Genomic DNA, 126,250 nt, shown 5'->3' on the forward strand with positions numbered 1-126,250 from the left:
ACAACAGGTGGCAACACATTTCCAATGCCATCGTAACACGATATCGGCATTGGTGAGGCGTTATCAGAACACAAATGACGTTGCCGACCACCCACGTTCAGGACGTCCCCGAGTAACGACGCCAAGACAGGACAGATGGATTCGAGTTACACATCTCCGACACAGGTTCCAAACGGCAGAAACGACGTCCCAGACAATTCCTGGACTGCGTCGTATCCATCCCAACACTGTCAGGAATCGTTTGCGTCAGTACGGGATTCGACCACGACGCCCTGCCATACGTCCCATCCTGACACACCGTCATCGAGTCAACCGTCTAAGATGGTGTCGAAATCATGTTCGCCAACCTCGAATATGGCGGAGAAATGTTGTCTTTACAGATGAATCGAGGTTCAACATTTCGCACAGTGACGGGTGCCAACGTGTCTACCGGCGTTTGGGAAACGTTATGCACGCAACTGTATTGTGGAGAGGAATCGTTTTGGAGGTGGCTCTGTGATGATTTGGGGTGGGATAACAGCACGGCACCGAACCTCTTTGGTGGTTGTTCAGGGCAATCTCATCGGTGTTGGCTACAGAAATCAGATTCTGAGGCCTTTGGTCATTCCTTTCCTGCAACGTCATGGCCCGGGATTGACATTTCAACAGGACATCGCTCGTCCTCACACGGCTAGGGTCGCAATGGATTTCCTTCAACATGACAATGTCATGTTACTGCCATGGCCTGCAGTTTCTCCGGATCTCTCCCCAATAGAGCCTGTGTGGGATGAAATGGAGCGCCGTCTGCGTCGTCTTCCACATCCTCCAGATAACGTCCGTGACTTGGCACAGGATTTGAGGAGGATATGGCAGGCCATGCACTGCTGTGATTCACGCACAGGGTGGTCATACCCGTTATTGACTTTGTGACTTTGTGACTTTGTCGTATGACCCCCTACTCCATTTTGATCTTCTGACGTCATCGTAACAGATGTTGTTCAGGTCCCGTTGACATTTTCTTATGGTCCGATCATTCAGCTGCTACAGCGTCTGCATCATTTTGTTCATGCTGTGTTGTATTTCAATCCAGAATATATTTTCTCCGTGCACAGTTTCTTTATGTGGCTAGTATACATAAAAAAACAAATTCGGTATACTTTCTTTTGCCCCTCAGTTTACAGCTTTTATTGTAACCGACGTGTCCTATATCAGATTCTTTCAGGGGTGGTTGGTTTGGCTGGTTGGTTTGTTGTTTTACGCCGCACTCACCAATCTTTCTGCTATATGACGGCGGTCTGTAAATACTCGAGTCTGGACCAGACAATCATGAGCATCGATCTACGCAATTGGGATCGATGACATTCTTCAGCCAAAACAGCGAGCCCGGCCACCCGAAGGGGTGGTTGGGTAACTCAGTGGTCAAAGCATTCGCTCGTGGCGCCGAAGGACCAGGTTGGATTTCACACATAGTTTCCTGTTTGTAACCAATTTCTGGTGTCCCCCGTCGTGATATTGCTGGGGTATTGCTAAAATAGGCGTAGAACCATACTCACTCACATACTTAAATTGCACGTCGCTATATAAGTGCAATAATCTTGGACGCGACTTAGTCATAGTATAATAAATATTATCTGAGTTCTAGTAAAGATTTAATGTTGGTTGGTTGGTTGGTTTGTTGTTTAACGCCGCACTCCGCAATATTCCAGCTATATGACGGCTGTCTGTAAATAATCGAGTCTGGACCAGACAATCCAGTGATTGCTATCATGAGCATCGATCCACGCAATTGGGATCGATGACATGCATCAACCAAGTCAACGAGCCTGACCACCCGATCCCGTTAGTCGCCTTTTACGACAAGCATAGTCACCTTTGACGGCAAGTATGGGTTGCTGAAGACCTATTCTACCCCGGAATCTTCACGGGTCTAAAGATTTAATGTCTTTATATAGGTACCCTATCTTGAACCACTTTCTAAAACATTAGTATTAGACAGTGGGGCAAAACATGACTGTGTCGAAACCATACCGGTATTCGAGTGAACATAGTTAGCGTTTTGAAAACACAATGCCGTTTAGAAAGTGGTTAATTGTAACATCCGGGCGGGACTCAACCCCTAAAAAGTACGAGAATCTGTACTTTACTGAGAAAGTGTTATCCAAAATATAACACTTGTTAATGTTAGAGTTTACAAGATGTCATTGAATATCCATGACTGATTCACACCCCGAAGGAAACACTAACGACATGCCATCCTTTCAAAATCAATACATCACTGATTTCCATTCTCATACATGCCTCAAATATTTCATATCTTGTAATTTCAAAGCTTTCAATATTTCCCAAGTGCTGTTGTTTCCGCTTCAGAACATGACGTTTCGATAACCGACAAATCTTGTCGTCTTTACCTCCCACTGGATGTTCAGAAGCAGCCTTCAAGGCATCATGGATAAGGTCGCACTCTAGACCTTTGATTATAAGCCCCGAAATACTAGCATTAATACAGAGAATCAGAAATTCTGTAATGACCTGTGTTCATTTGCTAGCTGAAGAAGGAGGACGTTTCTTTTCATCTACATTTGACATCGCACACTGCCATGACGTCACTGACATGGATGTTTTAGATAAGAGTTTTCTTTCTCAAATTTAGATTTGATTTACATGTTAATGTCTGTTATTTTATACATTAGACAGCCAAGACAATGTTTTAAACTCTTTATCTGTGATCAGTGTGTGAATGATGACGTCATTGGCAATGGCTAGCGTGTCAACGTACCGTCGGTTACACGAATCGCTGTTCTGTTTAGGTAATGATAAGCTATTGCCTGCGCACAGGTCTTCACGAAAGTGTCACATTGACGGATAAAGATAAGCAGGTATGTGTGGTGTGTGGCATTTATTTCCATTATGACATGTTTTTTTGAGTGTGATGTAGCGTTCGTGTATAGTGATGAGGTATTTATAGCATTATCGCAACATGGGATCGCGTATTTTCGGCTATATTTGGAAAGAATCGAGAAAACACGTAATGTTTTTTGCTTGTTTTAATACAGGGAATGATGGGTAAAAATTCTACTCGTCAACAGAAGAGCTACTGTCAGTCCGAGGTTTCTTTTTCCCCAGCCGGGAGTTGGCTGAACATACAGTCTGTATGACCAGACTTCAAGGTAACAGAACTGTCATAATATCGACATAAATAAAAGAGACAAGGTGGGGGTGAAATGGGGTTTAAGGTGACGTTCAAGATAATTGCACATATATAGCGACGTGTGTGTGTGTGTGTGTGTGTGTGTGTGTGTGTGTGTGTGTGTGTGTGTGTGTGTGTGATGAATACACATCCCGTGTATGTCACCGACACACATCCCGTGTATATCATCAATACACATCCCATGTACATCACCAATACACATCCAGTGTATATCACCAATACACATCCTATGTACATCACCAATACACATCCAGTGTATATCACCAATACACATCCCGTGTTCATCACCAATACACATCCCATGTACATCACCAATACACATCCAGTGTATATCACCAATACACATCCCGTGTATATCACCAATACACATCCCGTGTACATCACCAATACACATCCCATGTACATCACCTATTCACATCCCATGTACATCACCAAAACACATCCAGTGTATATCACCAATACACATCCCATGTACATCACCAATACACATCCAGTGTATATCACCAATACACATCCCGTGTATATCACCAATACACATCCCATGTACATCACCAATACACATCCCGTGTACATCACCTATACACATCCCGTGTACATCACCTATACACATCCCATGTACATCACCAATACACATCCCGTGTACATCACCTATACACATCCCGTGTACATCACCTATACACATCCCATGTACATCACCAATACACATCCCGTGTTCATCACCAATACACATCCCGTGTATATCACCAATACACATCCAGTGTATATCACCGACACACATCCCGTGTATATCACCAATACACATCCCGTGTACATCACCAATACACATCCCGTGTATATCACCAATACACATCCCGTGTACATCACCTATACACATCCCGTGTACATCACCTATACACATCCCATGTACATCACCAATACACATCCCGTGTACATCACCGACACACATCCCATGTACATCACCAATACACATCCCGTGTACATCACCAATACACATCCCGTGTACATCACCGACACACATCCCGTGTACATCACCAATACACATCCCGTGTATATCACCGATACACATCCCATGTACATCACCGATACACATCCCATGTACATCACCGATACACATCCCATGTACATCACCAATACACATCCCGTGTATATCAGCAATACACATCCCGTGTATATCACCAATACACATCCAGTGTATATCAGCAATACACATCCCGTGTATATCACCAATACACATCCCGTGTATATCACCAATACACATGCCGTGTACATCAACTATACACATCCCATGTACATCACCAATACACATCCCGTGTACATCACCAATACACATCCGATGTACATCACCAATACACATCCAGTGTATATCACCAATACACATCCCGTGTATATCACCGACACACATCCCGTGTATATCACCAATACACATCCCGTGTACATCACCGACACACATCCCATGTACATCACCAATACACATCCCGTGTACATCACCAATACACATCCCGTGTACATCACCGACACACATCCCGTGTACATCACCAATACACATCCCGTGTATATCACCGATACACATCCCATGTACATCACCGATACACATCCCATGTACATCACCGATACACATCCCATGTACATCACCAATACACATCCCGTGTATATCAGCAATACACATCCCGTGTATATCACCAATACACATCCAGTGTATATCAGCAATACACATCCCGTGTATATTACCAATACACATCCCGTGTATATCACCAATACACATGCCGTGTACATCAACTATACACATCCCATGTACATCACCAATACACATCCCGTGTACATCACCAATACACATCCGATGTACATCACCAATACACATCCAGTGTATATCACCAATACACATCCCGTGTATATCACCGACACACATCCCGTGTATATCACTAATATACATCCCGTATATATCACCAATACACATTCCGTGTACATCACCTATACACATCCCGTGTATATCAGCAATACACATCCCGTGTATATCACCAATACACATCCCGTGTATATCAGCAATACACATCCAGTGTATATCAGCAATACACATCCAGTGTATATCAGCAATACACATCCAGTGTATATCAGCAATACACATCCCGTGTACATCACCTATACACATCCCGTGTACATCACCTATACACATCCCATGTACATCACCAATACACATCCCGTGTACATCACCGACACACATCCCATGTACATCACCAATACACATCCCGTGTACATCACCAATACACATCCCGTGTACATCACCGACACACATCCCGTGTACATCACCAATACACATCCCGTGTATATCACCGATACACATCCCATGTACATCACCGATACACATCCCATGTACATCACCGATACACATCCCATGTACATCACCAATACACATCCCGTGTATATCAGCAATACACATCCCGTGTATATCACCAATACACATCCAGTGTATATCAGCAATACACATCCCGTGTATATCACCAATACACATCCCGTGTATATCACCAATACACATGCCGTGTACATCAACTATACACATCCCATGTACATCACCAATACACATCCCGTGTACATCACCAATACACATCCGATGTACATCACCAATACACATCCAGTGTATATCACCGACACACATCCCGTGTATATCACTAATATACATCCCGTATATATCACCAATACACATTCCGTGTACATCACCTATACACATCCCGTGTATATCAGCAATACACATCCCGTGTATATCACTAATATACATCCCGTATATATCACCAATACACATTCCGTGTACATCACCAATACACATTCCATGTATATCACTAATATACATCCCGTATATATCACCAATACACATTCCGTGTACATCACCAATACACATTCCATGTATATCACTAATATACATCCCGTATATATCACCAATACACATCCCGTGTATATCAGCAATACACATCCCGTGTATATCACTAATATACATCCCGTATATATCACCAATACACATTCCGTGTACATCACCAATACACATTCCATGTATATCACTAATATACATCCCGTATATATCACCAATACACATTCCGTGTACATCACCAATACACATTCCATGTATATCACTAATATACATCCCGTATATATCACCAATACACATCCCGTGTATATCACCGACACACATCCCGTATATATCACCAATACACATCCCGTGTACATCACCAATACACATCCCGTGTATATCACCAATACACATCCCGTGTATATCACCAATACACATCCCGTGTATATCACCAATACACATCCCGTGTATATCACCGACACACATCAAGGTACATCATTCGCTCTGTGTTTTCCTACTAACTTAAGGTGAATGTAGTCATCTAACAAATATACTACATGCGTAAATTACTAGCACATTTGTTTCCATGATATGAATAAAAAAATCTTTATTCCAAAGCGTGTCGTTTCGAGTGAAAACGCCAGCGTTATCAAGTTTCCAAATTATGGACTCATTGGTATAGAGAGATATCCATGGTATATATACAGATGTTCCCAAAGCGATCGGGGTGTCCGTACTAACGAGGTCCGCACTAACGTGAGTACACATGTGTATTCAATACACATTTTTAGATTTACAGATATATGTTAATTTGTGTATGCGAATGCGAAGTATGTTACTGAAAAATAAATATAATGTATTTTGCTTCACCCTGAGCTAATGAAAAAACAACTGCAATAATACATGACGAGTAGCACTTTGCCCTCCTACGCACGCAACACGCACAGACCCAAATAGATCTTTAAATAGTGCTGACGTTAACATACGAGTATGGTAGCAAGACAATTAGATCTGGAAATGCAGCCAAAGAATTAATTAAGTGTGTTGGTCCGTCACTTGTGGTCTTTCAACTACGTGATTATAACAGCTCTGTTTGAACCCTTCAGTCAACCCACTAGCAGCGTCTCGACGCAGCAGGAGCGGGATTATCGGGGGGTGGGGGAGGAGGGGATTAGGGCCATCTCTCAAAAGTGATTCCTCACTAACTCGCGTGAAGGTTTGTACAAATGAACAAACTGGATTCTAAATATAGCGGCTGACAAGGATCATCCACAAATTCTGTCTTTTATCTCACTTTATGGCCATGACGTTCCATAGCAACCAAGAAAATGGTGAGAGAATCCGAGAAAGAAGCCTTCAGATTCATGTAGAAAGTCAACATGTCTCCTTGCGGTTGAAAACGGAGAAGCAGACGAGATGTTTTGGGGAGCGAGAAGAACTCACCAGAGGTAATCGCCAAACAGAAACGATTCGGATGAGCTCTTTTATCAGATTTCTAGGCAATTCAATAAATTTTGCTAATGTTAGAAGCACTTTATGGAAGAACCTACCAAAATAGTGAAGAATCTGTACTAATCCCCGTCGCTCATTGATAGAAGCTAAAAATAGCCGCTCTCTGCCCGGCCATGCAAGTGACTCACTGTCAATGGGAAAGGCGAACTCTACCTCGTTTCGTACGGACACGTGCATATTTTATGGACTGGTCACATGACCCGGGATGTGGTAGTAGAGCAGACGACAAACTGCAAGAGACCAGAGGGTTTGTACAATGAGTGTTTCCCGCCTAGTAAAGTCCCCTTTTCAAGATGCCAGGCAGCCAGAATGAGCCACAGAGTGTAAGTACATTGTATTCTCTGCCTGTCGCTCACTGTACATTATTATATGTGCTGTTGAGGGATGATTTTGATCGCCATTACTGTCCATATGGGATGTTCGCCCTGGACATTAGCGGAGTCTTACATTACGATTGCCTAATACATCTATGTACGCAAGAATCTTGCACGTGCATTTAGGAATATTGTCAACCACATTGTGTAACAATGCTCGCTCAAATGTCCACCTATAACCCACTATTCTTCAGTGACAGTTCAATTATATTCGCTAATGACCCAATCGAACGCCTTCACCTAATTTATATAAGCATTGTAGATGTATCATTAAAATTCACATTTAAATTCAGGCTTGATCAAAACGATTTTCACTCGTTGAAGGGTAAGCTGAGGTCGAAAAGTGTTTTATTCAATTATCGGTATATTAAAACTATTTTAAGTGTTGAATCTCTACGGTTATTGACCTCACTTCGGTGTCGCGCCTTAGCTGTCGATGACGTATATAGATCGACGAATGGATCCAAGGGACTTTATAGCCGCCGAGTGCGAAATGCTTTCGGTGCAATTATGGGTCAGTTTTATTTCGTTACTGGGGACAGTGATCTATTTTTCTATTTCGGTTGTCATGAATATCAACAGAATTTATCATTATTGATTTTTTGTTATTATTCTAGTGTCAGTATATCGTGTTTAGTACTTGTGAGCCTGAAAACATTTTTTTCAATTCATTTTAGTTCACATTCATATAATGTCCAGTCATACAATTACTTTTTTTGGTGCACCGTTTTGAAATACGGTCGTCTGCATTTTGAAATTGTACAAAGGAATGATTGCTATACTTTTTTCCGTATTACATATAATAATGATAAAATATCAATAACCATCACGTCATTGCTACAATATTCCTTGGTAATGTCTTTTTGATATTCACTGGGTATAACTGAAATTCAATCATGTTTTTTTCGTGGCTTCATATTTGTGGTTATTGCATTGAGAGACAATACGAAGCCTGAAGCTCTTGCTTTATACAAAGATTAATGTTATTGCTTGTTACAGTGTCTAACGGAAATAACGGATATGTAGTGTTAATCATGCCGTGGCTCCATAAAGAGAATACGTTAATATCACGCAAACGATACTTCACATAAAAGAACTATTTGTGTAGGAAGTAATTTGTCAGCTAATTACGTACAATATCGAGCAAAGCGTGCTCCGTGCTGTTACTCAACAGGTGAATGGCCCGACAACACATTACCGAGTCTTGCTGTAGATGCATTGGTCACCGTGGCGAATATACGTTAACAGATTACTATACAATACGTCTCCCACGCGGGCTTTATTGAAATTTTATTGACAATCTGATTAGGTTTAGGGTGTCTAATGGATATCTATGTATACGTGTAAGAGGACTGATTATTGGGACAGTGTTAACATGTCATTAAGCAGTCTACCTTTCGATTCAATCCCCTGTGCTAATATGCAAGAGGATGGCTTTATTTGTGGAGAATGCCTACACTTAGTGCTTACCTCGAGGTGCATACACTCAAGGAAGATACTTTAACACACGAAGTTTGGATAATAATCGGTCTGCTTGAAGACAACACTGTCCTCGATCCGTGATATGGGGTTACATTGAGTGGGTGGGTGGGTGAATGAGTGAGTGAGTGAGTGAGTGAGTATGGTTTTACGTCGCCTTTAGCAATATTCCAGCAATATCACGGCGGGGGACACCAGAAATGGGTTTCACACATAGTACCCATGTCGGGAATCGAATCCGGGTCTTCGGCGTGACGAGCGAACGCTTTAACCACTAGGTTATCCGACCGCCCCGAATGAATGAGAGAAAGGCTGGGTGGTTGGGTGATGCACATGCATCTCTGTCTATAAAGGTTCGGGGCAATTTGTGAAAAATGTAGCACATGTTATTTAACATTTACTGAGAAAACAGGAAGTAAAATGCTTGACTTTCTCATAGAGGACATCTAATTTATGTGAAATCTGGGGATATGCCATTTAGGCAAGAAGTTCGAATCCCCATGGAAATCAGTTTTCGATCCGTTTCTTAATGCATATAGGTCGGACTTACTGCTCGGTTTGGCAAAATAGGAACGCTAAGCTTAACTTAAGCTTCAAGTATGATCTGATATCAAATAGCCAATGCCATTTCGCTGATTTGCCCACCTGAGCTAGAATTAAAAAGCGATCCATGAAAGCAATTCATCTATTTCAGATTTAGATGTATGCATAAAGATTCAGAATGAGAAATGAAACTACCCACAAGACTGTAGGACAAGACAGATGACTTCAGCTTTCCGATAGTCAAATTTCCCTTTTATGTCGAGCAATATTCCATCAGTTCCAACCTTTGGTGTCTGCATTTCCCGATTCTTGAGGTACAATCGAGCATGCTGTTTCTGCGAAGATTTAAAGAGCATCGTCATATGACACTTGCTTAAGAGTTGTTTGATCAGGGTTACAGCATTCAGTACCTTAGAGAAGCTTTCAAATATTTTATGGTAGACACGTAGAGGTTATTTCCAAATTTGTCGTATTATTGCCCAAATGATGTCAATGACGATATAACGATATAATATTATTCTGCCTTATGCGCGATAATATGCCTCACATAAAGACAAATAGCCGTGTTTGCATAACCGAAAAACATATTTTTAATGTCACCTCTATACTACTACAATGACTTTTTACGAAAATATACATTCTCCATTATCCTATGTATTGTATTTCCTTTCTCTTTGATATACCTGGTCTCAGTCGCTAACTTAGTTTCGTTTTAAGCCCGATTACGATATGAAAATAGCGTCCAGTCAAATTAATCTCACGAGCGAAAGAAATTCTCTGCTCATTAAGAAATGGAGCGATGGGTGTGGTGACGCCAGTTTAAAAAGAAGCAATGGTTGCGAATGGGGTCAGGGTATTCATAATATTAAACTGGAGATGTAATATACATGGACTGGATAATCGAGAATGGAAGATATGTATAAAATATGCAGTCACTTAAAATCACCTAATAATGGTTAGTCCTTTCGTCTAAGGCGCCACGATTCGCTGTGGTTCCATTGGAATTCGAGAAACGTATGATCACAGGTTCGGATCCTGGTCCGCCCTCATTATCTTTCTAGATTTGTGAGCCCCATACCTGCGCTGTCCAAGACTTGGGCCCACTTGCACAAAGCGATCTTAGCACTACGACTATTGCAAGCCTACGTTAAGGTATGGGAGTTACGATCATCTTAGCGCTAAGATCGCTTTGTGCAAGTGGGTCCTGCACTTCATCGGACTCTTCCCTCATCATGGCAACACGCCTTGACATAATTGAACTACTTTTAAAGGGGCGTTAAACTTCACTCACACTTGCAATGACGACAATCGACTGTTCGTGAGTGAGCTGGGCTAAAACTTAAACTGACCATGCGACATACCACTATACGCGTTGTTGCCACGCATCGTTTTGTGTGTATACTTACTTGTACTGTACCCTTCATAAATCGCCGATTTAACCAGTGAGAATCCGAAGTAGAATAGGTCTTCGGGAAGTCATGCATGCCGTAAAAAGCGACAATGCTTGTCGTAAGAGACGACTAACGGGATCGGGTGGTCAGGCTCGCCGACTTGGTTGATGTGTGTCAATGATCCCAATTGCGTGGATCGATGCTCATGATGTCAATCACTGGATTATCTGGTCCAGACTGGATTATTTACAGACCGCCGTCAGATAGCTGGAATATTGCTGAGTGCGGCGTTAAATAAAAAAAGAAAATAAAGAAGCGCCGTTCATGTACCCATGTTCCACAGCTGGTGTTTTTTAAAAAAAGGAATCTGTGGTTTGCACAACAACGTGAGCGTCTACTGCCAGACTGAACCATGCCATTTGAGGTTAGCCGTATTTTCTTCGTTGAAATCTCAGGTTAAATCGTACACACAAATCTGCGACGTCAGCTATGTCGACTTGCATCTAAGACTGAGAGACGCCTGCACTCTATATTTGCGTGTGTTTCAAACAGGGTGATCCGCTGCAATGTCTTCACATGATCCAGGGATAATGTAACATGTCGACCGGAATAAACATAGTTTCAGATTGGTATTAATCTGGTTTGAGATTTGACAAAGGATGTCTTTTCGGCCACCGCTTCAAATACCGTCCTTAACAATCCCCGATAATTACAACTTAATTGAAACATTTATTCGGTTGAAACAGTTTGCGAGAAAACAGCATTCATATGACTTTTTTATGGACAAAGGGTCTTCATATGTAAAACTAGTGTATAGGCTGCATTTTATTGATTGATCCACAAACCTCTACGAAAACAACCAGTTTTTTAGAGTTCTAGAGTCTACAGTTGGACAAATTTCAAAATAATAATATTGCCATCAGTTACTTGAGGATATTATATTACAAATCCTATGTTCATGTTCCCTAGAATATTCCCAGAACCGCGGTATTGAAAGAGTTGTAAGTTCAGCATATACCAGTATGCATTTTGTACAGATTTATATTCTTACATGTGATTATTTCAGAAGTACAATGGCATGTACAAACTAGGGGACGATATTTGTACACAGGGAGAGCAGGGTCAAAGACACTCTGATTCATGAAGACCGTAATGTTTTCCAATGTACAAGGCAGCCCAACGATCATGGTGCTGTTGGCGAGTTATCCTGCCCAAACCGAATACAATCACGTGACATAGTTCGGATTGTAGAGTTGTCAGTTTCTAATTTTATTCTGAATCAAGGTTCAGGCAGACAATTCTCTAACCCGGCTATACGTGCGAGTTGGACAGACAAGTATGGAATGCCAGTTTAAAAAACAGTGAATTAAATAGAGATCCGCCATCACCCTTTACATTAATTGTCCTATTCAAATACACGTAGTATCAGTTAAAACTTTGTTGTGTTCTTCACATGTACAATTAAAGTATACTGATAAAACGAACTTCAAGGCCTAATTAAAAACAGTTCGTTGTGTAGGACGTACATTTGATCGCCATAATCTAAGTAACCTTAGGTTGCGCTTCTGGTGATAACGACTGGATACGTTACGACCGGTTATAGTCTTAATTTGATTTCTTTCGTCCAGATATATATACTCTATGAAGTTGTGTTGAGTTGTTGTGAATGGAATTGAATTTAACGTGCCACAGCTTCATACAGTGACCATCTGTGAGGTATCCCATTTTGCGAATATCTGGTTTCATCTTCGTGTATTTACAGTGACTCCTAAGGGTAGAATCTGGAATCTGTCGATAAAACGAAGGGTGTCTGAACGGTTCTGAGCCGAACTATGATGCTTTGATGAAGTTGATTGTTAATTACTTATCAACATTATTCCCTCTGAGGTCAACACACAACTTCTGCCAAAGATGCTCGAGTCCCTAGATCCCACTGGTGTAGAAAGTTTCCTCTTTTCTTGTGTAAAGGCACCCACAGTAGAAATGACGTCATCATGATTTGCATAATTCTTGCCAGACAGTTATGTCTACAAGTTTGGAAAGAGGTGGAAGTCTGGCGGTGCCAAATCTGGGGAATGCGTAGGATGTACAATGAGTTCAAAGCCACAGTCGTGCATTGCAGCCATGGCGACATCAGACATCAGCACATTAGCATTGTCTTTGTGGAACCAGACATTTTTAGTGAGTTTTCCAGGAGGTTTAGCGTTGCTATTAACCTTATAGTAGCCATTATTGGTCTGACCTTTCTGGAGGTATAGTCCACCTTTCCAAGGCTTTGGCTGTTGTTTAGTCTCTGGCTGATAGGGGTCGGTCGGGTAGCCTAGTGGTTCGTCACACCGAAGACCCGGGTTCGATTCCCGACATGGGTAAAATGTGTGAAGCCCATTTCTGGTGTCCCCCGCCGTGATATTGCTGGAATATTGCTAAAAGCGGCGTTAAAACCATACTCACTCACTCACTCTGGCTGATACTGGCGAACCCAAAACTCATCCAAATCGCTCAAATCAAAACGAAACGTCTAACGATAGATAATGAAGCTTTTCTGATCAGGAGTCAGAAGCCTTAGAGCCCAACGTGCTGAAACCTTTGTCATACCCATTGCAGTCCCCAGAATGTTCTCAACTCTCACATGAAGGTTGTCTAATGTTTTGGCTATGTGGTGATGCGAGTCAAAATTTTCCTTAGTGGTGGCAGTTGAAGGTCTTCCTGAGTTTGAAGCTCCCTCTTCCCCTTTAAACTCTGTCCTTCTCTAACAGTGGCAAAGAAAGGCGCATCTCCCCCTAACGTTGACTCCATGTCCGCGTGGATGGTTGTTGGAGGTCAGATTGATAGACTTTATGACAGAGCGGTAGCCGGTTTTGTCCATTTTCATCAACAGAGCATACTAGTTACTTCGATGCCTGAAGAATATGCTGCCTGATTGTGTATTTGGATCAAATGCCGCGGATACATACAAACTGTTAAGAGTGTACTGTACAGACTTCGTTGTCAGGTTCATAACTTTTCAGCCATTCTTCGTATATTCGTTGGGTCAATATTCTCGTCACCAAATTCGTCCTTGTGTGTGATCCTCGGGTTTGTCAGCACCGTATTCGTTCTGGTGTGTGATCCTTTGGTTTGTCAGCACCGTATTCGCCCTGGTGTGTGATCCTTTGGTATATGAGCACCGTAACCGTCCTTGTGTGTGATCCTTGGGTTTGTCAGCACCGTAACCGTCCTGGTGTGTGATCCTTGGGTTTGTCAGCACCGTATTGGCCCTGGTGTGTGATCCTTGGGTTTGTCAGAACCGTATTCGCCCTGGCGTGTAATCCTTGGGTTTGTCAGCACTGTATTCGTCCTGGAATGTGATCCTTGGGTATATCAGCACCGTATTCGTCCTCGTGTGTGATCCTTGGGTATATCAGCACTGTATTCGCCCTGGTGTGTAATCCTTGGATTTGTCAGCACCGTATTCGTTCTGGTGTGTGATCCTTTGGGTTGTCAGCACCGTATTCGCCCTGGTGTGTGATCCTTTGGTATATGAGCACCGTAACCGTCCTTGTGTGTGATCCTCGGGTTTGTCAGCACCGTAACCGTCCTGGTGTGTGATCCTTTGGTTTGTCAGCACCGTATTCGCCCTGGTGTGTGATCCTTTGGTATATGAGCACCGTAACCGTCCTTGTGTGTGATCCTTGGGTTTGTCAGCACCGTAACCGTCCTGGTGTGTGATCCTTGGGTTTGTCAGCACCGTATTCGCCCTGGTGTGTGATCCTTGGGTTTGTCAGAACCGTATTCGCCCTGGCGTGTAATCCTTGGGTTTGTCAGCACTGTATTCGTCCTGGAATGTGATCCTTGGGTATATCAGCACCGTATTCGTCCTCGTGTGTGATCCTTGGGTATATCAGCACTGTATTCGCCCTGGTGTGTAATCCTTGGATTTGTCAGCACCGTATTCGCCCTGGCGTGTAATCCTTGGGTTTGTCAGCACTGTATTCGCCCTGGTGTGTGATCCTTGAGTTTGTCAGCACCGTATTCGTCCTGGTGTGTGATCCTTGGGTTTGTCAGCGCCGTATTCGTCCTGGTGTGTGATCCTTGGGTTTGTCAGCGCCGTATTCGTCCTGGTGTGTTTCAGTTACGTAGTAAACCTCTTCGACCTGGATCACTTTGGGCTTTCCACCAAACTGACACGCCGTGACTGAACTTAAAAGCGGCATTAACTCGCTTAATTATGTTGTGCTTATCATTAATACACAAAGGTCAATAATTCAGTTGACCAGTGGTGTTCTGACCCCAAGGCTGGTATTGCTACAAGACTGTTAAAAGCTGTTACATCAGTTCCACTTAACTCACCAGTCAAGGGACCTGCACTCTCGACTGGGGAGTAAACCCGTATGGGAGAGTGCAATAAAAGCGAAATTAACCTTCGTTAACATACTTCCCTATCGTCTACGCCGACAACTTTCGACCATTTATTCCACTATATTAAGTAGAAAGGTATTTTTAACTTTATAGCTCACTAAGCAAATTTGTTGGCAGTAGTGGTAATTACATTGTATGTAGATAGATAGGGAATCCCACCTAACGTACTCTTCCCCACACGACAAGTCTTGACACAATGAATCTTGACAGCTTCAGTTGGCCACTCTGCTATTAGTACTCGTTGTCTGAACTGTCGTGAGGTAAGAACGGTAGCAAATGGGGAACACTGGGGGAAATTACAAGGTAGGACTGGATACCCGCCAATTGTGCTTTCCTCCGCCACATAACGCCAAGATACAACACGTCCTGCCTAGACTTATACAAGGTTACTGAACCCGTGTTGTAGGATTATTACAGTGTTGTTCAAAGCAAACGTTCCCACAATGCGATTGGGTCTCAAACACTTCGCTTCATGGTCGCGATCGACGATGTTTGTGTTTGACTAGTAGTAAACAATACGTGCCTTAGTTGTTGAGGGGAATTCTATTTTGAACTGTAGTGTACCAACAAATGTCTCCCGACTGTTAAAGTGAGTTGTAATTACTGACAGATATATGCATTTTAAACAGCCCGTAAATATCTGTGTTGGACTGATGGCACGACACGCACTATACATCCAGGGGGAGAGATTAGAAATGGTCATAATTTAGGGAGCGTGAGAGTTGGTTGTAATAGCGTTTCGTGTTTTCACAACGACGTGTGTGAGCCAAGTTACAAGTCAAAGCTGACTTTAGGGAAAGTGATATTAACATATAGTGACTATAGATTGTGGTCAATTGGCACCAAATACCTCAGAACTCCTGCTCGCTTTATTTTCCTTTAACTCATATAAATTGAATGTAAGTTAATTTAAAACGGCAACGCCAGAGAATAACCAGTCTTGATTATCTGCCGAAACATTTTTCACTGAGCGTAAGAGGTAAAAGATAGTGAATGTGTGGATTTTTCTAAAATTGTTCATGCCATCAACCATCGGTTTTCCTTCTCCAGATGTGATTATCTGCAGATCGTCGTGGTATAGCTGGGATATTGCTGACTAATGTGTAAAACAGCATCACGAACGTATGGTAATGAGTAAATATACCTCAGATGTTAAACTGTTTACTCCATCTCCCATGATCAGGGGCGGAACTACCATTGTAGCCGAAAAGCAGTTGCTTACAAATAAGAAAAAAAACACATTTTCTTTCTAAAAATAAGTAAACCTCAATTTACCATCTATACAGTAAATTATTAATTGAAACTCTACGCGGTCGAACATGATATATAATGCCTAACTTGAAAATCGGAATATTTAAGCACTTAAGGATTATGGTGGTAGATGGTTTATCAAGTTGTGTGAGGCCACTGAGGATCTATATCTATATCCTGGTCACCATGCCTTTGTGTTCTGCCACTATAGAACGTTTGATCAGCGCAATGAGGCAGATCAAGACATACCTCAGGTCAACAATGACCAAAGAGAGGATGAGCCCTTAGGCACTCCACAAGGACACTGGCATTGACATTGACGTTGACAAAGTGACTGACGACTTTGGTGGAATTGCCCTAAGTTTTGAATTATAACTGATTTGTCACAAACATTTCAACGTTAATTCAAAGATCAAGATTCTGCAATTCTGTCCATGACTTGGTAACTTTATATTTAATGTGTATTTCATTGTTGTGATAAAAATCAAAATGTGTGTTCAGTGTTTATTTCAAAGTTGAATTAAAAAATATAAAAAAGACCTTTGTTGTATTTTAGGTTCATCTTGCATTGAGATATCAGTAATGAAGTTTCGAAAACTTATAGGAAATAATTTGAAGAAATACTAGTAAGTATAGTTATAAGGAGATTTCATATAACTATACTATATGCCCCCAACCCCACTTAGCCCACTCGGGTGCTTCGAGCCCTCGTACATTGGTCATGCTTACACTTAAAATTAGCCTAGTTGCGCCCCTGATGACACTTTAACTGTTGAATCTATTGTTTAGTCAATATTTTAAGAAAACGTCCAAAAGGATTTTTTTCGATAGATATACACATGATAACCGCTATAACAACTGTAGGTCTTTTAGTTTTGTTTGTTTGTTTGTTTGTTTGTTTGTTTGTTGTTAGACGACGCACTCAGCAATATTCCAGCTATATGACGGCGGTAAATAATCAAGTCTGGACCAGACAATCCAGTAATTGACATCATGAGCATCGATCCACACAATTGGGATACAATGATATGCATCAACCAAGTCAGCGAGCCTGACCACCCGATCCCCTTAGTTGCCTCTTACGACAAGCATAGTCGTATAAGGCGACTAACGGGATCGGGTGGTCAGTGGATTCCGGTATTTAAAATACACATGACTACAATATGCCAGATATCACACTTACACAACCACGAGTAAGTTCATTTTTCCAAAGGAAGGATCCAGTATCCTATTTCACACAACCACAACAGCCTGTCGCGGAATACTTTCACGACGTTTCTGTCCTCGCTATGTTAAACGATATCTACAAACGGTTCTGTATCACTCACCTTATTGACACGTAGAATACATTTCTAAATCTGACGCATCAGTGACCAAAATGTTCCCGTGTTTTTTTCAGGTTAACATTTGACTTGCCTTTGGGTGTGTTTGTGACGAGTTCCACCGGTGAGGATACGCTCACCTTTTCACGATCACCTGGTATGATCACTATTTGATAGTGATCCATAAACACATGCTCATGATATAGTCGGAATCGTACAATCGATTATGCTTTTAGCAGAGATTTGTTATGAATATGGGAAGGGTTTTGTCGCTTTTATTTATATACCACATATTTATATCAGCTTACAGACAGACAGAATGTGCTTGTCCGTTGCCGCTATAAAATTTCCTTTTCTCACACGCCTTTTTCAGCAATAACAAAGACAGGTGATCTAGGATAGGGTGATCAATGTGTAGCTTCACATAGCGTGTTGTTAAGTCTTAGCACTCTTTAAATGTACTTTTTTTAAACAAAAATTAAATTATTTGCCCCAGGCCATACAGCATCTGCATGCTACCAGAATTCTGTAACGTGAAACATTAAGCCACCACCTGTGGTTTTGTGAAAAAAATCTCCTGAGCAGCTATCGCTATACGTACCCTGTGTGTAATGAATACAAATTATCGGAAACATGTTCCCTCTCTTGAGAACACTGAGCGTGTATGACCTTTGTTAAGAAATAGCAGCAGGTTTCCAGTTTCTAATACATAGGGAGACATCATTCCGTTATCTGTTCTATTTTAAGCCAAACACGAGACATTGAAGGCATGATGGCACTGGCGCTGTTTGAGTCAACTCTTATGTTTTACCTTTTATGGTAGCGTTCTATAGGTCTATATTTAGCACGGTCTGCTTCGGCGACAGGTACCCAGCTAAGAAATGGTGCCAATTTGAATGGTATAATGGTAAACCTACCATAAACAGTTTTTGCAATTTTTTTCGGACAAAACAATGTCTTGTTTTAGGGAATTGTTATTCTGTTGGCTTAATATTATGCTGAAGTTGTATTTTGTTTCTTAATTCATCAGCTGCGGTTGGAATGACACAGGCTCTTCACAGCGCACAATGATTCACCAGAATAGCAGTGTTATATGATTTCACACTTCTTTCTTCTATTAAATCCCAACAAATCGATCGGTGTTGTTTAAAATATATAAAATGAAATATATGTGTTCAAAATTAATTGTATCGGATTTTAGATTGATGTAACGCGTACTGTTACCATGGTAATGGATGTTAACATCATATATTTTCGATTTGGATGAAAAAAATTATCTCTAAAAACCCTGCCAATGTTAAATTCCGTTGAATATAACTTCAGTACCTGTAGGTGATTACCATACGGTGTTTTCTTCCTGTTCCCACTGATATATTCTATGTTATGATCTTGCTAACCTCACACAATGTTATTGTTTCTGGGGATTCTGGGTAAGGGGTAGCATTTTCATCTGTTCCTTCTCCAGTTCTACTTTATGGGTTCGCCTCCCCATATAGATTTAATGTGTGAATTCATCCCCCGCCGGGTATTGCATGATGATCGCTATAGGCGACTAAAACCGATACTCACTCATTCACTCACTCGATTGCTGCATGTGACCAAAAACGTTTGCTGCTCTCGCCGAAGACCCGAGTTCGATGCCCAAAAGTGTTGCTGTTATTGTTATGTGTGAAATCATATCGTAGTGGGGCGGTCGGGTAGCCTAGTGGTTAAAGCGTTCGCTCGTCACGCCGAGCACCCGGGTTCGATTCCCGACAGGGTTACAATGTGTGAAGCACATTTCTGGTGTCCCTCGCCGTGATATTGCTGGAATATGGCTAAAAGCGGGGTAAAACCATACTCATACTCACACACGTGTCTCACCACGTGGTACATTTGCTACAACACTTTCTATAACACTATACCTCACTCACTCACCTTACCCCCTCAACTCATACAATCATCCATCCATCACCCCACTCACTCCCTCGATCGATCGCTCACTCTCTCTCTTTACAACGGGCGGTGGGGTAGCCTGGTGGTTGAAGCGTTGGCTCGTCACGCCGAAGACCCGGGTTTGATTCTCCACATGGGTACAATGTGTGCAGCCCATTTTCCGGTGTCCCCCGCCGTGATATTGCTGGAATACTGCTAAAAGCGGCGTAAAACCATACTCACTCACTCACTCTCTTTACAATTGGTAGGTAAAATCGCATTCACAAATTACACACAGCCTGCATTCAAATGGTAGGGACACTTTGTTTCAGCGCATTGTTTGGTTCTGATAGTAAACAGCCATTCACACACGTGTGGTTAGTGGTTAATGTTCATATGTAAAGCAATAACCCACAGTCCATAGTTTTATGATGAAGGAAACATCTGCCCGCTACATTTCGTCATCTTAAACACAAGTAAAGGTTTAGGTGTCCGGGTTAGGAGCTTCGCAGGCCGAGCACGAACCTGATACACGACTCCTTGCCGAGGCTGTCTGATTAATTAGGCTGACCAATGTCCATTTGGTCAGAGTTAGGCCATGTGTCCAGTTAAATTAATCTTGTCGAACCATTTGTAACATTGATGTAGAGACCACCAGTGCTGGTCTTTGACCCCTGGGGAACAACGGCCTCCTATTATTGGTGATCAGTGATTCTAGCTAGTATATTTCACTGCAATTGACATCGATCTACCTATAGCGGTGGCACGTGGCCATGTGCACAGCGCCCAGGTCACACACAAGTCAGTTGGCGCCGGAGAAGAGGTGGATGGGTCCTAACCCTTGTTCGAAATTCGCCTCTGTTCGCCAATCAGTGAATGTGGACCCAATATAATGAGATGATAATGTGAATGCAACACCTTAATTGTATTACAGGCGGCTTGTTTTGCATACTCCCCTGGGAGCTGAGAATGAAATGTATATGCACATCTATCCATTGACCAGAGAATTAAGTACCTCCATGAACATGTGTGGATACCGGGCAGTAACGACATTATTTTAAATCTTATTGTTATTGTTTTCATTACTATCATCATTTATGTGGTTTGTGTGTGTGTGTGTGTATGTGTGTGTGTGTGTATGTGTGTGTGTGTGTGTGTGTGTGTGTGTGTGTGTGTGTGTGTGTGTGTGTGTGTGTGTGTGTGAGTGTGTGTGTGAGTGTGTGTGTGTGTGTTGGTGATGAATACACATCCCCTGTGTGGTTATGTGAACATGTATGTATACATGAAAACAAATTGATTGCACGGGTGGCCTAGACATCTATAGCGCTGCAATTCGTTTTGCAGAGTTGCGTCCCTTAGAGATGCCAGGAACCTGTGAGTATATGTTTCCAGGTTTGTCAGTACCATACCCATGCTCGTCATACTCGTCTAAGACCTGCATCACTTTGGGCTTTCCTCCAACATCAAGCTGATGCGCTGTAATATAACTGGAATACTTTCAAAGCGGCGTTAAACCCAGCTCACTCACTCACAGAATGTTTTTGCAAATGTATAGCTGCTACAGCGCATATCATTCATTATTATATAATTGAATCATTGGACTTTCTCACACATTTCATATGTTTGCTACGGAACATGGTAGCCGACCGGTGAATGTGTTCGCTGGCCACGCATAAGGGTTCGGGTTCTATTCCAAACATGGATTACAGACACTCACAATTTGTTTTAATTTCGAAAAGGAGCATATCAAACAACGTTATCACTCTTAACAACTGAAATCCCTGCCATCCCTCAGACCAGACCACCGGCACGTAGACTACCGGCACGTCGTGCTGTACGTCACACGGTGCTTGTTGGAAGGAGTCTATTCACGAACTCTACTTTTGAATGAAACCGATACACAAGGGAGATGGCCATTTCTCTGAGTGCTATTGAGGTACTACATCATTCAACCCATATCATCTCAGCGCGACCTTGTTTCATCAAGAAGCCTAACCGTAAACGGAACTCGCCAATGGAACCGTTCTTGGAATCACAATCTGATATTACTCTGTTGACTGGCAGACCAAGAACTATTTGCCTGCGGGTCCCAGGAGAAATTTGTATTGTAGATTGATCACCTGACTGGATTTGACACAGTGACACAGTGCTAGGATCTAGAGGGAAATACATGTATGTTCCTTTAAATATCCCCAGAATGTTCTAGACACCCGTGCACTATCTGCACTTCAGGACAACCACTTTGAGTGGTAATTGCGAAACACTTCATCCTGTTTTTTTTTCATATACGCGTATTTTGCATTTTCATTTACAATATGACCATGGCTTCAGATTGAAAGTGGTAGTTAAAGGATTGTATTACGCATATGGTATTTTCAAGAATTTTTGCTATTTGCTGATTGGCTAGCTCGTTCGTTCACATTGTTCCTTTTTCATAGAAACATGACGTCACTGTTGTCGAAACTGTTCATGACTACGCAAACGATTTTATGGAAAGTTCAAACAATACAAAGTATACACAATTTATGAATAACAACTTCTATAATTACTGTCAAGGCAACGTTTCGGTATAGATCTTATACTATTTGACAACGGTATAATGATCTATACCGAAACGTCGCCTTTACAGTAAATAAAGAAGTTGATATCCAACTTAAATTGTGTCTACTTTGTCATCCGTCAAGTTCTAAGTAATGCCTATTAAACGATTCATTCCAACAACAGGCCAAATGAGATGTCCTCACTACAGACCAGGAAACCCATCTTTTTCTACATTTTCTCAGAAAAAGGACTCAGGGTAATATGAAGACTAACCTATTCCCAATTCATCTGTCATTCGTGGATTATCTGCTGAAAGTTCCTCGTCACTGGCTCCACTTAATCCGACATTCCTCGCAGGTCGTATGTTAATCTCTCTGGTAATTATTTGCAGCTGTATGTTCCATACTAATCTGCTGGACAAACGAAAGTATGCACCCATGTTTGATGGTGGCTAAAATTAAACAACCCAAAAATGTTTTTTCAATCATGATGTATTTGATAGTGGTCGTATCATACCTGTGTTTGTACCTTACATTTCGCAGTGTTTCGGCAACTGTTTTCAGCCTGGAAACATTTTGAGAAAGTAGCTATGAAATGTTCAAGAAAGGGCAACAAAGAACAGACTTGTCCTTCCTTCTTACGACTCGATCTAGATTCGATAAGAATCTCTCGGCTATGCTTGGTCAATGTGTGAAAGAAATAGGCAGTGATCTAAAACAGTTTAAACAGGCTCTTCATGTTTGTAAACGCATTCTCATTTTATATACTTTTAGGGAACACCGGAAATACTGAGAAATTCCAGCGACACGGTTTTCATATTTAAAAGAAAATCCGATAAAATAGGAATAAGTCTACACAACATTTACTTGTAATATAAAATTGAATGCAAAACAACCCATAACAAGAGTGAGACCCGTGAAGATCCGAGGAAGAATAGGTCTTCAGCAACCCATTCCTGCCGTAAAAGACGACTATGTTTGTCGTAAGAGGCGACTAACGGGATCAGGTGGTCAGACTCGCTGTCTTGGTTGATGCATGTCATCATATTCCAGCTGCGTGGATCGATGCTCATGATGTCACTCACTGGATTGTCTGGTTCAGACTCGATTATTTACGGACCGCCGTCATATAGCTGGAATATTGCTGAGTGCGTCAATAAACATTTAGCTGACACGCCGTGATATAACTCACTCACTCTGTCTTAGACGCGCTATTCGGGGACACGGGTGGCCCAGTCGTCTAAGGCGCCGCGATTCGCTGTGCAGAGTTGCGTCCCTTGGGCACCAGAAACCTATGATTGTTGGTTCGAATCCCGGTTCGCCCCGATTATGTTTCTAGGTTTGTCAGCACCATACCCGTGCTCGTGGGTTTCACCGAAGTGGTAAACGTCTAAGACCTGCATCACTTCGGGCTTTCCTCCCACATTAAGCTGACACGCCGCGATATAACTGGAATACTGTAAAAAGCGGCGTTAAACCCAACTCACTCACTCACTAGACGCGCTATACCTATGCACGAAACCAAGGATCATAACGAGGGCGAACTTTGGGTTCGAACTCATGATCATAGGATCTTCGCACGCATAAGGGACGCAACTCTGCACGGCGAATTTCATCGCCTCGGTCGACAAGCCACCGTGCCCTCAGTTTCACATTACTCGCAACATATGGCAACACCTTTGTCTCCGAGAAGTAATCCGCTGCTCACACGTAGACTCGTCGCCTGTAATTCAGTTAGGAGACTAAATACGTAGGTGGTTGGTATAGCGTGTACCGTACTGACGTACAAGGCAACTTTGCATCTCTCTACTTCAAAGACGCCGACTCTTCTAAATATCTAGCCTGCAATTTGTACCGATGTGACTTCCATCACTTAAGGTCTTCACTAAGGCTATGTATTTCTTTGGTCAGCTAACCGCACTTAAATGTACTTAGGCTTGCATTGTGCTAGATCAATAGTAATGGTATTAGAGCTGACTGGCGTGTAGATTTAGATATCTGCCTCCATTCACATGGAAACAGGTAGAGTGGCATTTGGAGACATTATAGTCATAGATTTTATACTGTAATACTGGTGGAAACAGAAAGGCTAAATGTGTCAACCATTGGCACTGTATGTCTGACAGCCTAATACTGATAAGAAAAATCTTGGGTAACAAAGTCATAGAGCAATCTAGATTAGTGTTAACTGCCCTGTCCAATAAAATTGCTATTGAAATGTCAGTGACTGTATTCACTCCATTAAAACAATCATAGGTTATTTTCTGAGTGCATTTGGACATTCATGCCACACAAGCGATTGAATTTATAGCCGTTTTCTTATTTCTTTCTTTGAGTATGGCCTAGTATGTTACAGTGAATATTTATTAGCCCAGACATTTCAGGATTATGTCAAGTGCCAAGCAACTTATTATTTTTGCAATATTTAAGCAAAGTGGTCAGAAGCTACTTTTGAATGGCATTAATTGAGGCAGATTTAAATAAATGATTAAATGCATCTATATACGATCAAGATATTGGGATTCATATTCTTCAGATCAGACCGCCTCCGTGGCCTAGTGGTAGAGCGTCCGCCCGGGGAGCGGAAGGTCCGGGGTTCGATCCCCGGACGCGTCATACCAAAGACGTTAAAAGAGGGTACTTGTTGTTACCCTGTCTGGCGCTCGGCATCAAGGGGCTAAAACAAGGACTGGTCGGCTCGGAGTCAGTATGCTGTGTCTGAGTGGGGTATTCATGTTAAGCTACGGCATGGTATCTCAGTGAGCTAGCACTATAAATCGGCATCATTCCGGACTAGTACAAGCAGCCACACACACACGTGCATGCACGTCGCTATATAAGTTAAATAATCTTGGACGCGACGTTAAACCCCATTGCACCTCACCTCTTCAAATCAGGTTTTGTGTAACTTACTAGAAGGTTAAAGAATTGTTGAGACAACTGGTCAATATTTGATTCTCGCCTCTGTAGTTCAGTTGTACGCAGTCCAGCGCTGGATTCCAACACATCGACTGCAACCTAGTATTTGGATCCTCGGAACAGCGAATTGTAATATATTTCCAAAATTTAATCATTTGTATGGTTATAACGCAGGATCACCATTAAATATGCCCGAGTGTCCAATGGACTGGTGTATTCCACAACCGAAGTGCTGTAAAATCCCTCGTACTGGGAATAGCGTTACAATGTGTGTCTTTATGACACTGTTATCAGTTTTGATAATCATAAACCAAAGAGTTTAATTATATGAGAAAATCAAATACTTTACAAGGGTTTATGAAATACATAGTGCACTAACGTCTGTAATGGTTTGGTCAAATCTAATGTTCAACTGTAGACTTTCTTTTACCAGACAATCCATTCTGGTGTAGAGCCATCTGTTTTAAGAGGAAAGGAAAAATCCAGTTATATGAAATATGTTATGTAAATGAAATATTCCCAACCTTTAAAACGTTTAAAGAGAATAACTCTTATATTTGGCAATGTCTTAAGTATTGGCTGGTTGTAACCTCATTAACACCGACCGTTCTGTTTTCATCAGAGTTGACAGTCGAGATACCGAATAACGAGATACTGCATCAAGGATTAAATTTACTTCAGATGAAATCGGTTTCCCATGATCCCAAACAGAACGTCATTGTCTTCATTCCGTCCTTCCTACTTTCCAAACTAAACGTATTTTCACACACTCCGGACCTGTGTCGTGTGGTCTGAACATCGGGAATAACGTCAACTCGGGTTTTGCCCCAAGTCAAGTTTAATTCGATAGTGTCAATTTGAAACTACAGTCTAAACTCTCAAAGTTCAGAATTATCCGCGGCAAATCGCCGCACGCCGGCATGTATACGTTGCAGCCGACAAAGAAATTGACTTTTACAATATACAACCTGATGACGCACATGGTCTGCGCGCCGATCTACATAGCCTCGTCGCTTCATTTGTCGGAGTGTGGCTGCGCGATGCCAAGGACGTGCGAGCACCGTGCTATATCTTGCTACTTCTACTGTCATTGATTCTCGTGGGTGGCGTGAGTTGACTGATACCGCTAGATGCCTTAAGCTTAACCTTGCTTCATTTCCGCTCAACATTATGGCTTGTTAATTCGGCTACCTTACTACAACCCGAGCTATGCTTAGTATGCAAACAAACGCAACACTGTGTGAGTCTAGCCCCTGTGGATGTGTGTTGAGGGTGATTGTCGTCACATCCCTTAGCCGAAGGCTCTTCAACTTTCAAAATGTCGCTGTAATAATGTAATATAAGTACGTTGACTGTCAATATTAACAAGTCATTTCCACGTCAAACACAATTGCTAGTTGTGCTTTGTACTAGTGTCAAAGAACTGTATAATTTGTTGCCCAGCGTCATGTGACGGGCGAATACTGGTGCTCAGCGTCATGTGACGCGCGAATACTAGCGCCCAGCGTCATGTGACGTGCGAATACTGGCGCCCGGCGTCATGTGACGGGCGAATACTGGTGCCAAACGTCATGTGACGGGCGAATACTGGCGCACAGCGTCATGTGACGGGCGACTACTGATGCACAGCGTCATGTGACGGGCGAATACTGACGCCCAGCGTCATGTGACGGGCGAATACTGGTGCACAGCGTCATGTGACGGACGAATACTGGTGCACAGCGTCATGTGACGGGCGAATACTGACGCCCAGCGTCATGTGACGGGCGAATACTGGCGCCAAGCGTCATGTGACGGGCGAATACTGGTGCACAGCGTCATGTGACGGGCAAACACTGGCGCCTAGCGTCATGTGACGGGCGAATACTGACGCCCAGAGTCATGCAACGGGCGAATACTGGCGCCCAGCGTCAAGTGACGGGCGAATACTGGCGCCCAGTGTCATTTAAATTGCAAATATTGATGTCATACTTCATGTGACAGTCGAATATTGCATGATGCCCTGTTGAATAAGATCAGTAATTTCTGAAGCCAGACATAAGCAAGGCAAGTATTAATAAGCAGACACAATCTTTTGTAGGGACAACTTGTTCTTAATATTTATATAACATAGGAATTATAATGTCAACTACGTAATAATCATTTTCTCACAGACTTTTGCAAATCTATATTATCGGCATTAGGAGTTCACTTCACTGTTTAGCTGTTTACCGTTACAGCACTCTCGACACCACTATGTCGTTGCGTATCTTTACGTAATGATCATGTATACTGAAACCCGACTTCCACTAATCATACAATGTGGGCAATTGTTTACATATGGGAAGTATTTTAGATAGTTGTATCGCAGCTTAATGCTTGCAGGTGCTCTGTCAGACATGGTGGAGTATCTCCACCGGAAACAACCTCGACTTCATAATTGATTTTCGCATCGTGTGTATCCCGCACATGTCAATACACTGCACAATTATGCATATATTTTTTTAAATTTTATCAAAGATTTAAGCTGACTGATAAGGGATATTGTACAGTAGATACTGGCCCTTAATATTTATGGCGTTCAGAGAAAACATTGCAACAGAATTGGGGATATGTTGTATGTATTTATTATTTCAAATTGAATTATCTATTAATTGCTCCCCTTTCCTCACGCACAGCTTGAAATGGGATGAGTGAGTGAGTTGGGTTTAACGCTGCTTTTAACAGTATAACAGTCATATCGCGGCGTGTCAGCTTAATGTGGGAGGAAAGCCCGAAGTGATGCAGGTCTCAGACGTTGTTTACCACTTCGGTGAAACCCACGAGCACGGGTATGGTGCTGACAAACCTAGAAACATAATCGGGGCGAACCGGGATTCGAACCAACAATCATAGGTTTCTGGCGTGCCCAAGGGACGCAACTCTGCACAGCGAATCGCGGCGCCTTAGACGACTGGGCCACCCGTGTCCCCAGCTTGAAATGGGAGGGTTGAACTATGTCAGAGCATGACAGACATTTCAAGGAATTGCTGCAGATCGTCGATAGAGACTTCTCTGATAACGGTGGGGGCACGGGTGGCCCAGTCGTCTAAGGCGCCGCGATACGCTGTGTCCTCTAGTTGTGGGTGCGAATCCCGGCTCGCCCCGATTCTGTTTCTAGGTTTGTCAGCACCATACCCGCGCTCGTTGGTTTCACCGAAGTGGTAAACAACGTCTGAGACCTGCATCTCTTCGGGCTTTCCTCCCACATTAAGCTGACACGCCGCGATATGACTGTTATACTGTTAAAAGCGACGTTAAACCCAACTCACTCACTCTTGTTATAGGTAATATTGCAGGTTCGGTGGATCTTTAAAAGGCCCATAAATCAATGATAATGTCGACATATAACGACACTGACCCCATTATTGCTTTCGAAAACTGACATGTTTGACAATTTCCTTAAAACATACAATAGACTGCGTTTTAAGTCTCTTTTTGTTAACTTTGAATCTTGTTGTAATTAATAAAATAGTCATTGTCATGGAAAGGGAGGTTTAATTGAATGGCAATTACACTCGAAAGTTATTCAGCTCTGGGTTTTTTCTTAAGCTGATTTAACTCTTTTTGTGCATTCTTGAGTATCATCCACAGAATGACTGAAGTATCTCTACCCATTTTAAAAACGTAAAACGACAGCCCTGAATTGAAAAATGTATTTTAATGAGCAAAGTTTGTTTCATTGTTTTTATTTCTCTGTGTAAAAGGGCACGTTTCCTTACTGCACTTATCGTACTGCATATGAACTACGTACCATGTGACCCACCTTCTGAATGTAGTTTAGTAGTGCATCAGGAACGTGGCCGTGAACGTCCAGGCTCACATCAACATCGTGGAGAGCTTGTGCGCAATAATTCGTGGGACGTCGTCCGACGGTTTGTGCATTTCCAATTCGTCTCCAGAACTGCCGGATGACGTGACCCGCGACTTGCCTTGCTGGAGAAACTTACTCCTCATTTATTATTTTGAATTAAATATTTGATAAAAAAAACGGTGTCATGGTAATGTGTGCTACTTTATTCAATGCATGAATTTGACATATAGTGTACATCGTAATGGACACAGATCAGGCGAAGTTAAGTCGCGTTGGTGGCGGAAAGTAGATGGATTGGTATCCGTGTTTTGCAGTCCGACCCCGGAGGGTTTCCAGGGCGTCTGTCCTGCCCGACACTAGAGCACAAGTGGTGTCTCCTGACGCAAGTAAAGAGGTTCGAAATATGTCTCAGTTCCCCCGTCAGTGAATGGGTGCCCGGTAGAATGAGATGGTAATGTGCCTGTTAACCTTTCTAGCGCCTCACAGGCAGCTTGGTTTGTATACTCCCCATGGAGTTGAGAATGAAATTGGGCATGCTTTAGGTTGTTGATCTGTCGCATTATAGATATGCACTTCATTATTATTATTATTATTATTATTATTATTTACAGATTAAAATAAAAAATGCAAAAAAGAGGGTTTGGGTGATCCTGGCACAGTCAGGCTGGTTAAGCTCATCATCAGCTCAGGGACCTTGCCCCCTCTACACGCAGCCCAGACAGCGAATGGGACTTCTTCCAGGACTCCCCAACACTGCAGCCTTCTGCATTACCCAGATTGTCAGACGGGCTGTATTCCTGGTAGCAAACACGGGTACTCTCCCCTAATGTCAGTCAACAGATTGGGAGGTACCAAACCTAAGGCACCGAGAACAATGGGGAGTCGTACAACTTGGTACTTGGGATGCGAGCATGACATTTCGAAAGCGAGGTCCCCGTATTTGCGATGTTTTTCCTCAATCTTTTCAATCGCATTAGTGTCAAAAGGGACAGACAATTCAATGATATAAATGATTTCATTGGATTTTTCAAAAAGGACAAGATCCGGTTTGTAGGCCTGGATACTTCTGAGGCTGTAAACGGGCCTATTCCAAAGGATTTTGTATTTATCATTTTCCATGACGCCCTCTACATATCCGGGTCGTACCATGGATGGACCTCTGTGTCAAAACCACAAGCATGGCGAAGGCGGTAATAAAATGATCTAGCTACAACATCATGTCGTTTAAGATACTGTGTTTATCCCAAAGCGGGGCATCACCTGACAATGTACCGGACAGTCTCATTAAATTCATTGTATAATCTACATTTCATATTTACATGTTGATGCCAAATCACACATTGACGGTTTCGAGTGGGAAGTGACTGGCCCTGAGCAGCAAACAGAAAGCCTCCTGTTTCACTTTTCAGGCCAACCGACTTCATCCAAGCGGAGGACTCTGCAGGGTTGCTGATCTCAACACACTGCACATAACTCGATGCAGTGGTCGTTCAGATAGCCTCTCCTTGAGTCTTGGCCGATTTGATATGGCACTTCACTTGGTTGACACTCATTTCTGTACCAGCAGTACAGAACCATAAACAAAATCAACACTGACATTGAGATTATGTCCCACATCCTTGGCTCGTTTAAGAAAACTGTGGAATGCCTTGTTTTCATCATGAGTCTTGACATGCTTCACAAGAGGATCATCAGACAAATAAATATTATTAAAAGTCTGTTTGCATACACATTGGGGAAGATATCTGCAATGCATATCACGATAGGGAAAACCGCTGTAATGGTTTTCAAAAATGACCACTTGGAGATTCGAACCAGGTCTTCAGCATAATGAGCGAACACTTTACCTTCAACCCTACCCGATATAGCAACGAGAACCCCATGTCTACACATTTGTTTGTTTAATACCACACTCAGCATTATTCCAGCGACATGACGACCCCTAAATAATCGAGTGTGGACCAGACCCAGGGTATGACCACGCCCATTTAACGAAGTCACTTAGCCAGACCACCCGGCCTACTTAGCCGCCTCTTACGACTAGCACAGGTTGTTGGGGACGTATTATAACCGGATGCCCACATTGATGTATGTATAAGACACAGCTTGAAGCTACACATGCGTCTTCATCATCAACTAACTCCCACTGTCTCTCCGACAGAACCATTTTCCCGGGACACGTGTATCATATCTCCTTGCTTTTTAAACCACCCAGCCAAAACATACCATATAAATCAATGCTGTGATTTGATGGAACTTCCTCAGATAAGACCGTGTCTGTACAAACCGCAGTACGCCAGACTTGGTGTAGAGATTGGCTGATAAAGCAAAACTTCAAACGGCGCTGAAGACGTTTGTGAATACTATGGCGTTCGGGCTGTATGGTTAAGCGAGAAACTTTCTGATAGTGGGGATGCAGACATCCTCGATTTTCCAGTGTATTATATCTCCATTCTATTATATTAAAAACCCTGGACCCAGTTGCTACCATGGCTTCGTTTTGAGCCCGAGTATAACAACGCTAAACATAGCAGTCCAATCAACTTACTTTCATGACTGCGCGAACTGCTGGGCAAAGTTTTCAACAGCATTCCAGTTTTATGTCAGATAGTTCCCTTGCTTCGGGAAGATGGCGGCGTGTCAGCTTGATGTCATTCAGGTCATAGACGTTTACCAGTTAGGTGAAACCCACGAGAACGGGAATGGTGCTGACAAACCTAGAAACATAATCGGGACCAACCGGGATTCGAACACACGGTCATATGTTTCTGGCGTGCCCAAAGGACGCAGTTCTGCACGATGAACTGTCTTAGACCCCTGGGCCCCTCATGCCCCGAAACTAAGCAACAGTGGTGATTGGGGCCAAGGTATTTACCATAATAACATTGAGATATAATAAACAGTATGTGCTCGCTCTCTTGCACTGACATGACTGCAACATTGTTTAAAGGGTTAACAAGCCCAACCGATTCATCTGGTCTTTTACAAATGTTCTACATACATAGCCACACAGTGATGACAAAGCGCTCAATGAAATATCAATGCTGTCAGCCCTTTTGACACGCCTCAGGACCCAGTGACACTTGCGTCGGCCTCCCCACCCGGAAGTCAGAGATAAAACGTGTATGTTATGAGGAGCTGCGAGACTCAGAATCCCGTCAGGCCTCCATGAATGGAAACATGCGGCTTATTGATAGCTCAGCGTGAATGAAATGCATTAATAATTCATTTTGAAGTTGGTACGACACGACGGGACGTATCCGCGAGTCGTGTTGAGGTGGTAAATAGACAATCGGTCGTAAATATTTTATGACCTTTCCCACCTAATGTAAAATCCGTTTCATTTCATAAGCTGGGGTTTGATGAAGTCTAAGGCTGGTGTCACCGCAAGGAAGTAAAGGGGATTAGGTTTTGTTGTACGTGTATGTCTGATACAGATAACGTTTTCAGTATATGATGAATGTACTGTTAGAACATGAAACCCCCCTGACGATAGACTGAACAGAATGAATAATCATATCTTATCAGCACACTCAACTCGGAAATAATCCCACCATTGGTTTGCTTTGGCCTATACTCGAATATATGCAGTTTGTACATAGATACACTACCATTATGCAACAGAGGATTGGATCTATTCAAACTGCATATTTACTTTTGTGTTCGACCCGTGAAGATCCGGGTTAGAATAGGTCTTCAGCAACCCATGCTTACCGTTAGAGGCGACTATGCTTGTCGTCAAAAGCGACTAACGGGATCAGGTGGTCAGGATCGCTGAATTGGTTGATGCATGTCATCGTATCCCAGTTGTGAGGATCGATGCTCATGATGTCAATCACTGGATTGTCTGGTCACACTCGATAATTTACAGATCGCCGCCATATAGCAGGAATCTTGCTGAGAGCAGCGTAAAACAACAAACAAACTTTTGTGTTATTTCTTCACAAATACTTCCAGATCGCATAACGTAGGCAAGATAATACTCTTTGGTGGCAAGGCAGCCATTATGCTTAGCAAGCGATGGTGTAACCTATTTAAATGGTTAGTGTAGTATTGTTGTATAACTAAAATCGGCGTAAAACCACATTCACCCACCCACTCACTCAAGGCACGTGGGATGTATCAACTTTTCAAATCATATTTGCTGACAAAAATATTCTCGTTCTCGGTAATAGTTTGAGATATGTTGTAGAACATCACCATTAATCCCGTACACGCTACTTTGACATTTAATCATTTCACTTAGAGAGACGTATTACATCGCGACCATACCGTTTTTGTTTCCTCAATAAAGGGATTAAATTACATTGGAAATGTTGCATCGTGGAACCCTGATGAGTTACACAGTCAGCACGACCAGTACAGCGTGAAAGTCGTGATCCTGTGTGTTGCAAGTCGTCAACGCGCGATTCTTTAGGTAACGAACATATGATGCTAATGTTCCAGAATTGCAATAGCGCTCGCGCATGCGTTGTCGCGAGACACGGGCAAGTAGAGTCAGATCCACCGATCGACTGTATCTGACCTCCGTGACAAGAGCCCTGCTTGCAGGTCACAGTACCATACAGTGACACATTTACTTGCAAAGTTATGTTGATGGAGGGTTGGAGATTGTTAGCAGTTCAAGTCTTCCTTAACTGCCTGAAATCTCACGACATATATCGTGGGGATGCAGTGTCTAAGCTTTACACTCTGGGGATGGGCACCAGACCGTAGACCACGTGCACATTCCCTTTTAAAGTAGTTTTGAAATGAACAGGGGTAAAATATACTGAACAACAAAAGTTCCTGTGACATTGAATAAGATTTAATGCAAAGTTATGTTTTTTACCAAATCTGTAACAATAAAAGACTCCTGTAAGTGTTCAAATGGTTTAATTTGCCATACTGACTTCAGAAAATGCGTGATTTAAAAAAAGACATGAACATGCCAAAATGTCCATTTACAAATCAATAGCGTGTGTGTCCACAACACAAGCAACACATCATCGACTCATGCAATGGACCAGGCGTCGCACATATCTGTTAATATGTGCTGGAGCATGTTTCGAAGTTCCTGGAGTGTCTGTGGAACACGTGGTTGACGTCGAAGGCGCCAATCCATCTCATTCCACATGTGCTCGATTGGTCAGAGATCAGGGGAGCGAGCCGGCCAGGGGATGACATTCGCGTTGTTTTGTTGAAGAGAGGCCTGAACAAGTCGAGCAATATGAGGCTTGGCGTTGTCACGTTCAAAGGTAATGCCTTGGCCGCAAAAACAGGGCCGATGATCTCGTCGCGGTAGCGCTGTCCATTGAGATTTCCCTCTACCACTATCAAACGGGTCCTCTGTCCTGCTGTAATCCCACCCCATACCATAACGCTGCCGCCCCCGAACCGAACTTCTTCCATGACACAATGATTGACGTAACGTTCACCTCGACGTCGGTACACTCAAATCCGTCCATCTATCGTGAATAGAACTTATCCCCACTGCATGGTCGCCCAGCGTAGACGCTGTCTGCACCACTGTAGATGTGCTTGACGGTGGTTTCCTGTCAAAATGGGATGTCTGGCGGATCTTCTGGCGACAATCCCTGCACATCTGAGGCGACGACGTACGGTTCGTGAAGATAATCGTCGAAGGCCAGGGATGCTTCTTGCAGTCATTGTTGCTGGCTGGAATCGATTCCGTAGGTGTGTTGTTCGAATCCAGTTGTCTTGTCGATTATTGGTTACGCGTGGCCTGCCACTCCGAGGATAGTCTCTGACTGAATTCGTCTGTTGCCAACGTTGCCATAAACACCAAAAGGTGTTTCTGTGGACGTTAAATTGTCTTGCAACATCACGTTGACCCGATCCTGCTTCAAGCATACCAATGGCTCGCAGACGCTCTTTTTCGGACAGGCGTGGCATTTTCGTAATGTTGAATAATTGCATAATTTTGTTGTTTTTCTGAGTGGTTATTGTCAGCACGATGCTAAACAATGCATATGGAATTCCGTTAACGCACATGTTTTTATACCCATACTTGGGTAGTGAAATGCATGGGGCTTGCACAAAAGTCAACTTTTGCATGGAATGCAATTTTTTCTGTAGCAGTTGCGTTTTTGTGACTCGATTCCATACATGTACTACAATATTGAAAACCAAACTTTACTTGTTTGAAAAATACACTAAAATATTGGTGTCACAGGAACTTTTGTTGTTGAGTATAAATTGACACGTGGTATTCCATAATCGCCATATTGCAGCAGATCAAATTTCACAATGATACACGCTGATTGTTTGGTTGTTGTTTAACGCCACAATCTAGCTACATGACTCATCACGATATGGCTGAAATAATGACGATGTGACGTAAAGCATTAACTCACTCACTCCAGCTACATGACGGCGGTCTGTAAATAATCGAGTCTGGACCAGATAATCCAGGTATTGACATCATGAGCATCGATTCTGCAAGTGGGAGACGATAACATGCATCAACCAAGTCAGCGAGCCTGACAACCCGATCCCGTTAGTCGCCTTTTAGGACAAGCATAGTCGCCTTTTACGGCAAGCATGGTTTGCTGAAGACCTATTCTACCCCGGATCTTCACGGGTCGGTACATGCTGAAATGACATACATGGGTAAACATGGAATATTCCCTATGGCGGTCATGTTTAATAACAGATGAGAATTCTAACAGTAACATGATAGCATCAAGTTGATCTCCGATTCAGAGGAGATGTTAAATATTCCATATGGCATCTAGGCTCTCAACACATGGTGATGTAAAATGTAATAGATTATGAATGACGAAAGATGGACGGACACAACGTACAGACATAACAGGTGTGCTACAAATGCCATCTTAAATGCACATTATTTCGCCCTAACGATACACGATGGCCCATTACAGCCCCTCATAACGCCACGGGGACCCGGACGTCTGAAACTGTTTATCGCCTGTCTAATCTCGCGGAAATCGTGATAGAATGCATCGAGAGCAAGCGTTTTTCGAGTTATTAATCATATGTGGTTTTCACGAAGCAGGAATGTTCCTTCAAGAAAAACAATCATTATCATATATTACCATTGTCGCTTAGTTAAACAGGAGCTCCACCAACTTGATATATGATTCAAATAAGATAAAGAATCCTTATTGGCTCTATGGTATAATAATATCGGAACGCTTGTCTCGAACTTACCGAGGACCTCGAGTAAAAGAAGTTTCACTATTTGTCACACACATAATAGGGGTCTCAGCAATAATCTGAATATGTATCACATTTGTAACGTTTGTTGAAGTATTATTGTTATGTATTCAAAGGGGAGTTGCAAAACACCTTACCAACTCCCCAATTCCTGGGGATCTAACAAGACATACCTCTAATTAAATTACTATCCTGAGCGAGAAAACGTTCCAATCCATAATTAAAAAAAATGGGTGTCTCATGCTCTGACGTGGCTGCACATGTGTTAAAAACGCCGAAAAGGCCAACTGATTCACCTGAGTTTATACATTTTAACGAGAAATGAACTAAAAACAAACGCTGTTGAAATTCCGTCATCAGGGTGCCAATCATATACGGAAATTGTAACAGCGAAATGAAACTGTTCACCTACAATGGAAATCAACTGGCCATGGGTCTCGAATCATTCGATAACAAATATTCAGATGCAAAGTGGATCATAATCTTACGATGGTATATTTACACGAGGAATACACTGCTGGGCGAAAGAAGGTATACACGTGAAAAATGGATTTGTCCTAAAAATTACAAACGTTATCAAACGTTATTAGGCTGTAAATAGTCCCGAAACTCTGCACAATTGGGGCCCAGAACTCAACTGTAATACCCGTACCCAACACATAACCACCGAATAACCATTTGGTTTCATTTTAGCCAACCTCAAACATTAGTTTCGGTGGAACCTAATCATGCTCAGTTAACGTTATCGTTTCCTCATTTGCATATCACTGCAACGTCGTTGTTTATATTATTGGGACCATATTTGTCCACCGAAAAATCATGATTTAAACAAAAAACTGCTATGAGAATTGTTTGATTGCAGATAAGTATCACTGTGGAACAAAATGCACACGCACGCATGCACGCACGCACGCACACACGCACACGCACACACACACACACGCGCGCGCTCGCGTAGAATAGGTCTTCAGCAACCCATGCTTGCCGTAAAAGGCGACTATGCTTGTCGTAAGAGGCGACTAACGGGATCGGGTGGTCAGGCTCGCTGACTTGGTTGATGCATGTCATCGATCCCAATTGCGTGGATCGATGCTCATGATGTCAATCACTGGATTGGTCCAGACTCGATTATTTACGGACCTCCGTCATGTAGCTGGAATATTGTTTAGTGCGGCTTAAAACAACAAACCAACCACCCAACCAACACACACACACACACACACACACACACACACACACACACACACACACACACACACACACACACACACACACACACACACACACACACACACACCTATATATAGTTAACTCACTTGTGAGGGGGTATTTAATAATAAAGCCTTCTAGAGAGATCGATTCTGTTCAAAAATGGGATTAATATTCTAATGACTATGTTCCAGAACGATAAAGGAAAAGAAGATATTATTAACGAATGTATTTTATTCAATGAAAGTAAGATTACGACATTAAGAGTGGAGACAAATACATTTCCGATTGAAATAGGTTTATGAATACTTATATCGTGAAACAGTTCCAAAATACATAGTACAATCTACTCAAGTCGATCCATGTGAGATATCTGTCGCCACATTGATTTACATCGCCATGTTTCATAGGGCTTCTAAGCTCTTAAGACATGGTTGAGACAACCGTACTGTCGGTAACATGTTCTGTACACATGTATGCTCGGAGGACACTATTTTTTGTAAAAAAGTATTTGTTACGTCCTTAAAAGATTTTATTGGGTGTTTGAAGGGATTGTTGAAAGCCATATGTGGCTTGATAGCACTGACGCCGCGGGGTTCATTAAAAGTCGTTCTCGCAACTGTTTGACATCAAAACCAGAATATTTGGCCTGAAAGGCGATTAAATGTATTTTATTATTTGAAAAGACAATCTGTATCTCTTCTTTCTAATCTGTGATTTTCAAAGTCAGCCAAATGTTGGTCACCTGGCAAAGATCTATCGGCAAAACACCGACTGTCACAACATATAATTCTAGAAGCGGGAACGGAGCGTCATGAGCTTCTAGACAACGGAACAGACATAATCAGTATTGAAGCTTTAGATCTGAAAATGAAATTGAATACAGATACAAGAAACGAATTGCTTCATTGGTTGTGACAGATAAATACCAAAGTTGATGAGGAAGATATAGATTTGCTTAGTTTTAATCTAAAATAACCCAGTGCTCGACTGCCCCAATTGCGCTATTCTGGTCAATGGCCGTATCTGAGGACTTGTGTCGCCGCAGTGCCAAGAGTGTCTATTTCTCTTACAGTGATTATTGTGTCAGCCACCATCTACATGTACCCACAGTGGAGCCCTGTGAGTATGGACTCCTTGACCGGAAGCATCGCCTTGTGGGTGATTATTGTTAAGAAAAGTTACGTATTATCAAGGAATTCAATCTCATTAAAATCAGATCTTAGTTCTCGATACCACTAAACAAAGACCTGAGGACATCCCCCACCTTCCGCGAACTATGACCGACAAATGGAATGACCAATCAGAAGGCAGCTTTCTCACTAATGGCACTAATTTCAAATTGGCGACTACGCTTCGAAACATATTTTGACAAATTCTCGATTACAAATTTGAAACCTGAACTTAAGAACATTCTGGAATGGCTAATAGATGGTCTAGATTGTATGGATACAGTCGTTAAACCCGTAACTATCGTTCGGAGAGCGTTTTCGAGGCTGCATTATCAGAAATCACATTCCGACTGTCACTTTCAGAATCTGGTAAGCGATGCTCTGATTGGTCGGATGAAAGGTCGTTCTGGCGTGACCCCTAATGGGATGTCCTCAGATCTTTGTTTAGCGGTAGCGAGAACTGAGGTCTGATTTTAATGAGATTGTCAAAGAATTGTACTTTGCTGGATGCGACGTTAAACAACAAATACTCACAAAGAACAACAATGACTCGCTTTTCCGGGAATCTGTATTCCGGACTATTTCACTAGAAATGGCACGTACAGGTCTGATTAAAGAGGTTTTACTGTATGTACAAGGTTAACACAACTTATTTATTTGCTCGCATATTGTATGTTTTATTTTTTTCTTATATATTTGATGTAAATGTGTAAATGCTGACGTCACATCTCAATCTAGCTTTTCAGTAATTTGATTAGATGACTATCTTAAGCGACGTTCTCATTCGAATCGGACATGTATAACATTCTGCAATTTCATTAAAATCGGATACTTTTCTCTGACATGGTACCTCTGTACGTGAAGCCATACCTCCATAGGGACTGGTCGTTTATTACAGGGGAGAGGGGGCGATGATATTGGCCGTATGATAATTTGCAGACCCCCCCCCCCCCCCTCATGACCTCCCTGAATCTCACCGCCTCTCCCCTCCCCTATGATAAATGGCCAGTCCAAAGAAGTCGCGGCTAGTGAAATTCTTAGTGGGGGTCAGCGTAACATTCGGACCAATATATCTGGTTCTGTATCTCGAAAATGAATATAATCGATGAGCTCCTGCTGCAAAAATGTAACGACGCGCTATTATATTATTGTGAATGTATTATACACCGTTGTTTCTGAGCGCCATGGAAAGTATACCCAAAAGGTTATAATTTTCTTCTGTGGTGGTTTTCATTTGCTAACATTGAAATTTCCGAATCGATGTTGACTTTAGAAAGCTGATATCTGATTGGTTGAAAAACCCACGCATCTTACATTTTGATTGGGTGGTCAAAGTTCGTTCAGGGTTCACCTGACGCGACATTCTGTGGATTTCGTCCTCATATCTTGATGCCGAGAGGTATGGTATCGGAAAAAAAAGTCTGACCTCAGTGAGACTAAATTCACGGGTTGACCGAGACCAGTGGTCACCTGACTTTATTGTTATACTCACAATAAGTAAGGGGCGTAATAAAGTAGTAGAAGTGCTTTTGGCGAATGACAATTTACAATTGATAAAGTCGGGCCATGTTACATCTTCCCGAGGCAAGGGAGTTAACTGGCTTCTAGTATATAAGTCCAGTTTCCACCCTTACCGAACTAGGCTGGAATTATGAAGTTATACATATAGGCTGGACTAACGAGTCTACCCATAGTCCAATCAAAATCGCGTAACGAAATCGACATCAGGATTCGTAAACTGCCGTGCAGATTTCGGTCGTTTGCAGCATTTGCAAAGCTTGTGTACCGCCAACACGGCGTCAACAGATATTTTCCAAATGTTTTCATGTTTTTAATCAAGGTGCACACGCGATTTGATGCACATTGCGAAGTTAGACCCGTTTTATTACAATATAGATCTTTATTATCGATCAGATCGTCTTGACTGGGCGCCGCCATTTTGTTTGAAGCAAATGCAAGTGATATGAAAGGTGGAGTCTGATTGGTCAATAGGGGGGACAAAGAAGGGACATAACTCTTTATAGCCACTGGTGGCGCTACGATCGAACCTGGAAATTCGAGTCAAGTTCAGTAAGGGTGGAAACTGGACTGTCTGTTAACTTCCTTGCCTCGGGAAGATGGTCATGTTATTTGCATGTTACAAACGAAAGTTATCGAGGACTAGCACACGAGGTGTTATATACATCGCTCTCTATAAAGTTTCATCAAAATTTCCGAATCGATGTTGACTTTAGAAAGCTGATATCTGATTGGTTGAAGAACCCAAGCATATACAGAGGCATAACTTAAGTGATTAAAAAATTACACTTATTACAAACTTTGGAGAAAAACTGCATGAGCAAAGACCTTGTCAAAAGATCGCAAATTGCAAAGTAAGCGTCATGGTTTTATTCTTCTTAGTTTGTGTGCTTGGCGAAAGGGATTTGTATATGAAGTCTTGTCACGTATAAGGATAACATCTGAGCACGCATTGGATTATTACTGGTTAGACTTGAACGGCATTAACAGTACAGTACTAGTATAGCGAAGTATAGCTGTAAATCTAGTGTCGCTGAACTGCTGCCCTTGTAAAGTTTAAGATACTTTATGAGCCCATTTATTCTACACAATCCATCTTATTCGCACTGCACTTAAAGTTTTAGCCCCAAATCAGCATTCCCAAAACTAAGCTTTCGTACTTGACGTAACGCTGTACAAACAGGTTTCGGGTTACAAACGTAAAAAAATTGGATCATCCCGAGTACATTTAATTTTTTGCAATTACAGTTTAACATTATTTCTAGGGCGTTGAATGTAGCTTTCTCGAAAGCACAAATTAATATACACACCTGGTATATTCGAAACTCACAAGAAACATGGATGTATATAGAATGGTAGGACTCTTATTTCAAATAACTACCTGAGAGAATAAGGAGAGACATCTATTTGAGGAGACGCACTATTTTCATATCGGCTGAGTTGCTTGACGTCACTCGCGTATGGCGCATGGATCGTATGGTGGGGATAAGGGTCGCCTTTACCATCGTCATGAACTGTTTCGTTGTTCGCCGTTGATACTAGAAATAGTGCAAACAGGCTTTACTCTACCTGAAATATGATTTTACCTACATTTGATTGAAATAGAAATACAGCTTATAGTTATCAATTCATTTATAGACAAGGTCATACATTATGAATGGAGCTAATTTTACATTTATCATCACATGACGGTGCACGCATGGTGTTCATTACTTTTTATGGATTTTTATTAATATAGGAGTATTTTTAATTGACTATTGCGATAAATTAAAGGTACATGGTTAAATTAGGACATGTCTGATTATGGTTTGAGAGTGGATCGGTTAGTCACGGTACCTCTTCATTGGTTTTATTTGTGCGTGTATTTTATTGTTATGTTATAGTACTGTTAAGATGTCGTGCTTGCACCTATTAATTTCCGTATTGTCTATGAAATGTACTCGTGAGAGTTTATGGTGCGTGTGCATGTGCGTGTGTGCGGGCGAGTGTGTGTATGTGTGCGTGCGTGTGTGTGCATGTGCGTGCGTGCGTGCGTGCGTGTGTGTGACTGCGTTGTTGAATGCCGCGATAAGAATATTTCAGTTGCATGACGGTAATGCACAGTAACGTGCAGCGCCTGAACACCGCTGGAAAAAGTCTAGCAAAAGACAAGTCATGACACCCAGCGCGTTCTGTTAGTCTAATGATCAATAAAATTAATATTGTATGATGTTATGTTATCTTGGCTGATATTAATCATTTCGGCATGTCACGGTATCGATGCATTTTAATACATGTGGCCACGATACGAAAAACCATATTGCCTTCCTAATATATATAATACTGTAATTATCTTCATGACATGTGTCCCACAGTGAGGTAATTGTATTGGCATGTATCCTAAAGTGACGAAATTAAACTGGCATGTATCCTAATTTGAGGTAGTTATCTTGATATATATATAGTATAGTGGTGTAGTTATCTTGATATATCTATATATACACTGTATAATTAGGTAATTATTTTGTTATGTATGGTTACATGAGGTAGTTATCTTGACATGTATGGTATAGTGAGGTAGTTATCTTGACATGTATGGTATAATGAGGTAGTTTTCTTGACAGATATGGTATATCGAGGTAGTTATCTTGACATGTATGATATAATGAGGTAGTTTTCTTGACATGTATGGTATAGTGAGGTAGTTATCTTGACATGTATGGTATAGTGAGGTAGTTATCTTGACATGTGTGTTATACTGAGAGAGTTATCTTGAAATGTATGGTATAGTGAGGTAGTTTTCTTGACATGTATGGCATAATGAGGTAGTTTTCTTGACATGTATGGTATCGTGAGGTAGTTTTCTTGACATGTATGGTATAGTGAGGTAGTTATCTTGACATGTATGGTATAGTGAGGTAGTTATCTTGACATGTATGGTATAATGAGGTAGTTATCTTGACATGTATGGTACAGTGAGGTAGTTATCTTGACATGTATGGTATAATGAGGTAGTTTTCTTGACATGTATGGTATAGTGAGGTAGTTATCTTGACATGTGTGTTATAGTGAGAGTGTTACATTGAAATGTATGGTATAGTGAGGTAGTTTTCATGACATATATGGTATAGTGAGGTAGTTATCTTGATATATAGTGAGTGAGTGGCGCCGCTTTATTCAGATTTACAGTTAGCATCTGTTAATTACCTGTCTTGGTTTACTAACGTATATGAAGATGAGATATGCGCGTTACTAATGTACATGTACCGTTCAATATATATATATATATATATATATATATATAAGCGCTGATGTGTAACGTGTATTGTCAGCTGTTGATTGGCAGGTCAGCTTTTGACAGGTGTAACGATTAAGCCTGAATAATGGAACATTCCAAAGTCACTTACCGCTTCTCAAAGTCCTTTTATATATAAATATATATCATAATAGGTATCTTTTCTTAGTAGTTCGAAACACTTATTTTCAAACTGGCATTTTTGTATAACCTTCGTGGGAATATTCAGTAGAATCTTAATCGAAGCGGCAGTAGATGGTTTGAATCGCCCAACCTGACACCCCCCGGCCAAATGGAATGTTCCACTAACAGTACATTACCGTCGCCGTGTGTATCGCTAAAGGAGTGCGAGTACGTGTGTATGGTGGTAGCAATCAGTGGTAGATGGTACATCATGTTAGTCAGTGAGGGCGATGGCATGTGTGACTGGGAACCAGAGCGGATAGCTTCAGTAGATTTCAACAACCCGAGAATATAACTTGTCACCTAGTTCGCTGCATGGCAAGTCCAGCATAGCTTGTGTGTTATGTTGTGTGAGCTATTCGATGACCCGACCACTGGTCGCGCGGTGTCGACCCAACTATTTTCAGACTGTTTGAATCACCAGCAAATGTCCCAGCCTTGTAAAGCCATTGGACGATCTGACGAATATACAGTCCTGCCGTGACTGTCCATCTTAACTTAATTTTCACCGATCGAGGACGCAACTATGAGGTAAGCGATTTAAACTTCGTGCAACGATTTCTTCTGATAAACACACCGCCAAAAGTTGGTCTGTTTCGTAAACTGAATGAGTTGACCTGCTCGTGTAGGCGTAGTAGACCGCTTATGTACACACTGAAGTCAATACCGTTGTATATTTCGCGGATACAACACAGGAAATAATGGGTGTGCGATATGAATGTTTATTTAACTTCATAGCACGCCTTTAACATCAACAATGTATTTAATTGTGTAAGACTAGCAAGCATTTAGCGGGGATATATTATTACCGTCTTGTGCACAGTGATTTGAACAGTGTACGACTGTCGTGATTTAAAACGTTGAAGAAGAAAGATACGTTTTTTTGATAATAAGTGGAACAGTATTTTAAGAAAAAACGTTAAAATGTGTTTGCATTTAACAGTGGAAATAAATATTATTACCAAATGTATGTTCTATATCTAGCAACCATGACAAAATGCATCACTATCTTCCTTCAATATCAAAGTATGTCAAACATCCCATACATTGTCCATTTTAGGCTTGACTTTGACAATACATGCAGATTACGACTGGAAATACTGGAAATTTAAATAATCATTTAAACGCATATGGCAAAGTCTCTTTACATTGATGATAATGTAAGTGTTATTCTATGAATCAGTTTGGTTAGCAATATTATGTCATGTCAACACCTTTAGTTACATGCTAAAAAAGGTTTTGGTTGTGTAAGCAATTTTTGTCAGGAATTTGAAGCGGATAATTCATTAATTTCTGTCCCATTATTTGTGATTAGAGAGGTGGGTCGGTTCAGCGCACCGTAAGCATGTGTGCGGAGTAACTCTGATTTGTTGCATACAATTAAATTAACGGTAAACCAAAGCAACATATCAACACACTGTGTCTCAGCTACTGACTGCTGTTTGTGGCAAGATTTATTAATGAAGCTGTCCGACCATTCCATGAAAGTGAACTGCCTATTAGATAGCATCATGGGATTGTTTTTTGTGCCACGTCAATTAGACCTAAATGAAAAATGTTTGGCTCCAATTACACAACTTTCAAGATGAGGATACTGGGTTAGCAACATGGTTTTTACTTGGCATTTATTTTTAATCAGCCCAAATATAGGATGTTTTTAGATTTAAAGGCCACTTGACTTGCAAGTAAAAATTGTGGCCAGAGAAGGTCACAATGTCTAAGCTGAGAAGTGAACAACCACATGATAGAGAAACCGTCACGGGGGACCAGTAAGGTGTGGACTTCCTGGGCCAATCCCTCATCCGCGTGGGTCAGTCATAATCATGACGACCACCTCCGTGGTTTATTGGTAGAGTGTCTGCCTGGAAAGTGAATGGTGCGTGGTTCGATCTCCGGACACGTCATACTATAATACGTTAAAATATGGTACTTTTTGTTACCCTGTCTGGCGGTCGGCATTAAGGGGCTAAAACAAGGACTGGTCAGAGTCTGTGTCTGAGTGGGGTATTCATTTTAAACTGCAGCATGATATCTGAGTGGGCTAATGCTACAAAATCGACATCAGTCCAGACTAGAACAAGCAGACACACACATGCATGCACATTGTCCTGTAAGTGCAATAATCTTGGACGTGGTATTAAACCCCATTTCACCTCACCTCTAAATCAAAAACGTATCATTTCTTGACTTTTGTCAATTGCAACATAAGATAGTATAGAACAGATGACTCGAGGCATGAGGCAACTCACAGCTACCCTGGTGACATGATTAAACCACCCATTTCACAATATGGATATGAATTGTTAATGAGTGGCTGGACTCAAACCAGTTGCCAGTCCTTGCGTGTTTGATACATGTCATTTTGCCTGCACTCAAACTGTTTGATGTATGACAATCAAACACCTAATGATTGTCCCACAGATACAACACCCCAGTTTCACACATAGCTTTAATCACATTGTCTGGACTTGGGCTGGAAATTGGCACTAGAGCATAGTTCTGGTTCACTCCCACTTGTCAGACGCACCAATTGTCAGAGGTGCCAATCATAGGACATGTCAGTAAAGCGTGACCAGTAGCACTGCCTAGTCTTACCTACTTAAATAACGAGCATCTCCCAGCGTTGAGCAAAGTAGGGTGCTCCAACACCCCACGTTTGTTTCTTTGTTTGTTTGTTGTTTAACACCGCACTCAACTATATGACGTCGGTCTGTTTGTAATCTAGTCTGGACCAGGCAATCCAGTGATTGACACCATGAGCATCAATCCATGCAATTGGGATCGATGACATGCATTAACCAAGTCAGTGAGCCTGACCACCTGATCCCGTTAGTCGCCTCTTACGACAAGCCTAGTCGCCTTTTACGGCAAGCATGGGTTGCTGAAGACCTATTCTACCCCAGATTATATACGGACCAACTCCTGAGGTGGTTCAGATGAACCAGATTATGATTGTGTTTAGAAGTTGTGGTTAAATCTGTGCCCCATTGCTTGTGTTTTTTCAGTGATACAGAACGTGGGACTCAGTGTATGTTAATAAAATCGTTTGACCTATCAAACAATATATATATGTCGCATTCTCATCTAGTGAATTAGATACTTCAAAGAATAAGACGGCATTAATAAGATTAACCTCTCCACAACATCAACAGAAGGGCATTCAAACAGAGCACTTGGGCCACAAACCCATTGTTTTACAATTTACAGATAAATGGCAGAGGGAGTCTTGTCTTCACTTGTGTTTTGCCAGTAATATTCAGTAATATATTTAACTCTCTAACTATAATTTTTAATTTGAACATATTAATAAGAAATGATACTCATCCTCGATAACATCAAATGTTAGATTCTTTACAAAAATCACAGTATCTAACATCTCAGTATCAGGTGCACTTTTAACACCCAAAATTTCACTCCCGTAATACATCGTGGAAGTTACATATGAATCATATAATTAACATCATGACTTTATATTTGAATACAAGACATGTACGTTTATGGCCTTTAGACCTTTACCCACTGACACATTTTGGCATACAGAAAAGTAACAAAATTCACGAAGATCCGGTGTAGAATAGGTCTTCAGCAACCCATGCTTGCCGTAAAAGGCAACTATGCTTGTCGTAAAAGGCGACTAACAGGATCGGGTGGTCAGGCTCGCTGACTTGGTTGATGCATGTCATCGATCCCAATTGCGTGGATCGATGCTCATGATGTAAATCACTGGATTGTCTGGTCCAGACTCGATTATTAACAGACCTCCGTCATATAGCTGGAATATTGCTGAGTGCGGCGTTAAACAACAAACCAACCAACCAACCAACAAAATTCAAGCACCTTGTCTTGACTAATGACTGGTAGTCAAGGAATATGTTGGTTTTATCTGCAGATTAAACGTTTGATCTGTCTGGTCCTGTAAAACAATACGAGAAAAAAACTCTGATTTAAAAATATGTCTGCCTTATAAAGATATACGGTCAAAGTAAATTCTGAAATAATATACACCAAGTGCATATTTGAGATTTATTTTATTTCCTACTGTCAAAGGCTTGCCAGTGGTTGCTGGTATAGAAGTCGTAGTATGAAACTGATGTAAATGTACTACAGTTAGTTTTCAGTCCAGTCCCTGACAGCTGTGTGTAGATTATCTATGTGATAGCCATGCTTCCTCTATCCCTCACTTGTGAGGATTTTGTTCAGTACATTGCCTTATCATCTTGATCTATGAAATGTAGGTATATGTATAGCAGAGACAGTAATTCCACGTTGACATGAGATCGTGTACTAGGGCCTTGTGCATGGTTAGCAACGGACTACATTTGATATGTTTGGAGTCGCTTTCAAATTTATGCACATACCGTATTCGAAGTAATAAGCGCCCAGGGCACTCACAAAATTAGAAATAGGGGGCTCTTATTATAATATTATTTTGGTAAAAAAAACAGAGTTGAAAGATAAATTTCGTGGTTGATGCTGACATCTGAAATGTTTATATACGACATATATTTTTCCATAATTTAAACGCCCTTATTTAAGGGTGCATATAACACACGAGTGCATATTATACACGAGTAAGTAATTCTTTTGTACATTGATCAATCAGAAGGGGTCCTAACTGGGATTGTTCACTAACCAATATATTAGCTAATATCGCCATGGGCGCTTATTACGTCGAATATGGTACTTCTTATTACAGGGAGTAAACCAATAAGTTAAATCCATCACTGTGATGTAACTTTTATACCGTTCACAACAGTGTTAAAACTTAATTACACATGTGTATTTCATCACTTGCTTGATAAAGGTGTTAGAACTACACCAAAACATCGCTCTTAATTGTAATAAAGAAGTTGTTCATCCATAAATTCTTATCCTTACTTAGTTTTCTGAATGTGTGCTGCATTGCAATATTCCAAGCCATGATATAACTATGACATTGGTTTGTCATTTTTCATGCGAGACGATACAAGTGGACTTGAGGGTGACAAAATTCATGAACATTAATTGTAAAATACTATTTTCTGCCTTTTAGTTCTGAGCTCTGAAGCCGCCATTTTTTACTCGAATCCATTAGATACTTTATTTGATTCATTCCAACAAAAGAAAACCCACACGGAACACAAATATTACATCATGAGTAACCTCTGTAGGTGTACACGCCATGGTCCTCAGAAATGACAGAGTGTTTAAAATATTCACAATATAATGGCGTGGAATGTATGGAGCAGGGAGCAGGCCAATTAAATTTGTTTTTGAGTACAGAAATTTGATATTCTTGTCTGAATGCTTAGCTCACTCGCTCCCAGAATTACAAGCCTTGATGCTGATTGGCTGATTCGAAAGTTCATTTGGTGCTTCTTCTTATTGAGATATCCTCACATCATTCCGCAGAGAGGTATTGTGTCAGATCTGATTTCAATGAGATTGGTCTCCTAATAAGACTGTATGGTGACCTGTGGTGCCTGACCCCACAGGGCCACGGGGCCGTTGTAAGTGTCCCCCCATTTGTCATACAGGTAAACTAAACATCATCTTCCTGAGGCAAGGGCGTTAACTAACTATAAAAGTCCAGTTTCCACCCTTGCTGAACTAGGATGTAATTTCCAGACTCAATCGTAGTGCCATCAGTGGCTATTACGAGTTATGTCCCTTCTGTGTTCCTCCTAAAAGACGAATCAGATTCCATCTCTCATATCACTTGCATTTGCTTCAAACAAAATGGCGGCACCCAGTCAAGACGATCTGCTTGATGATCAAGATCTATATTGTGATAAAACGGGTCTTGGCCCGCTAAGTGAATCGAATCACGTAACGACCTTGATTAATAGCATGAAAGAACTTGCAAAATATCTGTTTGAGCCTAGTTGGCGGTACACATGCTTCGCAAATCCTGCACTCAACCAAAATCTGCAATTTGAAATCCATGTTGTTTTCAAACCGGATGTCTAGTTCATTACACGCTTTTAATTGGACTATGCATAGACTCGTTTGTCCAGGCAAAACTCCATAATTGCAGTCTAGTTCGGTCAAGGGTAGAAACTGGACTTTTAACGGCAGTTTACTCCCTTGGCTCGGTAAGATGTCTAAACATATGCTAGCCCTGTGGTGATTCCTGGTCAGAATGGTCCCCAGCATCCAGTGCTGGTCATAAGAAGTGACCAAATGGATCGAGAACTCAGACTTGGTGACTTGGTTGATAGCATGACCTCATACCCCAAAGGCGTTGATTGTTGCTCACAATTTCAATCACTGGATTGTCTGGTCAACACTATTATTTACAGGAAGGTGTCAAATACCTGGAATATTGCTGAGTGAGTAATAGAGTCTAGACCAGACACTCGTGTGATTGACATCATGAGCATCGATCTACGCAATTGGGATACGATGAAATGCATCAACCAAGTCAGCGAGTCTGACCACACGATCCCGTTAGTCATCTCTTATGACAAGCATAGTTGCCTTTTACGGCAAGCATGGGTTGCTGAAGGGCTACAAGTAAATGTAACAATCAATAAACATAGTAATAAGCTTCTATTTAAAGCACAATCTAAGTTACAATCTAGACTATATCTAGCACAACTTCACATACTGTGGAATACATCAGGTACATATCGCACAGTTAATATTCAGGGGGATGGATCTGATTAGTCTGTCATGGAGACCCTGAAACAAATATATCCAATACAGCCCATACAAGTCTATAATATTTTGCAAGTCTAGATTACTGCAATATCAGGGGAGAGAGTATCTGGGCTCCTTTTTATTATTAACTAAAATTAAATGTTTTTATCTGTAGATATGTTCATTTCAGAGACTAGATGTCAGTCTATGATATAGTCATCAGCTTTCAGAAACGACATAGGATTCTGATGTTGCTTGTCGTGCCAGGTGGTATTCTTTCTCACAGTCGGCTCTCTTCCTCTTTGGGGTGCAGAATCGGTCTGATTTTAATTTTTCAGTGTGTTTGATCAGTTTCACAAATCTGAAGATGTTAGGATGATGAAGAAAGAGACCCCATTGGTTCTGTATATAACATCAATATAATTTACAGTAAAATCTTTAAATTACTTTTTTCTAATCTTCAAAGAGTATTATGCGGCAACTAGGGGATTCAGATTAAGGGTTTATAGAGGGCATTATCTGTCTTTCCAATCAGCGGACGAATCCATTCTGCATCTGAGGGTATACTGAGACTTGTTTTAACTAACCCCTACTTTGCTGTATGACAAGTGAGTTATGACAAGTGAGTCATGTCAAGTGAGTTATGACAAGTGAGTTATGACAAGTGAGTTATGACAAGTGAGTCATGTCAAGTGAGTTATGACAAGTGAGTTATGACAAGTGAGTTATGACAAGTGAGTTATGACAAGTGAGTTATGACAAGTGAGTCATGTCAAGTGAGTTATGACAAGTGAGTTATGACAAGTGAGTCATGTCAAGTGAGTTATGACAAGTGAGTTATGACAAGTGAGTTATGACAAGTGAGTCATGTCAAGTGAGTTATGACAAGTGAGTGGATGACAAGTGAGTCATGTCAAGTGAGTTATGACAAGTGAGTTATGACAAGTGAGTCATGTCAAGTGAGTTATGACAAGTGAGTCATGTCAAGTGAGTTATGACAAGTGAGTTATGACAAGTGAGTTATGACAAGTGAGTTATGACAAGTGAGTTATGACAAGTGAGTCATGTCAAGTGAGTTATGACAAGTGAGTTATGACAAGTGAGTCATGTCAAGTGAGTTATGACAAGTGAGTTATGACAAGTGAGTTATGACAAGTGAGTTATGACAAGTGAGTTATGACAAGTGAGTCATGTCAAGTGAGTTATGACAAGTGAGTCATGTCAAGTGAGTTATGACAAGTGAGTTATGACAAGTGAGTTATGACAAGTGAGTTATGACAAGTGAGTCATGTCAAGTGAGTTATGACAAGTGAGTCATGTCAAGTGAGTTATGACAAGTGAGTTATGACAAGTGAGTCATGACAAGTGAGTTATGACAAGTGAGTCATGTCAAGTGAGTTATGACAAGTGAGTTATGACAAGTGAGTTATGACAAGTGAGTTATAACAAGTGAGTCATGTCAAGTGAGTTATGACAAGTGAGTTATGACAAGTGAGTTATGACAAGTGAGTTATGACAAGTGAGTCATGTCAAGTGAGTTATGACAAGTGAGTTATGACAAGTGAGTTATGACAAGTGAGTTATGACAAGTGAGTCATGTCAAGTGAGTTATGACAAGTGAGTTATGACAAGTGAGTCATGTCAAGTGAGTTATGACAAGTGAGTTATGACAAGTGAGTCATGTCAAGTGAGTTATGACAAGTGAGTTATGACAAGTGAGTCATGTCAAGTGAGTTATGACAAGTGAGTTATGACAAGTGAGTCATGTCAAGTGAGTTATGACAAGTGAGTTATGACAAGTGAGTTATGACAAGTGAGTTATGACAAGTGAGTCATGTCAAGTGAGTTATGACAAGTGAGTCATGTCAAGTGAGTTATGACAAGTGAGTTATGACAAGTGAGTTATGACAAGTGAGTCATGTCAAGTGAGTTATGACAAGTGAGTCATGTCAAGTGAGTTATGACAAGTGAGTTATGACAAGTGAGTCATGTCAAGTGAGTTATGACAAGTGAGTTATGACAAGTGAGTTATGACAAGTGAGTCATGTCAAGTGAGTTATGACAAGTGAGTGGATGACAAGTGAGTCATGTCAAGTGAGTTATGACAAGTGAGTGGATGACAAGTGAGTCATGTCAAGTGAGTTATGACAAGTGAGTCATGTCAAGTGAGTTATGACAAGTGAGTTATGACAAGTGAGTTATGACAAGTGAGTTATGACAAGTGAGTCATGTCAAGTGAGTTATGACAAGTGAGTTATGACAAGTGAGTCATGTCAAGTGAGTTATGACAAGTGAGTTATGACAAGTGAGTTATGACAAGTGAGTTATGACAAGTGAGTCATGTCAAGTGAGTCATGTCAAGTGAGTTATGACAAGTGAGTTATGACAAGTGAGTTATGACAAGTGAGTCATGTCAAGTGAGTTATGACAAGTGAGTCATGTCAAGTGAGTTATGACAAGTGAGTTATGACAAGTGAGTGGATGACAATTCCACCTTATCATGAAATGAAGTGTAATGAAAACCACCTGATTTGTTTTGGACTTTAGGTGAATACTATAAAGGTAATGAATATGATAGATTTTTTTCACCAAACAGAAGGTGAATAAGGCTTGAAATATAGTAGAATCTGTTTAAAGCACTAACTGATATCAAGCCATTCAAGATGGCATTAATCCTGGAACCAGGTGCTCGTATGACAACAAATGTCATTTTGGTATATGTCCAAATATATGAAAATTATGCCATATGTTGAAAGGAAGCATTTCAATTTGAATCTTGCAGTATTTCCATGGACATGTTCTGAGAAAGGAGTTGCTGTATGTGTACATCAAGGATTGATCAAGGCTTGATCAAGGCTTGATCAAGGATTCCAAACAAGGACCTTGCCAAGCCAAATTGAAGAAAGCACTATTCTGCCCAAAATTTCTGGTTTCTTATATTTGGAGGTATTTTGACCTACTATATCTGTCAGGGTCTGGCCTTGTCTTGGGGCTGTCTCATGACAGACAGATACACAGAAGACATCTACTATATCTGTCAGGGGCTGGCCTTGTCTTGGGGCTGTCTAATGACAGACAGATACACAGAAGACAGCTACTATATCTGTCAGGGGCTGGCCTTGTCTTGGGGCTGTGTCATGACAGACAGGTACACAGAAGACATCTACTATATCTGTCAGGGGCTGGCCTTGTCTTGGGGCTGTGTCATGACAGACAGATACACAGAAGACAACTACTATATCTGTCAGGGGCTGGCCTTGTCTTGGGGCTGTCTAATGACAGACAGATACACAGAAGACATCAACTATATCTGTCAGGGGCTGGCCTTGTCTTGGGGCTGTGTCATGACAGACAGATACACAGAAGACAGCTACTATATCTGTCAGGGGCTGGCCTTGTCTTGGGGCTGTGTCATGACAGACAGATACACAGAAGACATCTACTATATCTGTCAGGGGCTGGCCTTGTCTTGGGGCTGTGTCATGACAGACAGATACACAGAAGACACCTATATCTGTCAGGGGCTGGCCTTGTCTTGGGGCTGTGTCATGACAGACAGATACACAGAAGACAGCTACTATATCTGTCAGGGTCTGGCCTTGTCTTGGGGCTGTCTAATGACAGACAGGTACACAGAAGACATCTACTATATGTCAGGGGCTGGCCTTGTCTTGGGGCTGTGTCATGACAGACAGGTACACAGAAGACATCTACTATATCTGTCAGGGGCTGGCCTTGTCTTGGGGCTGTCATGACAGACAGATACACAGAAGACATCAACTATATCTGTCAGGGGCTGGCCTTGTCTTGGGGCTGTGTCATGACAGACAGGTACACAGAAGACACCTACTATATCTGTTAGGGACTGGCCTTGTCTTGGGGCTGTGTCATGACAGACAGGTACACAGAAGACATCTACTATATCTGTCAGGGGCTGGCCTTGTCTTGGGGCTGTGTCATGACAGACAGGTACACAGAAGACATCTACTATATCTGTCAGGGGCTGGCCTTGTCTTGGGGCTGTCTAATGACTGACAGATACACAGAAGACATCTACTATATCTGTCAGGGGCTGGCCTTGTCTTGGGGCTGTCATGACAGACAGATACACAGAAGACATCAACTATATCTGTCAGGGGCTGGCCTTGTCTTGGGGCTGTGTCATGACAGACAGGTACACAGAAGACACCTACTATATCTGTCAGGGGCTGGCCTTGTCTTCGGGCTGTGTCATGACAGACAGGTACACAGAAGACAGCTACTATATCTGTCAGGGGCTGGCCTTGTCTTGGGGCTGTCTAATGACAGACAGGTACACAGAAGACATCTACTATATCTGTCAGGGGCTGGCCTTGTCTTGGGGCTGTGTCATGACAGACAGATACACAGAAGACATCTACTATATCTGTCAGGGACTGGCCTTGTCTCTGGGCTGTGTCATGACAGACAGATACACAGAAGACAACTACTATATCTGTCAGGGGCTGGCCTTGTCTCTGGGCTGTGTCATGACAGACAGATACACAGAAGACAGCTACTATATCTGTCAGGGGCTGGCCTTGTCTCTGGGCTGTGTCATGACAGACAGATACACAGAAGACAACTACTATATCTGTCAGGGGCTGGCCTTGTCTCTGGGCTGTGTCATGACAGACAGATACACAGAAGACAGCTACTATATCTGTCAGGGGCTGGCCTTGTCTTGGGGCTGTGTCATGACAGACAGATACACAGAAGACATCTACTATATCTGTTAGGGACTGGCCTTGTCTTGGGGCTGTGTCATGACAGACAGATACACAGAAGACATCTACTATATCTGTCAGGGGCTGGCCTTGTCTTGGGGCTGTCTAATGACAGACAGATACACAGAAGACATCTACTATATGTCAGTGGCTGGCCTTGTCTTGGGGCTGTGTCATGACAGACAGATACACAGAAGACAGCTACTATATATGTCAGGGTCTGGCCTTGTCTTGGGGCTGTGTCATGACAGACAGATACACAGAAGACATCTACTATATATGTCAGTGGCTGGCCTTGTTTTGGGGCTGTGTCATGACAGACAGATACACAGAAGACATCAACTATATCTGTCAGGGGCTGGCCTTGTCTTGGGGCTGTGTCATGACAGACAGATACACAGAAGACATCTACTATATGTTAGGGGCTGGTCTTGTCTTGGGGCTGTGTCATGACAGACAGATACACAGAAGACAGCTACTATATATGTCAGTGGCTGGCCTTGTCTTGGGGCTGTGTCATGACAGACAGATACACAGAAGACAGCTACTATATATGTCAGGGGCTGGCCTTGTCTTGGGGCTGTGTCATGACAGACAGATACACAGAAGACAGCTACTATATCTGTCAGGGGCTGGCCTTGTCTCTGGGCTGTGTCATAACAGACAGATACACAGAAGACATCTACTATATCTGTCAGGGGCTGGCCTTGTCTTGGGGCTGTGTCATGACAGACAGATACACAGAAGACAGCTACTATATATGTCAGTGGCTGGCCTTGTCTTGGGGCTGTGTCATGACAGACAGATACACAGAAGACAGCTACTATATCTGTCAGGGGCTGGCCTTGTCTCTGGGCTGTGTCATGACAGACAGATACACAGAAGACAGCTACTATATCTGTCAGGGGCTGGCCTTGTCTCTGGGCTGTGTCATGACAGACAGATACACAGAAGACAGCTACTATATATGTCAGTGGCTGGCCTTGTCTCTGGGCTGTGTCATGACAGACAGATACACAGAAGACAGCTACTATATCTGTCAGGGGCTGGCCTTGTCTTGGGGCTGTGTCATGACAGACAGATACACAGAAGACAGCTACTATATCTGTCAGTGGCTGGCCTTGTCTTGGGGCTGTGTCATGACTGACAGATACACAGAAGACACCTACTATATATGTCAGTGGCTGGCCTTGTCTTGGGGCTGTGTCATGACAGACAGATACACAGAAGACAGCTACTATATCTGTCAGTGGCTGGCCTTGTCTTGGGGCTGTGTCATGACAGACAGATACACAGAAGACAGCTACTATATCTGTCAGTGGCTGGCCTTGTCTTGGGGCTGTGTCATGACAGACAGATACACAGAAGACAGCTACTATATCTGTCAGTGGCTGGCCTTGTCTTGGAGCTGTGTCATGACAGACAGATACACAGAAGACAGCTACTATATATGTCAGTGGCTGGCCTTGTCTTGGGGCTGTGTCATGACAGACAGATACACAGAAGACAGCTACTATATCTGTCAGTGGCTGGCCTTGTCTTGGGGCTGTGTCATGACAGACAGATACACAGAAGACAGCTACTATATCTGTCAGTGGCTGGCCTTGTCTTGGGGCTGTGTCATGACAGACAGATACACAGAAGACAGCTACTATATCTGTCAGTGGCTGGCCTTGTCTTGGGGCTGTGTCATGACAGACAGATACACAGAAGACAGCTACTATATCTGTCAGGGGCTGGTCTTGTCTTGGGGCTGTCATGACAGACAGATACACAGAAGACAGCTACTATATGTCAGTGGCTGGCCTTGTCTTGGGGCTGTGTCATGACAGACAGATACACAGAAGACAGCTACTATATCTGTCAGGGGCTGGCCTTGTCTTGGGGCTGTCTCATGACAGACAGATACACAGAAGACAGCTACTATATCTGTCAGGGATAGCCTTGTCTTGGGGCTGTGTCATGACAGGCAGATACACAGAAGACAGCTACTATATATGTCAGTGGCTGGCCTTGTCTTGGAGCTGTGTCATGACAGACAGATACACAGAAGACAGCTACTATATCTGTCAGGGGCTGGCCTTGTCTTGGGGCTGTGTCATGACAGACAGATACACAGAAGACAGCTACTATATCTGTCAGTGGCTGGCCTTGTCTTGGGGCTGTGTCATGACAGACAGATACACAGAAGACAGCTACTATATCTGTCAGGGGCTGACCTTGTCTTGGGGCTGTGTCATGACAGACAGATACACAGAAGACAGCTACTATATCTGTCAGGGGCTGGCCTTGTCTTGGGGCTGTCTCATGACAGACAGATACACAGAAGACAGCTACTATATGTCAGTGGCTGGCCTTGTCTTGGGGCTGTCATGACAGACAGATACACAGAAGACAGCTACTATATCTGTCAGGGGCTGGCCTTGTCTTGGGGCTGTGTCATGACTGACAGATACACAGAAGACATCTACTATATCTGTCAGGGGCTGGCCTTGTCTCTGGGCTGTGTCATGACTGACAGATACACAGAAGACATCTACTATATCTGTCAGGGGCTGGCCTTGTCTCTGGGCTGTGTCATGACTGACAGATACACAGAAGACATCTACTATATCTGTCAGGGGCTGGCCTTGTCTCTGGGCTGTGTCATGACTGACAGATACACAGAAGACATCTACTATATCTGTCAGGGGCTGGCCTTGTCTTGGGGCTGTGTCATAACAGACAGATACACAGAAGACAGCTACTATATCTGTCAGGGGCTGGCCTTGTCTTGGGGCTGTGTCATGACAGACAGATACACAGAAGACAGCTACTATATCTGTCAGGGGCTGGCCTTGTCTTGGGGCTGTGTCATGACAGACAGATACACAGAAGACAGCTACTATATCTGTCAGGGACTGGTCTTGTCTTGGGGCTGTGTCATGACAGACAGATACACAGAAGACAGCTACTATATCTGTCAGGGGCTGGCCTTGTCTTGGGTCTGTGTCATGACAGACAGATACACAGAAGACAGCTACTATATCTGTCAGGGGCTGACCTTGTCTTGGGGCTGTGTCATGACAGACAGATACACAGAAGACATCTACTATATCTGTTAGGGGCTGGTCTTGTCTTGGGGCTGTGTCATGACAGACAGATACACAGAAGACAGCTACTATATCTGTTAGGGACTGGTCTTGTCTTGGGGCTGTGTCATGACAGACAGATACAAAGAAGACAGCTACTATATCTGTCAGGGTCTGGCCTTGTCTTGGGGCTGTGCCATGACAGGCAGATACACAGAAGACATCTACTATATATGTCAGGGGCTGGCCTTGTCTTGGAGCTGTCATGACAGACAGACACACAGAAGACAGCTACTATATGTTAGGGGCTGGTCTTGTCTTGGGGCTGTGTCATGACAGACAGATACAAAGAAGACAGCTACTATATGTCAGGGGCTGGCCTTGTCTTGGGGCTGTGTCATGACAGACAGATACACAGAAGACAGCTACTATATCTGTCAGGGGCTGGCCTTGTCTTGGGGCTGTGTCATGACAGACAGATACACAGAAGACAGCTACTATATCTGTTAGGGACTGGTCTTGTCTTGGGTCTGTGTCATGACAGACAGATACACAGAAGACATCTACTATATGTTAGGGGCTGGTCTTGTCTTGGGGCTGTGTCATGACAGACAGATACACAGAAGACATCTACTATATCTGTTAGGGGCTGGTCTTGTCTTGGGGCTGTGTCATGACAGACAGATACACAGAAGACAGCTACTATATCTGTTAGGGACTGGTCTTGTCTTGGGGCTGTGTCATGACAGACAGATACAAAGAAGACAGCTACTATATCTGTCAGGGTCTGGCCTTGTCTTGGGGCTGTGCCATGACAGGCAGATACACAGAAGACATCTACTATATATGTCAGGGGCTGGCCTTGTCTTGGAGCTGTCATGACAGACAGACACACAGAAGACAGCTACTATATGTTAGGGGCTGGTCTTGTCTTGGGGCTGTGTCATGACAGACAGATACAAAGAAGACAGCTACTATATGTCAGGGGCTGGCCTTGTCTTGGGTCTGTGTCATGACAGACAGATACACAGAAGACAGCTACTATATCTGTCAGGGGCTGGCCTTGTCTTGGGGCTGTGTCATGACAGACAGATACAAAGAAGACATCTACTATATCTGTCAGTGTCTGGCCTTGTCTTGGGGCTGTGTCATGACAGACAGATACAAAGAAGACATCTACTATATCTGTCAGTGTCTGGCCTTGTCTTGGGGCTGTGTCATGACAGACAGATACACAGAAGACAGCTACTATATGTCAGGGACTGGCCTTGTCTTGGGTCTGTGTCATGACAGACAGATACACAGAAGACAGCTACTATATCTGTCAGGGGCTGGCCTTGTCTTGGGTCTGTGTCATGACAGACAGATACACAGAAGACATCTACTATATGTTAGGGGCTGGTCTTGTCTTGGGGCTGTGTCATGACAGACAGATACACAGAAGACAGCTACTATATGTCAGGGGCTGGCCTTGTCTTGGGTCTGTGTCATGACAGACAGATACAAAGAAGACATCTACTATATCTGTCGGCTGGCCTTGTCTTGGAGCTGTCATGACAGACAGACACACAGAAGACAGCTACTATATGTTAGGGGCTGGTCTTGTCTTGGGGCTGTGTCATGACAGACAGATACACAGAAGACAGCTACTATATGTCAGGGGCTGGCCTTGTCTTGGGTCTGTGTCATGACAGACAGATACAAAGAAGACATCTACTATATCTGTCAGGGGCTGGCCTTGTCTTGGAGCTGTCATGACAGACAGATACACAGAAGACAGCTACTATATGTTAGGGGCTGGTCTTGTCTTGGGGCTGTGTCATGACAGACAGATACAAAGAAGACAGCTACTATATGTTAGGGGCTGGTCTTGTCTTGGGGCTGTGTCATGACAGACAGATACAAAGAAGACAGCTACTATATGTTAGGGGCTGGTCTTGTCTTGGGGCTGTCTCATGACAGACAGATACACAGAAGACACCTACTATATGTTAGGGGCTGGTCTTGTCTTGGGGCTGTCTCATGACAGACAGATACACAGAAGACAGCTACTATATGTTAGGGGCTGGTCTTGTCTTGGGTCTGTGTCATGACAGACAGATACACAGAAGACAGCTACTATATGTTAGGGGCTGGTCTTGTCTTGGGGCTGTGTCATGACAGACAGATACACAGAAGACAGCTACTATATCTGTTAGGGGCTGGTCTTGTCTTGGGGCTGTGTCATGACAGACAGATACACAGAAGACAGCTACTATATCTGTTAGGGACTGGTCTTGTCTTGGGGCTGTGTCATGACAGACAGATACACAGAAGACAGCTACTATATCTGTTAGGGACTGGCCCTGTCTTGGGGCTGTGTCATGACAGACAGATACACAGAAGACACCTACTATATCTGTCAGGGGCTGACCTTGTCTTGGGGCTGTCTCATGACAGACAGATACACAGAAGACAGCTACTATATCTGTCAGGGGCTGACCTTGTCTTGGGGCTGTGTCATGACAGACAGATACACAGAAGACATCTACTATATCTGTCAGGGGCTGGTCTTGTCTTGGGGCTGTGTCATGACAGACAGATACACAGAAGACACCTACTATATCTGTCAGGGGATGGCCTTGTCTTGGGGCTGTCTCATGACAGACAGATACACAGAAGACAGCTACTATATCTGTTAGGGGCTGGTCTTGTCTTGGGTCTGTGTCATGACAGACAGATACACAGAAGACAGCTACTATATCTGTCAGGGGCTGGTCTTGTCTTGGGTCTGTGTCATGACAGACAGATACACAGAAGACATCTACTATATCTATCAGGGGCTGACCTTGTCTTGGGTCTGTCTCATGACAGACAGATACACAGAAGACAGCTACTATATCTGTTAGGGGCTGGTCTTGTCTTGGGTCTGTGTCATGACAGACAGATACAGAGAAGACAGTGACTATATCTGTCAGGGGCTGGTCTTGTCTTGGGGCTGTCTCATGACAGACAGATACACAGAAGACAGCTACTATATCTGTCAGGGGCTGACCTTGTCTTGGGTCTGTCTCATGACAGACAGATACACAGAAGACAGCTACTATATCTCTTAGGGGCTGACCTTGTCTTGGGTCTGTCTCATGACAGACAGATACACAGAAGACATCTACTATATATATCAGGGGCTGACCTTGTCTTGGGTCTGTCTCATGACAGACAGATACACAGAAGACAGCTACTATATCTGTTAGGGGCTGGTCTTGTCTTGGGTCTGTGTCATGACAGACAGATACAGAGAAGACAGTGACTATATCTGTCAGGGGCTGGTCTTGTCTTGGGGCTGTCTCATGACAGACAGATACACAGAAGACAGCTACTATATCTGTCAGGGGCTGACCTTGTCTTGGGTCTGTGTCATGACAGACAGATACACAGAAGACAGCTACTATATCTGTCAGGGGCTGGTCTTGTCTTGGGGCTGTGTCATGACAGACAGATACAGAGAAGACAGCTACTATATCTGTCAGGGACTGGCCTTGTCTTGGGTCTGTGTCATGACAGACAGATACACAGAAGACAGCTACTATATCTGTCAGGGGCTGACCTTGTCTTGGGTCTGTCTCATGACAGACAGATACACAGAAGACAGCTACTATATCTGTTAGGGGCTGGTCTTGTCTTGGGTCTGTGTCATGACAGACAGATACAGAGAAGACAGTGACTATATCTGTCAGGGGCTGGTCTTGTCTTGGGGCTGTCTCATGACAGACAGATACACAGAAGACAGCTACTATATCTGTCAGGGGCTGACCTTGTCTTGGGTCTGTCTCATGACAGACAGATACACAGAAGACAGCTACTATATCTGTTAGGGGCTGACCTTGTCTTGGGTCTGTGTCATGACAGACAGATACACAGAAGACATCTACTATATATATCAGGGGCTGACCTTGTCTTGGGTCTGTCTCATGACAGACAGATACACAGAAGACAGCTACTATATCTGTTAGGGGCTGGTCTTGTCTTGGGTCTGTGTCATGACAGACAGATACAGAGAAGACAGTGACTATATCTGTCAGGGGCTGGTCTTGTCTTGGGGCTGTCTCATGACAGACAGATACACAGAAGACAGCTACTATATCTGTCAGGGGCTGACCTTGTCTTGGGTCTGTGTCATGACAGACAGATACACAGAAGACAGCTACTATATCTGTCAGGGGCTGGTCTTGTCTTGGGGCTGTGTCATGACAGACAGATACAGAGAAGACAGCTACTATATCTGTCAGGGGCTGGCCTTGTCTTGGGGCTGTGTCATGACAGACAGATACACAGAAGACAGCTACTATATCTGTCAGGGGCTGACCTTGTCTTGGGGCTGTGTCATGACAGACAGATACAAAGAAGACAGCTACTATATCTGTCAGGGACTGGCCTTGTCTTGGGTCTGTGTCATGACAGACAGATACACAGAAGACATCTACTATATCTGTCAGGGGCTGGTCTTGTCTTGGGGCTGTGTCATGACAGACAGATACACAGAAGACAGCTACTATATCTGTCAGGGGCTGGTCTTGTCTTGGGTCTGTGTCATGACAGACAGATACACAGAAGACATCTACTATATCTGTCAGGGGCTGGTCTTGTCTTGGGGCTGTGTCATGACAGACAGATACAGAGAAGACATCTACTATATGTCAGGGGCTGGCCTTGTCTTGGGGCTGTGTCATGACAGACAGATACACAGAAGACAGCTACTATATCTGTCAGGGGCTGGCCTTGTCTTGGGTCTGTGTCATGACAGACAGATACACAGAAGACAGCTACTATATCTGTCAGGGGCTGGCCTTGTCTTGGGGCTGTGTCATGACAGACAGATACAAAGAAGACATCTACTATATGTTAGGGGCTGGCCTTGTCTTGGAGCTGTGTCATGACAGACAGATACACAGAAGACACCTACTATATCTGTCAGGGGATGGCCTTGTCTTGGGGCTGTGTCAAGACAGACAGATACACAGAAGACAGCTACTATATCTGTCAGGGGCTGGCCTTGTCTTGGGGCTGTGTCATGACAGACAGATACACAGAAGACATCTACTATATCTGTCAGGGGCTGACCTTGTCTTGGGTCTGTGTCATGACAGACAGATACACAGAAGACAGCTACTATATCTGTTAGGGACTGGTCTTGTCTTGGGGCTGTGTCATGACAGACAGATACACAGAAGACAGCTACTATATCTGTCAGGGACTGGTCTTGTCTTGGGGCTGTGTCATGACAGACAGATACACAGAAGACAGCTACTATATCTGTCAGGGGCTGGTCTTGTCTTGGGTCTGTGTCATGACAGACAGATACACAGAAGACATCTACTATATCTGTCAGGGGCTGGTCTTGTCTTGGGGCTGTGTCATGACAGACAGATACAGAGAAGACATCTACTATATGTCAGGGGCTGGCCTTGTCTTGGGGCTGTGTCATGACAGACAGATACACAGAAGACAGCTACTATATCTGTCAGGGGCTGACCTTGTCTTGGGGCTGTGTCATGACAGACAGATACACAGAAGACATCTACTATATCTGTCAGGGGCTGACCTTGTCTTGGGGCTGTGTCATGACAGACAGATACACAGAAGACAGCTACTATATCTGTCAGGGGCTGGTCTTGTCTTGGGGCTGTGTCATGACAGACAGATACAGAGAAGACATCTACTATATGTCAGGGGCTGGCCTTGTCTTGGGGCTGTGTCATGACAGACAGATACACAGAAGACAGCTACTATATCTGTCAGGGGCTGACCTTGTCTTGGGGCTGTGTCATGACAGACAGATACACAGAAGACAGCTACTATATCTGTTAGGGACTGGTCTTGTCTTGGGGCTGTGTCATGACAGACAGATACACAGAAGACATCTACTATATCTGTTAGGGACTGGTCTTGTCTTGGGGCTGTGTCAAGACAGACAGATACACAGAAGACAGCTACTATATGTCAGGGGCTGGTCTTGTCTTGGGGCTGTGTCATGACAGACAGATACACAGAAGACATCTACTATATCTGTTAGGGACTGGTCTTGTCTTGGGGCTGTGTCAAGACAGACAGATACACAGAAGACAGCTACTATATGTCAGGGGCTGGTCTTGTCTTGGGGCTGTGTCATGACAGACAGATACACAGAAGACAGCGAATATATATATATATCAGGGTCTGGCCTTGTCTTGGGGCTGTGTCATGACAGACAGATACACAGAAGACATCTACTATATCTGTTAGGGACTGGTCTTGTCTTGGGGCTGTGTCAAGACAGACAGATACACAGAAGACAGCTACTATATCTGTCAGTGGCTGGCCTTGTCTTGGGGCTGTGTCATGACAGACAGATACACAGAAGACACCTATATCTGTCAGGGGCTGGCATTATGTGAAGAAGTAGTTTGGGCTGAATTTAGTGACCACAGTGGATGACAACATTTGATGAAGTGAAGAACTTGGGGAGTATTGTGAAGTTTTGGGTTTAGAATCCTTATGCCAAGTTACTAAAGAAATTGCTAATCTAGAAATATCTGAGTTTGTATGATTTCACCTGGATCACAATAATTCTGTCTACCATTTTAGTTTCTGTAGCCAGAATTGAATTAAAGAATGAATTTTGTTCCTATAGTTTCATTGTTTCTTGACACCAAACTTTCCATTCACTGAAAGACATATTTTACAAAGGACTTAATTAGTGCATATATTGACATTGCCCAAATGAATCACTGTAAACACCTTCTGAAAAAGCCACATGCTTTTATTTTGAAATCATATGGTAGTGTATGTTTAACATTGGGAACAATTTATCGTATAGGAGGACATCATGTGAGATGTTCAAGATTTTATTGGACTTCATGTATTAATGTCCTAAACATCCCTTCCTTTATGACTTCCCTGACAGACTGAGCTGACTTTTATGTCTATGTAGTTCCTGAATATTAGATTTCTACAAAATTGAGTTAAAAAACGAGATGGGAATTTTGCAATATTGCACAATCACTTTAGATTTATGGTCAGAATGATTCTAGAATCTACATTCCATGCATTGTAGTTTAGGGATAGAGTAACGGAACTTTGAGAGTGAAACTCTTGATACAGTGGCTACTACATACTGAGTCCCTCACTGGGAAACTGTCAGGGTTAACAAATAACAGGGTAGGATGAGGGTCCAGTTTGGCCCACATGAATTAAGAATGAAACACTTTTTTTAGAAATTGTTGTGAAACTTTATCAGACATGTTGAATAAGAACTAGAATGGGAACATGTTCATTTCAACAGCATCACTTTTGGGACGTATGACAACACTAAGTGCTGGGATAAAATGTGCCACAAGGGCTGATTTTAGAGGTTTTCTTGAAGTGTTTTTCTATTTTTTTATTTGTTTTGTTTGTTTGTTGTTTAATGCCGCACTCAGCTGTATGACAGCGGTCTGTAAATAATCAAGTCTGGACCAGGTAATCCAGTGATTGACATCATGAGCATCGGTCCACACAATTGGGATACAATGACATGCATCAACCAAGTCATTGAGTCTGACTACCCAATCCTATCGGTTGCCTCTTACGACAAGTATAGTCATCTTTTACAGCATGCATGGGTTGCTGAAGACCTATTCTGCTCTATGCTAATTTTTTACATGAGCAAGTCTTCGACTCAAGCTTAATGCCATAGATGTTCATTAAAACATTACAAACATATGGTAAAAAATCCTCATGGGTCATGGGCTTACTCATGCTTAGGTTTTCATTTGAAAAGAAAAAAGGCTAGTTGTCAGTCATTTGAACATGTCTGATATTTTTCATGCCAGGAGTTCAAAGTTTCCTGCAACATTAAAGTTTAACATTTCCAGTTGGCCAAGTATGGTCCTTATCCTACCTCCTCATTTCCATATAAATGAAGCAGCATATTTATCTTACCATGGCCCAGCAAGGTGGGTCCAGAGTATTGAGGTCTCGCTGAGTAGTATTGACCAATGTCAATTTAAATTAATATAATGTAGTTTGTCTCAAAGTATTTCATCCTGAAGGAGATGAAGGTACGAGATGGCCAGGATGGTTTGCAAGATGTAGATGTTACATTGCATTTTTTGAATCACAATAATATCTTGGCATCCAGCTACGTATGAGCTGGGAGATGTGCACATCACACAAATATCAGGCATCTCCCAGAGGCAAGGGATTTATCTGACTTTAAAAGTCAAGTTTCCACCCTTGCCGAACTAGGATGGAATTTCTGGGCTCGATTGTAGTGCCACCAGTTTCTATTACGAGTTATGTCCCTTCTATGTCTACCCTATTGACCAATCAGACTCCACCTCTCATATCTCTTGCACTGGCTTCAAACAAATGGTGGCACCCAGTCAACACAATTTCATTGATAATAAAGATCTTTACTGAAATAAACCAGGTTTTTCATCGCAAAGTGCACCTTGATTAAAATCATGAAAAGATTTGGAAAATATCTGTCGATGCCCAGTTAATGGTACACATGCTCTGCAAATCCTGCAATCTGACGAATTCAGCCTTGAGGATGCCATGTTGTTTATGAACCGGATGTCGATTTCGTCGATTGGACTATGCATAGACTCGTTAGTCCAGCCCAAAATGTAACTCCATAATTTCAGCCTAGTTTGGCAAGGGTGGAAACTGAACTTTTAACATCAGTTAACTTCCTTGCCTCAGAACGATGAACATACAGGTAAAAAGGGATATGTTTCTTTGGCCTCTGCACCTCACTTACCTATGCATGAACCATATTTATTTCTATTTTAATTGATATGATTGTTAGTTAACATTGTTTCTATCATCCATTGACAAAATGCCAGAGAATAACCAGTCCCAATTATCCGCTGAAACGTATTCCATATGGGTGTATGAGGCAAAATAGGGTGAAAGTCATATGAATGAATCACTGAAAATCAGCGACACCAGGTGTTCGTGAAAATGGTAAGCATGTCCTGCCCTACAGGTAGCACCTGCCATTCACACAATTTGCATAAAAAGTGAATGTTTTTTGCCTGTTGACGAACACTAGTACACCTGCCATGCGACGACAGCCTGTAAATAATCCAGATAACCAGTGATGAACCAGAAAATCCATTGACATGATGCATCTGCTGCTTGTTAGTAAGGAAAAGCATTTAAAAAATATGTTCGTTTGCAACAAACCGTCTGATTATAAGTAACAGCAGAGCATGTTTATGAGCAGACTTGACTCTTGACGCTGTGGACAAATAGTAGCATAGTCACTACTAAAGCTTAAAAAGGCAAAATAACCTGACTTGACTTGGTTTGTTCAATTTCAGATTAAAAAACAAATATGAAGTTGACCTCGCTCAAGTTTGTGCTCTGTAAAAACTGAAAACAACTCGCTGTCTCATTGGTTTTGAAAACACATGAGTGGACATGCAAAACTCAGTCATTCTAGTGACCACTTTTCTTTGTCCAGAGTTGCATCCCTTTGCCATGCCAGAATCCAATGATCATTGCTTCACATACCTTATTCATCCCATCTTGTTGGTTTCAACCAACAATAAGCTCATATGATGTACAATAATTGTTGTTTGTTTAGTCCAACACTCTGCAATATTCTAGCTGTATGATGGCGGTCTGTAAGTATTCGAGTCTGGACCCGACAGTCCAGTGATTTACACTCAAAGCTCAAACCAAAAGTACAAACATTTCAGGTCGAACTGGTATTCTCTAAACACTGTGTTGTTGATGTTGTCCTAATGCAAATGTATTTACTGGCCTGGCCTATTGTTTAAGAAAATATTGATTAACAGTAAATGCTCCAGGTAAAATATATTGCAAAAGACATTGTGACGTTTCTCCTGTACTGCATTGAGACTAAGCAGAGCAAAGATAATACATATATGTTGGGAAGTGTTCATGTCAAAACAAGAACAATCTCATTTCTTATTTCAAATACTTCCTGGACCAAGATTCTAGGTTACCAAATAAAATTACAATATATTGTATTTAGGTTATTAAGAAAATTATGGAATTAATTTTGAAAATACCGGACACCTGTTGATAATTCAAACATTTTTTTATTTTTATATTCCTCAAGCAGCTGTCAAAATAAAACAGAAATGAAATAAATTGGACTTCAACATGAAACAGGAAAGTAGGGTTTTATTAGCTCTTGACCCGTTTAAATGGACAAATCATTTTATATGTTTCCCTCAATTGTATATTTTGTATAAATGCACTTTGAGCTGGTTCGAAAATCAAGAAAAGAACAGATCACTCCTTGCACATTATTTGACCTTTGTATATTATCTCAAATGTTGCTTATGTTGTAAGGAAGGTAGACAGTGTTTTTCTCCAGGCCAATCAGGAAGCAGGCGCTACAGCTAACCAGTATAGAGCATGTATGTATGTATGCATGTATATATAGATCCATTCAGGTTTTGTCTTGATTATCGTCCACATGTTGCGCTGTAGGTCGACAGTGACTTACGCCCACTCTCTGTGCTAGGAAGTGGGGTTCACATGCGCAAATCATTCAAATATTTATTTCCTATTTAGGGAATATCATTGTGAAAGAAAGCATATATTTGTTGCAAAAAATGTGTTATACAAATGCTGTGTAAGTTGATACTCTGTAATACTCTGGTGCTATATTATAGCCCTGATACAACAGTCTTTTCATGCTTTAGTAAGTGGTACCTGGGATTTTACTCTCTATTGAAGCAATGTTGTTTTTTTGTAACCGACAACACCGACTATAAATTTGTTGTAGGAGTATCACTCAGAGTGCATGTGGTTTTATGCATCCCGCATTAGTTTTTTTGCCCCGATCCTGAGGGATGCAAATAACCACATGTACCCCAAGTGATACTCCTACAACAAATTTATCTTACTGACATGCTTTAATCTGCCATTGTGACAGGATTGAAACAACTGTTTGATTGAACTGATGTTAATTTTTGCTATGTTACATGACTTTTCATTGACTCGGAAAAAGTGTTTAGCTTTTTGCTTTGGAGAAGGGTATTAGGAATATATATTCCCACATGGAATCCATGTGCAGCCTGTCTTCTTCATGGCGGGGTATAATGGATTTATTCTCCTGCTCAGAAATCTATTTCCCTCCCAGGCGGGATACATGGTATTTTATGAAGATCTTGTGAACCAATCAGATCTAATCATTCTGACATGAAGGTGTGATAAATAGATAAATGGTTTTATGCATCCTACCAAGGCACACAAAACACATATACAGCGAATGATACTGCTACAACAAATTTTCTTGCCGAATATGTTTCAGTCTGCCATTGTCAAAGAATTAAAACTAATTGAAAATTTATGAAAAAGCAGACACTCAATTGAAACAAAGTTTACTTGTACTGTTTCACGTGAATTTTATTAAGTTGTAAGCAGCATGCAGCTTTTTGTTTCGTTACAAATCCACATACAGCCTGTTTGTTTCATGGCAAGGTATACAAGATATATTTTCCCAATCGGACATTTATTTCTCTCCTAGACAGGATATGTTGTATTTAATCAAGATCACATGAACCAATCAGGTCTCAACGTGATGATAATTTTCTTTATCAAGACATCCAACATGTCGAGTCAACAATTATTACATTTGGTAAAACTAGAGCACAATTTGTTTTGATTCCAGGAGTGGTTTTGTAATGGTTCCACTGTTATTGATGAGTTATTGTCATGTCTGTGTAATACAGCTGATGTGTCCCATATTTGAATTACTGAAAGGCTATCCTAGATAAGCAATTAATTAAATAAACCACTCTAGATTATTGGATTTTTGTACTCAGACGTGAGGAGTGGATGATCATAATATTATTAATGATGATGATGATGATGATAGTGATGATGATGATGATGCCACAGTCAACAGTATTGCTGCTATGTAGACAAACCAGGACATCGAGTGAGTGAGTGAATGAACATCAATTCTTGCTGTAGTGAGCAGTATTTCAGCTGATGGTGAATGATGATGATGATGATGATGATGATGATGATGATGATGATGAATTCAAGAATTCCTGCTGTAGTCAGCAGTATTGCAGCTATGTAAACAAACCAGGACATGGAGCGAGTGAGGTATTGCCTGTGTGCTGGCATATAATTGCAATATTGAACAAAACTATGGGAATCATCCACCCTTTCAAACTCACTCGGCCATGCATGGGAACATTTCAGCACCAAAGAAAAAACTAGCTTGTCTACCAAAAATTGGAAACAATTGTTTCAGACAATTATTTTTCACACTTCCTCGTCACAAAAGTCTTTTTTTCCTTTCATTCTGTTAAAGGTAAACATTATACACGGAAACAGATATTTCATGTTTTCCACTTGTCGGTCATGACAGCCACATTGGCCGTGAGTAATCTCCTGGTATCAAGTGGACCTGTGTATTTCATGAACCCAAGTGTGTGAAAGATCAAGAGAATGTTTGTTAGCTAGAAATTGTTAAACAGACACATTACAACCAATCCATCAAGTGACACTAACATAATTAATTTTCTTTCAATCATGTTCGTACTTCAGCATGCCTCTGAACCAATAGTACAAATGAATTGACATTGATACCTTTCACAAATCTTCTTACTCAAAATTTAGTCACACATTGGATGATGTCTTTAGCAAGCCAAGTCATACTTGCTGGGAAGTTATCGGACAATAAATCTGGGGCTAACAGAGCAGACACATAAAATAAGACTGTTAGTGGTTCTTGTGCCGAGATTTGTCAGGAGCATGGGGCTTGCGTTTCCCCATTGTTGAATCACGCTTGCCGAAGCATGGGCATCTCACTCTGGCTACCAACTTCCTAATTGAAGGAACAGACCAGTCTCCACCAGCTCCGTGTGCTGTGTAAAACTGTCTCAAAGCTTTTAACATAGTTCTAGTCTCAGGGTATTTATTTACATTTATTTATGGATATAAGTGTATTGTTGAGAAGATGGATGTTATTTCTTGCACTGTTTGGTCCTTGGAGTGATGGGTCTTGTTGAAGTATGTGATAAGCAGTATTCATCCTGGTCGGTGAAAAGATGGAGGTTTACCAGTTATTAACAGTAGGGCCTTGTTTCATAAAAGGGGGCCATTTTTTGTAGGAGTGCAATATAACAATAAATTTTGGAATAAATGACTGCTTAGACATGCGTTATCATTTCTATACATCTTAACTATTTCAACACTCTTTATTTTTCAGTATTATCAACCATGTTAGGTGAGAGGTGTACCCATCTTAGTCTAAACCATTTGTAATACAGTAATTGATAGGAGATATTCAAACTGCCTTTATCGTGTGTCAGGCACAACAATCAGCAGACTGCAAAGTTTCTAAGACTTCACACAGCTACATCGCTAACCCCCCACTCCATTAAAAGAGGTTAAGAAAGGTGTCCCACATCAAACCTGTGCCTAAAGGCCACACATTTTTTAATGTTTAGCTTCCCAGGTCCTCCACCCCTACTGGAAAGCAGCCAGGCTAAGAAATAACTTAACATTTAATTATTATTTTTATGTCTCCCGCAAGTAATATAGACAACTTATACAAAATAAAATGTTATTTTTATAACATTCCATGTCTACTGTCAGTGATTCAAGAGGCCACCTGCAGTTTTAATTCCATTGCAGAATGACTTTCATATAAATAATTATATAACTGACATTATTTTAATTTTAATTTTGACTTACCTTGTGTGGAAAAGCTGGAATTAATCTGTAAAACATAAAATTAAAAAGTGTGGGATTGTTCTGTAAAAGTGATACATTGTGATATGCAATGACTATTGTGAGTGAGTGAGTGAGTATGGTTTTACGCCGCTTTTAGCAATATTCCAGCAATATCACGACGGGGGACACCAGAAATGGGCTTCACACATTGTACCCATGTCGGGAATCGAACCCGGGTCTTCAGCGTGACAAGCGAACGCTTTAACCACTAGGCTACCCGACCACCCTGCAGTGACTATGTTATGGATAGGTATAGATGGTAAACATACATCGTCTGGATCCTTACTGTCAGTTCACTTTTTGTAGCTTGTTTGTCTTCTTCATCCTAAATCAAACATATTTATACACAACAGTTCTGCAAGGTTCCGCTTCTGAACTGTCCCCATAGGACTCTGGTCCTAAAATCTACCCAGTGCCTCCTGTTTGTCATAAGAGCCGAGTGAAAAATGGGTTGGCTGATCTTTTATCATCACATCCAAATAGCTTAAGATGTTGCTCATACTTTTGACCACTGGTGTTTCTGACCCAGATACATTCATATTGTTTGTTTGTTTGTCGTTTAACGCTGACTCAGCAATATTCCAGATATATGATAGGGGTCTGTATATAATTGAGTATGGACCAGACAAACCAGTGATTGACATCATGAGCATCGATCCAGGCAATTGGGATACAATGACATGCATCAACCAAGTCAGCGAGCCTGACCACCCGATCCTGTTAGTCGCCTCTTAGGACAAGCATAGATACCTTTTATAGCCTATACTACCAGGGATCTTCACGGGTGACATTCATATTGAAATATACAGGATCATCATGACTGATAAATAATGATAGTTGTTACAGACATATGTACCTAATACAGTGGATATCTGTGACAGTGTCCCATTTGAATGCTCTTCATTTTAAGTATATTTTGAATTTTTGAGTATCATTTCTTGGCTTCACATAATAATCCAAATCTAATTTATTTATTTTTTTGGTAAAAGAATGTTAGTAGTCAATAGGCCTTGTTAAAATTCCATCCCAAAGAAAATAGGCTATACAACTACAAAAAACTTCTGCACTTTCTTTAATAGGTCAACCAAAGTAGAAAACTTGTGTTTCATATGTTCTCAATGTCTGGCATGAGTGAAGAGGGGACTTGTATTATTTTGTTTCATGCTTGATTAAAAAATGTTGGCTGGCCATGCTGGATGTCCTGAAAAAAGTGTGTTGTGTTCGAAGAAATATTTTGCTTGATTTGAAAAGCTAACCAAAATCCTCGGCCCCTTGAGCTCCCCAGGATATTACATTGTCAGACACTTAGTCAGACGAGCACCTTAATATATAGACTGGCCCTGACGCATGTTACTGGCTTTGTCTTATGGACCAGCATATTTATTGAACCCTGAATAATTTTTCTGAAACAAGATCCATCATTTTCCAGTCTGAAACTGTAGTCTAATGGACCAGCTTATTTCTTGGACCTTGAATAATATTTCTAAAACAAGGTCCATCAATTTCCAGTCTGAAACTGTAGTCTAATGGACCAGCATATTTCTTGGACCCCAAATAATATTTGTGAAACAAGGTCCATCATTTTCCAGTCTGAATCTAGTCTAATGGACCAGCTTATTTTTTGGACCCTGAATTAATTTCTGAAACAAGGTCCATCATTTTCCAGTCTGAAACTAGTCGAATGGACCAGTATATTTCTTGGACCCTGAATAATATTTCTGAAACAAGGTTCGTCATTTTTCAGTCTGAAAGTGGATACCCTGATACAGCCTGTTGATCAAGACACAGTCTACTGATAATGTTGATGCACTGTGTGACCTGATGAAAGTAGGCGGTTATTGCCATTGCTTGAATGGATACAGGAAGCTTGATCATGTCTTTCCCATGTGATAAAAATTGACTCACCAAATATAAAATGTAATTTATACACTGCCGTATGACTCAGAGGATGATTGGTCGTTCATGATTATTGTCGTCATGATCCTACTTTGGTAGTCCTTACAGCCAAGAGACAAAATTGGTAGTGTTCGAGGTAATGGTTTTATCATATTTAGAGCATTATTTTGTTCCATTATGTATTGATGAGTGTCTCATAAAAGCATGAATAGGAACCAACCACTGAAAAGTGATTTAAAATGTCAACTTTTATGTTATATTGTTTCAAAATACACACATTTTGATTCTGAAATTGCTACACTGCATTTGGTCCCAGAAATATACATACCAGTGTATATCCACAAATTAAAAATAAAATTCAAATGGAGTCCAGAAGAAAAATTAATCTGTGGGAGCTGATCCAATCAAGACTTGCCGAATCATGCTAGACTGGAGTTGGATTTTTTTAATATATTCTCAAAGGTCTGGGAGATAGACTAAGGTGAATGACTACAGGTATGATGTACTTAGTAATATCCACTATACCACAACTGTCCACTCAGATCAGCCATTTTGCTCAGCCAATCCCCATGGGCGGAGCTTGTTACGAAAAGTGAGTAAATGTGTTGGCAAGATATTCTGCTGTGAAAGGCTGGGCCCCAGGAGGTAATCAGTGACATCTGGGATGCTGTTCATCCCTATATGGTGCCTTGGCAGAAAAAGTGCCATCCTGCCGCTTATTACATGCCTACGTAAACATGATAAACAAATGCTGGGAAGTAATGTACATTTAATTGGAGAATGATATAGGTTGGTTATTGGAGCACAGCGCTTAGCACAGCGGACATGATTCTGGGACTAATGAGCGAGCCTACTTAACGAAGTGTCCAAGGCTGGCGGTAGAGCAGTTAGTGGAGATGGAATTAGGAGTAGGATGCTGGCAGTCATTACCTCCCTTGATCAACCTCTTCCTGTACTGCACTCAGGAGGAAATAACTGGCATTCCATGTATATCACCATCTACTGTGGTATACTGGATATATCCCCTGCTGCAGAGGTTATCATCAGCAGCTGTATAACATCACCACATACACAATTTACCATCACATCTGTGTCAGATGCAGAATATCCCCTGATGCTGCAGATGTATAACATCACCACCTGCTGTGGCTGTATAACATCACCATCGGCAGCTGTATAACATCACCAGATGCTGCAGCTGTATAACATCACCATATACTGTAGATGTATTACATCACCACCTGCTGTGGCTGTATAACATCACCATTGGCAGCTGTATAACATCACCAGATGCTGCAGCTGTATAACATCACCATCTGCTTTAGATGTATAACACCACCACCTGCAGCTGTATAACATCACCAACTGCAGATGTATAACATCATCATATACTGCAGATGTATAACATCACCATCTGCTTCAGATGTATAACATCATCATATACTGCAACTGTATAACATCACCAACTGCAGATGTATAACATCATCATTTACTGCAGATGTATAACATTGCCATCTACTGCAGATGTATAACATCATCATATACTGCAGCTGTATAACATCCCCACCTGCTTTAGATGTGTAACATCGCCATATACTGCAGATGTATAACATCACCATATACTGCAGCTGTATAACATTGCCATCTACTGCAGATGTATAACATCACCATATACTGCAGCTGTATAACATCCCCACCTGCTTTAGATGTATAACATCGCCATATACTGCAGATGTATAACATCACCACCTGCTTTAGATGTATAACATTGCCATATACTGCAGATGTATAACATCACCACCTGCTTTAGATGTATAACATCGCCATATACTGCAGATGTATAACATCACCATATACTGCAGATGTATAACATCACCACCTGCTTTAGATGTATAACATCGCCATATACTGCAGATGTATAACATCACCACCTGCTTTAGATGTATAACATCACCATATACTGCAGCTGTATAACATCCCCACCTGCTTTAGATGTATAACATCGCCATATACTGCAGTTGTATAACATCACCACCTGCTTCAGATGTATAACATCGCCATATACTGCAGATGTATAACATCACCAACTGCAGATGTATAACATCATTTACTGCAGCTGTATAACATTGCCATCTACTGCAGATGTATAACATCACCATATACTGCAGCTGTATAACATCCCCACCTGCTTTAGATGTATAACATCGCCATATACTGCAGATGTAAAACATCACCACCTGCTTCAGATGTATAACATCGCCATATACTGCAGATGTATAACATCACCATCTGCTTCAGATGTAGAATATCCATACACAACGATGAATTTAATTTGTTATTCAGAGAGTGGGAGTGAACAAACCTAGTTCAAACATTGATGTCTCCCAGTTGCATGGATCGATACTCATGATGTCAATCACTGGATTGTCTGGTCCAGACTCGATTATTTACAGACCGCCATCATATAGCTGGAATATTGCGGCGTTAAACAAACAAACATAAGAGTTACCGGTAATTATTTTGCCCACCTGAGTTGCTTCTATCTGTAAACAAAAAAGCTAATACATACACAAGAAATATCAACTGTCATATATAGGGTTGGGTGGTGCTTATAAGGATTACTTACAGATTGGTCTAGGAGATGGTCAGAGAGTGCTTTTTGTAGCAGTGGGCTTATAATACAGTGAATATAGTAGCTTGTTTTTACATAGCACAAAGTGTTGAACAGGTTGAACTGTCAAGTTTCAGTTGAAGTTCATACCTTGTTTGAGTTCAGAGAGCAATAAGGTGTATGAGTGTAAATCATCCTGACTTCCTACTTGGTGATTCAGTGAATAGTTTATGACATAATACTTCCCCTTGTCTGAGTACTGTATAATTGGCTGGGATTGGCTGGCAGCACACTATATATACAAGTCAGGTTTATTGGACAAAGGGTATGAAACCTACTACAAGAAAGCAAGAAAGGATTGGCTCCGTGTCCGGGAATGTTTGTTGTGGCTTAGGGTAGGGGGCCATATCCTGTTGTGGTCATAATGATATGGGCGGGTCGGTTTGATATTCATGACCGATGTAATTTGTCATCAAACATTGAAAATTTCACCTTTTAAATTCTGACAAATTGATCTGTGGTTTTTCGGATAGTGATGATTAGTGTGTCAGACAGACTTGGCACAGACATAGTAATATATTGACCTTGATGGAAGTGCGTAGTGACCTTGAAAAGGTTTGTAGCTACTAGGGCTGGGACGGGTAACTCGGCTACCCAGGTCGGGTGGGTACTAAGCAGGACCCGGATTCCCACAGGACTACTTGGACTACCGTGGTTATTCACATGATTATTTTGTTTAATGACAAAAACTTATCTAGAAATCTATGGTTTCACTACAAGTCACTAATGTTCGCATTTCTTTCTGACTATGCACCAATTCCTTCTGACTTTAATATCTTTGAATAAAGATATAACTTGAGTCAAATTCAGTGTATGCATGACATGATTGTTTAATACATGTATCTAAATGCCTTTTGCCAGTGCTATGGTAAGAAAATGCCCAATCAACCATTTTGTACCTATCTCTTGAGACCTACAGAGGGTACCCAGGTAGGGTCGGGTAATAGGGGGTTGGGTACCCGGGTAGTAAATTCGGACTCGTCCCAGCCCTAGTACCTACTGTGACGGCATGATGTGATCTACATTCCAGCAGGGTAGTTTAGGTACGCATGATGTCCGTGGTCTCAATGAACATAATGAGAACTGTGATTAACTTTGGATATTTCGAGAATAACACACAAACAGTGACAAATTAGGGTTATCTGTCCTGATTGAATTAATTTTGTAAGTTCCAAGCCTTGGGAAGATCTTTCTGCAGTATATGTCACATAAAATGGATGACATCATCAGCAACTATTTATGACAATGAGTACATATGGGGTCTTGTGAAAGCTATTACATGAGATAGGTATTGTGTCTTGTCAAAGCTAGTTCACGATTCATTTCAGATTAGTCATAAATGTAACATAACTGTAATACGTGTATTGGGGAAAACCATTGGTCATCCCAGTATTGATGTATTTGAATACAGCACTAATCAAACCAGAAGGGAAGGAAAAGGTGGCTCAACATCCCTAGCACATCCTGCAGAAAATATTATTTCTTAATTAATTTCCATTTATTTTTCTATTTCACCTTGAAATCTATTTACACATTGTTTCCTTTCATTACATGACCTCCATATATGATACTCTATATCTTCATATCGTGGCACACAGTGTCTCGAGAAACGCCTGGATAATCATTATGCCCTTAACTTGGCTAGTGTTTGCAAGTGTGTACAAGTAGTCTCCATAATGACAGTGCTGGTTTAGTTCACCTTCATGCTGGAGGATTTCATCTGTTTATGCGTGTCTCCACTAGCTTTACATGATAGGGGAGTTGTCCTGCGTCAGTGTGAATGTGTGACAGGTATGTGACATCTGCAGGGGAACGCTTGCTGGACAGGGATTTCAATTTGGTATTGAAATGGCAGACAGATGTGACATTAATGTGATATGGCTGGTGATATGGGATCTTTTTCATAACACAAATTCATATTGTCATTCAAAATAGCAAGAATGGTGATTTCAAAAAAGTTACCATGGTAACCTAGGATAAACATTTAACCATTGTGTTAAGTAACCCTGATGCCGTTGCATGTCAAAGACCCGGGTTTCATTTGTGTGACAATTATGTGAGATGGGTGCTACCGTTGGGGTAAATGTAAAATGCTAAACATGCTTCCGTGTAATACCAATTTTATGAAACTCGTGAATAGTTGTGGTATCTGACGAGCAAAAGGGAGTCAGATACCACAACTATTCACGAGTTTCATAAAATTGGTTTTACACGGGAGCGTGTTTAGTATTTTATTTATTACTTGCCATTTATAACGTTTTTAGAATTATACTGTTGAGTATGAAAAGGCTGACACCTACACGATCCACGGCATAGTCCAATTGAATTTAACAGAATAATACTTCAAACACGTCAAAAGTGGAAACGTATGAATTTAATACCATACAACGGTCCACCTTTAGAATTCACAAAATTATCGTAGGGCTAATACTATCGCAACTCACATACTTTAACTTAGACTAACGACTGTCGTTGCGCTACAATACGATCGCCTTGTGGAGTGGGCCTTGCACCTCAAAGTTTACAATAACGTCACAATACCTGATGACATAATTTGTGCTGTATGTTTATTAAACGGGTGATCTCTTCACGGGTAAGTAATAAGACATGCGTGCCCTTTTTGCTAACACCAGGGCCCACTTGCACAAAACGATCTTAGCGCTACGACTATTGTAAGCCTATGTTAAAGTATGGGAGCTACGATCATCTTAGTGCTAAGATCGCTTTGTGCAAGTGGGCCCTGGTGTCATCACTAGTTTTCAGTGATCCATTCACAACATTTTCACCACTGTTCTGCCTTTTACGCCCAATGGAATCTGTTTTGTCAGATAATCGAGACTGGTTATTCTCTAGCATTGATGTTTTATATTTACATGGATACATTGTCCGAAGTCAAATATTGGTGTCCCCGACTGTGATATATTGTTTGAATATTGCAAAGAGTAGAGTAAAACCCAACTACACAAACTAAGATGTGACAAACAAAGGTACACTAAACCATGCACAGCTTTGAAATGAATAAGAAGCTTTTTGATGCTAACATTAAGTGGTCTCACATGAGAAACTAAATATAGTGTAGTTGGAAACCACATGGCACTGGTATGATGTCATGACATTCTACAAAGGTCAGTTTTCAGTTGATCTTCTGCCAAATTTGAAAGATTTTAGGAATAAAACTAGTCTTTTTGTAACCTTTGCTGGTTTCATAATGTGAAACTTCCTGCTGACCAGGATTGAGAAGTACATTACTTTCAAATATTAATTTCCACGATGATGTCATTCATATGTGTGTATCCATGGTTACTTATTTGTAATGACCTTTAAAATACAATGTTGAAAATGACCCATGATGATCCGGGGTAGAATAAGTCTTCAGCAACCCATGCTTGCTGTAAAAGGTGACTATGCTTGTCGTAAGATGCGACTTACGGGATCAGGTGGTCAGGTTCACAACTTGGTTGATGCATGTAATTGTATCTCTATTGTGTGGATCGATGCTCATGATGTCAATCACTGGATTGTCTGGTCCAGACTCGATTATTTAAGACAGCTGTCATACAGCTGGAATATTGCTGAGAGCAGCGTTAAACAAAAAACAATGTTGAAAATATTCTGCAAAAAATTCAGGTGAACCACAGATCCTTGACACTGTATTGATATTTTTGAACATGTACAAAATGGAAGACATTTGCATCCATAACTAAGAACATTAATTTTATATGTCATTTCTGATAAAACCTATGATTGTGGGTTCGAATCCAGGTTCGCCCTGATTATGTTTCAAGGTTTGTCATCACCATCCCCGTGCTCACGGGTTTCACCGAAGTGGTAAACGTCTGAGACTTGCATCACTTTGGGCTTTCCTCCCACATGAAGCTGCCATGCCGTGGAATAATGTTAAAAGTGGCGTTAAACCCAACTCACTCACTCTGATAAAGATAGAATTGTGTTGTTGAACCAGTTGTCATCATAATGCTAATTTAAAGTTTATGGTTTCAAGAATACATATAATTAAATCATACTTTACTCAAGAAAATGAGTAAGAAGACCGTCCTTGCACCTAATCATCGCCCTGTGACACACACTAGGCAGCGGAGGTTCCATGTGCTGATGTTGCCCTGTCACGACACAAGACTCCTATTTCCTCACACAACGGATGTTCTTATTATGTTCATTGACATATTTGTATACACACGTTACAAAGTGTATGGCAGGATTTTCAGGTCACAGATGGTCGCTAGGAAGTATTGTTTGTACAATGAATGGTTTATGTGGAAACAATATTAAAGCGATTTAATTTTTGAATTTGTGCTTTCACACATATAACTGAATGTTGTGCTCTAAAACTCATTAACACATTGTTATTGTATATTACACTTTTGCCTTTCACACAAACAGATATAACCTTGAAACATGGCTGTCAGATGTGTGGAAGATGATTGGTGGTTTTCATCGCATTAATATTTCATTAGCATCAGATATTTATACCAGGAAGTACATAATGACTATTGTCCAATTCCAGAATTTATCAAGTCAGACAAATTTCCAAGTCAGACAATTAAGCTGTAATGATCAGTTTATTGATGTACCTATGAGGGACTGGGTTAGAATTGACGTGTCTTCAGCAACCCATACTTGCCATAAAAGTATAAGGCGACTGCTTGTCATAGGAGGCGATTAACCAGATCGAGAGGTCAGGCGAGCTGTCTTGGTTGATGCTTGTAATCCTATCCCAGCTGAGTAGATCGATGCTCATGATGTCATTTACTGGATTTTCTGGCCCATACTCAATTATTTACAGACTGACGTCATATTGCTGGAATATTGTTGAGTGTGGCGTTAAACAACAAACCACTGATGACTGAAAATTAATAATCATGATGATATGGACTATGTGACTTAACAGAATGATCAGCCTTATATAGCGGGGAGGTCGGGTAGCCTAGTGGTTAAAGCGTTCGCTCGTCACGCCGAAGACCCGGGTTTGATTCCCAACATGAGTACAATGTGTGAAGCCCATTTATGGAAATAGCTAGGCAGAGCTTGAAGTGAGCCCACTTGTGCACCATTATACCATTATACCAGTTTTGTGTTACGTGAAAAAGATGAACAATGAAAATTTTGGCCTACCCTGCAAAATAACTAATGTGGGATATTGACTGTATTTCTTCTGTTGAAACCTGTAGTCATAGTCACCTTGAGTTATAGACTTGCTCATGTTTATGACTTGCCAAGGCTAAAATTACCAGTGCCGCCGTGCCCGCGGCGAATATAAAATTGAAAATGGCACGCTTGAATTTTATGTACAGTTCCTGGTGGTCAACGTCATTTTCATTTCAAGTACTTACGTTGATTTTTATTTCATGTCTTGACAAAACTAAACTGAAGTGTAAAGACGTTTTCCCCCATTAGTTGGATGTTCCTCTATTGCTAATCAAATGCCTGTTGTAAAATCAATTGGCATTATTGGGTGGTTTCCGTTGACAATTTCTTACAGATATTTGACAAGATGTTCAAAATAGCACGAAATACACTATTCGTCAAAATGGAACACTAAAAAGAAAAATCTCCACTATTTTTTATTTCTTCAAGCCCACTGCTGTTACTTCTACTAAAGTTACTGCAGACATCGAGCAAGGAAAATATCACCATGTGCTTGTGCTAACATTGAAATTGAAAACATCACTGTGAAGCAAAAATTGAATGTAGACACGATTGACATGTGTGATAGTGCAGATGAACAAAGCCCCAAATTATCTAAAACTATATCAGTGCAAGGTATTCCCAACTGGCCTCTTCCAAAGTACAAATTGTGGTTAATATGTGACACGGCTGAAAACGTTGCAGAATTTGTAACGAGTATGGTCAAGCAATAACTCTCTGTACGATACAACACAACAAAATTTATATCCTTAAAAACATTGGTCTGATGGATTATAATTATTGGGTAATATGGCCAAGGCACACCTAAACTGAAAATGGCAAACTTAAAAAACAGGTCCAGTACCCTTGGGCACGCCTGATTTTTTTCCAATTTCAAGCCTTGCTTGCTCCAACTACTTCCTGAAAACCGTAATAAAATGTGTTTTTTCGATTATCTGAAATTATCCATTGGGTGGAAAAGGTAAAATAGCGGCATAGATTATATGCATGGATCACTGAAAATCAGTGATGACACCAGGTGCTTGCAAAATAAAATCTGTTTTCTCGATTATCTGAAATAGATTCCATTGGGTGTAAAAGGTAACATCAGAGGTTAGAGGCTAACGAAACTCCTTGCAGAGCCTTGCTCAGCTCTTGGCAGTGCTAGTTAGCTAGAAGTAGGTACCACGCAGGTGAGGGCAATGTGCTGCTCACTGGGCTGTGCAAATACCAACATCAAAGGCACATTTAGTAGTCAACCAAGGGAACTTCCCAGGCTGCATGGGCAGGAGTGAGTAGAGTTTAATGCAGCTTACAACAATATTTGGGTTACATCATGGTGTGTCTGCTAAATTTGGGAGGAGGTATCAAAGTGGTGTACATGTATGTCCAAGATGGTTACTACTTTGGTGAAATCCAGGAACTTGATGTGGGTTTGGAACCAACAATTAACTCCTTCTTGGAAGACAAATGGACAGAACTGTTCACAATGAATTACTGTATCTTAGCCTCCTGGTCCCCATCACTCACTCCTATCCCCCATCCCCATCCCCATCCCCATCCTCATCCCCATCACCATCACCATCAACACCCCCATCCCCATCACCATCCCCACCACCATCACCATCCCCATCACATCCCCATCACTACCCCCATCCCCATCACCATCACCATCCCCATCACCATCACCATCCCCATCACCATCACCTTCACCACCCCCATCACCATCCCCATCACCATCACTACCCCCATCCCCATCACCATCACCATCAACACCCCCATCCCCATCACCATCCCCATCCCCATCCCCTTCACCACCCCCATCACCATCCCCATCACCATCACTACCCCCATCCCCATCACCATTCCCATCCCCATCACCATCACTACCCCCATCCCCATCACCATCACCATCCCCATCCCCATCAACACCCCCATCCCCATCACCATCACCATCACTATCCCCATCACCATCACCATCCCCACCACCATCACCATCCCCATCACCATCCCCACCACCATCACCATCACTATCCCCATCCCCATCACCATCACCACCATCATCACCATCCCCACCACCATCCCCATCTCCATCCCCATCACCATCCCCATCACCATCTCCATCCCCATCTCCATTCCCATCACCATCTCCATCCCCATCACCATCACCATCACCACCACCATCACCATCACTATCCGCATCCCCATCACCATCACCATCTCCATCTCCATCTCCATCCCCATCACCATCTCCATCCCCATCACCATCTCCATCCCCATCCCCAACCCCCCACCACCACCATCCCCCCATCCCCATCACTGTCACCACCACCATCCCCACCACCATCACCATCACCATCTCCATCCACATCACCATCCCCATCACCACCACCATCACCATCCCCACCACCATCACCATCCCCATCACCATCCCCACCACCATCACCATCACTATCCCCATCCCCATCACCATCACCACCATCATCACCATCCCCACCACCATCCCCATCTCCATCCCCATCACCATCCCCATCCCCATCACCATCTCCATCCCCATCTCCATCCCCATCTCCATCCCCATCACCATCTCCATCCCCATCACCATCACCATCACCACCACCATCACCATCACTATCCGCATCCCCATCACCATCTCCATCTCCATCTCCATCCCCATCACCATCTCCATCCCCATCACCATCTCCATCCCCATCCCCAACCCCCCACCACCACCATCCCCCCATCCCCATCACTGTCACCACCACCATCCCCACCACCATCACCATCACCATCTCCATCCACATCACCATCCCCATCACCACCCCCATCACCATCCCAGTTGGAAATTATAGGAAATATTTTCTTTCATCCAGCTGAATTGTTGATGGTAGGTATGAATCTTGTAAATTCCATTGAGGAAGACCTATTATAGTATGCTAGTAGTAATAGTAATACCTCAGGCTTGCTGACTTGGTTGATGCATGTCATCGTATCCAAATTGCATAGATCGATGCTCAGGATGTCAATCACTGGATTGTCTGGTCCAGATTTCATTATTTACAGACTGCTGTCATATAGCTGGAATATTGCTGAGTTTGGCGTTAAACAAAAAAACAAACCCAAAATAAGTACGATATTCAGTAATTTTGAATAAATCAAGCCAATAATTACTTGAAAGGTATGATCATATATTCACTTTAGAAGACAAGATAAGGACATATAGTTATGATAATCACAAACAAAATACCTTGTTTTGGCCTAATATGTTGCCTGTTTTTTGATGCCACAGGAGGCACTATTCCAGCTATACAACTGCGGATTGTAAAATAATGGAATCATGACCAGATAAAACTAGTCATTGATGTTTTGTGAACGATCCACACTGTTTGTATGTGATGATCCACACTGTTTGTATGTGATGATCTACACAGTTTGTATGTGATGATCCACACCGTTTGCATGTGATGATCCACACCGTTTGTATGTGATGATCCACACCGTTTGTATGTGATGATCCACACAGTGTGTATGTGATGATCAACACAGTTTGTATGTAATGATCCACAGTTTGTATGTAATGATCCACACCGTTTGTATGTGATGATCCACACCGTTTGTATGTGATGATCCACACCGTTTGTATGTGATGATCCACACCGTTTGTATGTAATGATCCACACCGTTTGTATGTGATGACTCGAATCAACCAAGTCACTCACCATGATTCATTTTGTCACCTCCTACATCCAGCATAGGTTGCTGCGGATCTATTCTAACCTGGGATCCTTACAGGTGTGTTTCCTGAAAGTGTTTCTTCTAAGTGTGTTTCTTAGAATAAGAAACAGTTTCATAATAACTGCACATATTGGACACCGAAGAAAATATTCTCCTTAACCAAAGGAGAAATGCATGTTCAAATGTTCATCAAGCTGGTACACCCGCACTCAGAATTTGTCACGAAGACTAAAAAGTAAAAGCTTGTAGCACCTAATTCTGCTTGAAAGAATTTCAAGTACTCCAAACTCTGACTGAAATTCAATTTCAAGAAAAATGTTGAACAAAATTTCTCAAAGCATTATATAATGAACGTTCCAAGTGGTTGCGGAGGTTTTAATTGAAACTGTCAAAGGAAAGAAAATTGAAAAATGTGAAATGTTGCCCACTTTGCAAAAGAATGTCTATTTTGCTTTTAAAGAAATTAGAAGCCTCTTGTACTTGGTCAATATTCTGCAGTGTTGGAGTAGTGGCCCTTGACAGGGGGGTGTCAATGGGACAGCCAGGGAAATACGAAGAAAGGTGATTCCATCAAGTGTCATGAGCCCAGAAGTATTTATAATCTTTAAAACTTGGTGATGGTATTCCAAAAATCAAAGTCTGATTCTGTGGTTTGACGTTCCATGTTCGAGTAGATATTCAGGAATCTCTTTGAGGTAGTTGACCGATTTAGTCCTGTAATTTGACGGTTGGTTTCTTGTGAAAACGTTGAATTATGCTAATAGCCCTTGTCCTGACAGATGGTATTGGGTTCAAAAATGGAAACTGAATAATGTTTGCAATATGTAGGTCATCGTGGATAATCATGAATTCCATTGTGTACATTAAAATATAGGCTTTATAGCAAGAGATACAAGCAAACTTGATTCTGTTTGTTCTCTTTGCAGGCCTAGATAAGTTTATGATAGTTGTGCAGTTATGTGACAAAATTGTGCAAATGTTCCACATACATGACTTTCTTCAAAGATGTATGTAATGTGGAGTTCATATCTGATTTGATTGTGTGACAAGAAGACATGTTGTCAGGGTTTATAAATGAGGTTGGTTTCCTTAAAGTTTTGAATTTGTTTTACAAAGATACTGACAAATGATAGATTATATGTATAATTATTTTTTGTGGAAGTGTGTGCTGTCCACCACCAAACTGGTCCAATCTTTTCATTTCAAAGTACGCTTTGACAATGGTAGGCAGTGACAAAGTTATAATTCTGTATAAAAGGATGCTGTGGTAAAAGTAGGCTTTAGAGCAGAGAGCTGTACCCATCTTAGTCTAAACAATTTGTAGGGGGCACGGGTGGCCCAGTCGTCTAAGGCGCCGCAATTCGCTGTACAGAGTTGCGTCCCTTGGGAACGACAGAAACCTATGATTGTGGGTTCGAATCCAGGTTCGCCCCAATTATGTTTCTAGGTTTGTCAGCACCATACCCATGCTCATGGGTTTCACCGAAATGGTAAACATCTGAGACCTGCATCACTTCGGGCTTTCCTCACACATTAAGCTGACACACCATGATATAACTGCAATACTGTTAAAAGCGGCGTTACACCCAACTGACTCACTCATTCACTAAACCATTTGTAACATGGTAATTGATAGTAGAGATATTCAAACTGCCATTTTCATGTGTCAGGCACAACAATCAGCACACTGTAAAGTTTCGGAAAAGAGAGCGTGGTACGTGTGGCCCAGTCGTGCAATGTGCCATAATTCACTGTGCAGAATTGCTTCTCTTGGGCATGCCAGAAACCTATGATTGTGGCTTTGACTCACGATTCGCCTCGATTATGTTTGTCAGCACCAAACCCGTGCTTGTGGGTTTCATCAAAGTGGTAATGTCTGAAACCTGCATGAATTTTGTCTTTCCTCCCACATTAAACTGACACTGTGATATAAGTTGAATACTGTTTAAAGCTGTGTTAAACCCAACTCACTCACTCACTCATCTATACCCAATAGTTCCAGTGTGAACTTCAGTGTGCACTTGTTTGTGATGGTGACTGTCATGTATTTTACCAAAGTGGTAGCCTTTTTAGCAGCTGTATTTAGACAACATTCCACATTTGAAAATTGTCTGCACAATAGAGACCGCCTCCGTGGTCCAGTGGTGGTAGAGCATTTGCCCGGAGAAAAGTCCAGGGTTTGAACCCTGGCCGCACCCCATACCAAAAGACATTATAAGATGAACAAGCAGAAACATATTCTCTCTCTCTCTCTGTGTCTCTCGCTCTCTGTCTCTCTTTCTCTGTCTGTCTCTCTCTCTCTCTCTCTTTCTCTTGATCGATCGATCGATCGATCGAGCACCAGACAGGATAACAACAAGTACCTTCTTTTAACGTCTTTTGGTATGGCACGAACTGGGATCAAAATCCTGACCCTCTGCCCTCCGGGAGGATGCTAGACCACGGAGGCTGTCCACTGTTGAATAACAAATCCATGTTGTATGTGACCATGCTCACCCCAGTGTCTTTTCCTTGCAGCTATGCCCGTATTCTGGCTCACTACCCCTATGTCGTTCTGCTGGTGGTCCTGGTGGTGGTGGCAACGTGTCTCGTGGTGTCCATCATCAATGGGGAGACGCTGGACTTCAACGACCCACTGCTGGTACTGTACTTCTCATGCTCACTGAGAACAGACTGTATGCTGTGACTTATGTTAGCCTGGGACAGTCAGGGCATAAAGAATTAGCATAGGATGTCCCAAACACTATTTAGACAATACATTTGTCAAATCCCAATTTCATTATCTCCAAACTAAGACCAAACGTTTAGAAAATGCAGCATGCAAAAAATATTTGATTCTACAAATTAAAGAAGTTGCACACAGAAGTAATATATTTCATAAAGTTGCACACAAGAGTCTATATAATGTACTAGGGCTGTATCGATACAGTTTGTCAGGATATGAGACATATTTTGATAGAATGGTTGCGATATGATTCGCACTACAGTGTATGGCAACTTGACACTTGTCATATGAGGAGACATTTTCCATCTGAAGTGGGAATAAAAAGTAGTGAAAACTAAATACTGTATTCGACGTAATAAGCGCCCCGCCCTAATATGCGCCCATGGCGAGCCCTAATATGCGCCCATGGCGATATTTGATAATATATTGGCCAGTGAACAATCCTAATTAGCACCCCTTCCGATTGATCAATGTACGCAAGACTTATTTATTCGCGTATAATACGCACTCATGTGTTAAATGCACACTTGATTATGGGCAATTAAATTCTGGAAAAATATATCTGTCGTACATAAACATTTCAGGCTGTCAGCATAAACCACAAAATTTATCTTTTAACTCATTTGTTTTCACTAAAATAATATTCTAATAATATTCTAATAATATTCTAATGGGCGCATATTATGTCGAATAAGGTACATTGAGAATATTGGAATTTGTTAAAGAAAAAGTCCTCAAGACCTATTGTCCGGACTGGCAGAAAGTACAAGTGGTTTATTACAGTTTTTCTTGTTACCCTTTTATTTATGTGTATTCCTTTGTATCAATACATCACCTTGCTATGATATTCGAGATCATGACACACTGTATCACGATACACCAATCATTTGTTATGGACGTTCTTTGTATACATAAACATATACAATTTACATATAACTATATACTCTGTACACAGCTATATGTACAATGTAAACAGAATTATATACTATGAATCAGAGGTGTGGCACACAGGTTGCATACAGCCTTAAACAAGGAAACACATGGTGTGTGCATGGGAGAACTCATCTTCCAGAGGCAAGCATGTCCTCTTTTATACATGCATGTCCTCTAGCCTATAGCAAAGCCTAGTTTGCCACATTAAGGCCGCTTGGCGCCACCTTGCCTATGTAGCAGGACGTGGAGTCATCCCACAGATGACATCCTTACCTTTTCAACTTGCTGATAGGGTTAATATCTTTGGTCATGTGGACAAGGTTTCGTGGTCCGTGGTTCGAATCCCACCACCAAACTCGGAAATTTTATGGCCACTACACATAGATCACGAGTTATGCCCCTTGTAATTAAAACGTGATGTCCAATCAGATCGTGTTCTTATCTCGTATAGCTTAAAAAATGGTGACTACCATAGGCGACGACCTAGTTGATCAGATAACGAAAACATTCACAATTTCATCCCTGACACAGAAACATGGGCAATCGTTTAAAAAATGGGGTTTAAAAAATGAAAGAGACATATTTGTGTCAATAAAGACAGGCAGAGGTAAAACACTTTCATATGAAGGAGTACCAGTCATGGATGTTGATTGTGTGAACGTTCTCTGATTGGACTATCGAAATGTGCGATAGTCCTATCATATTTAACACAGGAAAGTGGCCTGATGTGGCAAGGGTGATAACAAGACTTTGATAAAAATAAGGCTAGTGGACACTCTTGCCTCAGGAAGATGAAGAGAATTCTATAGAAGAATCCACAGTTTGACCTGAATGGCAAAGCAGTTGATGAATCCTGCTTTTCAGAGTCCCTTTGGTATCAGCTGGTTGTGGGATCGAGTTCCCCATGCATCTGATCCTGATTCTTGATCCGTCACCACCACACTATTGCTCTTGGGTTTCTCAATGGTGGAAATTGAATGCACCCTGCATGTCTTTGGGCTGTCCCCCCACATCCAACTTATACCTGGATATACTGTTCAAACCTGTGAAGGTCCAGGGTAGAATAGGTCTGCAGCAACCCATGCTTGCCATAAAAACTGACTACTCTTATCGTAAGAGGCGAATAATGGGACTGGACGGTCAGGCTTGCTGACCTGGATGATGCATGTCATCGTAATCCAATTGCATGGATCGATGCTCATGATATCAATCACTGGACTGTCTGGTCCAGACTTGATTATTTACAGATCGCTGTCATATAGCTGGAATATTGTTTAGTGCAGTGTTAAACAAACAAACACCAACAAACAAATGAAATACTGTTCAAAGCAGCTTTAAATCTTACCAATTCATGCCCCTGTGGATAGACGAGTAGACAAAATTGATTGGGTGGTCAGGCTTGGTGACTTGGATGAAGGTGTGTCATCGCTGTTCACAATATCAATCATCAGATTTTCTGGCCCTGACTTGATTACTTACAGGCTGCCATCATAAAGCTGGAATATCGCTTGAATATCGCTGAATGCTGTGTTAAACAACAAACAAACAAGCAAACAAACTTACCAATTCACACATACTGTCTGCATCTTGTAATTAAAACAGGTCTGAAGTCATCACATTAAGCAGTTGTAGAATCTACGTAATGTGTGTGATGACAAACATGGCATCCTTCTTCAAGTCAAGTCAGTAATTCTAGTCGGCAATTACATGTTGTGTCTGTCTGAACCAGGCCTTGCCACACAACCTCAGGAATCTGCATTCTGATTATTGGATTTTGAGGGATATAAATTCCTGTATGCAGCTATTTTGGTCCCTCAAAGACAGAAAAATAAGTAATGATTATTTGCCAATTGTGAGTGGTGGTGCCAGACACTATTTTGGGAGCGATTGGTTTATTTTGAGCTGTCATTTGATCTATTGATAGAAATGTATACATGTACCCTGACAACAAGGTCCACTCAAGTTCATTACAGAGGCAGACAAACCCGAATATTGACATCCATATTAGTCAAGTGTGTTTGGTAACTTCTCTTTCACATCATGCACCTATCACGTGATGATGAATCGTATTTTGATGAATGATGGACACAAATAATATCATTTCCTTTTTAGACCAATAGACAGCACTAGGTTATATTTTTACGCAAGGTAAAGGGCCATATTGATAGCATTGTTTTAGAGATTAGGACACTTTTGATTAATTGCTGCTGAAACCGATATGCAAATATGCATAATGATCGTTTGTTTTTAAGTTTCTCGTTTCAGTTCCAATTATATTTTTTCCCACTTTATTGCACAGAATCAATGCTTCATGATGCTGTGGAGGATTTGTTTTCATAAACCAATGTAATATGCAATCACAAATTTTCTGTAGAAAATTAAATAGATTGCTGAAAGGAATGATGCATGATGTAATTGATTATTTTCCTGTAATTACGCTTGTAATTTGAACCCTCTAAGCATGCAAATACTACAAATTGTTTGACATTTTGCTCTCTTCCAGAATGGGAACACAACATGTTTGTTTTCTGGGATGTGTTTTCAGAAAGATAAACATGATGAACGTTCGATGGTTATTCAATATTTGATCAGCATAATACTGGTGTTACTTTCTTTGGCATTAAGTGATGGATCATGTTACTGGTTTCATCACCACTGCTGCATTTCATCTTTTTCTGCTTGATCTCAGTGGGGATTCGGGATTAGGATTGGTCCTCAGTGTGCTGGTCATAAGAGGCAACAAACGTTACGGTTGATCAGGCTCAGTGACTTGGTTCATAGCTTGTCTTTATACACTGATGTTGCTCACAATATCAATCACTGGTTTGTGTGTCCCACACTTGGTTATTTATCCAACACTGAAACAGCTGAAATAGTGCGGACTGTGACCTTAAACAACATTCAGACTCTACCTGGATTCTTTGGTTGAAGGGTGGTGCGGAAGTCTAGTGACTACACCTCTGTTTGAAGGGTGGCAGGGAAGTCTAATGGTAACAGCTCTGTTTGAGGGGTTGCAGGGAAGTCTAATGGTAACAGCTCTGTGGGAGGGTTTCAGGAAAGTGTTATGGTAACAGCTCTGTTTGAGGGGTTGCAGGGAAGTCTAATGGTAACAGCTCTGTTTGAGGTGTTGCAGGGAAGTCTAATGGTAACAGCTCTGTTTGAGGGGTTGCAGGGAAGTCTAGTGACTGTGCTTCTGTTTGAAGGGTTGCAGGGAAGTCTAATGGTAAGAACTCTGTTTGAGGGGTTGCAGGGAAGTCTAGTGACTGTGCTTCTGTTTGAAGGGTGGCAGGGAAGTCTAATGGTAACCGCTCTGTTTGAAGGGTGGCAGGGAAGTCTAGTGACTGTGCTTCTGTTTGGAGGGTGGCAGGGAAGTCTGGTGTTTTCATCTTGTATGCTGTCATTGTTCATTTCCCACATCGGGTTTACTCCACACTATTTCAGTTATATCATGGCATATCTGCTACAATAATGCAGGTCTGAGACATTTCCCACATCGGGTTTACTCCACACTATTTCAGTTATATCATGGCATATCTGCTACAATAATGCAGGTCTTAGACATTTCCCACATTGGGTTTACTCCACACTATTTCAGTTATATCATGACATATCTGCTACAATAATGCAGGTCTTAGACATTTCCCACATCGGGTTTACTCCACACTATTTCAGTTATATCATGGCATATCTGCTACAATAATGCAAGTCTTAGACATTTCCCACATTGGGTTTACTCTACACTATTTCAGTTATATCATGGCATATCTGTTACAATAATGCAGGTCTTAGACATTTCCCCCATTAGGTGGGATGCATGACCATGGTATGGCACTGAGAAACCAATGATCATAATCAGGGTGAATATGGGATTTGAAACTATGATCATAGGATCCTGGCATTTCTAAGGGACACAACTGTACATTCTTTGCCTGCCTCACAATTCAGTTCTAGGCATTAACTCTTTTTTTATTTGATTGATTTTAGCCAGTATAGGTAGGTACATACAGATCAAATTTTACAAAAGATTATTTCAGCCTTCACCGATTTTCCATTGCCTAGCGGGTCCCACTAAGACCAAGACAATTTGTCATCTGAATAAAATGTATTGTATGCATTAAAAAAAGCTAACAGTTCCATTCCATTTGCAGGGATTTGAACCCCGTGGGACAGAGATCAGCGAGAGAACCGTTGCCTATGACAACCTCATCGACAACATCGGTGGCAAGGCTAGTCTTACCCCCTTCAACTACCAGGCCAATGATCAGGTTCTTGAAAGAAGTCGGAAAAGGAAAAATAAGAAAAAGAATCGAAAAGGCAAAAAATTTGGCAAGCAAACAGGAAGAGATGAATTGGACAATGTGACTGAAGCTCTGATTCATGTTGAAGATCTCCCCGATGATAAGTTTTTCTGTGGAATTCCATGTATGGCTTTTTATTATTATTATTATTATTATTATTATTATTATTATTATTATTATTATTATTATTATCTTGTAATTTTACTCTTTTGTTGTTTCATTCAAACCACCTGAAACAAGAAGTTAATTTCATTTTATATATGGTTAAGGAAAAAGGAAGATAGTGCTTTAAGCTCTGCCTTAATGTCTTTGGGGAATAATTTCACAATGTACATGTTTGAAACATAAACTTCCACGGAGAGGAATTTAAATTCAGATGACATCATTTGAAATATTTCAACTTGTTGTAATTAAGTAGTAATTTACATGAAGTAAGAAATTGTCAACATAATAGTGTGGTAGAAAAGTAATCCTTGATGTGTGTGATATAAAACAGGGTATATGTGTAATAATGTGTGTTGCTGTTGATCACCAGTTGACTGGTGACTTGCAGTTTTAACCCAATGATTACTGGTTGACTAATTGGCCCGTAAATATAACCCATTGATCACTGGTTGACTGATTGGCCTGTAAATATAACCCATTGATCACTGGCTGACTGATTGGTCCGCAAATATAACCCATTGATCACTGGTTGACTGATTGACTCGCAAATATAACCCATTGATCACTGGTTGACTGATTGGCCTGCAAATATAACCCATTGATCACTGGTTGACTGATTGGCCCGCAAATATAACCCATTGTTCATTGGTTGACTGATTGGCCCGCAAGGATAACCCATTGATCACTGGTTGACTGATTGGCCTGCAAATATAACCCATTGATCACTGGTTGACTGATTGGTCCGCAAATATAACCCATTGATCACTGGTTGACTGATTGGCCCGCAAATATAACCCATTGATCACTGGTTGACTGATTGGCTCGCAAATATAACCCATTGATCACTGGTTGACTGATTGGCCCGCAAAGATAACCCATTGATCATTGGTTGACTGATTGGCCTGCAAGTATAACCCATTGATCACTGGTTGACTGATTGACTCGCAGATATAACCCATTGATCACTGGTTGACTGATTGGCTCGCAAATATAACCCATTGATCACTGGTTGACTGATTGGCCCGCAAAGATAACCCATTGATCATTGGTTGACTGATTGGCCCGCAAGGATAACCCATTGATCACTGGTTGACTGATTGGCCTGCAAGTATAACCCATTGTTCATTGGTTGACTGATTGGCCCGCAAATATAACCCATTGCTCACTGGTTGACTGATTGGCCCGCAAATATAACCCATTGATCACTGGTTGACTGATTGGCTCGCAAATATAACCCATTGATCACTGGTTGACTGATTGGCCCGCAAATATAACCCACCATGGGCCGATGTCTGCAACACTCCTGTATTTGGTTGATAAATGGCAGCACATCATTGTGAATGTTTTTGTTTTGTGAAAGTCGTATGGCTACCCTGAGGATTATTTCTATATAATTGATCATCTTCATATCCCTGTGCCAGGATCTACTGATTGTGGGATTTACTAGAGTCAGGTGATGCAATACCTATGTAACCAAACTGATAAATATCTATAACCCCTGTCAAATTGGATTTTTACCCATTTTTAGCTGTGAAATCCTCAGTTATATATTTTAATGTATTAAAAAAGTGAAACTACTCTTTGGACACTTAAATATAGTCTGCATGAAAAGGGCACATTATTTTCTTCCCTACAATGCGAGGCAAATGTATTATATTTTGTAGGGACTTCGTTAATTTTTCCACATGGTATGACAGATTAATTATTGCAATATGAAAGAATTGGGTGGTCCTTATCTTCTATTGAGTTGTATACTTTTAAATCCAACTCACTCACTCACTCTTGATTTCTTTCAGACAAGGAGTATGCCAGAGTCGTGTACAAGGCAGTAGATGGGTCGAATCTGTTCACACTTCATCATATCAAGGCCATGTGCAAAATGGAGACCCAATATCTGTCATCAAATTCACTCTTCACCGAACAGTGTATTCACGTTGAGTCAGGGAAAAACTGTTGTCGAAGCTGGTCTTTAGGAAGCTACATAGCGTTGCTAAGCAACAAATCAAGCTGCCATACAATCACGGAAAAGGATGTGTCCAATGTCCTAAAATTGCTCAAGTCTTGTTCCAACTACTATATTAATTACACCATGGGAATTAACTGTGAGTATTCTGAAGGAGCATGGTACACAGCATCGAGCTATCCTCAGGAGGAGTGTCACGGAGTCCCATCCAAATGCACAAGGTACAATGCAGTGTATCATCTCTTCCATCATCTTCTTGACGTCCATTTTATCCAAAATGTTGCAGCTAATTCCTCACCACATTTGACGTATGCCGTAACATTTTTCCCAGTAGCAGGAAGCTCCTTAGATCTATACAATTACATGGAATCATTGCCAAGGACCTTTGATGGTGTGGAAATTGTTGGAGCTAAATTCGATCTTAAGTACAAGTTATTCCAAGAGATGTTGAAATCAGATACAATTTGGTTGGCATCTGCTGGTTGTGTAATCTTCCTTGCCATGTGGCTTTATTCGACATCAATTTTCATCACCGTGATGACCTTTTTAGCTATGTTTTGGGCCCTTACGGTAGCCTATTTCTTGTACATGCATGTGTTTGAAATCAAATTTTTCCCATATATGAACATGGTAACTGTTGTAGTCATGATAGGTATTGGTGCTGATGATGTGTTTATTTATTGCAAAGTTTGGCACCTTGCCAAGGCGGAAAAAAATAATGGTACTCTTGAAAAAATAGTCAATGACACGTTACGTCATGCAACGTTATCGATGCTGGTGACGAGTCTGACAACAGCGGCATCATTTTATGCTAACTACATCAGTGACATCACCGCCATTCAGTGCTTTAGTATATATGCTGGGACAGCAGTCATCTGCAACTTCTTCTTGTCTCTCACATGGATACCAGCCACAATCATGCTTTATGAAAAATGGTGCAATTTTTGTGTATGCTCCAGTCATGAATTTTATACAGAAGAGAACAATTTCTGCTACTATTTGTGTCGAGTTCCATACAAATTGTACTATGTCCTCACAGACTGGTCAAGGATATTTTTTGAGAAGCTCCTCCCATGCCTTGTGATTAAGTTCCGCTATGTGTGGCTCGTCCTTTATGGCGGTCTAGGAATCTGTGGTGTGATTGTCATTTTTTACTACCCCAAATTGAAACTGCCATCTACGAGAAAATTCCAAGTGTTTTCTTCCAATCATTGGCTGGAGAAGTATGATTTTCAGCTGAGTGATAGCTTCAGTTTTGAGAAGATGAAGGAGGAGGACATCCCAGTGTTACCTGTTACTATTGTGTGGGGGATTCATGCCAGTGACACAGGAGACAGGCTCAATCCCAATGAGAAAGGTTCCCTCGTTCTAGACTCTGACTTTGACCTAGCTGAAGAGAGTGCTCAGCGATGGCTTTTGGAATTTTGTGCTCGGTTTCGAAAATCTGAATTTTATCTCAACTCTCCTGGCTTACAACTCACCAACTGCTTCTTGGAGAACTTTGCAAATGAATACATGAAACGGCCATGTACGCAAGATGAAAAACCATGCTGCAATGAAACAGCTTTCCCTTTTCCTAAGAATAAGTTCAAAAAATGTCTTTTACGCTATGTCCCTTTGCTGCAAAAAACTCCAGCAGTTCGTTACAATAAGCATTCCCCAGGACCTCGATTCTCTAATGGACGTATCAGTGCCTTCATGGTGGAGTTCCTTAGCAATGAACCGTACAGCCATTCCTACGAAAAAATGAAACAGTTTTATCTCAAAGTGAACCGCTGGGTGACAGAGGAAATGGTACAAGCCCCAGCTCAAATGAGAAATGGCTGGTTTGTGACAAATTTAAAATTTTATGACCTCCAGAACAGTCTAGCTAAAGGAACACCTCTAGCTCTTGGGGTGTCGTTATCATTTGCAGCTATTGTAGCTTTCTTCACTACATTGAACATCTTGATCAGCTTCTATGCTATTATTACAATTGCGTGTATAATCATCGTTACAGTTGCATCACTGGTGCTACTTGGATGGGAGCTTAACATTCTTGAGTCTGTGGTCATCACTGTAGCTATAGGGATGTCTGTTGACTTTACCCTACATTACGGAGTAGCGTACAGACTCTCGCCAGACCTGGATCGAGAAATGAGAGTCGCTTGTTCAATTGGCCGCATGGGAAGTGCGGTTGCTATGGCTGCATTGACAACATTCCTGGCCGGTGTGTTCATGATGCCCTCCACTGTTTTAGTCTATCAAAAGTTTGGAACTTTTTTAATGTTACTTATTACCATTGCATGGATATATTCCACTTTTTTCTTCCAGTCTCTGTTACGAACTATAGGACCTCAGGGAGGGTTTGGTCAGTTTCATTGGCCAGCTTCAGACTGTTGTTCACCTTCTGCCAGAGAACATGTGGACAAGACGGTGTATGCTATGTCCGAGTCCACACTGTCCAGTTCAAGTACAAGCAACCCAAACCATATCAGTAGTGAGGTGCATGAACTCGAGCCCTTGACCGAGGGTCAGGAGACTCACCCAAGGCATTCCCACTTTCGTCATCATCATCCTCATCGTATCAGGTCAAAGGGCCCTTATACCCACATGAGGGCGAGAAGCCCAGGTGGCTACGAGTCCAAACGTGGAACATGTGTCACCTTCGAACCTTCTTCAGAAACCCAAACTTCTGAAGTGATCATTGAACAGCCTGAAACCCATGAACCTGTGGATTCCGGTATTATGTCTGGTGCTTCCCAAAGTGACGCCAGTGAAATCAAAGAGGGATCAGGCCATTGGGCCAAAAGTGATGAACTTCTTTAATTTGTTAAAATTTGTAAGTTTGTTAGGGTTGGTTTGAAGCTACACAAAGAATTAAGTACATATCTCATACCTATTTATTCAATGACTGTCATCCTGTTTAGTTTTATATTTGAGATTATTCTTCAATATCAATTGGTAATGTGAAGTACATGTTCTGCTGTAGTTTGTACGTGCACATTTGAATTAATTGTTCTGGTACATTTTCCATTTTGGTCTTTTTCTTTATTCTTGTCATGTCAATAATTTTAAGAAAAATAAATTAAATCTTCTAGAAACTCAGTGTTTCCCCTTAGCAATACTTTTGATACGTATCTGAAGTGTAATATATTACATGTCAGAAGCAATATATCAAACTCTCTATGAGCATGCTTAGATATTGTAAACCAAGGTTTTAGATAAACAATGATCTAACTGTTTGATTGGCATTCTAGAAGTTGGTGAGTAAATAAGAAAACATACTTTTTTCATAACAACCTCTGGTTTATACCATTAGTGACATTTCGATGTAGATTCTTACACCGTTCTAAAGCTGGTGAAGGGTTTAAGAAACTACATTGAAATGTCACTAATGCAATGAACCAGAAGTTGTTATCAATAAAGATGTACGTTTTCTAACAATGATATGAACTGAAAGAAACTTTGGAAATGCAATATTGTTTTAAATCAATATTTATAGATGGAGCCATGACACTTCTGTTGAATGCCACTGTAGATCTAGATAATGTACTAGATCATTTAACAGATGGACAATTTGAATTGTCTGAATGAGCTTTTTCAAATATGCAGACTCGAGATTAATGCAGAGATGAGATCATCTTAAAAGAATTGAGAGTAAGGTTACTGCACATTTGGTCAGTGATCCAAGCAGATGGAAAACTGCAACAGGCCAATGTTGCTCCAATCTAATTTACAAAGATCTGAGGACATCCCATTCCGAGTCACGTCAGAACAACCTTTCATCCGACCAATCAGAGCGTAGCTTACCAGATCATGAAAGTGACAGTCGGAATGTGTTTTCTAATCATGCAACCTCGAAAAATTTAACACAGGTTTTTCCGAACAACAGTTACAGGCTTAATGACTGAATCCATACAATCTAGGGAATCTATTTGCCATTCGGGAATGTTCTTTTGTTTAGTTTCAAATTTTTAATAAAGGTTTTTATCAAAATTTCTTTCGAAGTGTAGTCGCCAGTTTCAAACTAGGGCCATAAGGCATGAGAGAGCTGCCTTCTGATTGGCTAATGTAGACTACTTGTCAGTCATTCCCTTAGTCGGTCAAAGTTCGCGAAAGGTGGGTGTGACGTGACCCATAATGGGATGTCCTAAGATCTTTGTTTAGCGGTAGCGAGAACTAAGATCTTATTTTAATGAGATTGATGTTGCTCTGTAGATTATATATAAACATTGGACAAGTGGACATTGAAACGTGAATGATGATATATTTGGTAGGCCCAACAACATCTTATGACCTAATGAAGTAGTCATATCAACTATACAAATTCAGCCACTTTAAGTAAACAGGTCTCCTCAGTGTGAACTATTTGGTATAAACTCGACACCTCAAGATTGGTGGCTGAATATGTAACTCCAAATATCCAGGCAACTAAGTCTGTAAGTCTGACTGCTGACACAGTTCTGAATTATTGCAAAATATTAATTGTCAAAAGTTGGGTGAAGCTTCACTCACTCATGTCAACACTTTCTTGACAAAACAGATTCACTGTTTACATTCGTAACCAACTTGTGTTATTCTGGGACAAGCTGAATAGTGACTCGTGCCCCTCTCATGGACATTTGTATATGACTGAGTTCCATCTAAGAGGAAACAGGCATAACTAAAAGAATTGTCAACTCGTTGCGTAATGATTCATGTATATTTTTCCCTATAAATGTTCCAGATGCCATCTTCAACACATTGGGACTTACTGTGTTGTGCAACAAGATTGACCACATTTAACTGTTTGTTGGGTGTATATTTAGATGCAAGACATTTGTTAAGTCAAAAATTATTCTTTGACCGAAGTACTTGAAGTCATACGCGCATTATGATTGGTTTGTGGTATTTTCGCACATAACATTCATCGATATGGGGACGAGTCGTCTTGCAGGTTACGGAAAAGGGCAAGTGGTGACGAATGTCACAGTTTTGTCCATAATGAACTCACTGTTAATTTCATTCCTGGCTACCTCACGACCACACAACTGCCTCAAATCAGTTTTTGGTTCCAATAGAAAATTGCTAGGTGTTCCTTTTGACATGCACATGATGACATACACCATTGACAGTCCTACCAAACATTCCTGCATCATGGGAATCACATCCATTGACAGTTTTGTTTGTTTGTTTGTTTGTTTGTTTGTTTGTTTGTTGTTTAACGCCACACTCAGCAATATTCCAGCTATAAGACGGCAGTCTGTCAATGATAGAGTCTGGACCAGACAATCCAGTGAACACAGATGTTTAAATAGATTGTTTTAAAAAAAATACATAATAAATTAATGTTGAAATCATAATCTGTATACGTGTATTGTGGCCATGCTTCTTTGAAATAATGGTTCATTGATAGGCCGTGATGTTTCACATAAATTGTTTTTATGATAATTTCTAAGCAACTATCATTCGATGGAAATACCGGTAATGTTTTTGTCTGTGTTTTATCGTGTGGTCATGAGGATTGTTTGTGTCAGAATTGCACCATTGGGTTGGAGTATGTTAACCATGCATTTTTTTATTCTCATATTAATGGGTTTTAAAGCATTAAATATTGTGTTCAAATCTTAAAATAGTTCTTTTGATCGACATGTCCAATACTTAGTTCCTTTTCATTTCTTCGGCCTTACCAGTTCATATTTCTACAGTTTTACCTTGCCAACATCATGAAAAATTTAATAAATATAAAATTTGTCAGGCAGTAAAATGTTATAAAATCCAATTTTCAATGAAGCAGCATGTTTTGTTTTACTTTTTGGGAAGGCTAATCCTCAAAACAAGAATATAAATTTATCTGTCTTTAGGCTTAAAAAAAATAAAAGAATTGGTTCTCAGGCAATGTTTTTTGAAAATATAGTGCGGGCGGTGTCTTTGTTTTTCTTTTGGTTGCTCAAACTGCTGATCATCTATAATGCTCATCAATTGTTTGGACCCCGAAGGTAGCATTGTAACGAGGGATCACTGTAGTATGTAACCAATAAACAGTTGTGTAATCAATAAACAATTTTGTGTACAATGAACCTTGGAGAGGGCCTCCCTTCATAAATGTACTCCTTGATGAGTAAAATACTGGAATACAGTATTTGACTACTGTTGGACTTTTTAAAAGTGGATATAAAAACGAAATGTGCGGCGAACTTGATGATGATGCGGACGGTGCCTGAGAACCAAGACTATTATTTTTTTTAGCCTTAGTAAAATTGACTTGTCAGAAAGTAAGTCAACTTCAATGGAAACATTACTGATGATTGTTGTGCTGGACTCTCGAGGGAACACTACCGATGTTTCCAGGTCTCGTCTATAACCCATCATATAACTGGCAAGTGTGAGGGACACACCAAATACCAACCAGCAGTGTAACATGGAGGTTTTAATTTCATATTGCATTTCTAATGTTTTTAACTCTGCATGATACCCAGCACACTTGCTATGGGTTTGTCACTCAACATGATGTTGTTTTCTGTTTGTCATCTATCACCTGCACAGAATACATGTATGCCACTTTTACAAAACCTTGGTCAGTGGTCAAAATAACATTAAATGAGACTATTTTATTTCATTTTTGGAGGTAAGAATATATGATCTTTATTCATAAGCATGATCCCTGAGCTTGGCTTTAAGAATATCTTTAAGCTGGAATTGTTTTTTTAATTATCCCTGATTTTGAGGGAAGATTGACTTGACAACAATTTCCACCTCTTATTCTTTATTGTTAATAAATCGATGCTGTCTTTCTTGATACTACAGCTTCTGAAATGAACCTTAGAAGATATTCTGACTTTTAAGGTCTGGATACATTAACTAACTATTAAAGATACTGAACACACAATGCCATTTAGAAAGTGGTCAAATGTTATATATGGGATAACAGTTTCTGAGTAAAGTATAGATTCTCGTACTTTTTGGGGTGTTCTCACGATTAGGTGCCGCACTCTGGCAGTGTGGGTTCGAATCCCAGACGGGACTCACCCCAAAAATGTACGAGAATCTGTACTTTACTCAGAAAGTGTTATCCCAAATATAACATTTGTTACATTAAGAATAAGTCAGGCGGAAGTCCAATTGAATGAAATGACACAGTTCAAACTCTCATGAAATAAAGGTTAACATATATACAAACAAAAAGATGCCAGATAATTAATTATATAATGCCTACACTGAGGAATAACCAGTCTCAATTATCTCCCGAAACAGATTCCATTTGGCGTAAAAGGCGAAATAGCTGTGAAAGTTCTATCTATCGATCAATGAAATGAGTGATGACACCAGGTGTTTTGGCAAAGTACGCATTTCCTGCTCTATGTGTTTTCTGTTGCATCCCTACCATATATTTAAATGTTTGTTATTTGATACTTCTCCAATGTAAGGCCAGATGGACTGGGAAGTTTTATTGTTAGATTGTGTAGCAGTACCAATTTGTAAACCATCTGATGTGCACAAAAGTTAAACAATCAGGTAAACTATGGGTATCATTCAGAACGAAGGATATTGTGTTAACTTGAGTTTTATATCATGGTTCACCGATGTGTAGTCCTTGAGCTCAACGTTAGGGTGCTCTGTACATCACGAAGACATACATACTCAAGGAGGGAGACCAAAGGGGAATATTAAATGAAGATATATATCAAGTTTGATTAGTGAAAAAATATAATCCAATTTATCAATGCATTAGGTTAAATATAATGTTATGATAATAACATTTTGGAGAACTCATTTGTGTTTTCAGCATATAAAAATGTCTAGACTTATCTTATCTGTGTTATGCATTTCCTCGTGATTCTGTCTGCATCTCTTATATATCAGATGATCTAAGCTTGCCAGAGAAATTTATTTGTTCTATTATGAACCTCTGTGAGACTGTCGGCCAAATGTTACCATGGTTACTGACGGTGCTTATGCTTGTTGCTTTGTCAATGTATTTGTCATAGTAAGTAACCATGATATATGTGGTCTAAATTGGAGAAACACCATGACTTGTTTGTGTGAGGTATTTGTCCACTTTTGCATTTAAGAATTTTTACCAGTCTGTGTTAACATTCCATTGCATAAGCTGAGCATGTAGAACAAGAACAGGTTTTAATTGGAGACTACATATCCAAGCGTCTGTGACGTTTTTTAAACCTTTGTTTGCATTATTTGTATGTATAATCAATGCTGAATATGTACATGTCTGTATCATTTGTAATCTCTTTGGATTTTCCATTGATGCTTTTCACTAGCAACAGAGTTTTGATTCATTCCAATAATTACTGATCCATGTTGGGCTGCATTGATAAACGTTGTTAATGCAGATACTGTTGTTAATAGTAGATGGCTAACAAACTTAAGATAATGTCTTTTAAGTGTGAAATATTCAAATGCTTTGTATGTTTATTTTTTTGGTTATTCTCATGACAATCAACAGCATGACAAATAGTTTTGTGACAAACGGTAGTATGACAAGTAGCAGTTTTGTGACGAACAGTTGTGTGACAAATAGCAGTTTCATGACAATCAGTTCTATGGCTAAGGACATCTCTATGTAAGGAACAGTTGCATGCGAAACTGTTCCATTACCAACAACCTGTTATTGTGAGGTAAACAATGCCGTAGTGGATGCTCGTAAGATGGCATTCAGTCAAGTCCTCCATTAACACATGTCTAAGTTAATAATCAACCCTCTTTCAAAAAGGGACTGCTTAATGTGTTTGTCTGGACTTGACTATCGCCTCATTTCTTGTCCGTAAGCTCCATATGCACACTTCAGGGACTTTCTGATCCTTCTGTAGAACCACAGGGAATGTTTCTTGCATATTATGGTCTGATGTTGAGGGTCAGACTGATTCGTTATTAAATACATCGATCAAGGTCAAGGTCATGTATGTTGAAGTCATAATATGGCTGAATTATTAAAGAATATGTGCAAGAAAACAAGAGATAAAGGTTATTATTAAGGATATCTGCTCATTTTTTATTTTGTTTAAGATATTACAAAAGAATTTGTGTCATGGTTGAGAAACTTTATATTTGCTACTCCTTTATAATTTTTGAGTAAACATGTTTTTTATATTTCTGTATGATCATTTGTGACAATCACAAATCGTCCACTATAGAGATGTTTCCACTTATCATTGAGGATATTATTTGGAACCACTTATATACAACTGTGTAACAATTTCTTTACCAACAACAGTATCGTGACAAACAACAGTATTGTGACAAACAACAGTATCATGACAAACATCAATTTCAGGACAATCAACAATTTCATCACAAATATCAGTTACACAACAAGCAACAGTTTCATGACAAACAGCAGTTGGATGACAAACAGCAATTAAATGACATACAGAAATTATATGACAAACAGCAGTTCCATGACAAACAGCAGTTGGATGACAAACAGCAATTAAATGACATACAGAAATTATATGACAAACAGCAGTTTCATGACAAACAGCGGCTACATGACAAACAACAGCTACATGATAAACAACAGTTACCCGACAAACAGCAGTTTTCATCCAGATGACATGCCACATGGATGCCACAATTATTTACATTATTCCGGTCAGAGTGTGTTTGTCTGTACATTTGAACAAACACAACATTATAGCATGACAAATGTCTGATTTGTGTATGACTACTAAGATCAGTTTGAATTAAAGAACAAAACAATTCTTGTTCATTGTCAGAACTTGTTTCACACCAGGCTAATTTATTTTCTAAATTTACAGGGGAGTGAGTGAGTTGGGTCTATGCCACTACAATCAGTTTTTCAGCAATATTACCACTGCAGTTTGTAAGTTTAATGTGACCCCAAATTGAAGCAGATATGTTGACAGACCAAGCATCATAATCTGTTTCGAACCCACAACTAGTGAATCCTGGCATGACCAAGGGACTTTTAAGCAAGCACAGCAAATTGCAGATGAACCTACCCTAGAATGATAATTGGAAATATGTAAGACCCTCTGTGAATAAGCATGCTTACAAAAGAGATCTACATGTTATTATTTTTTTTAAACAGAGCTTTCCAGAAAAAATACCAAATTAGCTTCCAATTTACAGACATTGAAATATAATCAGATTCTTAAAAAATCTTTGTAAATAGCCAGAAATAAGAAAAAAAGATTGATCTTGCCTTTATGTCACCGAATTTCTTTTGAACTATTTATTTATTTTCTTCTTGTAAATAATATACTTATGATAAAATATATCATGTCATTTTCTGGTTTTATGTTTATGGCTAATAAACACAAAAAGCAGAATGTGAATGTCTTATTATCTTATAGAGAGCATAAAATTTCTTATCTACATCAAGACAGATAATAAAGATAAGGTATCCCATATTCAACTGCAGGTTGGTCTGGTGTGCGGTGTGTATTACTTGTGATCTGTTACATGCCTCCCTCCTTCCTGGTGTGCAGTATGTATTACTAGTGATCTGTTACATGCCTCCCTCGTTCCTGGTGTGCGGTGTGTATTACTAGTGATCTGTTACATGCCTCCCTCCTTTCTGGTGTGTGGTGTGTATTACTAGTGATCTGTTAGATGCCTCCGTCCTTCCTGGTGTGCGGTATGTATTACTAGTGATCTGTTACATGCCTCCCTCCTTCCTGGTGTGCGGTGTGTATTACTAGTGATCTGTTACATGCCTCACTCCTTCCTGGTGTGCGGTATGTATTACTAGTGATCTGTTACATGCCTCCCTCCTTCCTGGTGTGCGGTGTGTATTACTAGTGATCTGTTACATGCCTCCCTCCTTCCTGGTGTGCGGTGTGTATTACTAGTGATCTGTTACATGCTTCACTCCTTCCTGGTGTGCGGTATGTATTACTAGTGATCTGTTACATGCCTCCCCCCTTCCTGGTGTGCGGTGTGTATTACTATTGATCTGTTACATGCCTCCCTCCTTCCTGGTGTGCGGTGTGTATTACTATTGATCTGTTACATGCCTCCCTCCTTCCTGGTGTGCGGTGTGTATTACTAGTGATCTCCTTCCTGGGCAGCATTGGTTCCGGCATGGCTACAAGAGCTGATGAAATGATAATTGGGTGGTCACAGTGTGTGATTCGACTGCTGGAATCAAGGATTGGGTGATCAGTGTGTTTGACTTTGTTCATTGTGTGAATCAAGGATTGGGTGATCAGTGTGTATGACTTGGTTCATTGTGAGGGTTGAGGATTGGGTGATCAGTGTGTTTGACTTAGTTCATTGTGTGAATCAGGGCTGGGTGATCAGTGTGTTTGACTTAGTTCATTGTGTGAATCAAGGATTGGGTGATCAGTGTGTTTGACTTAGTTCATTGTGAGATTTGAGGATTGGGTGATCAGTGTGTTTTACTTGGTTCATTGTGTGAATCAAGGATTGGGTGATCAGTGTGTTTGACTTAGTTCATTGTGTGAATCAAGGATTGGGTGATCAGTGTGTTAGACTTAGTTAATTGTGTGAATCAAGGATTGGGTGATCATTGTGTTCGACTTGGTTCATTGTGTGAATCAAGGATTGGTTGGTTATGGTGTGAGACTTGGTTCATTGAGGACTAGGCAGTCAGAGTGTGGCACCTGGTACCCTGACTGTGTGGGCTGTTGGTCATGCTGTGGATCGCTGATCTGCTGTGATAATGCTGACATAGTGATGACTGGATTAAAACAATATTCATTCACTCATTCCTCTCCCTAACAGTTTAGTAATACCAAGTATTGCTCATGTTGTGGCTCAAGTTCTTCAGCAAAGAATATTTTTGGTAATACCTAGGATTTCAGATACATTTCTATTTAAAATTTGTATTTGTTGTCAAAAGAAATTAATTGATAACAAAAATTTATTTATGAAAAAAATCAGTTAAAAGTATGGTTGAAATATATATATATATCAGTGGGGCTTTCTTGAATGACAGGTAAAAGAGTTTCTTCGCTTTACAAGAACTTGCCAACAAATTTCTTGTTTAAAGATTCTCTTTGTTAATATGCCAAGAAAGAGGAGCCAAAAGAATATCTTGATGCCACTGAAAATGAGAAGGCAAAATGATATCTCTATGCCATACAAAAAGAGAAGGCAGACTAATAAACTTTATTCCTAGAGGAGTCAAAAAATATGCTTCGGAGTATGTTTGGTGTTTTGAAAGAACAAGCTGTATTTTTTTAAATCAAATATTTACGTCCCTGTACATGTCAGTCTTCTTTGGAGAAGTCTTTTTCTTGCTGAAACGTTCACAGACAAAATATCAAATTCAACATTTGTGATTTTTTTTTTATGTTAGCTGATTAATAAAACAAGCTGAAATTATGCAAGATGTTCTCTGTAGGTGTGTTGTAGATGTGCTGTATTTCACTCGGCAGAGGTGAGTTTTGTAGTCGTTCATGCAGGGTAGTGCTAGGCGCAAGCAACATCTAAGGTCTCCTAGATCATACCAATACTCATTGGTGACATGAGAAGGTAAAAGTCGAAGAAGTTTTGTCTTTTGTCCCACATTAAGCTATCAGTGCTGTCGACACTAAATGCAACACAGTGGTTACCCAACTCACTCCTTTGTGATAATTCATCTGATCACTGTTGCTATCACCAATCACATCCTTCTGAAGCTTGTGAAAATTTTAATAAAACACAATAATATGTATAAGAAAGCAAATCAAATAGCATTTTAATTTTGTTTTACTTTTCAGAAATTAGCATGTGTAAGACAAGAGCAATGTTGGTCAGGCCTAAAACATTTTTGTAAAGAAGCATTTACAATTCTGCCAGTCCAATATGTACAATCATGTATGTCCTCAAGCAAAGTGATATATAAGAGTTATTCGCCCAGGAATCAGAGATGGTATATATGACAACACAGCTGTTGGTATATGTCTTTGTATATAACACTTTCCAATGATATGCACACTAAAAGAACGCAACCCTGACCTGTATTCACCTATGACTGTCAAGAGTTCCCCTGCTGGAAGGGGGAACACCTTGATTGGGGAGGGCTTTATATGTTCATGCCGGTGGAGATGCTGCAATCCTATATCACTCCTGTCAGTTGTCCATGTGGCCAGCATGAGACATGGCATTCCAGTATTCTGGATTTGATCAGTTCTGAACCATTTGAAATGGGAACATGTCATTGAGGTTATCTCTCCTATTACTATGGTTATGGTTGGCGTTCCGACAGTGGTTCATGGTACTCTGTTTGTAGCACTTATATTGGTGTTACTGTAGCATCTTTTACAGTTATCTTGCTTTACACTTATTACTATCGCTCATTTCTAACTGTCATCAGCTCGGCTAGTGTGTGTGTTCATGTGCTAACAAATCCCTTAGAGCGACATCTGCTAGATCTTATGAGTATGGAAAGCTTTTATTGTACACCCACTGACAGATCTACTAGATTGTGTGTGTACATTCACTGACAGATCTACTAGATTGTGTGTGTACATTCACTGACATATCTACTAGATTGTGTGTGTACGTACACTGACAGATTTGCTAGATTGTGTGTGTACATTCATTGACCGATCTACTAGATTTTGTGTGTACATTCACTGACATATCTACTAGATTGTGTGTACATTCACTGACAGATCTACTAGATTGTGTGTGTACGTACACTGACATATCTACTAGATTGTATGTCTAAAGTCACTGACATGTCTACTAGATTGTGTGTACATTCACTGACAGATCTACTAGATTGTGTGTGTACATTCACTGACATGTCTACTGGATTGTGTGTGTACATTCACTGACAGATCTACTAGATTGTTTGTCTACATTCACTGACATGTCTTCTAGATTGTGTGTGTATGTACACTGACATGACTACGAGAGAGTGTGTGTGTACATGCACTGACATATGTAATGTATGTGAGAGTATAAACATGCATTTACATATGTAGTGTGTGTAGATGCATTAACATGTAGTGTACGTGCTTGTATGCACATGCATTGACATATGTAGTGTGTGGACATGGGTGCGCTTGCACTGGCAGGACTTGGAAGGGACCCCTGTGCCTCTTTCCACCTCTTTATTACATTGTACAATACTCAGAGCTGGTATTTTTATGAACACAAATATGCTTTATTAAATAAACATTTACCGAAAATTAACTGTTTGTTGTATTTTGTACAAAAGATATATAACCAAAATAAATTGTATGATGTTCTCATATCCAAAGAGTCACTATACATATATTTACCAGACCAAGGTTTTGCTTTATACACATCTAAAGTATTCAAGTGGTTAAAAATGTATCACCCTATGGATAACGCCCATAAACACACCTGCATGTTCACACACATATGCTAACTATGTTGAAGGAATTATTGTTTTTGAGTGAGTGAATGTTGTTTAACATTGCAATCAGCAATATCCCAGCTGTCCCTAACCCCTGAAGATCCGGGTGAGAGTAGGCCATCAGCTACCCATGCTTGTTTGTGAGGCGACTATACTTGCCATAAAAGGCGACTATGATTGTCGTGAGAGCTGACTAACAGGATCAGGTGGTCAGACTCGCTGACTTGGTTGATGCATGTCATCGTATCACAATTGCGTGGATCGATGCTCATGATATCAATCATTAGATTGTCTGGTCTAGACTTGATTATTTACAGACTGCCGTCATAAAGCTTGAGCATTTAATCACTGGTTTGTCTGGTCCAGACTGCATTATCTAGGGACTGATGTTTGTTGTGTAACGATGCTATCAGCAATATTCCAGCTATACGACGGCGGTCTAGCTAACGGGACACGATTTCATACCCATATCACCAAGAATGGGCACCCAATCCTTTTTATTTGGGTCTTTCGACAAGCATGGGATAAGGGTCATCTATTGTTTTACGGAATCGGCATGGGAGTATTCTTTATGACGTATATACGGATATGTAATCTTCACTCGCCAGGGGGCACGGGTGGCCCAGTCGTCTAAGGCGCCGCGATTCGCTGTGCAGAGTTGCGTCCCTTGGCCCCGCCAGAAACCTATGATTGTGGGTTCGAATCCCGGTTCACCCCGGTTATGTTTCTAGGTTTGTCAGCACAATACCCGTGCTCGTGGGTTTCACCGAAGTTGTAAACGTCTGAGACCTGCATCACTTCACGCCGCGAAATGACTGAAATACTGTTAAAAGCGGCGTTAAACCCAACTCACTCACTCACTCACTCTTTACTCGCCAGGATGCGTCTACCATTTTTGCGCAATGATTTCAGAGCAGTTGGTGCTAATCCTTTTCGCAAACACCTGGTGTCATCACTGATTTTCAATGTTCATTCCTATAATTTTTATCATTCTCTTACCTTTTACACCCAATAGAATCTGTATTGGTGAATGATCGATTATCCCCATGTACACATTTTTCACATTAACGACTCATTGTTACGACTTAATTTCTTTTAAATTTTGACGTTTCTTGCAACTGAACTCTAGGAATAATCTATAGAACAATACTTATTCCTCGACGACCCATCTAAAATGCGTAACTGACGACAATAAGCCTTTATATCTCGTATGTGTCAACAGATGGTTTTCTACAGGGCATTCCGTCATCTTCACGTTTTTTTTCTTGAGTCAGAAACGTTACCAACTCAAAACAGCTTCAACACATTATTACCGACCCAGTGCATTGATGAAAGTGACTGAGTTGGTTTTACGCAACCTTGAACAGTGTAACATTAATGCCCCTACCTTCATGTTAGAATTAGCTTATTTTTTACATCGAAAGCCCAAAGTGAAACCCAAGATCATATAGTGGAGAGAAATCATGGTCATAATTATAGCGAATGTGTGATTCGAACCCACGCCCAACTGATCCATCCACGGCTAAGGGCAAAGATGATGGTCTGCATCAATATTTCCATTAAAAGTTCCTATATGAGTCAGTCGCTCAAACACTCTTTAAATAGCGTAAAAGATTATACTGCAGCAAATAACACCTTGTCGATGTTTCTCGTTACGCTTTTCCCCTTTGAAGATATCAATCGAGTAGCCCAGACATGTTATAAGGCTTATTAAGGCCATCTTTGATTGACCTTTTTTTGATCAGATCGAATTAATAAATAATATCGATTTACCAAAATATGAACCCGGCATCAAACTTTAGTTGCTTGTTTACAAGAATTTGTGACGTATGTAATGACGTATTTACCACTGACGCCTGAGCGTCATGGCGTATTTGCAACGTTTGTAAACGTCGTCATCTTCCTGTGATCAGTGCGCAAATACGCTTTGATATCGCGTCATCGGAAATCTTCTGGTGAATTAAACCGTCGAACTAATGCTGTATGAAAAATATGGTCTTGATATTATTTTCAAATGTCATCCCTCAAAGCTTCCGACGTAGTTCACACTCAACTGCTAATAGCGCTCTTGTGGAAAGGTCACTAGGTGCACGTCGGTAGGATCCACACCTCGTATGTCGATCAAACAACTGACAGTAATCGATCGCCAAAGTGCATCTTCAATTCGTGGCACGAGCTATCTCGATCTGGGCTCTATATCTTTATAGCAGGGCCCGACAGAGGATATATTTAACCTAATTGGGTTGGGCTGTAGTGGATCTTACCACTACCCCCGCAAATAATGTCACCCCATTGACTCATAACAGAATGCGAAACAAGTTGACATTTTCGAGGTAGCGTTGGTAGTTATACATGGTCATTGAATAGATGTTCCTGGTTGCCTGCTTGCTGAAAACGCTATGATTTTATATGTGACAACGCTAATGGTTGGAAAAAAGAAGCCTTGTTGATGTGGGCGTGTTGTACTTAAGTGCTTGTGAATGAATCTCGACATTTCATTCATTAGACCAGGGGCAACGTTAATGTCACAGACGTGACTTTCGTCTGTAATACTGAGATGAATGAGACAGACTTGTACGACGGATGTCATAAGACGTGCTCCAATCACAGCGTGTCTTATGATTCACTTCCGGGTTCAAGCACATGACCTCGCTAGCCTCAATGAGATTGAAGGTCATGGCCGTGGCGTGGGACGAAGAAATCGGTTGTCCTTTAAACGGTTTCTTGGTCTTTAATGCGCACGACTGTGATCATTCCACACGCAGGGACCTGGCGAAAAGAGCCAAGCCTCACATTTGTTCCTTGAATACTGTAGAAGAGGAAATAGTCTTGCTTTACAAAGAGTTGATAAGAGGTGACACAAACAATATCTACCTTTTGACATGAGTTGAATATATTATGAAATATCATTAAGATCCGGGTAGAGAATAGATACTCAGCAACCCATGCTTCCCATAAGAGGCGACTAACGGGATCGGGTGGACAGGCTCGCTGACTTGGTTGATGTATGTCATCAATCCCAGTTGCGTGGATTGATGCTCATGATATTAATCACTGGATTGTCTGGCCCAGACTCGATTATTTACAGACCGCCGTCATATAGCTGGAATATTGCTGAGTGCGGCGTTAAACAACAGACAAGCAAACCAGAACAAAACCATTTAATGTTTCATGTACGATGTAAGATTTTACACGTACGATACATAAGCAAACACGTAGGAAGAAATATCGCTTAACGTTGCTAGTCATAACCCAGTCAAATGGTAACAATTCAAGATTAACGTAGTGGCAAAAGAAAGTAATAAATATATATTCTAATTTATTTTTGTGCATTTCCATTCTCCCCTCGACACATGCCTGCACAAAAGCGCAAAACTCTCCCTCGTGAAACCATCAGTACTAACCGTCACTGGAAGCTGTTACGTTCCGCCAAAGAGGTCTGTCGTTTCGGGCTAGGATTAGAGCTTAAGCCAAGGATGGTATCATGATCGTGGCTCGGTAATGAATTAAGGATCCCGGATGTATTTCAATCGGTGAAATTACAGAATCCGACCATGACGTCACGAAATCGCGGAGAGAACTTCACCAATTGTTAATTCATTCGATTATAGTCACTCAGCCTGTGACTTTTAATATCACGGCGATGGATTTAGGAATCTAGAGGACTTCGTTTCTTCTCTAGAGAGGAGATTTTTGCCAATCTCTTTTCCTGTGGCAGATTATTTAGACGGGTTCAATAGACGCCATCTTTGCTAGTCCCTGTGAAGTATCTGCGTCAATCATACGGACATTCACCAGGTTCTTCTGTCAGTTTACAAGTGTGTTTATCGTAATATTCATACGTTGGTCTTTAATTGATTGCATGTCTCCTTTACATGATTTTATTTTGTAAAATAATTTCAGTGAATTTGTCACAGAATTATGATTGAGAGGTAGGATTTCCGTTTGTAAGACGCATTACTCTGTGAACAGATAGCGTATGAAAGTCTAAGTCAGTGTCAGGTTTTGTATAGAAGCTAAATGTAATTTTGACGAAATTACATTCTGGTAGGTTAAAAGATAAAATTGATAAATTGTTGAGAAGGTTATTGTTGATTAAACAAGTATTAATCAAATGATTTTTACATTCTATTGAAAGATTAGATGAGACCCACGTCAAACAGGCGGAACACAGTTTGAATGACACATAGTTGTACCATTAAGATTCCGACTTTTTCATGAACATTTGTTTACGAATAACGGAGACGGAGACGGATGGTGAGGAACGGAAGGGAGACGGATGGAGAGGAACGGAAGGGAGACGGATGGTCAGGAACGGAAGGGAGGCGGATGGTCAGGAACGGAAGGGAGGCGGATGGTCAGGAACGGAAGGGAGGCGGATGGTCAGGAACGGAAGGGAGACGGATGGTCAGGAACGGAAGGGAGGCGGATGGTCAGGAACGGAAGGGAGACGGATGGTCAGGAACGGAAGGGAGGCGGATGGTCAGGAACGGAAGGGAGACGGATGGTCAGGAACGGAAGGGAGGCGGATGGTCAGGAACGGAAGGGAGGCGGATGGTCAGGAACGGAAGGGAGACGGATGGTCAGGAACGGAAGGTAGACGGATGGTCAGGAACGGAAGGGAGACGGATGGTCAGGAACGGAAGGGAGGCGGATGGTCAGGAACGGAAGGGAGACGGATGGTCAGGAACGGAAGGGAGGCGGATGATAAGGAATGGTAGGTACACGGATGGTAAGGAACGGAAGGGAGACGGATGGTCAGGAACGGAAGGGAGACGGATGGTAAGGAATGAGAGGTTCACGGATGGTAAGGAACGGAAGGGAGACGGATGGTCAGGAACGGAAGGGAGGCGGATGATAAGGAATGGTAGGTTCACGGATGGTAAGGGAACGGAAGGGAGACGGATGGTAAGGAACGGAAGGGAGACGGATGGTCAGGAACGGAAGGGAGACGGATGGTCAGGAACGGAAGGGAGACGGATGGTCAGGAATCTTAGATCATATAGCTTACTTTGAATGCTCCTGCTCATCTTCCCGAGGCAAGGGAGTTAACTGACTTTAAAAAGTCGACCTAGAATGGAATTTCTATGCTCGATCGTAGCGAAACCAGTGGCTATTACGAGTTATGTCCCTTCTGTGACCCTCCTATTGACCAATCAGAATCCACCTATCTTATCGCTTGCATTTGCTTCAAACTAAATGGCGGCGCCCAGTCAAGACGATCTGATCGGTAATCAAATTCTATATTGTAATAAGACGGGTCTTACTTTGCAAAATGCAACAAATCAAGTGAGCTCCATGATTAAAATCATGAACAGATTTGGAAAATATCTGTTGATGCTATGTTGGCAGTACACATGCTTTGCAAATCCCACAATCAACCGAAATCTGCACATCAGTTTACGAACCGGATGTCGGTTTCGTTACGCGATTTTGATTGGACTATGCTTAGTAATGCCCTTGTTGAAAAAATGTTCTGGTACAAAAATTAGCACGTAAAATTTTCAAAGAGGCCTTTCTTATTTTGCATCTCAAAACTTATCGTGCCTCGAGAACAGTTTTAATAGTAGCATTGCTCGAGTCGTTTCATGTTTCACATGCATTGTGCATTTAGTATCCATTCAAAGGATTTATCCGCACAGAACCAACATAGCAACGACTGCATGCTATCTCATCAACTCTGGTCAGCCAGCCAGCCAGCCAGCCAGACAGACAGACAGACAGCAATGTTCAGCGATCATCAAATGCCGTTGAATTGGGCAACTTTTGCCATTTGACCTTGTAGAAGAAACGTACAAGAAGGCTATGCACACGAACTAATGAAATTAGTGTTGTTTGGCTACAATTGACAAGATCAATCACATGTCGATACACTGAAGACTGCAGTGCCAGATGCACCACAGTCTGCACAGCTGGCCCGGGCGGCAATTTGCAGTTGTAAACATGGCCTGTCTAATGAGGTCGGGATGTCACTGAGGACGCCCCAACAGTGAACAGCATCGGACATGACTGGCCACTGTATGCAGGAAATGGCCAACGTTCCTCGCCATAAATGTTAGTATAGTGGGGCCGAGAAGGTTAATGGGGGGACGTTAAGGGTGATGTGGACAAGGTGAAATATGCATTATTCATAGCGATGTCAGAATTAATGGACCCGTGAGATGTTGTAAGTAAAACTGATGATGCCTTTTCATGTTAATACAGACGGAGGGGCGAAGGTGATCCATCTGTAACTATTATCGGCGTTATAGATGACATACACGGGACATATGATCACACTTGTGGCCAGCTCAGTGTGTATCTCACTATGGAACATGTTGTACACTTGCGTCCCTTTGTGACCAACGATCGTGGGTTCGAGTCGCTGATTCTGTCCGTTTCTCATCTTTGGTTTGTCAACACCATGCCTAGCCTTGCTCCGAGACTGTAGCGAATGATCCATGGTGTATAGGAGTTTTATCCTTATATTAGGCAAGTCTAGATAAGCGGATAGTACAGGATGTCAGCCTCTAATAGGGACAGCTTGTTCTTATTATTTATGTAATCTAGAAATTATGATTCAAACTAATAATTATTGCCTTAGGGACTTGTGCAAGTCTATACCATGCCATGCTCGTAGGTTTCACCGAAATGGTGGTGGGTGTTTAAGGCCGACTGTATCACTTGTTCAGAGCGCCATAAAACCCAGCTGATGTCGATACCCAAACAACTAGTTCATTGCATGAACACGATTTTGCACAATTATATGATTAAGGCATTATGTGGTGTCTAAATACTTGAATGTAAATGCAATATGCACGATATGGGGAAATGGTTTTCGATTATGAATGACATTGTCGTCACACTTTTGGATTTTAATGCATAGACACCATTTCGGACAACTATTTGATTATGAATGATGTGGCACAAACCCATCAGGAATTGGTAACATGATAAGGCGGTGCCAAAACATTTGGTTGGTATGGGGTTTGGGACAATTGCCTAACGGCTTCCTTACATATACACGTTTGTGAATGACGTGGCGACTAACAATCTGAACGTCCTTGCATATACATAATTTTGATTGACATGTGAACAATCTGGACGTACTTGCATACATGATTTATGAATGATATGGTGAACAATCTGGACGTACTTGCATATACATGAATTATGAATGACATGGTGAACAATCTGGACGTACTTGCATATACATGATTTATGAATGACATGGTGAACAATCTGATGGTCCTTGCATATACATAATTTTGATTGACATGGTGAACAATCTGGACGTACATGCATATACATGATTTATGAATGACATGGTGAACAATCTAGACGTACATACATATACTTGATTTATGAATGATATGGTGAACAATCTGATGGTCCTTGCATATACCTGATTATGAATGATATGGTGAACAATCTGATGGTCCTTGCATATACATGATTAGGCATGACATCGTGAACGAGTTGGACGTCCATGCATGTACATGATTATACACGACATGGTGCCCGATACCCTGGTTGGCAGCATGAACTGCACATTGCAATCCTCATGTAAGTATCTCCTCTAACGACAAGCAAGGGATGCTACAAGAGTCTACCCCGAGATGGGGACGTAATGTGATAGTCGTTCACACTGATATTCACACCACAGTTGGCCGTAAGGCGTGGCCCGACTCATCCCATAGCTGGATCATCTGGTCGTTCTAACTCGAGTTAGAGTACGAACAGAATGATGTAAAAAAACATTTACCACAGCCATGGGTGCAAGTACAAAACAAACAACAGCGGAATTCACAGACGCAACCAAACGTTGTTACATAGACTAAAATCTAGTCTCTGAAATGAACATATCGTACATAAAAACAGTTGTTCAGTTATCTTAATAAAAATATAATAAAAAGGAGCCCAGTGACTCTTTTCATTTTCAGCCTGATACTGCAGTGATCTAGACTTGCCGAACATTATAGACTTGCATGGGCTGTATTTGATATATATTTGTATCAGGGTCTGTAAGACAGACTAGTTGTTACAGGATAATAAAGTCACAACCGAATTTGCAATCAAAGATGACCCCCAGTCCAATAAGCGACTCATTGAGAGAACATTGCACAAACTCTGAGGTAGAGACTTGTCTTCAATGTCGTGTGTGACCTCTCGGTATCTGTAAACACGTCAATACATTGTGTTGCAGTGTGTTCGGCAATCTTCTGATGACGTCATGCGGGGTGTATCGCCGCTCCCTCATCAACGTCCTTATCATATGATGAGTGGAAGGTGTGGTGTGCTTCGAATTGTCAATTGAGATAACCCCAAACGTGCATAATGGGCGAGAGTGCTGGCCAAGGTAACATGAGATGTTTTTTTCTGAAACATTCGCGCGGTGTTGGGTGTGTCGTTGTCATGCTAGAAAATCTGTAGTTGTGTTGATAGGGGAACAGATAGCAGAACACCATATATGTATTACTGAGCTGTTATGTTGCCACTGATGCATCAGTGAGTCATTAGGTTACCATCGATGTATCATTGTGCCGATAGGCTGCCATCGATATATCATTAAGACATTAGGTTACAATCTACGTATCTTTGTGCCGGTAGGCTACCATCGATGTGTCGAGTCATTTGGATGCCGTCGATGTATCATTGAGTCAATAGGTTGCCATCGATATATCATTGAGTCATAAGGTTGCCATCGATATATCATAGAGTCATAAGGTTGGTTTCGTTTTATCATTGAGTCATAAGGTTACCATCGATTTATCTTTGTGCCGGTAGGCTACCATCAATGTGTCGAGTCATTTGGATGCCGTCGATGTATCATTGAGTCATAAGGTTGCCATCGATATATCATTGAGTCATAAGGTTGCCATCGATATATCATTGAGTCATAAGGTTGCCATCGATTTATCTTTGTGCCGGTAGGTTACCATCAATGTATCAGCGATTCATTAGGTTGGTTTCGTTATATCATTGAGCAGTTAGGTTGCCATCGATATATCATTGAGTCCTGAGGTAACTATCGGTGTATCTTTGTGCCGGTAGGTTACTATCGATGTATCATTGAGCCGATAAGCTGCCATCGATGTATCATTGAGCCAATAGGTTGCAATCGATGTGTTATTTTGATCCGTTAATCGATGTAATCTTGAGCCGTTAGATTGCAAGCGATGTCACACTGTATCGATGAGCCTTTAGATATTTATCGATGTAACATTGTATCGTTGAGCCTTTAGATTGCTATCGATGTAACATCGTATTGTTGAGCCTTTAGATTGCTATCGATGTAACATTGTATCGTTGAGCCTTTAGGTTGCCATCGATGTATCATTGAGCCAATAGGTTGCAATCGATGTGTTATTTTGATCCGTTAATCGATGTATCCTTGAGCCGTTAATTTGCAATCGATGTCACACTGTATCAATGAGCCTTTAGATGTCTATCGATGTAACAATGTATCGTTGAACCTTTAGGTTGCCATCGATGTAACAATGTATCGTTGAGCCTTTAGATTGCTATCGGTGTAATATCGTATCGTTGAGCCTTTTGGTTGCCATCGATGTAACATTGAGCCGGTAGACTGGTAGCTTGTCATCGATGTAGTCGATGTATCGTTCAGCCGCTAGGTTGTTATCGATGAGGACAACTCGTGTGCTTTGTCAGATGCCCGCCCTTTCGAGACAGAATCTTCTTTTATCAGAAAACAGGACCCTTTGTCAGCAATCACATCTGCAGTTGCCATCGGTTCAGATTTGCTGTGACACTGTCAAGGTCAACCCCAGGTATGACCTGTAGGCAAGGATACCAACTGCACGCGGTCATCTTCACACGACCAACCTGTTGCTAATATCGTCACAGTTACGAAGCGAACCGTTCGTGGTAGACTAACATTGAAGTCTATGAAATGTTTTGTTACACATTTATGTTTTTTTTAATGCTGACAGGAATACAACTATAATCTGAATTGGGCTTTGTCGATTGTATTTGATCATATTAAATACAGATATTTTCCAGTCGTTGTTCAGGACTACGTTCATGGTATCGGGTTTCCTGTGGCATCGTTACCTGCGGTCTTACCACGTGTGTACGGCGAGCTTCCTTCTGGATTACATGTATATTTATTCATCGACCCCTTGGTCGAGGGGATAGATCGTCTGCCCGGAGAGCGGAAGGTCGATGCTCCGATGCCCGCCGTGTCATACCAAAAGACGTTAAAAGATGGTACCTATTGTTACTCAGCCTGGCGTGTCGTCTTGGAGTCTGAGTAGCGTATCCATGTTTAACTGCGGCATATCTCAGGGGTATTCGTGAACGCGAAGGTTAGACCACACTGGTCCTCCGTTAGTCGCGATTAACACTATTCTGGTCGAAGACTTGTCCACAGTATCATCCTTGTCCGTCAGCACCATACCAGTCCTTGTGACTTTAAAAAAGAAAGATAGTTTATGCTATCAGCTTCGAGGGTTCCTCACACCTTACTTTTTAAGTAAGTATTGTCCTAAGCGCTAAACGCACTCACTCACTCACTCGGCATATTTTTTCATAATCCTTGTAGGATATTTCTAATACATTTTCCGTACCACTTTACAAAATATGAAAATATTAATTAGTTCAACGAGATATACGTATGAGCATCGATCTCCTTTGAAAAGACTTTTATTTGTCATCGTTCATTTAGACGTTTAGTGAGTGAGTATGGTTTAACGCCGCTTTTAGCAATATTCCAGCAATATCACGGCGGGGGACACCAGAAATGGGCTTCACACATTGCACCCATGCTTGGAATCGAACCCGGGTCTTCGGCGTGACGTGCGAACGCTTTAACCACTAGGCTGCCCGACCGCCCCCTTTAAACGTAAAGGAAGTGTACTATAAATATTCACAATTACAACATACTGCAGGATTGCCTTTGAAAAGGCATATAGATAACATCAAGTTTCTATCACGTGCCCTTGCATCGGAGGTTTTGATTAGCTCACTACATTCAGAAAATATACTATTCTAGACAAATGTGTTGCCATATCATCTTGTGAGATCATTTTCCGCACCAAGGGTGTATAAATCAACCCCACCCAGCATTAAAGGCCGTTTTATAGACATTTTCAGTAACCCTCATTAACCATCCTCACCATCTTATATTGGATCATACTATTAACTCCCGAACATTCCTTTCTGAAGGTCAAACTACAAATTGTATCAATTCTACGTCACTATATCTAAGATTGTCCTCCTCTGGGGGAACATTCCCATATTTCATGTTATATCGGGGGTTAGTTTTCACGTCGCAAAAAGGTCACGAAAGTAACTGTCTGCTCTTGACATTTGAAACCTTCTCTCTTGAACCATGCCGCCTTGATTTCGCCCCCGCTCAATTTATCGTAATAAAACGACCGCCTGATCCTGTGATAGTATAGGAAAGAGTGAACCCTAGAAAGTAGATAGAGCCTTGACGCTGAGTATATTGCCAAGAAGTGTTCGATAACACACTAGAAAACATAAACATTAATCACAACCCTTCCGTCCCCAGATAATTTATAGATCGATACAACTCAACCTCCCCTAAACGTCACCTTCATGTACAATTGTGTATTTTACAGTTTTACTAGGAAGGAGTTTGTATTGGTAAAGTTGAGTCAATTGCAGTTTGACGTGTGCCACTGTTCGACGTGCAGATTTGCGTCCCTTGTCTGTCAGGATTCACTTATCGTGGGTTAGAATTCTCAACTCGCCCTAATTAGTCATCGTTGGTGTGTAATTACTACGCCCACGTTCACGATTCAACGGACTTAGACGTCCACGAAGTCACTCACTCACTTTCAGAAGCCAGACCTTCACATGTCTCTTTACGTACGTACCTCATACAAGCATTTCAGGAGCCAGCCCTTCATATGTCTCTTTACGTACGTACCTCATACAAGCATTTCAGGAGCCAGCCCTTCATATGTCTCTTGACGTACGTACCTCATACAAGCATTTCAGGAGCCAGCCCTTCGCATGACTCATCACGTACGTACATTACAAAAGCAGTACGAGCACGCTCCCTGCAGTCCGGTAATGCGGGAGTTATTATAATGGGTAGTGATATTTTTATACATGAATTGTGTGTCCCTAGTGAATAAATGTATGTCTCACACCCCGGGATTTAACATCCTACAGATAACCTTCATTCTCGTACCTCGTCAGTTATTCTCTGATAACTGCGCTCATGTTTCTCGCCATAGTACGGCGTACAGTAATTGATTGACAACGCGTTCCCCACAGAGCGCTCGGATTCCCCTTTCTGAATTGACGTTGATGTCTATGAGGCGCCGTAATACTTATTTTGAGATATCTTGAGTTATCAATTATTCACATAATAAAATATTGATATCATAAATCGATTTCTAGATATCCATGAAATCAATACCGTATCCCATAAAACAGATTTACGAATAAATCGAAATGTTGACATCTAAAAATCATTTCAGTTTATCATCAGTTTAATCGAAGTAATATTATCGCAGATTAAACTTTCGAAACAAAACCATGATACATTTTAGATATCAATACATCGAAATATTGATATCACAAATTCTTCATTGTCAGTTATTGAAATTAATAACTTAATTATAGGTCCAACCTCTTTCAATAAATGAAACGTCTATTTAATAGTATACATATAAAACTGCTTACTACTGTTATAAAGAACAGGCTTATAACGAACTGACCGATATAACGAAATTATATTTTAGTCCCGGCCATTTGTTGTATATATGCAGTATATATGCTTAAAGGGAACTACGGTTATAACGAACTACAATTAGTGGTCCCTTCGAGTTCGTTATAACCGTAGTTTACTGTACTGGGTCATATTCATCCGCTACACTGCCAATTTGACCACCACCTTATAACTACAAACCAAGCGTGAGGAAGCAGTTCAAGTTTCCCTTCTGTCTATTGTCCACGTCTCAACCACTGACCACCACAAGTCTCCAATTTCATGTCAGCAAGTTAAAGCGTGATGTAGCTGTCCTCCCTAATGGCTGATGAACGACGGACCTTCACCATCCATATGTCCTGACCTTTACCGGTACACCGACCGATTAGTATGCAAATGAGGCGGTCATCAACGCGAGGGAAACCAGACAGTACACGGGGGCATCACACATCAACATGGTGGCCATAGTGCTGGAGTCTCGAAAGAAATGCGTGTAAATTCTTTAGCATTGTAAACTGGAGGGCAAAAGAAGCTATACCTCTCAGTTGATTTAACATATGTTTGATTTTCATTTGAAAATATCTTAAGTTAGGGACCCTATTTTAAAAAAATGAACTGTACTGTCGCTTAGCCAGCACAGAGAATACGCCTACCTGTTTATGTTTTTCAATATAGTGAGTGAGTGAGTGAGTGAGGTTTTACGCCGCTTTTAGCAATATTCCAGCAATATCACGGCGGGGGACACCAGAAATGGGCTTCACACATTGTACCCATATCGGGAATCGAACCCGGGTCTTCGGCATGACGAGCGAACGCTTTAACCACTAGGCTACCCGACCGCCCCTTTTAAATATATATAGAGAGATTTAAAACTTAAAACGTTTTCCATATATGACACGGAAGAAGTAAGCGTGAACATATTACCCGGTAACCATATGATGTACTTTGTTTGTTGTTTATCGCCGCACTCGGTAATAATCCAGCTATATGACGGCGGTCTGTAAATAATCGAGTCTGGACCAGATAAGCCAGTGATTGACATCATGAGCATCTATCCACGCAAATGGGTTACGATGACATGCATCAACCAAGTCAGCCAGCCTGATCACCCGATCCTCTCACGACAAGCACAGTCGCCTTTTACGGCAAGCATGGGTTGCTGAAGACCTATTCTACTCCGGATCTTCACGGGTGCATATGATTTACTGAACTTTACGTCATGTCCTCGATATAGGACAAGGAAGAAACTAGGAAAGAATGACGAATTTGCATGTAATGGGTTTTACGTTAATACTTCCGTAACGCTAACTATTATTGAAGTTAGTTGTTGTAAATGAGACATATTCACGTCACTGGCTGGGTATTTAGTCCTTGACATATAAATAATGACAACAGCGATGCAAAAACAGTGTTATTGATGAGCACACATATGCAACATAAGCCCCACCCTTTTTTTATCAGCCAATCAGGTAACGCTACTCCGTTTGTGGGCGTGTCCTAGTTATGTCTAGGTTTATGGAACCATACAAAGAAAACAAAAAAGTGCTTGGTTATTGAATCAATACCGGAAACACTGGCAATGTGTTTATATATAACTGGCTGTAATCAGGAACAATAGCCAAATTACGTTCTTGTTTCGAGACAACAGCGTACTGATGTTACTGTAATTTGTCATTACTGTTTGAGGACGTCATTATATTGTACGACTGTCAATCTTCCGGTGTTTGATCATAAACTATAAGATAGCTACGCGATAAATCGCAAAGAACAATGAAGAGCGAAGCGTGGTTCATTTCACGATAAAACATTGTTCTATCATGATTCTGGATATTCGAACATGCTTCCGCAACTTGATGACGTTCAATGTTTGACGACGTTATTTTTTAGAGGGGCTTGTCTAGTGAGCTGTTCCCCATAGATGTAGCTGGGCAACGAACATAAACGCGATGGCCTAACTATCGCATCCAAAACCGGGAGAGATCTGACAATCAGCATTGGGAGAAAAGGTACAAATAATCGACGCGAGGATTGTGAGAATATGAGGGAAATACCCACCTGTGCATGAAATGCACTTGTTCGACGTTGCCGAGGTCGGATTATATTCAGAGAGTCATCATTATCTAAATAGGGGTTAATATTTTAAAAGCTTGTACATTTTATCAACATCCTTGAGGCTGTACATAATGTTGATATCTCATTTAAGTAATAAACGACGAGTGGTCGTTGTTTATCGTACAACAAAACACTGCGCCCCTCATGGTTTATTCTCCCTGCGTTTTATTGTACGATAAACAATTCACTCATCATTTATTTTTTTTATCAAAAGTGACTTGTAATGAGTCAAGCTTACTGTTGTGTTCAGTGCCAGATAGATAGAATCAAGAGTTACCAGACGCGCCAGGATGTTCCCGGTGCGAAAAAGAACCACGATTAAAGATCCAGAAAACGGCCATCCCTACACCAACGAGGGGCGACAGACCAATTTGGAAGCCACGGGTATTGTATGTGCCCAACCCAAGGATCATAATCGGGACCAATTTGGGCCAGCGGATTCTGGTACACAATACAATATAATACAAGTAAGGCACTGTGAACAAAACACAAGTAAAGATTAGATGATTTATTATGAACACTTGAGTTGAAAATATCAAATAATAAAAGAACATGTTGAGTATAAAATCTTAGAAACAACACGACAGCCATCATCTGTCAAGTACAATGTCGGGGCTGAGCATCTGTGAGTGCAACTTTCTTTCCTTCATCCTCGAAACTTGCTGCTGCGAAAGTGATTCGTGAGAAACACTCATCACCCGAAAGAAAATAAACCTCATGCATTACGTACGATGAAACTCTGTTAACCCGGCTGTCACATTTTCAGTGTCCGGATTAATGAGTCATCGGTACGTAGAACCATTTCTTTGTTATATGTAGACGTTTCCCCCAAAACATTGTCCGGATTGTAGGGTTTCTGGACTATCGGGATTACACATTTTAACAGTGTAACAGTCCATCACTGGGCCATAACTAGGTTATCGTATAAGAAACATGAGGCGATTTGTGGTGAGGCAGCTTCTAAGTAAGGAACTTACGATCGCCGCGTGTAGCTCTATGATCGCATTGCAGCACGGGACCCAAGTATTCCTAAGAAATTAACTTCAACAATTACGGAAATATAACTTAACACCAAACCATAATCACCAAAAAAACATACTCAAGTTTTGTACTAGTGCTTCATTCATTATATATTCAGAACTATTCCGACGGAGTCGTTGGATTTATTGACATAAAGCCTTTCAATCTGTTTTATATTAGAGCATTGGTGGCCACTTCTACAACACAGGGGTTGTTATAACGGTTGTGACACTGAGACAGTGATGTTTTTTTTATTACAAAACATATACAACAGGTATCATGAAAAAAGTAAACGAAACAAATCTAATCCTAATAAAACAGGGGAAAAAGGCTTTAACAGTACAATAAAACACCATAAAATAAATTAAGATAATGCGACAGAATTATATAGGTCATAACAGAACATGTGTCTACATTAAA

General features: G+C 41.2%; 3 protein-coding genes across 4 annotated transcripts; 2 read left to right on the forward strand and 1 right to left on the reverse strand.

The window, feature by feature from the left end:
• Positions 1-7,764: 7,764 nt before the first annotated feature.
• Positions 7,765-109,810, forward strand: LOC139444302 (protein dispatched homolog 1-like). Of its 2 annotated transcripts, none has more exons than XM_071225234.1 (4): positions 7,765-7,858; positions 88,169-88,292; positions 93,458-93,731; positions 95,569-109,810. In XM_071225234.1, the coding sequence occupies exons 1-4, from the start codon at positions 7,845-7,847 to the stop codon at positions 98,541-98,543; spliced, it is 3,387 nt and encodes a 1,128-aa protein (XP_071081335.1). In that variant the 5' UTR covers positions 7,765-7,844; the 3' UTR covers positions 98,544-109,810. The 2 variants fall into 2 exon arrangements, with proteins under 2 accessions (XP_071081335.1, XP_071081336.1); XM_071225235.1 differs by lacking the exon at positions 7,765-7,858 and adding an exon at positions 44,193-44,564.
• Positions 83,085-84,629, reverse strand: LOC139442178 (uncharacterized). Its single transcript, XM_071222964.1, has 4 exons — positions 84,345-84,629; positions 83,924-84,166; positions 83,663-83,878; positions 83,085-83,135 (listed from the first exon to the last, which is right to left on the reverse strand). Exons 1-4 carry the CDS (start codon positions 84,627-84,629, stop codon positions 83,085-83,087), a joined length of 795 nt encoding a protein of 264 aa, XP_071079065.1.
• Positions 109,811-114,267: 4,457 nt separating the features above from the next.
• LOC139443771 (transcription termination factor Rho-like) lies at positions 114,268-125,132 on the forward strand. The gene is made up of 2 exons (XM_071224689.1): positions 114,268-114,996; positions 125,061-125,132. The coding sequence occupies exons 1-2, from the start codon at positions 114,268-114,270 to the stop codon at positions 125,130-125,132; spliced, it is 801 nt and encodes a 266-aa protein (XP_071080790.1).
• The last annotated feature ends 1,118 nt before the right edge of the window (positions 125,133-126,250 follow it).

This window comes from Haliotis cracherodii, unplaced genomic scaffold, assembly GCF_022045235.1.
Source record: "Haliotis cracherodii isolate W230 unplaced genomic scaffold, xgHalCrac1.p SCAF_5, whole genome shotgun sequence".
NCBI classification, from domain to species: Eukaryota; Metazoa; Mollusca; class Gastropoda; order Lepetellida; family Haliotidae; genus Haliotis; species Haliotis cracherodii.

Excerpts from the sequence above, each read along its gene's own strand:
- LOC139444302 (XM_071225234.1), top strand. Across the intron at positions 88,293-93,457 it reads ACTTCAACGACCCACTGCTG|GGATTTGAACCCCGTGGGAC; the intron begins GTACTGTACTTC and ends TTCCATTTGCAG. Across the intron at positions 93,732-95,568 it reads GTTTTTCTGTGGAATTCCAT|ACAAGGAGTATGCCAGAGTC; the intron begins GTATGGCTTTTT and ends GATTTCTTTCAG.
- LOC139442178 (XM_071222964.1), bottom strand. The coding sequence starts at position 84,629 with ATGGGGATGGAGATGGTGATGGGGATGGAGATGGTGATGGGGATGGAG. Across the intron at positions 83,879-83,923 it reads TGGTGATGGTGGTGGGGATG|ATAGTGATGGTGATGGTGAT; the intron begins GTGATGGGGATG and ends ATGGTGATGGGG. Across the intron at positions 83,136-83,662 it reads TGATGGTGATGGGGATGGGG|CCCAGTGAGCAGCACATTGC; the intron begins GTAGTGATGGTG and ends GTATTTGCACAG.
- LOC139443771 (XM_071224689.1), top strand. The coding sequence starts at position 114,268 with ATGGTGAGGAACGGAAGGGAGACGGATGGAGAGGAACGGAAGGGAGAC. Across the intron at positions 114,997-125,060 it reads GAACGGAAGGGAGACGGATG|TGCCAGATAGATAGAATCAA; the intron begins GTCAGGAATCTT and ends TGTTGTGTTCAG.